General features: G+C 38.7%; 2 protein-coding genes across 2 annotated transcripts; both read right to left on the reverse strand.

Annotated features, from left to right (window-relative positions):
* Positions 1 to 406: 406 nt before the first annotated feature.
* On the reverse strand, positions 407 to 91830 carry LOC139722400 (adhesion G protein-coupled receptor L2-like). The gene is made up of 25 exons (XM_071633706.1): positions 91634 to 91830; positions 81453 to 81562; positions 76340 to 76519; positions 75739 to 75861; positions 72155 to 72271; positions 48308 to 48411; positions 45414 to 45605; positions 44608 to 44791; positions 38509 to 38649; positions 37690 to 37940; positions 36926 to 36978; positions 36010 to 36142; positions 28899 to 29002; positions 28271 to 28373; positions 27116 to 27269; positions 25736 to 25802; positions 25126 to 25192; positions 24670 to 24767; positions 21378 to 21464; positions 19180 to 19227; positions 15687 to 15716; positions 14864 to 15032; positions 13137 to 13265; positions 11961 to 12054; positions 407 to 1470 (listed from the first exon to the last, which is right to left on the reverse strand). The coding sequence occupies exons 1-25, from the start codon at positions 91774 to 91776 to the stop codon at positions 638 to 640; spliced, it is 3714 nt and encodes a 1237-aa protein (XP_071489807.1). The 5' UTR covers positions 91777 to 91830; the 3' UTR covers positions 407 to 637.
* Positions 56460 to 61009, reverse strand: LOC139722398 (uncharacterized). The gene has a single exon (XM_071633705.1). The coding sequence runs from the start codon at positions 60719 to 60721 to the stop codon at positions 59471 to 59473; it is 1251 nt and encodes a 416-aa protein (XP_071489806.1). The 5' UTR covers positions 60722 to 61009; the 3' UTR covers positions 56460 to 59470.
* Positions 91831 to 144179: the final 52349 nt, after the last annotated feature.

Below are 144179 nucleotides of genomic sequence, written 5' to 3' on the forward strand. Positions count from 1 at the left end.
GTCTTGACTTTTTAAAAAAAATCATTAATTCACTTTATTTGGTCAGTTGGCTTCATCTCTTGAATCGCTGAACTTCGTGCCCACAACCCACAATACAAGTAAATGCATGACACAGGAATACATTTTTCTTCACATATACACACACACATTATGGAATTCTTCCACTCACATCTTATGTTTTTGAATGTAATCACGGATCTCAAGACGACCTGTCCTGATTTTCCGAGTCTCAACAGAAAGCAAAATCTCCTCAAACGCAGTCAAACTAAAAGTGACTGCAAGCACTTTTTGAAGGCAGAGCTATTCTGCGGTTAACGCATATAAATATGTACAGGTACAAAGCAGCTGGCGAGAGTCTCTGACGGAGGTTAACCCGTTGGGGACGAGTCCCGAGTATACTCGGGCAGGTGTCTATGGGAAATGCATGTTGAAGCAAAATCAGTCCGTCCTCAACGGGTTAAGATTCAGATTTGAATACAAACATCTGTGTCTCTTTAATCCACTGATTGCTCACTTCAGAGTTAGTATTTCACACAGGGCAAGGCAAGTCCCCAATCTCCTTTAGCTCAGTACTCAGTGGGTTAAATAGGCAACTTTCAAAAAAGAAGAACAGCATCAGTCCAATTGTATTTTGTACTCAGATGACAGTTTCCAAGTGAGATCGCGTTGACTCCGGCGATGCAGGTGTCGAGGACAGTGCAAGCGTACTGGTGTTTGTTGAATTGCTGGCGTCGTCAACATCGTCCATTCTGGAGGCACGTTTGTGCCAGGGTGAGGGATCCGAATCTGATTCGCTTTTCACTTTGCTACACTTGGCCTTGCAGGGCGAGTCCGACTTGCGAACTTGCGACGAAGTGGCAGGCAGCGTGTGGTAGTTGCCCTGTGCGGCGCCTCCACCCAACGGCCCGCCCGACGTAGGCACGACTGTCGGACTGGGAACCACGGGCACAAGGTCCATTCTGGCCTTACAGGCATGGGCTGTTAAAGGATTAATCAAGTCGGGCATGCTCCCTGTCAGACCACACGTACCCGAGTTGGGAAACAAGTGAGCTTTGGTGGGTTTGTCCGGCGACATTGGTGATGCTGGGGTGAAGTCCTCGCTAGAGCTACTGCCACTACGCGAGCCACCTATACCGGACTCGCGGATTAAAGGGTGCATCTCAATCGGGGAGGAGGGCTGCTGATGCGACTCCGTCGGTGCTATGTTGATCAGCTTGGCATGCTTCTGGCTGTCACAGTCCGTATCAATGATAAGCGGCTGAAATTCGGTAGTGGTAGACAGGCGGTTGTTGCTGGAGTTTTGCTGCAGGTCGCTGCTCTCTCCCGCATCCAGTCGCGTAGATTCGTGGACGGGATTCTCCTCGAAATCCATGCTGATGCCTTCATCAGCGATGACTCTTGGCGTACCAAAGTCTGTGCTTTCTTCCGGGGCACTGAGCTCAGAGTTATATTTGACTGGTTCATATTGACCTGCAATAATCAAAAGATGTCAGAAGCATACTTATTAAAAAAATGTCAAAATTCAAGTTAAAGTGATGGCTATTTACATTCTCATTCAGTTATTCACTCGCACATGCACGCATGTTAATTATAATATGTACACATATGTTTTGTTAATTGTTGCCAAGTTACAATTGTATTTGTTTGTTATGGCTATTCGTTTTTATGGAGTCAAATTCAAATCAGAAAGTGCTTAATGTTAACACTAGCTTGTTATATAAATTCCTGCAATAACTTGTATCACTCTGCTTACATGAAAGATCATTCAATTCTTCTTCTTTTTTTCATCTTTTCTGCTGCATACAATTTCCAAGTGAAATGCAATTACTGAGCATATTTGTGAAAGATAAAACTCAGTTCTTCACATATCTTTTGGATGGAGGATAATTACAGAAACACAGAAACAAAGAAAAGTCACTAATTTCATTATATCAAATATCTTCCCTGTTGAAATGACTTTTTGCAGTGTCAAATACTATCACTAAAAAAAGGTCATTAGTTTTGAGCTACAGCTTGACAATAGTCAATGTTTGACTAAAATATCCTATAGTCCTTCTCGAGTTCCCAAACACACATTTGTCCTCAGTTTGCTCTTCTTGAAACCATTTTTAATATGGAAGAATGTCATAACTACACACATTAACAAAAATAAAATTTTAGTTTTTAAAAAGTGACAAAAATCACTGGTACTGTTCTATTCCTTAATCCTGTCTACCTCAACAGATATTAGGACATGGAGCAGTAATTATTATAATCTATGGGATACAATGTAAATACGGATTGTGAATTACTGTAACACATACAGTAATGTACTCATTAGTGCACACATACACATTCACTGTTGGAGTCTCACATAATGAGTTTGACACACATAATATTATTTACATCTTCTTCACACACTGCAAGATCATAAAATATTTCTAAAATCTCAAGACTATAACTGATTTGTAACAAGCTTGCTTTACATTCACATTAATATGAGCATGTAAATAATCAGCAAGGACAATGTGTATGCTACATTTGAAAAAAAAAAACTATACAGGGTATACACATTCTGTCTTCTGCTTTGACGGCAACAGAAATATCAAACTTCTAATGTAAACCTCTGAGTTTTAGTTTCTGAGTTGGTACTATTCATGAATAATTTAGCTGGCATACTGTAAAACAAGAAGCATTTGGCACGTAAAAATTTTGCAAATTGGAGCCGACCAGACTTTTTCACGGCATGAAACTTTTGCTATTAAAATACTGGCATTTAATGTATTGTGTAGACAAACACATACTCGTACACATTACTTTCATGAATTGTGGCTCCTCCTGAAATTTGCAAAAGTTTCATGCAACCAAAATTTCTGGTTTCACAGTATGCCCAAGTCTTCAAACCATGGAATTACATTTAAGGTGCAGTTATGGAGTGAAGTTTCATACTACTGTAGTACTCTAGGTATTAAGACAGGTTACAAACTGAGCCTCTTGCTGAGAACATGTGTGAGTTCTTGCTTAATTTCTCGTGAAAACGAAACCAAAAATCTCTATACAAAAGCTCTACAAACTTAAGAGAGTATAAAAACAAAATATCGTTTTTTAATCTTGTGGCGACATACTGTAGAATTGATGAATTCTGCAACTTTTTCCTACCGATGCATCATTTTGATGTCCATCTCAAAATAATCACGGGGCAAAATACCGACATGCAAGTACACATGCAAGGTTTCAGAAGAAAAACGGAAGAAAATTACAATAAAAGAGGTGTAGTGAAAGCATTAAGGTGAAGCTCTGTGTATTAGTTCCAGCATCAAGTTCTGACATTGCAGAAAGGTTTTGTAATGATTAGTGTCACTTTCCATAATATATTTGGCTTGTTACATGTACAGTAGTGTGTGACTAGACAGTCATTCTGATCATCAAATCAAGATATCTTAACCTTTTCAGTCATCTGTAACCTATGATGTAAGATTGTATTTCTTTTTGCATTTTCCTAACCTCCCATATGTTTGGGATAAGTTATTTTGCAAGATCATGAAAGGAATTCCTGGAATTCTTTCATTATACTTCTTTCCTTTTTTCAGCACATTTTGTCATGTTTGGCAAACTACTGGGATACCGTTGGTAGTATAACTGTAAATGTGCTTGTTAAACTCTTTGCTTATGAGCAAAATACTACAGACAGTGATTTTCTCTGAAAATATCATTCACTCTACAACTACACTGAAAAGCATGTGCGATTATGCCTTCTCACTCAAATCTGCCTGCTAATTACTGAATGAAATTTTTTTTCTGTGAAACAGATGAGCTATAAGTTGATATGTTTAACTGTGGAAGAAATGATGACATAGTGAAAGTGTCTGTAATATGTAGAATTTAAGGTCAGGGAGTGTTGACCATTGCAATCACAATGGCATAATTCTTGGGGTGTGCATTAGAGTGAACCCCATCCCCCCCCCCCCATAAAAAAAAAGATGAACATAAGACAAATACAGGTAGATCCTGTGGCATATGATATGATCTACAGAATGAAGTGTACAAAATAGACCCTATGACCTACTTGTACTGTTGGGGATTTGTTTGTTCGTTTGTTTGTTTGTTTTTTGTCTGTTTTGTGTACTTCCAGTCGGAAGTTACAAGAAAAACAAATATATGTTTTCTCAACAGTGCCACATGTCTCACTTCTCTGGTTTAGTCATTGAGTTGTTGTGACTGACCCATTCAATCTATTGTCCCTAAAAGTTAGAGTGAACCCAAGACTGGTCTCTCTCTATCTAACACCCACAAGAAGAAGAAGAAGAAAAAAAAACACACCAAAAAAGAGAAGTACATGTAACAGAAACTGTAGTACATAATACAAGAATTAAAATATGTCAATTAGGCTTCCATAGGATACTGTAGCAGAATTTCATATACAAGTACTACACAATACATAAAATCTTGTATCTCTATTACAGAATACCACAAAGCATAAAAATGATCTTCCAACATACATGTATTAATATGATGGAAACAGAAATGTGTGAGAGTGTGAAGATCAACTTAAAGGCATGCATCAGTCGCATCTTGCTATACATGCTAGGGATGGGCTTGAAATCAAAAAGAAAAGGAAAACTTCTCTGCATAACAAGTGCACGGCACATGACCCATGTTAACTCGCATGCATACAACATATCATTCATTTTTATGATTGCTGATTTTAAAGTGAAACTCAAATCACATATTCAGGTTGACATAAATCAAGCGACACAATAAAGTTTCATTCACATTTGTATATCCAACTAAAGAAGAAGAAAAAAACAATATTTCAAAGCAATATTGATATTTCTCATGTTTTCTTGCAACATTTTCTTCTTCAAATCAAATATGCAAATAAGATGGGGTTATGATGTCATCTCTTTTAGAGGACCCCAATAGACATCAGCTGCACACCAATCCTCACTTTAGTATCCCACAAAACTCTTACGGTTATGTTTGTTATGATACTAAACAACATTCTAATGTTAACTTTAACATGCAATCGAGTTCCACTCTTTTTTCAGGAGTCATGATAGTTTGCTACCGTTGTTGTTGTTTGGTGGGGTTTTTTTTTTTTTGCTTGTTTTTTAATGGACATCATAGAAATGGCAGATAAACTCAGCAAGAATGTGCCATAGTGTGCAAACAGTGTTGCAAATAGACCTTAATTTATCTAAATTTATCTAAATTTATCTAAAACCAATTCTAATTCAAGAATGCAATTTAAAAAAAAAAGAAATATACAGCACCAGGTACCAATTGATATGTCTACATGTTTTTCTCTTCCTATCTTTGGTAGATAAATTGCCAAATGCAGGAAAAAAAAATCTACTGATCAGTAACTCAGCAATGAACTCACTAGTCATGGACAGCCCCATGCAAAATTTATGAGGATTCCAAACTATTGAGAAGAGGTTTTAAACAAATTGTTCCCCCCCCCCCCTCATAATTAAATGCAAAACGGCAGGGTGCAGAATCAACTTCATCGTGTTGTATGGCTCTATGTTCTGCAAAAGGGCAAGGAGTAAGGGATACAACTCAGGAAGAGACAGGCCCTCTATTCAAGTGGCTTTGTAAGATGGTGGGCTGAAAAGAATTAAGAACAAAATCTATTCAAGAACATAGCATACCATCATCCTGTTGCCAGTGTGTAAAGTTTGGAAAGGGTGGGGGGGGGAGGGAGGGTGATGCAAGCATCTTCATGTGGTCAGTCATGGTCAGTTTCGGTCAGTGCTGGTGGGCCAGAAGGCATGGCAAAACTGAGAAGCAGGTTGTAAATGATGCAAGAGTTGGCAGTTTAAAGGAAAGTGTCGGCAAGGGTGGGGAAACCAGGTGGGTGGGGGTGGGGGGCAGTCATGTGCTAGTAGCAGGAGAAAAGAGACTTGGTTACCTTGCACAGTGCGAAATGCGCAATATATACAAGAAATGGCGCCCTCTATATACACAAGAGTGCCGCATCAGGGCGCGTATGCAGGCAGTGCAACGGACGATTCCACTACAACTACTACAGCAAAGCCTGCGTGATAATATGAGAACAAGACAAACACACAGAGAAAAGAAGGCATAGCATGTGTAGTTTCTGTGTATGCATATGGCAGGCAAAGATTGTACTACGTGACATGCATCTAAAAGTTTTTTATCCACCTCAAAGAAATATATAACCATGTTTGTTACATTATTACACAAAGACAGAAGTTAAAGGTCATACAGTTGAGTTTCATTCAGTTTCATTAACCAACACAAACAATTACATTTGATACACATTTTCAAGGCCCAAATGCACACACCAACAAAATGATGCCATAAATGTGTGACTATCCATCCAATGTGAAATCCCAGATACGATGAGTATGGTAAAGGACTGTACACTACAGGTCAGTGCATCACCTTTATATCCAACTGATATTGAACAAAGAGTGCCATCAGTTTCTACTTTCACAAGTTATTCCCACATAGACACAGACAAATAATGAGAGGTGAAGACATTGACATAAGAAAATTGCTTGTATCATTGATGAGAAAATCAAACAATTCTTGCTTTTCTTACTACATACATGACCAGTGGTATATTTTATGTACACTTGGGAAAAGTAACCAAAAGTCATACTTGTGATGAAATATGAATGGTGCACACACAAAAAAAAAGTTTGCAAAATAAAAAGAATGCTCTACTATATAAATGAAAGAATAATGCTGCAATTAGTACCATAAGTTTTATGATGCCTAAACTAAAAGGCAAAGAAAATGCAAAATAAATGGTCAAGCAAGATAAGATGGTACAGGTATATGCTACAGAAACTGCTTGGATATTGGATCCAGAGAAAAGAAAAATCCCATCAAAAATTAATGGCCCATTAAAACATAGTACCATTTATATCATGATAAGCTGCTCCTTGAACTTTCTACACAATACCCCTCATCAAAAGCCTCTCACAACTTCACTTTATTTCTAATTCATTTTCAGTGTACAATACTGTGTCTCTTCAGTTTTGTGCTTCATGTGCAGCAAACAAATAGTTCATATTTTCCACTTGAAGACTGCCCGATTTTACTGCACACTCATCATCACGACAAATTTGATATATCAAGTACAGTGCTGTACTCTCAAAAACTATTTCACACAAGCTGTTTGAAAAACCAGGACGTAAGACATATAAAGAGAAAGTTTGCCTCATAGGATTCGAGGCATATTGGGAGAAAAAACAGCTACAAATGATATCAGAAGTATTATCGCCACTGTCAGAGCACCCAAGTTATGATGTTTAAAAGGATCAAATGTTTTATTTGACTGCATCAGATCCTTGTAGTAACACACATACTACTGCATATAAAGCAACATTTCTCACTATATCAACTCATGGACATGCAATTAATGTGTATATAGTGTCTTGTGAAGCTGGTAATAAAATGATATAAAAACAAAAAGAAAGATATTAAGATGTATGAAGCAAAAAGGAAAAAGTAATCAAAATGAAAGCAAAAAGATATGGAAAGATATGGAAATAGATGAAAAGATGGGGTACTTTTATTTGATGGTAGATAGGAATGATGCTGGCTCAGGGAAGGATGAGTTACACTTGAGATGTGAAATTGACTCCAACTGGCTGCCCTGTAAGCATTGGAGGCGGAGGCATTGCCATGGAAACGAGGAGGATGTTGAAAAAAGAGATGGAGAGGCATTGTTTAGACACAGGTGGGTAAAGAGATACGCAAACACATCAAGAGCAGAGTCATTCAACCAGAAACTTATTTCAGATTTCAGCTCGCAGAGCAATTCCCCTTGCTTGCAAAGTTCAGACTGGCTTATTAAAACGTTTAATCACGAGCAAGATTGTATGATCAGTCCAATATTTAAAGAAAGTTACCAAACAGCACAATTTCACAAGATTTCCAAAACAGTGATACTTGAAGCACCATATTTACAAATTAGGATAGTATATGATGATGATGTCCACAGCTCTCACATTTCCAATTGATCTTTTCACACATCTTCACTAAATTTCCCCCATTTGACATGAAACCAAACAGAAATACTTGTAACATTCACATCACCTTTGTGTTATTTAGACCTAATGACCTGGCATAGATAACATTTTGAAGGAGAAGGGTTGCAGTTGCTACATTGCTCCATAACATGGCCTCATGACTATTTGTGTTCACACCAGCAAGACAGCTGTAGGGTGATAACTTCATGGTCTCTTCTGATTTGCATACATTGTTGCTTGTACTTTGTGCAGCAAACACGTGAATCTTGATAATTCCTTAACTGTCTAATTCCAGGTCTGATTTTGATGAAATTTCTGTCATTCTGTTCATCTGATATTACTTAATTTTGAATAAATTTATACATGAAACTTGCCCTTTAAAGACTAACATATCAACTCTTCATCTTCTTCTGATGTCCATATCTTTGCTTTCTGTAGATATCTCTATAATTTAGCTGTTGTTCATGAGAAGTTTGTCTTGTGTAAAGACTACAGGAATGACAGACTCTCATAGAGAACAGGCCAAGGGAGTGGTTGACAAACTTTTTTTATTTTGTGGGTACACACAGCCTTTTAAAGTAGCAAAATTCTACATGCACTTGTACATTGTATAAGATCATTGATGGCGAGCTCCTGATAACACAAGTGATTCATACTCTACACTGTCAGGTAGTACTGTATATATGGCAGACTTGTACCTTGAATGCGATCTTAATTACTTCACTGCACCACAGATGTTTCATATGACACTATGAAGACCACTGACTGAGGGAAATGCATTTCATATCATTACAAAAACACACACAAAAATGACCCTTCTTCAGGGCATCTGTGAAAACACTCCTAAAAATAAAAAAATAATATGAATTTCCATTGGTGCGTCAAGCCTCTTAAGGCTGATACCATTCCTACATAATCATGATCACATTTTTTCTAGTTCTTCTTCTTTTCTCATCTACAATTGTCTTTGCCCTTCATTCTGTGATAATACATTATCATATAATACAGTGTACATTATGTACATACATTTGTGTGTGTGTGTGTGTGTGTGTGTGTGTGGGTTTTTTTTTTTTTTTAATTTAAGACATAATAGTTCGAAGCACTTAAACGACAGCTGGATATCCAGTGTACAGTAACACAAATGTGAAACTTAATACACTGAAATGGAAATTATACATGTCTTCCACATCTAGAACCTTCTCAGCTTTGGAGCAAAAGAGTAAATAAAGCATGGAAAATAACTGGGTACTGTTGCAAAACACACAACAACAACAACATGTGGTGTCTGAAATACCTTGATAGAATAGATAAGATTCTAATCTACAGTATTTGAAGCTAGAAGTGGAACTTGAAGTTGGAAAAGGAAGTAAACAGGGAAAGGAAATACTCAACAGGTGCGATGTGTTACCAGGATGAATGTAAAGAGTTTCATACTTCGTAGAATGGAATCTCTAACAAGTATTCAGTTACACATTTAATTTCCGCCACAAAGACAACAAATAGGGGAGGAAGAAAGACATCCCTTTAATTTGTGGCATACATCCGACAGTCCCTGTTTGGGTGACAGATGTGAGTATATAAGGAAATGTTGCCGAAGCTTGTGTTTGGTGACCTAAAAACCCTTCTCTTTAGAACCTTCCAAAATTATTTTAAGGAAATTCACAAACAAGGCAAAGCCTCCCACCTAGCCCCAGAATTTCAGCAGTAATGAAAATCAAGCACTACTTGGTTCAGATGCAATTACATCTTGGTTTCATCCTTGTCACAACAAAAGAGAACAGAGGCATAAATTGTTGTCCAAACCTTACATTCTTTAAATGTCTTCATCTTCCATGAGAAAATTAGAATCTTAGAGCTACTAGAGCAAGATCTGCACACCGGAGTGTAGACATGTATGATGTGTAAACTTTGAATGTTACATGATCCCTCTTTCTTTTTTGAAACTACAACTGCATATCAAAAATTTGCATCATAACATCACACAAGGATAGATAGACTGATAGAGACAGAATGACAGATAGATAGATAGATAGATAGATAGATAGATAGATAGATAGATAGATAGATTGATTGATTGATAGATAAATAGATAGATAGAGAGATGGATAGCTAGCTAGATAGATAGATAGACAGATAGATAGCTGGATAGATGGAGAGATGGAGAGATAGATAGATAGCTGGATAGATGGATAGATGAATAGGTAGAGATAGATAGATAGATAGATAGATAGATAGATAGATAGATAGATAGAGAGAGAGAGAGAGAGAGATAGATAGATAGATAGATAGACAGATTGACTGATAGATAAATAGATAGATAGAGAGATGGATAGCTAGCTAGATAGATAGATAGACAGATAGATAGCTGGATAGATGGAGAGATGGAGAGATAGATAGATAGCTGGATAGATGGATAGATGAATAGGTAGAGAGAGATAGATAGATAGATAGATAGATAGATAGAGAGAGAGAGAGAGAGAGATAGATAGATAGATAGATAGATAGATAGATAGATAGATAGATAGATAGATAGATAGATAGAGATAGATAGATACATTGTAGGTAGATAGATAGACAGACAGACAGATAAACAGAAAGTTCGATGGATGAACAAACAGACAGACAGTTAATCATTCAATCACTATGAGCCTAACTTACAAGTCTTCTGAAAAAGAAAATAACATTCTTGTTTTTCTTTCTTTTCATCTAGAAAATTCCAACTCTCTTTTCCTTGATATTCTTGTCAAGGTATGATTATCTCCTTTACTTTGCCGCTATACCTCAAGGTTTCCTGGAAGCATTTTTTATGCCAGCATCAAAGCTGTGCACTGGTGAAGTGTTACTCTTCATCAACTCTCCATCATACTTTTGAACAAATTTGGAAGCAATTGCATTTTCATAGAATACATCTACAGATTGATATCTTGCATACCTACGGATTGAGGGGATAAAAAACTTTCTGTATAATTATGTATTTATTATAAAATAACTGCATATTCTTTGCTCATGCACATTTTGTAACTGTAAACGTAGACGCAAGATCTGTAGGATAACCACGTTTTTTGGCTTGCTTTCATCAAAACCTGACGACATGAAAATTCCCCAGGAGAACACCAGTGTTCCTATACCGTCTCAAGTTATAGAAACTCTACACCGTAAATATTTGTACGCAGCTTGAACTTCCTCTCCTTACGAAGAAAAAAACATTACCATCAAGGACACCTGTGCATGCCTGCCAACACTGTATGTATGGAGATTCACACTGCGTCTCTCTTCCCCAATTACTAAGCATGACATCACATAAGGCCTTGGTTATGAATACTTTTAATACCCAATCATGAACCTGCAACAGCCGAAAATGTAAAGAAGGTTCTTTCTTTGACATTTTCTACCACCAATAACATATCAATTTATTATTTTTTTCTGCTAATAAAACACACACAAAACGAAAAACATATGACCAGTTTTTTTTCAACTGGAAAGATAAAATGCAGTAATTCAAGAAAACGTTCAGTATAGGTGATGTCTGCCGGAGGAGTTAACGATATAATCAGTGGACATTTACTAATTGTAATTAAATTGTCATTGTCTCCAGTTACATGTATCTATAATCACAAGACCAGAAACTTTCCTCCTGTACATGTTCCTCTTTACAATGTACCTCCATACCAAATATGACTATGCACAGAGAAATAGATCTCATGTCTGCAAAATCATGTGACCTTCTTCCATCAACAATCATGGCTGCAAAGACAAGAACAATGTAGTCTACATGAATTCCACCAAGGTATCTTCTCACTTCTCTACTCGCCTTTCATCTTCCTTTACAGCTGCCATAAAAGTGGAAGGGAGCATGTACCAAACTGCACCAGCAGGTGGCGCTCTCCACTTTTTATCTCCCCCCAGGGTGATTCTGTGGAGTGCTATTAAACTCATTATCTTCCGACACCTCATTAAATATCAGTCTCTCACCTGAATTTCTGTAGACATAGGAATTTGAGAGCTTTCTGTTTTCCACGCTGTATGATCCTGTTGTATTACTGAATCTCTTACTGTCGGGCCTCTTCTGTTGAAGCAAAGAAACACATTCAAAGTAATACCATCATGCAGAAAGCAACAATTCTACCATTACAGCTGTTCCTACTTCAACTACAATGATACCAGAAATGACTGTCCTCTCTAATGTCAACATCCTCTTCTTCATCTTCTTTTTCTTCTTTTCATTATCATAACCCTTCATTTCAATATCAATGTTACATCATTATAACCTTCATCAGCATTATAAATCATTATACAGGGTGGCCCAAAAAGAACAGAACACCTAAGATCTTTAATTTTAGCTATATTGTTGGTAATATGTCACTATTTTGCATACTATTGGAAAGGCCATTCCTTTTTCCATGTAATGACACCAAGTTCTCTAATTTTGGTTAATGCGTTATGATTTTAGAACCATTTTTGTCAACCCGTGCAATTTTCAAAATTTGATCATTTTGCACTCTCAGAGATACCGAAAAGAGCGAGAATTCGGCTTGCCATAAAACCAGTAGCGTTCACAATGTGCGGAATGTGGGGCGGACAGTGTTATTGTCGTCAGGTCGTCTCATTCACAATGGTAACGGACAATGACAACCACATTCTACACATTGTGAACGTAACCTGTTCTACGGCAAGCCAAATTCTCCCTGGTTTTGGTATCTCTGAGAGTGCAAAATGATCACCTTTTGAAAATTGCAAGAGTTGACAAAAACGGTCCTAAAATCGTAACGCATCCACCAAAATTAAAGAACTTGGTGTCATTGTATTGGAAAAAGAATAGCCTTTCCAGTAGCATGCAAAATAATGACATATTTGCAAAAATATTGCTAAAATTAAAGATCTTAGGCGTTCCGTTCTTTCTGGGCCACCCTGTATAACCTTCATAATTATCATCTACATTCCAGGTTATCTGCTGGTAGTTTTATGAACATCTTACCTCTTCAAGTAAACACATACATTTCTATGAAGTATCAGCAGTTACCTCTATTCATTGTTGAGGTAATGATTGTTTGATGGACTTTCTAACATTTATTCAAATATATATCTATATCACTGGATGTGCCTTTGCTGTGGACAGAAGAAGTCTGAGCTAGAAACAGAGTGACTTACAGCAGCACTGCTTGACCGGAAGGAATTTTGCTGGTTGGAGTTGGTGAGTATCGTGCCTCCGTACTGCTCACGTATGCAGTCTGGCAGCCATGTGCTGTTGCGTACATACCGGCGATATTCTTTGCGTACCTATACATCAATCATGAGTGTAGACAAAGTTTAGAGTACACAGTGTGTCCTGGAATGCATGTGGCATCACCATCACTCCGACTATCACACTTTGATTATTAAAAAAAAAACAGCATCAAAATCATCATTATCACAACCATTATTAGTATCATAACATTAAACTTGAGTCACTGATATTGTCCAAAGATGACAATCTCCTGTAAAATTCAACATTTTTCATAAATATTATTATCACTCAAAAGTTTAAGAAATCATAGGGTCATTGTCATATCTTTCAATATCCAGTAATCCAGTAATACTGTAAACGCCGAATATTTCGCGAGGTTTTTATTTTTGCGAATTTCGCGAGGTTTTTATTTTTGCGAATTTCGCGAGTCAGGTGCTATTCGTGAATTAAAGACATGTGAAAATATTGACTCTGATCCCGATGTACATACACTTGTATCTCCTTTCAGCACAGAACTCCACGATCGCGAATTTAACCACTCGCGAAATCAGTCGGGAATTCCCGAATCGCAAAAATTTAGACTCGTGAAATATATGGCGTATACAGTACGCTATTTTGCTGACACTACCTTTAAAGGGATGGTACAGTACTGGTGGATATGAGAATTGGGCTTTTAACTTTTTTCGAGATACCAAGAAAATCAATTATGAAATTGTACAGAGCACACCATTTTAAGAGGAATTCAAAGTTTATTTGATGAAAATCGGGTTTGGAATAACTGAAACATCCAAAAACAAAGTAAAACAAAGCAATCGTAATAAAGTGTGGGTTCCACACTTATTAGAATCACTCTGTTTTGGATATCTCGGCCATTTCAAAACCAATTTTCATCAAATAAACGTTGAATTCCTCATGGAATTGCATGCTCTTTCATATTTCATAAGAGGTTTCTCATTATCTCACCAAAAAATGTTAGAAATCTGAAATTAGGTCTCAACCAAAACTATACGATCCCTTTAACCCTCTGTATGCCACACTAATTTCCTGTTCATAGTAATGTGCATGAAATTTGTGTACATTTAACTCATTGGCACACAGAAGGTTGAAGGACATTAAAAAAGACTACAGATTGGATTCACTATTTTTCTTCAATCCCACATAACAAAACTTCCTGCAGCCACAACTAATCAATGCCGGCACTGTGTATCTCTGTAACTACACCATGTACCTACATGTATCTACCTACTCGTATCTACCAATTTTGACTGTCTGTCTCTCAGTCTATCTACCTTGCAACTTGCCTATCTGCATATCTATCTATCTATTTCAAATATTATCTATCTACCTATCTGCCTGTCCACCTATCTTTCTACCTACTTATCTGCCTACCTACTTTCATAACTATCCATCTCACGCGCTATATAAATGTTGTGAATTATTATCTATCTATCAATATATATCTCTATCTACCTTGCACCCTGCCTCTCTGCGTATCTATCTACATACATATATTTCAAATATTATCAATCTGCCTGTCTACCTATCTTTCTACCTACATTGTACTTATCTGCCTGTCTACCTTTATAAATATACAGTGTGTATCTACATCTATCAATATATCTATCTATCTATCTTTTCAACCTATCCTCACCTTATCATTCATACAGCAGTGGAAGACAAATATGTGGACACCCTGGAATGCGTTGGTGAGAGTGAAGAGGTAGGCGAAGGCGATCAGGTCTTCCATGACACACAGGAGACCAAAGGCCCAGGTGACCCCCAGTAGGCAGAGTAGAACCACAGCCCCTCGCACAAGTGACCTGAAAAAAAGACAAGATAAACACAGGCCAACTTTAATTTTCATGTTCTCCTTGCTGTTTTCCCTTCACTTTGAATGTACACTTTGGAGTCGGCAAATAATATCAATAGCTACATGTAGCAACTACTGCAAAGTGGAAATTTTCATTTGAAAAATTGTTCACGCTCGGCCAGTTAAGATGAACTTCATGTGTTTTAAACTCCACAGAATCAAAACACTAAAAAGTCTTATATAAAGATTAGGTCTTCTCATATAGCAAAGCAAAATATTTGCATGCTTATATTATTTTTGTGCCAGTTTCTGGTCACGCGAGATGCACAAAAATTTCCTCACCGCAAAATTTCCACTTTTACAGGATGGCACTTGAAATGGTATACTTTGGACCTACAAAGCATTGTTCATGACATACAATTGTACTTCATCCTGACACATGTTGCATGAAAATTAGTTTTCTTTGACAAATGATGTCTTAGAATTTTCACCATCTTCGCGATCCCAAGTACACAGTTTGCTATTATTCCATTGTAGGCTATTATCACCAAATGGCGTTAGTGCAACACCTTGAAGATGATTAAAACAAAAATATATTAGTTAGCTGTATCGGCTACAGCTTTGCTCATAACTGGACTATACTGAAATGAGCTCTGTTACTCACTTTAAATAGTCGCCTCTAGTCGTTCCCAGCCTACAGGGTGTTAGCGTGCATGCACAAGAGAGAAATTGTCACAGGACAAAGCAGAACAATGAGAATATTAGTCTTGTTATAGGTCAGTAATACATGACGTGGCGATTACACAGAGAAATTGACACAGACAGACATACATACAGACAGACAGACAGACAGAAAAACACAATCTTGTTCAGGAAAATGTGACATATAGATAAACACACACAAGTATACTGTAGATAACCAGTACTAGTCCATCTACTCCCGTTTACTCCCACGTCTAATCACTCACCAATACCAAATGGTCATATTTTTTTTTTTAGGTTGATTTAGCACAGAATTTCACCACTTTACTTCTGTTGTTTGATGGTATTGAGATTAGAAGTGCAAGTTCTCATTACAGTTGGTATAAAAGCATGATACAGCCATTTGGAAAACTCCTCCTAGTGGTTAGAAATAGGTTATTTTCCTTGATAACAAATGGTGTCTTCATACTTCTTATTTCTCATAGAGATAGAACTTACACAGAAAAAAGTTCTTCAATTCAAGTGAATGAGTACACACGCACAGACAAAAAGAATACTAAAAATATCCTTTTGCTGGTATGGACCATGAATGCACCCCTCTCTTTGAAAGAAATTTGGCTAGCACATGAAGAGCAAATCTATTGCGAACACTTTGTCTGGAAAACTATTCTTTTGTAGCATTAACATGACTTCACATTTATATGCAGGAAAGGTCATTGCCATTTCTGCTCCATCAAATTGTATATTCATGCTTTCTTCAGTGTGTTCTTCAAATATACGAAAGTGATTTACAAAATTAGGTGGTAAAGAGGTATGAAGTACAAATTTTAGTACAAATTTGAAAGGATGGCTGGCTACATAGGGTGAAGAAATCCCATACGGGAAGATGAAGCAGGAATCCATTATTGAGAAGACTAATGGCTACAGGTGGCTAGGCCACATACACAGAAAGGAAGTCAAAATAGGGCGGTTCATGAGAATTATCAATGGAGCAGATGCATTGTATATTGAGCTTAATTGACTACAGTGTATGATGTAAATAATGGATTGATATGAGATTGTATCAAACCAACAAATATGAAAATGATTGATCTCTCATTACACACAATCACGCTTCAGTAATTTTCTTCCTAATTGCCTTAAAAACCAAGAAAAACTACCTTTTAATCATTAGCTCAACAATGCAATGGAAGAATAGTTGAGCAAATTTATCTGGTTGTTCCTACACAGTTCATATGAATTTGCCATGACTTAAAAAAAAGAAGAAGAAAAAGATACTTTCATCCATTCTTTTTGGTTTAAAGAAATCAGCTTTAAAAACAATTTTAAAAGTGCAAGTGACATTTGGTGACATTTGTACTTCATGCACAAGCATAGAATATATACTATTTGTATACAAAGCTGCTGGACTGTGCATTTCACACTTGACTACTTATTTCCAATCACCAGAACTATCAAAGGCATCATTATAAGTGTGCAGTTCTCAGACGAGAGAATTGTTTGATGTGTCTTGATACACATTCAATTCTGCCAATTTCATTTTTAGCTTTGAAAGTGAGATAGTTTGAAGCCGTCTCCAGACACACTAACATTCATTTATATGAATTTTGAACAGAAGCAATTCTTTCACATTTAAATTGGGAAGTTTCCTCTCTCGGGAGCGGTGGACATGATGGTTTTATATTGAGGATGGATATGGAATGGTGTGCAGAAACCAGTTGGACATGATTCAACTCTACAGGGCTAATCTGCATCAATTGATACGTACATGTATGAGTATGGGGGTATGTGTATCACTGTACATGGTGAGCATGAATACCGGTATACAATTTACAACATGACCATAGCACTGACGCATTCAGAAAATAATGCCTATGGTAGACTATTCAATGGCATATGGATCGGAGATGTCTAAATGATAAATCCCTTTAATATCATCGCAAAAAGCAATTTTGCGTTTTTCAATACTAGACAGAGCATGCAATGAAGACCAAAACCATAGTACAAATCCACATGCTTTCATAACTTAGTCTCAATCAGTGCTTTACATTAAAGGTACAATATGCATGCACAAAATTTCACAGACAAATATCGTTGTATTTCACAAATAGAAATTAATTTCTTTAACCCTGTGAGACAAAGATCTACGACTGAACAAACTCTTCATTTAAAAAAAGTACTTAGAACTTTCCTTCACAATATCGATTGCCATGCTTCATTTTATTTGAAATAGTGTCACTACATTCCTTTTTCAGAACAACATTTCAGATTCAAATATCCTAATGGCCCAAAGGGCCAATAGAGAATGATGTTAGTGTTGAGCCCTGCCCATATAGACCACTACCATAAAAACATAAATCATGCAAAATTGTTTACTGATAACTAAAGTTTCACTGTTCAACTATATCTAACAAATAAAAAACTAAGCAGACACACAGCAAAAATTATTCCCCCACAAAAAGAGAAATTTGTTTGAAATATCCCACAAAGTACAACTGACTCTACCCTAAACTGCAATTTCATATCAAGTTGAAGTACAGTGTATACTGTTCAGAATTATTTTTATAGTTTCTGTCAATGCTAACAGGATGACTAACAGACTGATGGTGTACATTAAAAAAAAAAAGACAACAGCAAAGATGAAGCAAGTCATGTTTTGAAATTATTCTGTTGTCTGTCATTCCCAAATTTCCATGGTTTAAAAAAAAATAAAATGAAATTTCTGGCTAATTATCACTTCTTGTGCCTGACGTCACATTAATTATCTGTCATAAAGGTGGCACGCTCCACTTTAAATAATTAACAGATATCACAGCACGGTACTACACAAACATACACATGTACATGTACATGTAATGAAACTATGATAATTAACAGATTGTCTGCTAAACTACTGTACGAGCTGAAATTTTCGCGGTAGTTTTATTTTCGCGAATTTCGCGAATCGCCTTTGAACCGCGAAAATAACAACATGCGAAAATAACAACGTGCGAATAACTAAGTTCAGTTAGACCCTTGCAAATGCGAAATTAACAACACGCAAAAATGTCCTCCAAGTAGCAATTCGCGAAAATATCTGTAGGCGAAAATTTCAGCTCGTACAGTACATGCCTCCACAGAGTGTAGAAAATACTAAATGCACAACCAAGTTTACTACTCCTCCACAAGAATGAACTCATACTCACACCAATAATAATAATAAAATCAAAACCCCACTACAACCAACAAAAATGAAATAACAACAAACAGCAACAAAAAAATGTGTCCATCTTGCACAAGTTCTCCATTATTATATCTGCACACATAACACCAAGTATTGGAACACACACTTAAGAAGACGACACAGGGGTTTAGAGTACACATATGTGACAGGATAAGGGAATGAATGAATGTAAGATGGATATTTGGAAGCAGGGATGCAGCAGCAGAACACAGAAATGTGGCACTGTGCTTACGTTAGTCTGTCAGTATTTTCGGAAGGAGGATCCAACGGTTCGACCTCTCTGTTTTCGAGGGAGGTCAGAAGACGCAACACAAATTTGATGACACAAAATGAGAAGATGTGAGACAGGAAAGATTGTTAATCAAGCACTTTTTTGTTTTTGTTTTTTTGTTAGTGCCTAAGACAGAAATCTCTAAAGAAACTAAAAACAAAAAGGATAATGAAAATTGGGGAAGTCCCTAGATCACAGTGAATTACTGTTAAAGGGATCGTACAGTTTTGGTTGAGACCTTATTTCAGGTTTCTAACATTTTTTGGTGAGATAATGAGAAACCTCTTATGAAAATATGAAAGAGCATGTAATTCTATGAGGAATTCAATGTTTATTTGATGAAAATTGATTTTGAAATGGCTGAGATATCCAAAAAAGAGCGATTCTAATAAAGTGTGGGACCCACACTTGATTATTATCGCTTTGTTTTACTTTGTTTTTGGATGTTTCAGTCGTTCCAAACCCGATTTTCCATCAACTAAACTTTGAATTCCTCTTAAAATGGTATGCTCTGTACTATATCATTAGTGTTTTCTTGGTATTTCACAAAAAGTTAAAAGCCCAATTCTCATCTCCACCAATACTGTACCATCCCTTTAAACCAGAAATATTTGCAGCATGGAATCTTCGTGGATTGGAGTCGCCTGACAGCCTCCTTTGCAGCACAAAATTTTTGTAAATTGCCACTGGCATTCAATGCACAGTATACAGACAAGAGCTTTCAGGTTCATGTTAATTTTACAAAAATTTCATGCACGCCAAAATTTCTGGTTTTACAGTTTAGGTATAAAGTCTGTTTCACTGGTGTAAACTGCCTGTTGGAATGTGAAGGGAAAAGGTTAAAAACATAATGAAAGATTGTATCATCAAGGTTCTCCACCGAAGATCACCCAGGGAGAAAGAGATGCTAAAAGAGGTATTCATAATTAGACTCCATCTCACAAAAAAAAAATTAAATAAATAAATACAAATGGAAATGACATGAAACTTGTAACGGTATCATTGCATCCACCAGAGTATACAGTTCTATACAGGTAACATTTATAGACCATGAATTATCTATACTGCATATACTGTAAACTGAGAAAAAGTAACAATTTGGGGTTATTCAAAGTCTAACTTGATCTTCTTACATTTGACTTTATCGTTTGTTTGTTTTTGTTTTTTGTTTTTTAACTAATTTGTTTTGGGCTTTTTTAATATGAAAGAAGATAAACATCCGCTACCGCTTGGGTAACATGCTGTACAATTTCCCCAGAAAGAAATACGACATAAGATAGGAAATCAAGTCAATCTACGAAATCCCTTCGAATGAATAGATAGGATATATATTATGAAATGTTAATCATATTAATTCAGTGAGGAACATGAAGGGGGAGAAGAGAGTTACTTAATTCCTCCCAGAGTACCACCAGCTTATTCAAACACGTACAGATGCCCACTATACAGAGAATACAAGCACACAGTGTGCACTCCCGACTTTCAAAATTCTAGCAAATCATTGATCAAATCAGCAGTGTCAATCAAAATCACCATCCAGGATGGTCTTGACAGTTCCGAAAAGAAAATTTTGAAATAAGCCAGAAATGTGTGGGCGGTATTAAACGCAATAAGAGTTTCTTGATCCGAGGGCATGAATTAATGTGACTTGCACTGACAAAGTTTTGTGCACATACTGCAATTGTTAGAGCTAGAGCTTTGTAGCATGGTATTGTGCTCTTATTTTAATAATCACGTAAAGTGGGCTCTGCATTATGACTTCGGACCACTAAATAAATACAAACCTTTTTGACAGAAATGATACAAGGCTGACATACAGTACGAACCCATCATAAATCAGTAACCATGGCAACCTGTGTGTTACAGATGTACCAAGTGCTAAGCGATGGCTTAACATAATACAAGTACTGGCAAAAATGGAAATCTGCATGTTCTGCGTAAAGTGTGGTGTAAATCAAAACTTTGAGATTGATGTTAGCAGCACTTCACCACAGCGCACCACAGAGCACCAAGAAAAGAGACCATTCGTATTAATGAGTGGAAAGAGAGGAAGAATGGAATTAGAATAAAAGGGATGAAGAGTTATTATATGTGTATATATTCATATTTTCTTTTCTTTTTAAATGTTTGGATAGAACACAACTTTAATGTGTACACACTTAGTTCTCTTGGCATCACGTTTGCTGAAAACCGAGGAGGAACGCCTGAGGAGCGCTATAGGGCCTGAGAGTCGTCTGTAGCCTCCGCTGTTTTGGGTGGGGGTAAAATATTGAGGAATGAAAATAGCCCAAAAATATACTCAGGTCATATGTATGCCAGCAGAATGAACTCATTATTTGCAGTGTTAGACATAGTTAATGTCCACAATGTTTGTGAACTGCAACATGCATCATATCAACCTGCAACTCATTCTCTTCAACATTCTGTAACTCCCATAGCCATTTGTACAGAGCTTGCTTGCCCGAGGGTACAGAGACAATGGCTTAAAAGAGGGAACTTTGTATCAGATTCTGCATGTGTGAGCAAATATGCCCAAAATTCATACCATGCTCAGCATGAATTGCAAACTGCCTAAATATAGTACTTGTCAATTCTGGTTCACCCACATTTTAGCCAAAGATCTTTGATAATAAAAAAAAAGAAGAAGCAAAAATTTAAGGCTCTCATACGTAAACAAGACATTTCAAGAGCAGAGTAGCTATCTGATCAGCACATCAATATGCAATGCCAATGGCCTTAATGAATGTTAACCTTTGTCAAGAAGCAAGAAAACATGAACAGAAGTTCAACATCTTTGATGCCAAGACAGATTGAGAAAGGTTATCATATTCATTTAACATTACACACAGGCAATTTGTTATCAGCTGACACCTGATCTGTCACACATTTGATAGAAATCAACATGTGAAAACAGCAAGACAAGAAAAAAAAGCACACACTGAGAAAAAAAAAACAACAACAAAAAAAACCCAATAGTGGGAATGATCAAATCTCTGCATGTCCACCAGAGGGGAAAAAAATTGTTCAGAAGGATTTAATTATGATTGAGGAGGGATAACACTGTTCATGAGTGGGTCTGGAGGAAAACCTGTCAGGAAAGATGCCCAGCAATCACTCTCGTATCTCCTCCCCAAAGACTCTTGACTAGAAATTAATCACGCATCCTTTTTACATCCACTCATCCCATCCCCTTCCCTGCCATGTTTATCTCCTTCCTCCCTTCCTCCCCCCCCCCCCCTCCTCCCCCCCCCCCCCCCCCCCATCCCTCCTACGGGTCATTGGCACTCCTGTCCTGTGGTTTCTATGGAAGGGAGCGAGTCATGGGGTAAGGGGTCTGGAATGACCCCAATTTGACGATCGTTATCTGGTCGAGAGGAACAAAGCATTTTTCACACTTCTTTGAACATGTCATCTCTGATCCAGCCCACTCTGGTACCAATTCCTCCCTTGTCGCAAGATTTTGTTCTTTCATGAGGGGTAAAACAGCGATAAACTGATGGGAGACAGCAATCTATGTTACTGCAGGCCACAAAACTACCACAGAGTCGCAAACAGCGATACTCTGCCAATAGCAATTATCATGAGAGTTGAGTGCTAAATGTCAATTTGTTCTTAATACTATTTTCTTGATTATGTCTAACCCACTGGGGGCTAATATCTTGAATCCTAAAATATCCCTAGAAGTGTTGTTCACTATTTCTCCACAATAGTTTGGATGCCTCTTACAATTGAGCTACAGAGACTGGTATGCTGGGACACAGATACCTCAACCAAAGAAGGAGCACAGATATTGGAGAAATTCTGTGTTAATAAACATAACACAGCACTACATGTCATGCATATCCACAGCCCTCAAATAGGATTGATTTGTGCTTTATGGCATTGCTCTGCAATTTTGATGTACAACTTTCTTATTACAGTAATTAAACATAAAAGAATAACAGATGTATTGCATGCAAATTGCATGACTTACAATGACTGATTTATTCATTTGCTGCATTCTGCTGTTTTTGTTATCAATCTTCATACAACTTAACGCAAACACTTTATTTCCGAAAGGGGGAAATCGACATGTATAAATTTGCAGCTGTGTCTCCACTATCACTGCCTTTGAGAAGAATCACCAAATGAATGTTTCCATGGACATAATCTCCTACCGTCACACAGCCAGGGATCTGTTTTGAATCTTGAATTTTAGAGTGCGCATGTGGTCCAAATTATGCCACAACAACTGATAAAATCAGTCCCCGAAGTATTTCATCTGTATGCCAATAATCTCAAGGACACTGTGTGTCACAGTCTAACAAACTCTGGCCCACACCAGACAATCACATGGAACCCTCTCTCCCACCCACCCCCCCCCCCTATTCTCAAATTACTGATGTGTTAAGTGACAGAATGCCACAAACGTTTAAATGCAAGCTGACACGCAATTGTTTTCACAGATCTGTCGGATACTGTCATCATCGGTGCGCCAACTCAAATCCAAAGGAAACTTTTGATGGCAGACTCTCGTGAGTAGATAACATGGTCTGCCCGTAACTTGCTCTTAAATTTCAAACATAAAAACAACACTTGCTCACTGCTACTGACATGTTTCTGCCACGTTACTGCTTCCTGTCTACAAGTTGTAGATATACATTTTACAAGCGGAGAATATCAACACAGTGTGTTTACAAGATCCTTAATTATGGCCAAACTCCTTATCAGGCGGCAAAGATGTTACCCAATTAAGTCATTAAAGCCAACTTTGTTGTAAGTTGGCTGAGAAAAATAAGAGAGAGAGTAAAAAATCTTGAAACTCACATAAGTGACAACCAAATTTTTTTGATGTGATGATAAAGTGCACGGCACAGACAAACAAGCACCAGTAACATGTCACTGTGATTGTTTTTCTGTTTCTAGTTTTCGTTTCAAAGTATACAAAAACAGAAAGAGAAGTTTGGTCTTAGATTAATGAATCAAAAATAATTGCAGACATGTGGACTTGCAGAAACCAAGGCAAACATATGGTAGAAAACAAAAACTGATATGCAGTCTATGATTATTATCCTGTGGAAGGCCATTCACGATGAAGAATCTAAGAAATTCCTCTCACAAACGTGAACAATTTGGAGGAGCACAAAAAAGCAAAACAAAAACAAAAACAAAAACAAAAAAAACAGAAGCCACTCCACTGAAGTAGACAATCTTCTGGTCTGTCAAGGACCTCACTGAAATATAAAGTATGTTTGATGTTAAAGGGAAAAATCACACATTATTAGCTTCCTATTAAATAAGGAACAGGTATTTAAAACACCTGTTGGATCTTTACGATCAAGTTTTGTGCATATAAAGCATTGAATATGGTACCAGTTGATGCCAGTCTTAAAGCAACCTGCAAATGTACTTTTATCTTTACTCATCAAAAGAATTAGTGGCCAGAGAAGGGCACCCTCTAGATATACTCACATTGCTTTCTCCTTCTGCGTTTTCTCCTTAGGGTTGGTCTGTATTGTACTGTGTTTGCACATTATGAAAAGTGCCATTGACAGGAATAAGATATTCACCTGTGGAAAATAGAAGAAAAGAAAGTCATACATATCAACAAACACCCTTTGATGTATTTTTTATCCAGTACAGTGCATGATACAACAATATGATTAGTCGCTACAATTCTTGCCGTTTATCATTGTCTGTTCCTGGTAAGACACCATAAAAACACTTGTCTGCATATTTAAAATGATCATAGCTGAATTGGCATGATCAAAGTTGAATTAGCATGTGTGCAAGTTTCAACAAACAAGCACAAAATGCTTGTTTGGTGATTGTTGTGAGTACAAATATTTTTATATGAAAAAGAGGGGTTCTTAAATGCATGTATATCTAATATCAATCTTTTGCACATAGTAATGTAAGTATACTCACAAATATGATGAGGCAGACGGGTGCATAAAAAGCCCACTTTATGTTACTCTCTTGACAGAACCAGCAACTGTAGTAAAAGAAAAGGAAAAAAATGTCATGAAAAATATATGTGAAGAGCTCCAGAATTAGACAATATAAAACACATTTTGCTACTCACATGTACATGTATGCCACCAATTTCCCACTGTCCATCCCCAAAAAATGGTTCGTTTGCCAATAAATCTTTTTCATTGAAAAAAAGTGTAAAACTACAACAATTTACTGACACATACCAATATTTTTGAGAGGTAATGGTACAATAAGGAAATGCATAACACATGAAATGAAGTACACTAAGAAGCCATGCACATACAGTGTTCAGTACTGTGTTGTATGCACCAGACGGTGGACATTTGCTTAAAAACACCTGTACATGTAGGCCCTTCACTGGAGAGAAATCTTACATCAAATAAGCTATGAAAATAAAACATCTCTGTAAGATGCCATTCTAAGCCATAAGCACTGTGCCAAAACCTTGTAATTCAGCTCCAGGAATTTTTAAATTGTTGCATTGAGGAATGTCGTTCCCGACTGAGTGAATATTGCATAGATACACTGTACATGTACTTACTATTGTGGTGTTCCGTAGCTTTCAAAATCTATAGCAGCAGAAATTCCAACAATCAGAAGTGGCAAAACTGTGAAAAGAGAAACAAATCGAGGGAAATGAAGTGAGTATAAATTCCAGTGGAAATCTAGCTCTAAAATTATCCACTGATTGAAACAATTGATTCATAATTTGTCAAAACATTTGTAATTCACCTTTTGAAAACATTATTCATTTGTTCCTGTTCAAAACTTTCAATGCTTTTAATATGTTGTAAGTTTTTTACCATCTCTCCTGCTTGGAATATTGTCAATAAATCTAAGTAAAGTGAAATGACCAGCAAACGGGTCGTCACATGCACTAGTACGATACAAATGACCAGTTTGCAGTTGCGATGGTTCAAATGACCCTGAATTTAAATCACCGCAACGAAACAGTTGTAAATCTAGATATTACTCTCTTTCTTATGGAATCAAACTTGCTTTTATTTTAACAAGTTCCCTTGAATGTCTATAGCATTGACATATGTCTATTGACATTGTCTATCTTTGATGGTTCAAATGACCCTGAATCTTAAATCACCGCCACAAAACAGTTGTAAATCTAGATATTACTCTCTTATGGAATCAAACTTGCTTTTACCCTTCCCTTGAATGTCTATAGCATTCATTTACTGCATTGTAGAAACCATACAGGTACTCTCCATGACATTGCTCATAACAACTCTATTTCTCATTATACTGAACTCAGAACTCTTATTTCCCTTTTATGTATTCATTCACAGAATGAGACTTCCAAATGGAATATAAGAGAGCAATTTGGAATCATTTATGCACAGAAGAAAACACATTAGCCTACGTAAAAAGTCAGTAAAATCATATAAAATCATCTCAGTCACAAATGTCTTGGATATACCCTCTTTGGGTAAAAACATTATTAGCTGCAAAATGAAAAATTCCTGCTTTCATATTATCACACAAATAATATATAATGGAAAGCATAAAACTGTATCATGCATAGGATAATATTGAACCATTGTGAGACAAAATTGGTGAAATACTGTAAAACGAGGAATGTTCGCGTGCATTATAATTTCGAGAATTTCACGAGAACCAAGATTCGTGAAATTCAAATGCACAGAAATGTTCTTGTCTAAAACTATATGCATTTGAATGCCCATAGCAATTCGCAAAGATTTCATGCCGTGAAAAAGGCCATCGGCTCCAATTCGCGAAAATTTCATGTCGCAAATATATCATGTTTTACAGTATAACCAGAATTATAAATCATACAATTCATAACTTATAAAACAAAAGTATAAAACCACATATACAGATCACAAAAAGGTACCTACTGTATGTGAGACAATGCCGTTGAAATATGACCACAAGGACGAATACTCACTGTATCCAAAGGGATAGTAGTACTTTCTCCTGGAACTCTCCGACTCAAAGACCTGGACCAGCATGATGTAGAGCTGGACCCCCTCCAGGCACATCCAGGCAAAGACGGAGAGGAAGAAGTAGTGGAGGAGGATGGCGATGACGGCACACAAAGTCTGCGGGTCGGAGGAGCCAGAATTGTTCAAAAGATGAATGTGAGATCAGGGGGCATTTTATGAAAGAACTTGTCGGATAAAATGTCCGACAAGTCAATTATATCCGACAAGTTCAGAGAAATCAGCCAATCAGACTAAAGAATTTCTCAAAACTTGTCGGATAAAATTGACTTGTTAGATATTTTATCCGACAAGTTCCTTCATGAAACGCCCCCCAGATACAGTTCCAGCTTGCAGCCTTACAACAACATCCTTTACATCCTAAGAACACTGAAGGACTATTCACAAGCATTAAAAATACAACAACAGAAATAAATATCACAGTAATCCCAGGCTGCCAAAATTAATTCATAAGAACCATATGCAATCTAGAACAGGGAAATATTTCTGCTTTGCATGCATCTTAACTGAACTCAAGGAAGCTTTTATATTTTCCAGCTGGGACAATAAAGAAATTTCTTTCATTTTCAGGGAGCCTACTGCAGAATCAGGGATACCCCACAGCTCTACATTTATAATGAATAACATTTATATAGTGCTTAATACTGATGTTTCTACGCGCATCGAATACTACACAAAAATAATATAGAGCTGTTGGCATAGGAAGCAATAACAAGAGTTATATATCACTGTACTACAAATCTACTGTCGTTAGATCTGTGCCATCAAATTTGAAAGGTGTGACATTGTTGACAATTTCTGCTGTGGATCTATTCTATTTCTCTCTTAATAGGGAAAAGATGCTGTCCAAATATCTGGGTGCAAAATATTCTAAGAAGTGATTACCACAAATCATTGCATCTAGGGTCAATCTATGTATTGTAGTCATCCATTCCAAATTTTGAAAACATAGTCTTTCTTTGTACAGCGTTGCGGGTTTATTGCTTCTTTCCTTGTTTTTCATCATACATCTGCCCGACAAAAGCATGTTAGAAGGGTGGATACCATCTGATGTTAACAGAGTCGGTATAACAGATGCAATGGTCATCTCACAAAGTTACCTTGTTGGCCGTCTGGCTAATACCAGCCATGAAGATTATCTCCACAATCATCAACGTCAGACAGAGGTTTTTGTGGATCGTGGTGCGGTCACTTTGGAGGTTCCTGGAAATCACAGAAGAAATTCAAGGTCGGACGTAAAAATCAGTGTCTACCATGAAAAGAGAGGAAACGCTTCCTCATTACATAACAGCATAAGCCCACAAAGTAGGCACTTGGTTTCTGGCATTTAAAAAAAAAAAAAATAAAAAATCAGTTATTTGTGGAACCTGAGAATCTATAAAATTAATGTTGACATAAGTTCCATTGAAATAATTAAACACACATGTATTCTCCTACTGACATTCTTATATGACTCTAGTATTGTTCTTGTTTGTAAATGTAAAACAATCAATAACACGGGGAAAATACTTAAAATACATGTCAAATTCTGATAATGAGTGACATCTACGAAGACAAGTTTTTGGCCTAATCCCTGATTTCTCTCCCACAAAATCAAATAGATAAATGAATGAATAGATAACATGAACAAGAAAATCCACAAATTGATATGCAGATAAATAGATAAATTGATTAATCAATATAACCAATTAATTCAAAATTTCATCTCATTTTGGAAAGTAAACTCACTTGAAGATGGAGAAAGTGATGAAGGCCAAGACGAGGCAAGGAATGGAGACAATGAAGCCAAAGTAGGTGATGAAGGACAGGGCAAACTTGTGTCCTCCCTCGATCTGGGGAGGAAAAAAAACAAGGAAAAGTAGAAATTACGCGGTGCGTAACATATGTCCCCGCCGGAAGTAGCATTTTGTAACAAAATGTGCAATATAGGTAAAAAATCAAGGTCAAAGGTCAAAGAAGTCAAAGGTCAAAATTCTGTGTAGAAGTTTTGAAGCCCTCACCTAGTGCCATCACATAAAGCAAATGGAATCGAAATAGGGTTAGAAATGGCGAAGGAGTAGCATTTTGTAGCCAATGTACAATATAGGTCAAAAATCAAGGTCAAAGGTCAAAGAAGACAAAGGTCAAAATTCTGTGTAGAAGTTTTGAAGCCCTCACCTAGTGCTATCACATAAAGCAAACGGAATCGAAATCGGGTTAGAAATGGCGAAGGAGTAGCATTCTGTAGCAAAATGCACAATATAGGTCAAAAATCAAGGTCAAAGGTCAAAGAAGTAAAAGGTCAAAATTCTGTGTAGAAGTTTTGAAGCCCTCAACTAGTGCCATCATATAAAGCAAACGGAATCGAAATCGGGTTAAAAATGGCGAAGGAGTAGCATTTCGTAGCAAAATGGAAGATTAAACGAGAACTTACCGTTTGAAGTTTAATATTAATTTTATGAGTAATTGGAGGGTGAGATTACGTCATATATGAGATCCCGCTAGTGCGCGCGCCACTCAATATTAGAAGCAAGAATGTGACCACTGATGTAGGAAGATAACGAGAGATTAAGTTACCGTTTGAAATTTGGGGGAGGGTGAGGTGGGACGTAATCTCACCCTCCAATTACTCATAAAATTAATATTAAACTTCAAACGGTAAGTTCTCGTTTAATCTTCCATTTTATATCGTAATTTCGTGAGAGATTACGTCATATATGAGATTTCAAAGCCAGTGGTTACATTCTCGAGGCAACCCCCCCGAAAAGGGGTAGGAAGCATACCTTACAAGAGGTTCCATTGCAAATCTCATTCAGGTTGAATGCTGCAGAGATATTGTGTCTCCAAGAGTTCACAAGTTTAAGCAGTTCAAGACATGTCTGCCCAAATCTTAGGGCTTCACAGTCTATTTTTTGATAATTGTTTCTACAAAGGTTTTCTCAGCAGGACAGGGCTTGTTGTAGTACTTGCGAAAGGTTCTTTCGTTGGCCCAACCGGCTTGCGCAAGTATTTTAGATACTGGGAAATTTCCCTTATTGGCTGCGGAGGTAGACGCTGCCCGAGTAGAGTGCGCCTTGTAGATCCCTGTATCAATACCCGCAGCCTCCAAAACCTCCTTAATCCAGCGAGCGATTGTTTGAGATGATACCCTGTGATACGGTTTCTTGTAGCTAACAAAAAGGTACCGTTCACTAGCTCTGATTCTGCGGGTCCTGCTGATGTATTCCTGCAAATACCTGACTACACAAAGTCTCCTGTCTGGCGGGTATGCCTGGAGCTTGACACTGTGTGAGTAATTTCCAGGCTTGCTCTGTTTTAGGAGATCATGAAGGTGAAAGGTGACTGCATTATCTCTTAACACCATACCATCCAAGCTTAGATAGTGTAATGATTGAATCCTTTGTGCTGAGATTAATGCAATAATCACACACAATTTAAGCGTCAATTTTTTTTTTTTTTTCAGGTCCAAAATGTGCGCTGGGGACCAAGAACGAAGAAAATTGAAAACAAGGTTAACGTCCCACATTTCCATGTATCTAGGCTTGGGTGGGCGTAGCTGGAAGACTCCCTTCATAAACCTCTGGATAAAGGGATGGTTTCCAACTGTAAACATAGTATCTCGAAGAATCACAAATGAAGATAGAGCACTCCGTGCTAAGTTTATGACACTGTAACCTGCTCCTTTATCGAAGAAAATGTCACTCAGGAATTCCAGGATAGCTTGAACATCTGAGTACAAGTAGTTGCTGCATTTTTTGTCACAAAATGCTTTCCATTTGTTTATGTACACTGCATACTGTTTTTTAGTCCCTTTTCTCCAAGAGGAGGCCATTACAGCAGTTATCCGTGCATTCAATCCCGCATCTCTGAAGGGCTTGCACAGAACCTGCAAGCAAGAAGATCAATCTGAGTGTTAAGTGGGTGAGGAGTGTTAGAAACTGGCAATGTTAGTAAGGATTCACTCCTATGAATAACAAGTGGTTCCTCATTCATCATCCTGTTTAGGAGAGGAAACCATGGCTGGCTTGGCCATTTTGGGACTACTGGTATCCCAGTTGCATTATCAGATTTTATTTTTTGAATGCACTTAGCAACTAAGCAAAAAGGAGGAAATGCGTAAAAGTACCACTTTCCCCAATCGAGAGTAAAGGCATCAACAGCCTTGGCATGTGGGTCGGGCAACCATGTGACATAGTTCTCTACCTGCTTGTTAAGTCTGGAGGCAAATAGGTCTATTTCTGGTGTCCCAAAACGTGAAGTTATTTCTTGGAAAACTGTGCGGTCAAGCATCCATTCTGTGCGGTCATTGAAAATTCTAGACATGCGGTCTGCCTCCACATTCAGCTTTCCTGGCAAGTGTGCTGCAGTGACCCAAATTTTACGAGTTTCGCACCACTGCCAAATCTCTCGGGCTGCCCGATCACAGTCAAGGGATTTAATGCCTCCCATGTTGTTAATGTACGCAACAGCAGTACTGTTATCTAGCCGTAACAAGACATGAATGTTTCGTGAATTAGAACAGAAGGACTTGAGTCCCATGCCAGCAGCCAGGGTCTCCAGATAATTAATCTTATTCTCCCTGGCTTTTTGCAGCTCGTCTTCATTCCATCTACCCCCTGTATGGGTGGTATGATCAGATGCCCCCCAGCCTTTGCCACTGGCATCCGTGCACAATTCGAGCATAGGTTTAGGGTGTCGTAAGGGTGAGAAAGTAGACTGCACATTGTCTGTCCACCATTGCAGCTCTTGTTTTGCTTCCAAAGATAGGCTCATTTTTCTGTCAAAATGCCCCTCATTCATTTTGAGTGCTTTGATTTTGTCCCTTTCTAAAGCCCTGTAATAGAGCTGTCCATACTGGACTGCGGGAAATGATGCTACCATTTTCCCGATAATTCTAGCCACCTGCCTGATACTGGGGTTTGCTATTTGCATAAGTTCAGTGCACAAGGACTGTATTTCCTCTGATTTGTTATCAGGCAGTCGAATTGTCATGGCCTGAGTATTGAGAATGAAACCAAGAAATTGTATTTCTTGAGTGGGGCATAGTACTGATTTTTCTGGGTGTACCAAGAACCCAAGTTGTGCAAGGATGCTAGTGGTTTCAAAAACCGTTTGCAATGTTTGATTCTCACTTTCTCCAATAATGAGTACATCGTCAAGATATCCAATTACTACATGCCCTTGCTCTCTCAGTAATGTGAATACAGGTTTCAGTAGTTTAGTGAATAACCTTGGCGCCGTGCTCAGGCCATTAGGCAGTACTTTGAATTGCCAAAGTTGATTTTTCCAGGAGAACTTTAAGAACTTCCTGTGTGTTGAGTGCACAGGTACTGTATAGTACGCGTCCCGAAGGTCGACTGAAGCTAAGAAGCTATTTTCTGAAATGAGTTCAATAGCAGTATGGATATTTTCCATCTTAAAATGCTGGTACTGGAGATATTTGTTGAGATCAGACAGGTCTAGGATAACGCGTGTACCCCCGTCTTTTTTAGGCCGTGTAAAAATATTAGACACGAATTCTCCAGTTTCCATCTGGCACGGTTCAATTACTCCCTTGTCATGGAGTTTAGAAATTTCAAGATCAATATCAGCCTCTTCGGCTTTATCACACCGAAAAAGGTAAGGGGGTTTAGTTCTAGATGGTGCACCCATCTCTTTACTGAATTCAAGCCTGTAACCACTTACAGCATTTAGCACATGTGGGTCTGAAGTAATTTTGCGCCACTTTGGGAGGAATTGCTTCAGTCGACCTCCTACCATAGGTTCTACATTATTATGACATAGCTTTGCATAATCACTAGAATCAGATGTCATGTTTACCTCGTCAGTTGAACTGGAGGTTATCGTGCTCTCTTCATCCCTGAGCCCTGTTTGCTGCCGCAGTGCGGTTGGTGCTGGCTGGGATGTGTGAAGGTGTGGGGAGCCGACGGCTTCCCCCTCCCCTTGGGGCGCCGGCCTAAAAAAGCATGGCTGGTAGCTCCAGTCCACGGTCCTTTTGCACCTGTAGGCCTAACCGCAGCAGCGACCCCATACGGACAAATACGTACTGTGTTACAGCGCCCCGCGACGGGGTTACTGTAGGCCTAGTGACATCACTTGTACTTGCACGAGAAGTAGTCCAGCCCGCGTCGCGGTACTGTTGGGGCAAATTTGAGCTTCCTGATGTAATCTTGCTCCTGCCCTTGCCATATGCACTCCTGCCATAGTCATATGGGCTGAAACGCTGCTTTTTGTATTGTCTGCTATGCTCACTCTTGAGGACACCCTCAGTTGCTTTTTGTTCATCTCTTATGTCTTTCATTTGCTTTCCCAGGTCGTCACCAAAAAGGAATTTGGAGACCGGGGTAGAGGGCTTGCAGAGATGCTGGAATTGATAACCAATGTCTGGTTTCATTAATTCCTTACGCAAGGAATTTAGCTCGAAATTCGCACTGCACAGAAGTGCTAGTGCATCTTGTTGCTGTAAGTGTTCAGTGATATCCTGTGCCGACACTGTGTGTATGTAGGCATTGATGCCTCTCGTGAGATTCTTTTGGAGTCTCTGAAATTTGAGGTCTCGTGCCTTTGAAAAGGCAGGTAGCCCATTCCAGATTCTTTGGTTGACTTTCGGCACATCCACCAGCTCACAGTTGCTGGGAATGGGGTATTTAGTGATTGTTTCATCTACCACTTTGGGCTCGAGCTGGTGGGTCAGAAGGTAGGCTGTAGACTTAGCAATTTCTGGGTCAATGGGGGGACCAACTTCCTCAGCCACAGCAATTTTGGCTGCTATGTTTGGCACTTTCTCCACTACAGAAGGGGGAACTTCGCCTTCTTCAATATCAAATTTGTCATCACGACTATCCCCTTGACCTGGTTGGATAATCACAGAGTTTTCATCCATATCTCGGCCCAGAATGGTGCCGCATATTCATCATCATAATGGCAGTCAGTATCTGCCGAGTCTGAAGGGGAGTATTCAGAACGAGTCCTGATACTCTTTCCATTGCCACCGCCTTCACGGGCTGGTGTCTGCTTTGCCGACTGTGCCTCCACAAATTGAACAACCACAGCTAATTGGCCTTCAAGCTTGCCGAGTCTATCTTCCAAAGTTGAAACTTTAGAGGCCAGTTTGGCAGGTGGTTTCACTGTTTTGTTTGCACCGGTACTACCGCTAGGGTTAGCACTGCTTGTTGTAGTAGTACTATTACTAGTACCTGCCTTGCCGGCTCTAGTAGGCGTTTTACCTTTGGCTGTCGCAGTTTTCTGCTTGCACTCTTGTGCGTGCTGGTCTCCGCGACCCCCGCCGGTGGCTGCCGGGGACGCGACTGCTGTCAGCAGCGGTGGTGCGGCTGCGCCGCCCACGTTTGGATTGTTGGTCGAAGACATAAATTCCGTTGCTGTTCAGCTGAAGAATGATCGTTAAAACCAGTAAAAACCTGGCAAAACCTCCCGTTGAGGTAACTTTCGCTATTACGTCGATCCAACTCGAACGAAAACTTGAATATTCAAGTGCAATTCCGGCGAATTTTCCGAGCACAGAAATTCGCGTGTTAGCAAGATGGCGGCGACTAACGAATTGAGTGGCGCGCGCACTAGCGGGATCTCATATATGACGTAATCTCTCACGAAATTACGATATAAAATGTACAATATAGGTCAAAAATCAAGGTCAAAGGTCAAAGAAGTCAAAGGTCAAAATTCTGTGTAGAAGTTTTGAAGCCCTCACCTAGTGCCATCACATAAAGCAAACGGAATCGAAATCAGGTTAGAAATGGCGAAGGAGTAGCATTTTGTAGCAAAATGTACAATATAGGTCAAAAAATCAAGGTCAAAGGTCAAAGAAGTCAAAGGTCAAAATTCTGTGTAGAAGTTTTGAAGCCCTCACCTAGTGCCATCACATAAAGCAAACGGAATCGAAATCGGGTTAGAAATGGCGAAGGAGTAGCATTTTGTAGCAAAATGTACAATATAGGTCAAAGGTCAAGGTCAAAGGTCACGACTGAAATTCTGTGTAGAAGTTTCAAAGCTCCCATGTAGTGCTATCATATAAAGCAAACAGAATCAAAATTGGCTCATAAATGACAGAGAAGTAGCAAATTGAAGATTTTGATCACACACGGACGCACACACGGACACACGGACGGACGGACGGACGGACACACGGACATATACACGTACGGAGCCCGTTTCATAGTCCCCTGCTCGAACTCGTTCGGCGGGGACAAAAAAGATATTTGCAACAATTCTCTAGGCTTCATGTGTGGAGGTGAAGAGGTTTGAGAAATAACAATTCTGTAAATTCACTGAAATCCTCAGACAATGTGTGAAGAAATTATATAATGACAATTTACAACCACAAAGTTTATCTCTAGAACTGCTAGATTATCAAAACAGATTCTTGTGCTTCAACATACATGTACACATTTAAAGTGTCATCTCTAAAATTGTCATGATTAATATTAGAGCTTGCAGTCTAAACATTCTGGGTTGCTATGAAATATCTCCAGACTGAACAGCACTCAAAATACAAAATCTATTTGCTGGCAAGGATGCCAACCTTATTGTAAACAGCATTACAGTATTTCTGAGGGCTGAGAAGGCTTCATATTTGATGCAACATACTTTTTTTATCTTCTGAGCAATACAACAATGCAGTAATATAATTCGTCAAACATTATTTCTCATGAAACCTGCAGTATTTGGCAAAAAGAAAAAAAATGGTACAAAGTACAAGTACAATATACAAGTAGCAGTTGCCATCTCCATTCGTCATCCATACACAGCTTACAGAATGTACATGTATGCCTCATACAACTGACTATTGTTAGAACTATAATATGAAGCACACATTTCTTTGAATAGGTGGGATTACACTCACTGGCATTCCCTTGACATTCATAATGATGGCGAAGTTGGTGAGGTGGTCACATGAGCAGACAGTGTGGGTAGCGTTGTTGTGCACCATCCTGCACCCCTGGCCCGACCACTCCCCGCTGCGGAATTCATTGGTTCTGGTCAGAAAGAAGTAAATCACGGTCATGATGGCATTCACTTTGGGTTTACTGCCTGACCCTCACACAACAATCAAACACTCTTTGATAACTGCATTTATCCATATATCCAAATATTTCAGTCATTACCATGTAGATTCTGTCCAAAAAAAATGAAAATAGAGTTTGAATTTAACTGAATAATATCTGTATTAATATTTATTGGATTTAACTACAAAAAAAAAAAGGAGTTGCCTACAAATAATGCATATTTACTTTGCTTCCCAGGGCAACAGCTATACTGTTCTCCAACAACAATGAAATTGTATGCTCAAACTCTCAAGTCATTTGCCTTTGCACGAGACACATGCAGTCACATACACGTATCTACTGCTGCGTCATATCTGATCGTCATAGCAAGGTATAGAAGTGAGATTCAGGAGTACATAGAACCCTGCAATACATCGACATGGTCACTTACGATCCCATCTCTCACAGCCGTACAGTGATAACCATCGCAACTCACATAAATATCACACACCGTATCTCATTCATCCAAAGTGTCAACTACAATCAGGATCACAGAAATCAGTCAGTAGATGCCCTTTCCACGGCTCTCTATTAAACTCTCTCTCTCCCAATTTTTCACATGCTGGACGCTATCGCCAGCATCTAGCACAGAGGCTAATTTAATCTCACATCGGGTATGATTCCATGAGAGCCCCGTCAGCACATGGCGACAAGACAACTCTACGCATCACACAATCTCAGTGCCTTCCATCCCCTGCACCTTGCCCGACTCACCCGTTATCAAACTTCCAGAAAGAGCACACTGGATCCGTCAAATTGTCGCCAGTCTGCATAAAGAGGAGAAGGAGGAAAAAAAAAAGTAGAGAAAGAGAGATTGAGGGGGAAATTTAATTGAGTATTTCGTGCCTCTAGCAGCTCCCTTGGAAGGCTAAAAATTACGATCTACTGCTGGAAAGCGGTTGCACTAACACATGCTACACATACAGCATGTTGCCTCTCTTTTAGGTGTTTTTTGGACTATTTTCGCTCACAGGAAATACAACACACTGTATCTTGAGGGGGCTATAAAAACAGAGGGAAAGAGGGCAGAGGAAATAGCAGGTTATGTAACTGTACCACTTTCACTGCTTGCCAGTTTCCTTCACTATCACTTGTATCTAATCCTGAATGTACTGTATGTAACCGTCATAGCAACTGTCATTTGGACATTGGAATACACATTAACACTGTAATGCGTTAGATCAAGAAACAAAATGCTTTTTCACAAAATCAGGCAACCCCTGTTCTTATAGAGTTCTTTCGTTGTACAGAAATTTCATTATAGTCAAACAGAAAAGTACATAAAGATAGACAGATGATCATTTTGGGACCTGAATTTTTACTTTATTGTTACGAGAATTTCCTTGTAATGTGAGTGTATTGTAGCACTTCATTACTTTGCCTGTTAAAACGTGGTATAGCATGTAGCTGGTAGAAGTGATGTCGGGAGAGACAAAGAAGAAAAGTGACCATTAGGAGAGTTACAGATACATGCGTACCACTTTGTGTTCAAAGGTCAAGTTGACCGGCTTGGACAGCGGCGTCGTCTCCCAGGGATTGTTGATGGACACTGAGAGGACGCGCGAGTTGACCACGTCTCCGAGATCCTCCCTGACCACCTCCTCCTGGCACGGTCTCCTAGCAACCTGCTTCTTAGGAATCAGGGTGGGCTGAACCTTCGGTTGGGAGGAGTTGGCCCCAAGGAACTGGCCAATGTTGTTGTAGGCCAACAGAACAATCTTAGTTTTGCCTGGGAAGGGGGAGAAAAAGAAGACATGAAATTGCAATGTGGTTTTGCGTGCTCATAAAAATACATCTTTCACAAACTGGGCAACAAAACCTACTCAACCATAGTACTAGTCCTCTTTTAAAGCCCTCTCGGTATCAACAAAATTCAATTTGTCAGATATGTGGATTAACTAAGGTACTACATAGTTAAATGGAGTTCACTGCTTCAACACTCATGCCCACATTCCAATATCCAACAAATAAAAAACTAAAAGTAACAAAAATAATGCTAACTTTCAAAGCACAAGAACTACAGGTATACTGGTAACAACTAAAATATATGAGTTCAGTCATTACACAACAGTAGCCTGATAAGCTGTCGATATTCACATCAGACCTCTTTCATTAACACTTGTATTCCTTCACTTCTGTTCATTTTTCTTGGCGAATTAATGACCCCAGTGAAAAACAAATCCCATCTTGAGCCCACATCAAATGGGTACAGTAGTTTTTGGATGACCTAAAGGTATGACAAAAAGACACAAGCCTTATGAGCATGGTGCAAACTCAAAGGGAGTGGTGTCCGTTACCATCTCGGGTCCTCTCCTTGATGGAGTCTGCAGGCAGGGTGATGGAGTCTGTGATACCACGCCAGTCTCCTGATAGCTGGTTGGGGTCAGGGAACACCAAGTCACTGCCATCCTCCTCACTGCGCACTACCACTTCCATCACTGTTGGCGACAAGACAATGGTGAAACTGGTTGAAATATTGGTCTCCATCCACATAACATATTAAAGCACCATTTAACCCATTAAAGACTAGTCCCAAGTATACACGGGCAGGTGTCAATGGGAAATGTGTGTTAAAGCAAAATCAGCTCATCCTCAGTAGTCCTGAGTAGTCGTCATAATTTGACATTGGAAAAAAAAAAATCATGGGCATACGTACACACAAGGGTTGGATTTGAACCCATGACCTCCTGATTGCTAGACAGGCACCATATCCACTAGACTATCAAACTTCTACCTGATAGCCAGTGATGGTGCTTATCCCTTATATCATAGTACATTGTAACTGGTAATGCATATTCATTCAAACTAGTCACTACTTTTACACAATGAATATTGTTCACTCTATTAACACAAGAATTAACACAGTACAAGTATGAAGTAAGCCTGCAGTAACTGCGAGTCAAGTATAAGAAGGTACAGACAGCATTAACACAAAAAGATATAAAGCAAGCTGCAATTCCAAAGACAAAGAGTATGCTACATGTTGGCAAAATAACCGAATGATACAGGAGCCATTCACATCGGAGCAGAAGAGTATTACAAAACACTTCTCTTTGACAAACACTACAAGACTAGTTTTCTGTGTTCCAAAAATCAAGACTCCTCCATCCTATTACTCCCCCTTCTCCACCCCTCCCCTCCATTTTTCTTCCCAAATTTCTTCCTGTGACAAGGTTAGGGGGATATGAGGTGGGAGGGGCCAATCACCGGTCACAAAGTTCCCCCTCTTCCTGCCCATCTCCACAGATTCCAATTCTGCTGAGCTCCCTGAGGAGGCGCAAAGCTGCACCTCTTTACTCATTCTTGACCCACTTCCCTACACCTCACCCCATCTCAACCCCGACCCAAACCCCTCTCCTCTTCCTCCTGTGCCATCTCTCATCCAGTCTGCTCTCTCTCTCTGGCGCCTCCCTGGAGCATTCCCCCATGCCTCCCAGGTCGGCGGCATTGTTTGAATTAGCGGCTTTCCTCTGGAGAGGTAGTGACATAGGGGTCCGTCACTTCCTTCGTCGGTACAGGTGAAATCCTTCCCACCCAAATCCTGTCCTTTCTTCTCAACCAATAAACAGTGACACATCCTCTCTTGTCTTTTTAATAGCATATTGCCAAAATGTAGCAATCATCATCCCTTTCTGAACACTCTACAGCAGTTATTTAGCACACATTACTTTACACATGCCAGAAACAAAACTTAATATTATCCCCTCCCAAATCCCTCTTTGTTTTCCCCTTATCTACATCCCCTTTCGATCAATTCTATCTTTCTACATATATTTCTCATTTCTGTCCCATCTCTACATCACCTCTATATTGCATCCATCAATCGCTATGTACAGGTGTATACGCATGAAGAGCATGAAGACACTTCACACTGCACACATTACACATTGCATGCAGACGTGCCCATTAACCCTCTGTGTGATACGTTAATTACCTGTCCATAGGCACATGTGTAAAATTTGTGCACATTTGACTCATTGGCGTAGAAAGTGTTAAAGCGTGGGCACTTCCTAACGAGTGCTGTGCATCCATTTCAAGTAAACATGTTTTGTTTCTTCTTCTGCACTCCTATCTACATTTGTTTGTCTTTCTGTCTGCGTCGTCTCTTGTCTGTGTCTCTCACAGTATGTTCTCAGTCCACCCGTCAGTATGCCAGTGGGTGTCTGTGTGTCAGTCTGTGAGTCTGTTCATATCAATCAGTCTACTTGTCTGTCAGTCTGTCTATACACATGTCTGTCTGTCTGTCTTTTCTCTACTTCTTTTCTTCCTTCTTCCCCTCTTCCGCCTCCTCTTGGAATGCAGATGACTATGACAGGTGAAAGAACTGTGATGTCATAGCTGAGAGGACTTCCCCCCTTCCTTCCCCCCTCCTGCATCAGATCCTCCAATTCCTCCCAATACCACAAGTACTTTGACATCACTGTCTCCCTCTCTCCCTCCGTCTCTCCCTCCTTCTCTCGTTCTCTCGCTCTCCTCTTCTCTCCATCCCAAAAGTCAAGCCATCTAATTTCCCAGCTGGACTCCCATGCCGATGTCTGGAGGCTGGAGGCGACTGACGGGGACAGTGGCATACTCGACCCTGCCCCACCCCACTGAGATGCCCTGCCCTGCCCCGCCCTGACACAGGCGCACAGATGTTTCCCAGCAGTGGAGAACCTTAAGTTTTACATTGTACCTTTTTTCTCTCTGGTCACCAAACACTGCAAGAGGTCATAACCTCTTGCTTTCTTTTGTAACAATACATTGTAGCTGCTTTTTTTCTCATTCAAGCAATCTTCTGTATGATACCTTTCACTGCAATATTATAGTGCCATTTGAAATGGACATATGTTCCTAAGTTCATATACAACAAGCCTGCCTGCTGATGGGCCTGTTCCACATAATTATTACTGCATCTCAATATCTCGTACATGTTTTTCTCTCTCCCCTAGCATAATCTCTCCCTCTATCTCTGCCTGCCATACGTGATCTCTCACTATGACTTTTCTTTCTGATTGAACTTGCTTGATTAATGATGATATTAACCTGGATAAAATTCATTTCCAGTGCAATAATCCAAGTATTTCCTCCACAGAAAGTCTTGTCTCACACTTATTACATAACTCTTCCATTTCAACAAGTTGACCCTTTAGTGCACCGCATGAGAACTGGCCGAGGCCGTATCCATGGCGACACTCTGCCAGCAGACCTAAAGGGAATTTAACCATGTCACTGCCACAGGTTCCTGTGGCATGTGATACAGCATTGAAGTTTTAAGATCATGGTCCCCACAGGGTTAAAGTGGTTAGCTGAGCAACTATTAAGGATATCTCGCTGACAGAGATACAACATGGTGGCTGCCTGCGATCCATTTATCTGGCAGATTGGAACCTCGCTCTGTGTCAACAAACCAAACTCAATTTATCGTTCGGCTCTCAGCGCGCTTCCACTGCAGAACAATCGTCTCGTCTGGCAGCCACGGGAGCTCCCCGTGACGTGTGCTGGTGTGTTGAATAAGGGCATACAGCATACGTGGGATTGTGTGACTAGCAGATTTATCAATTAAGAATTAATTAGATCCATACTTTTGTGCCCAGCAGGGAATGGATGGAGAGACAGAAATATGATGAGGGAGAGACAGAAATATGATGAGACAAAGACTGAGAGAGAGAGGGGGGGGGGGAAGGAGACTGAAAGATAGGGAGGGAGGGGAAGAGACGGAGAGAGAAAGAGAGGGAGAGAGAGAGAGAGATATGAGTATATGAAGAGATGAAAAGGAGAGACAGACATTTTATATTGTACGATGCAGGGAGTATAAGTTGGCAGCGAATGAAAACTATACCAGCCATCCCACCCCCTATACACTGCTCTTCTCAACCAAACCTCATTTCCTCCCCACCCCCACCCCACCCCATAACAACAAGAAAAAAAAAAGTGGGGAGGGTGACTTTAATCAAATACAGCTCTGTGTTAATTACATATCTTATCGTTTGGCTCAGATGAGTGTCTGGGCCCCTAGCTGACCCTCTGTCTGGCGTGAGCTCAAAAATACCAAACATTTGCACTGTTTGGCTGTTTGAAAAATATTTCATTGATCTCAAGTGAGAGGGATCGAAAGATTCTTGGAGTGAGGCTGCGTATTCCGTTATTTCTTCGTGTGACTACTAACGATCTCTACGCTAAAATTTCTGGTGTGGGTAAGTCTATTCTGCACTAGTTCACTGCCAGTAGGACTGCTCTGTCTCTTTCATACAAATTTTGCTTGTACACTGTACAATCTTGAATATCCCCCAGGTACTGATCTTGTGCAATTTTCAGGGCCTTATGACCTAATAAGTAAGGACATAGAACTGATGCAATTTTACACATGAATAAAAAAAAAAGAGAGGCATACTCTGTGTCATTTTCCATTTTGTATCTAATATGATAATGCAACCTTAATGAGTGCATCTATAAGTGAACAGAGTCATTTTCTTTCCCTCTCGTCAGCTGCGAAGGTTGCCTCGACAATGGAAGAACCATCACGCATCCACAGCACATTAGGCAATGCACGTGTGTGTTTTCCAAATGCAAGACACGGTAGCATTGATTGATGATCCAATTAGAGCGAAGAGGGCCCACTTGCAGAAAAAAAGATGCACAACAGTACTACTATTCCCCTCATAGGATGGCATTCCAGCAGTTAAAAATGGTTTTCTCTCTTAAAGGGGATCTGTGAACACTATGTTGCTTAAGTATGACATACAAAATGTACATAAAATTAGGAAAAGCCCCAGAATCCCAACTAAAAGAGTGAACATACAAAAAACAGTTTCTTCTCTGCAGTCCATCTTAAAAATTTCCTGGGCCATCATCTGCATCAGGCAAAATTCTTTCCTTGTAGAGAGGCTGGAACATTGATTTATTTTAAAGTAACATACAAACTGTCTGCCCTGCAGGCTACACATACAGAATACAGAAAAAGAATTGCTTTATATCACTTCACAAGAGGTAAAGAGTTCATGTTCAATGCTACTAAAATGACAACAGTGCTCTCTGCCCTGCATTGCACCCACCTACACACACTCTAAGCAAATTTATCTTGGAGGGGCGAGAAAGCAACTTTTCTTCCTATCGCCAACGCCATAACTCCCACAGAAATCATGAATTTCCTCAGGATACTCCCAGAGAAATGAATAATCTCTATAGAGTTCGTGTCCCCAGTTATGTTGCATTCTCTACAAAGTCCTCCTGTTTTTTGCTGCCTAATTTTACCCCTCCAAGTATACATTTACCCTAGAGGTAAACAGCCCCCTCCCCCAATGTTCATTGACAAATAACGACCACTTTGATGAATTCCACATTTTATGCCAGAAAGTTTTCATTCCCTCAACTTGACATTTCAAATGCCTTTGAACTCTGACAGAGCTCTGCTCATTTCCCCAAGAGGAAGCTAGTGGCTGGTAAACGAGTCTAAGAAGTGCAAACTCACCATGCAGGGCTAATCACTACAGGCCTGGAAATGTAGTCTTTGCAAAACAGACCCTCTCCATTGTGATATGCAACTGGACATGCTAGCCAAAGCAACTGAAGACACAGAGGACCAAGACTACATACAAACCACTCAGAGTAGGGATCCAATACTAGGACAGCCAAAATCATGACAAGGTGGTAAAAACACTGAATATCAGGAGAAATGAACTTCAAGCTCTATTTGCGGTGAGTCCTTCCCCCTAAAAATATCTTCACATTCTTATCTACCCCCATACCCCGACCACATCACTTTCTAAAAATATGAATGGGACCAAGAGAAAAAATAGCAAAGAGAAGATAATATCATAAGTTTGCTCTTGCATTCATGAAAAAAAAAATCATAGAAGATAAAATATGACAAAATAATGAGAGGAACAAAATCTCAGTGTGTAAGAGTAAAATCACTTAAAGGAAAAACTGAAGAATATATCGTCGCAGGGGCGACAAGACCTCGTATCTGCAAAATGTCAAATGTTCAGGAGAGCCAAAAAACATGGCGGCCAAAGCACTGTGGCGAAATGGGATAGCTTTTCCTTTGACATGCCGTGGTGGCTTCATTTCTGGAGTAAGACAGTTGGGATTTAGAGAGGACATCACTTAACCCATTATTTGACCATTAATCCAAAAAAGTCATTTTTGCCAAAATTGCAGATACAAGGTCTTGTCACCCCAGCGACGATATGCAGAACATTAAATGAGTTTTTTTTCTCTATCAACCCGTTGAGGATGGACTGATTTTGCTACAACACGCATTTCCCATAGACACCTGCCCGAATATACTCAGGACTCGTCCTCAACGGGTTAATTCCTTAGATATCTGCACAGATGCAGCAGGAGCAAATCATAAAATGATGCCATCATCATGGCGTGCATCTGTTGCCTAGCAACAGCCACCTCCCACTCACCGACATTGTCCTCCTCCTCGACGACAGTCTGGTCATCCTCCAGGGTGTCTGCCAGGAGAAAGGCGCTCTCCTCCAGCGAGGTGATGAGGGTGGAGGCCGTCTCCACCTGCTCGTCGTCTGACAGGTCTTCCCACGAATCCTGCTTGCTGTCTTCCAACAGTGCGCTTCCAACCTTAAGGTAGTTCTGGAGGAGGAGGAGGAGGAAATTAAAGGAGGGGGAGGGAGATGGAGATATGATTCTCTCTGGTGTCACAATGACAGGTGTATGGGGTACTTTCATCATCAGGCCTGGCCTGTGATGTGTCATTCCTTATGTTACAACAAATCCTACTGCATTCATGCATTTGCATGTTTCTTGCAAGAAAAAACAAATCAATTTATAGTGACTAGTTTTAATTATACCATTTATCAATATGAAACTATGGCGATATGCACATTGCTCATCAACAAGGAGGAAAATGAATAACAGTACACAGGACCTTTCATCCAAATCACCTACACTATTTCACTAGTTGCTGAATGCAATCACTGGGTATCTAATATGATAATAGTGCAGGAATGGCATCGTATTTTCTATTGGCAGTATTGGATTCACTCGAACCCTTTCACTTCTATACAGATTTCATCTCACTGTTAGCAGTTTTCCTATACAACTCTACGAATATGTCACAATGATGCAGACTGGCATCTCTCGACTTTCTTTCTGTCTAGCATCTGTATTGTGCAGTATGCGAATGGTCCACTCAGATAATAACAAAAAAAGGGCGTGGTCCACTGGTAGAGCACTCATGGCTCTTGATACACACCTTGGTGACCTCCTTGGTCTTCTCCGTCTTCTCCGTTGCCGTGGCGTTCTGGAGCTCCTCGTCAAGGTTCCCCAGGGAGTTGGTGAGAATGCTGGTCACCTGGAGAATGTCTCCTCCGTACAGCTCCTCCTCCTCCTCCACTGTCTGGGCCAGCTCCTCCGAGATCACGGTCACCGACCCTCCTTGCTCCAGCTGGGGAGTGAAGAATGAGATGACAGCTTGTGATATCCCTTTCATAAACTCAATCAGAGTCAACCTTGCTTAAGTCGACCTCCCATAAGTCTAATTATCACCTAAGGTGAGGGTTTTTGCAAGCCGTCTTCTCTTTATATTCTATTGACTGTAATCCCTCATAAGTCAACTTTTCTCTATAAAGTCAAAGCTATTTCTTCAGCCCAAATTGATTCAATTCAGGCAAGATTGACTGTATGTGGATAATATCTGCATTGTTTGGTCGTTAATTTGGAGCAGAACAAGAGTAATCTACTTATTTTTCTTATTTTTTGATGCTACAGTTATCTGTATACTATCCACTTTATTTTGTCATAATAATCCACATGATACCTGCCACACAGAAATACTTGTAGTTTGTAAACACAGTTCCCTATAACAATAGGGATTATTTCAAACATGCAAACAAAAGCTTACCTTTTCTCAGTACGCGACAGCATTATGTCATGGGAGGAGTTTGTGCAGTTTAAATGACTACCCATATTTTCTAGGCTCTGGGGGTTTTATAGGCACTTGCAACAAAAATTGAAGATTATTTTCAGGGTTTGTGAACACAATTTTCATTGAAATGTTCACATAATTCCAATGCGGATAATTAGGGATGTGATAGGGGTATGAGTCACAAAATAATTTCATAAACACAAAAGGAATCACTGAGCTTTATTCACCAATTGGCACACACACTAGAGTGCTTTCTTAATTGATTGGCACAGATGTCTGGAAAGTAAGTGCCAATGATTTATACAATACTGAGTAGAGATTATCTCATTCCCCTAGACACCATTGTGTCACTATTAGTTCCCGTTGGACCGAGGCACACTGCTGCACCTGAGTGGGCTGGCTAACTGTGCAATTAGGTCAAGTTTGGATACATTACTGAATGCTGATAAAAAAAAAGCTTGGCAAGTTAAGCTAAATGCCTGGGCACGTATGGGGTTAACTCTGGTTTTCATAAACAAGACAACAAGATATTGGCTTGAATAGGATTTTTTACTTGTAATGATTGGTCTTCCATGGAATTTCACCTGAACATATTTTCATTTGGGTTGAGCAGACTTTTGTGCAACTCTGACTATGGGACATTGACTGCTTTCTTTTCTTGTAAAATTAATACTGAATTCATTGAGCTACACAGAGTGTGTTTTACTGAACATTCAATGAATATTGATCTCATCTACAGTCAGCAATATATCATCTTATGCATTGGCTATTCTCTCCAAGCAGTACTCAAGTGTCAAGTCTAAAAGTTAATGCAGCAATTTGGTCTGGGTTCTTACATATGGAAAACTTTCGCACGATTTCGCGCATTCAGGGTTGACAGACCAGAGTGCACGTAGTCGCCGAGAGCCAACAGCCGAGTGCACTCGAGCATAACATGGGAAGGAGCGGACTCGTCCATTGTACGGGAATCGGGAGAACCGTGCGTGTGCTTACTGGAGGGACAGAATACGTCTTTCAGGACAATAGCAGATCTGTACTACCATTTGTTTTTCGGACTAGTTTAAATGTTGAAATGATATTAGTATTTTTAGTACCGGGAATCTAGATTTCCTACAACGGCATTTCCATTTCACCACACAAGTTGATCATTCACGAGCACACACACCAACGCGTACAGTATCTACATAATGGGTCCACTCGATCACCCCTGTTGATTTAATGGGACTGAACCATGGTCTGTTCAAGCATGGCTTGTTGCAACCTCAAGTCATCTCTGCAGAACAAAATACGCATGATGATCCTTGAATTTGGCAATATTTAGCTCTGAAAGAAGTGGTAATACACTCTGCAGGATTGTCAGAATATTAATAAAGACTAATCTGTTATAATGTGGACGAAAGACGATTCAAAGCGCATGATATCCAGCGAAAATTGTGAATAACTTGAACTCTCCCGCCTTCGTTTCACAGCACAAACACGATTGTTTGTTTACGCACACTCGTCCGTTGTCCGTAAGCATTAGGGGAATTGTGTACAATGGACAGCACAAAAGCTCGCACGCTTTAGCAAAGTCACAAGCAGTTTTGTAAAACATTCTTTGATATGACAAGAAAAGTGCCCTAATTTCTCTCTGACCAATCAAAGCAAGTTATACATCACTGAAGAGCCCAAACATTCTACTTCATTTTGAAGTGCGAGGGTAAACAATTCCACTAAGCTTCCGTGGTACAGCCTGTGATTTATATGGGCATGTCCGAAAATTGTGGCTTATTTTGGGTACTCCGCCATAGACAAACTCAAGATTTGGTGATTTGAAGCAGAATTTCAGGGGAAAAGTGCCCTAATTTCCCCAAACCTATTTTTTGGGGAAATACATGGAGTAGAAAGAGGGTACATTCTAGTTTCATTTGGAGGGCGAGGGTTTTGAATTCATAGCCATGTTTTTTGTGCAGAGCTATTTTTGTCCCAAAGGAGGGGGATATGACGCGTCTTTTCACGTGTTATAAGCACCGGTGCTCTCGCTCCGGAGCAAATGCGCGCAAGTTTTCCATATGAGTTGCTGGAAAGATTTTAACAACTGAAACTACAGAGATATTATGAAAGAGAAATAGAAAGGCATGAAAAATATAAAACTGTGAGTGCAATATGCTGTGAAGCTCAGTTCTGTATCTCGTTCTCAATGCAAAAAAAAAGAAAAAAAGAGCTGTGATGTGAATTTTTACCTGGTCAGTTATGTTCTTGATTTTGATAGACACACAGTCACTCAGATCTGGCCCATCCTCTGACCATCTGGCAGGGTAGCCGACACATGCCCATTTAGCTTGACCTGGTGGTAACAAATACATTTGTAAAAGCAGATATACATACTGTATACAAATATATACAAACAAAAATAATAAAGATGGGACTTACGAACACACCTCCACAGTTATTTGTACAAGCAAGTCTACAACTCTCAATACCTAAGGCTTATCATTCCTTTCCACCAACTGAAGCTCTATGCAGATCCAAAGAAATCTTTCTGTATTTACAGCTGCACATGGCCTGTTTGTATTACAATGAAGTCAGTATATGAGCATAGTACCTGAAATGTGGGCAAATATACTACATTCTATACATTTCAACAGCAAACTCAATGCATTTTAAGATACTAATGTGAAACTACATTGTACCATCAGGGCTGAAGTATATCTTTGCAAAGAGTGCACAAAAACAGTAAATGTAGTTCTGACATGCATCTGTCTGAAAAAAAAAAAAAAAAATGGAACGTGACTCAGAAAGTTTTTTCTTCTTTTCTGCCACACCTGGGAAGCAATCATATATTTCATATCAATAATATTTCAAACGTCCTCATAGTCTCTACTGCAGCCTGCAAATATCAGCAAAAAGGATCAGATCCATCATGCAAACGTGTTACTGTATAGGCTACAACATGAAGGGATTGACCAAAGAGTAGGGGTCTGTTACATGAAAGTCTTATGAAAAACTTTTCCCTGATGAGACACACTTGTGAGAGACTTCACGAAATGGATTTTATTTCTCTTTGAAAGTCTTTCAGAGCTACATATGAGCGACTTTGGCTATTCTGAGATTTATGAATCAAGACTTTTATGTGGTGACTGCATGAAACGGACTGCAGAAGGGAAAGCCAGGGAGTGTTTGTTCCCAGCCAAAGCCAATCTGATTTCAGAGATGGCCGTCTGGGTAATGGGCAGCAGCAGTTCAAGGCCAAATAATATGTTTTCATCCAAAACAACCATTTCTCCACCCTCACACCCCCCCCCCCCCCCAAAGACTAACCCCCTGTTCAGACGCAAGCCAGTTTATGCCAAAACTCGATGAAGAAACGACGTATAAAGAATCATCATATAGCCGTTAGACCGTTCACACGCTAATTTCGACCATTCTGGAAAAACGTCGCATAGCTGTGCAGTTTCTCATTGCGCATATTGTTATGGTCATGAGTGACAGGTACAAGGTCACTTTTCGTGCTCGCTCCCATTAAGCCCCGCCCAATTATACCGTTCTATGGTCGCCATATGTTCAGACGCACAATGGACACGATGGAATGCTGATTCTAGTTCTAGTTTGAGATCTAGTTTGAAACGATACTCTGACCGTCGTTTCGCTATACGTCGTTTCGTTAGTCAGCGTTCAGACGTATAAATTAATTGTATAGCTATACCGTTTTGGTATAGCTATACCGTCCTAGTATAAATTTTTTGCGTCTGAACACCCTGAGAAAGAGGAGGGAGAGAGGGGGAGAAATGTATTGGACCTGTTGTTTTTCTTGTTGGTATCAAGGGGGCTTAGGGCTAGTTCCTATTATGGAAAATTATTTTTGCCTTGCTTGTGTGGTGTACATTTAACACATCAAGTCAGAATGGTTTGTTGGATCAGTACAAGACACACAAGCTGTACAACTATGAAAGTTACAAAATCATATCAAAATGGTGTCCATAGCCATCTGAGGATACCACTGTAATTCCTGTACATCTCCTCTAAATATCAAAATCCGCCATATGCATACTCTACTACAATTAAATGTAGGAAAGTCAGAACGCAACCTCCTAAACAAGATATACTATAAGCATTACATTGCATGACTGCATTTGGCCCCATAACAACTGTACATATTAGTAACCTTTTCCTATTTGAATATGGACAATCGGTTGACAAAAAGACAATCAGTAGACCGAAACCTAATTAATTTCTCCCTTTCAACATAAATGACTAGAGCAAACGTTAGCTTTTAAACTGGCATGCGCCTTATAAATGAAGCTCTTAACTTTTAAATGCTGTAAGACTTGTTATTTCACGAGGGTTTAATCTTTGCGAATATCATTGTTGGACCACGACTTTAATGACATGCTAAAATGTTGTCATGCACTAGGGTAATGGTGCATTATGATAGCATTGGTGTCAATTCGCAAAAACAACATCTCGCAAAAATGTCCATGATATCCTCATTTGCGAAAGTATCTGCACATGAAATAAAAACAGCTTAAACTGAGTGAATGAAAGTGTGAATGTGAACAGGGCATCCAACACAGAATATCAAAATGAGAAAAACGAGTTTTGTAGCTGGGAGTCATTTAAGGGCAAGGTGTAAATGAACTCCTGCACGGCTATTTACAGGGCAAATCAAAGCCCCGAGCGACATCTCTCCTAAACTTCTTATCAAGCTCCGATCAAATTCGGCAAGATTGATGTGCGATGCGAATGCCTCATTACGTACCCCTGCTTCCCTAAAGATGTCATGGTCTTAGTAGCAGAAAGACTTAACTTTCTTGAAAGAACGTATCACAGATAGAACATGTCCACAACTACAACAGAATGTAAATGGTTCATGGAAAAAAACTGTCTCTGCAAACTTTGCCATACCTATATCTTAAAAGATTTCAAATCTAAAAGGGGAGGTGATTAAAAGATACAGAACTTCAAAACACTACAGAGCCGAAACATCAACAAATGCACAGTTTTTACTGAGCAAACTACAGCATGTTGTCAAACTAAATCTAATCTGTGACACCATGGTACGGTTTGTACAAGAGTACTAAAGGCATGCAGTAACATACTGTACATACCAAGTACTGTATACATACAATGCTTTGCAAATTAATGTCATAATTCATCTGAATAATTAATTTCTCATTCATCTGAATAACCTGTCTACTACTTTTGGTCCGACATAACTATAACCCCTTCAATATCGGTAGGATTACAGCAGCAGTAGCACAGAAATTTTGCAAGGAATTTAAAGGGGGAAACATTCCATGGTAAACAGGCTTGCATGTAAAGGGTTTGATAGTGACTATATAGGTCTATTTCCAGTATCATGTGATTCATACAAAAAAAATATATCCTGATAAAATTTGCAGTATGAAGAAGCCATCAATTGTTCAGTTACCTTTCAATTTTCCCCTTATTTCCCAGGAATGTTCTGCCTGTCTGTCATATTCTTTCTCTTTCTTAGGGGGGAGGGGGGATTTACAGCATTTCATATTCAATTGCTTCCCAAATCCATTATCACTCTAATCTACAGAGAGAAGACTAAATTTCAAAGGCCAGAAATAGTTTCAGACAGGTGGTCATAATCTTGCCAAAAACCTTCCTCTCATAATTCTCAATATGTCTGGCCCGACCACAATTTTTCTTTCGTCTGATAGGCTACTGCTAAACCTCCCTGTTCCTAAAATGCGGGGGACTTGGATATTTTCCAACCCAACATCAATCGTGCCTATCCCAACTCGGTTGGAGTGGTTGAAGCGGTTTTACCAATGGACAGAAACTGAAAGAGAGTGACAAGTCGCAGGAACATAGGCCAGAGATTGTAACAAACTTGTCACAGTATGTCTGTGTGTGTGTGTGTGTGTGGGGGGGGGGGGGAGGGAGAGCAGGGCTGGCCTGGGCTGAGGTAAAGAAGCCAGCAATGGATCGATCGTATCTCAACCTGACAACGCTCGATTCTTGTGAGTCACATTCTCATGGCAGCCGATGACCAGGGGGAGAAGTGGCATGCCATGGGAGTGGGGTGGGGTGAGGCTGAGGGGGAAGGGGGTTACTTCCTTATGATTCCTGACAAGGGAGAGAAATGGCAGGTCATGGGGTGGGGAAGGGGGGGATGGGTTTACTTCCTCCTGATTCTCATACCCTATGCCTCAACATGCTTCTAACTTCCAACACCTGGGGCCTGTTTCATAAAGAGTTGCGATTGATCTTACGCTCGATTTATTGAGCATAACTTGGTGAATCGAGCATAAGTTCAATATTGAGCATAAGCCCTGTTTCATAAAGAGACTTACGCTTGATTTCAAGAAAAAAATCAAGCGTAACTTTCAGTAGATTGAGCGTAGATTGAGCGATCAATAGCAAAGTTGTTTATGAAATGCAATTTGCTAATGATCGCAACTTACGCTCAGTCTTATGAAACAGGCCCCTGGGATAGATATAGCCATGCTCGGCAAAAAAAAAAAAATAATAATAATAACAAAATGAAGTAAAATAAAAATAAATAAAACAAAGTAAAACAAAATGCCTTCATCTGGTTTGGCCTCTTTATCATTCATCCATGTACCTTAGCATGGACCACAGTCCCACTCCTATACAATCCATGCCATATCACTGTGAAAACTTGGTTGCTCCAACTCTGTCATTCTGCACTTCCATCAGAGTTGCAGCTCCCCTCCCTCGCAGATTACAGACGACAGGAACGGAAATTTGCTCAATCACGTTGAATCATTAAAGCTATTTTGCAGCTCCAATATGGCACCTACCAGACAAGTCGGACCGTTTATCTCCCGGCAGCCAAAATAAAGTAAAACACAGTCAGAGCTACACACCATGTAATCTGACTAACTACACCTAAATCCTCACACAGTCTTTAAAAAAAATGTCAGTGCTCTGATATCACATGAACTCTGGTTAAAATAAGGAAGGCTTGGGACAGAAAGATACCCTTACCCAGTGAATTTTCTTCTCTTTCAACACTTCGGCCTGGATTATTTGATAAAAATAATACAGGCATATCATGCTCGTCAAATTATAAAATGGAAGGGATTTACTATACATGGAGAATCAGAAGCATTTTGAGGTTGCTACGCAGTGGTTTACTACAACTAAACATAAAATGTAACTTCAAAATTGGTTCATCACAATTTCAAATATGGAAAGTCTTCAATTGTAGGGCAATGGTGCCAGAATGACTAAAAATATCAGAGAGTGAAAAGGACATATGAAACAAGACCTCACTACCTGTGACATACACTGTATGTCAAAGAAATGGGGGCCATAACAACCACAACTTAAAGGCTCTCTGGGACTATGTGGTAATGTCACGACAACAGGTAAAAACAAAGCACTTCCTAAAGGCTGCTCCCATCTCCAGGGCAACCATTCTTACGTGAATCTCTGGAGCACATCAAGAGAAAAGCTCCAGCCGGGGCGAGTTTTCTCGGCCTTCAGACGGTCTAGACAGGCGAATTCATTCCAAATCCCTCTAGAGTATACGGAACCGATTTTAGCATCGGTGAAAAATCCATTCTCTGGGGGCACAACATTCGCACCATTTTGAAGTCACCTGTTTAAACAGGGGGAAATGAGTGCCTACATTTTCCTGAAAAAAAAAGAAGAAGAAGAAATGTGCTTTCCATCTTCCTGTAGCTATTCATTAACCATGTTAACAACTGCAGGATGCGAGGATGAAAGGATTGTTCCTGTGTAATGTCAGACAGGGAGTCTCCCCGAGCCGTGTCTCTTTTGACGATGCTAGCAAAAAATTGGTAGCGGCAAGGAAGTGTCGACCTTCATTAAGCTCTCTTCCATCAGACCCGTGGAGAGATCATAAAATGACATGTCCACTGCAAGCCATTTCAATCTGACGGGAGAGGGCAAAGATTCCCCCCCCCCCCTTCCCCTTCCCCCTTCCAATTCATGACAGGGGTTCATGCCAGATACGGGACAACATGGCGATGACAAGGCGAAATTGAAAAATCATACCCCACCGTTCATTAATGAAATGGAAGATTACCTCTTAGAAATTCAAGAGATATTTTGAAAATGCTGTGTAAGAAATAAATGAAAAAGCACCAGATGATGAATGAGTTTTCTGTCAATGTACAAGTAAGATGTGTCTTTATGATGAAAAAAAAACCCTGCAAAAACAGAGTACTAAATTCCATTTTACTTAGGCTTTCATGGTGGTGAAGGTGAAAATGATGGTGGTGGTGATGATAATGATGACAATGATGGTACTGGCACTGGTGGTGATGGTGATGATTTAAATGATGCTGCAAAGTATGAAAACCAACAACTGTCATAATGATAATAATAATAATAATAATAATAATAATAATAATAATAATAATAATAATAATATTAATAATATTAATAATAATAATAATAATAATAATAATAATAACAACAACAATAATAATGATAACGATAATAATAATAATAATAATAATAATAATAATAATAATAATAATAATAATAATAACAATGATAATAACAATAGTAATAATAATATCAATAATAATAATCATCATCATAATCATAATAACAATAATAATGATAATAATAATAACAATAATAATATGAAACTATATTGCACCAAATCCACTCTGTATGAGTGCTCAAAGTGTATACTGTACATACTATTATTATCTCGGTCTCTGGATACATAATTCCCTGCGAGCACTGACAGTGCTCACTCTCCACTCCCTGGGGAGAATTCCAGCCAGTTGCCATTCTACAGGCGCATACATGCTGATCGACCAACATTAACATTCTCATCCTACCGGGTACCCATTTATACTCCTGGGTGAGAGCAGCAATATGGATAAAGTGCCTTGCTGAAGCCAAGGCACTTTTATAAAAACACAGATTACCAATTATATGAAAATCTGACACTGGCGTTGACTCATACTACTTATATTATTTTGACGAACCCAAAACAACATCATAATCCATTTAATGGTATCAGATCCTCAATCAGCATACAGTCCATTGCCAATCAAGATGGTGCTAAGATAAGGGGCTTGAGAGTTGATAAGCTGTAACCTGGCTGGAAACATGGATAAGTTTTGGTTTTGAGAGGCTCACAGTTTTGACTTCCTATTGGGTACAAATTGATGTCTGAATAAGCCCTCTTGAAAACTGATCACTTCCAGTTTCAACCAGACCCCTCGGCCAGAAATATTTGGCATCTTCACTACTGTACTTTCACCCCATCCCGCAAAAGGCACAAATTGAATATTTAAAGAAAATAATAGTTCCTTGATTGACAACCTCAGCAGATTTCGAAAGCGATAATGACAGTGATAGAGATCTCAGGAAGTACTCTTACCTCTTAACTCTGAGGATTGCTGGCAGAGTATGGACAACCAGAAGAAAACAACAGTTAGGTTCACACGCTGTTCCTAAATTTAGGTCAAAAACTTAAAACTCTAGATGATTAGTTTGTAGTTTAGCACCGTGTGAACGCACTCAAAAGTTAGCAATCTTAAAGATTAGTTGATGCTTAGAACCACAAGACATCTCAGGGTTTGTAAACGCTCTCTCCTTGAGCCACTGGAGGTCCCCACTCGTAGTTTCGCTCCATGTGGACACAATAATCAACGAGCTTGTGCGTTAGCGTGAACCTCGGTATAATCATCAAGTGGGATTCGCTTGTAAGTTGTAACTTAAAGTTTAGATGTGCGTGTGAACCCACGTCATGATGTCATGAGTGGAGCTAATCATCGACAGTTTAGTTTTCAATCTAAACTTCAAGTTTGGCAACTGTGTGTGAACGTAACTGTCGTCTGATCTTACTCCAGGGAATTGGCAATTTTATATACCTTTCTTTACTTTTGTTTGTTTTTGTTTATTGTTTGTGTTTTGTCTTGAAAAAGTATTTGATCAATGCTAGCTTTAAACATGCTGGTCAGTTATCAGATAAATTGAGTGATGTATCACTTATTCCTCTTCTGCACGCGGAATTTGTGGCGCCTGTCATCAACAGACGTAATTATAAATAGAAAGATTAAATGAGAACTTACCTGTTTGAAATTTGATCTTTATTTTACGAGGGAGTTGTAGGAAGAGAATACATTGAGAGACCCGCTTTGCGCACGCGCAGTCATTTTTCGAAGCATCAAATGTGGCTGCTGGATATTTGAAAGATTATGGAGAACTTTGCTTCAAGTTTGAAAACTTTGGGAGGGAGAGGAGGGAATGTATTCTCTTCCTACAACTCCCTCGTAAAATAAAGATCAAATTTCAAACAGGTAAGTTCTCATTTAATCTTTCTATTTTACTTCTGGAGTCTCCGAAAGAGACTACATTGAGATTTTGAAGCCCAGCAGCCATATTTGTAAGAGGATAACAGAAATGACTATGAATTGTCATTTACCAAAAAGGGTAAATTGTTTACCTTGTCTGGTCATTTCTTTAGTAGAGCAGTTGTGAGACACTTGCTCCCATCATCGAGCAAGGGTTTGCTGTAGAACTTTCTGAACGTCTTTTCATTCGTCCAGCCTGCCTTCTCAAGGATAAACGAAACTGGCAAGTCTGCTCTGTGTGCAGCTGACGTCGCAGCTGCTCTTGTTGAGTGAGCCTTATATTTTGAAGTGTCGATTCCTGCCGCTGTCATAACATCTTTGATCCACCTGGAGATGGTTTGTGACGTAACTTTCGCATGGGGTCTGCGGAAACTAATAAAGAGCCGACGCTCTTGACCTCGAATTTCCTCAGTCCTCCGTATGTAGGCTTTGATGTAGTTGACAACGCACAATCGACGATCTGGAGGGTAGGCTCTCATGCTCAGTGTGTAGCCAGCGTTTCCCGGCCTATTTTGTTTCAGTAGCTCGCTGAAATGAAATGTAACTGATGATCCCTTGAGTATCATGTTGTCCAAATTCAGGAGCTGCAACGACTGTGCTCTCTGTGTTGAGATGAGAGCCATGAGCATGCATAGCTTTTTGGTGAGATCTCGTAGGCTCAGTGCATTTGCCAGTGACAGCTTTCTGAGATAGCAAAACACAATATTTACATCCCAAGTATCTACATACCGAGGTCTTGGGGTTCGGAGATGGAAAACTCCCTTCATAAATCTTGATATCAAAATGTTGTTCCCAACTGTAGAGGCACCATCCTCAAGAACTAGGAATGATGCGAGCGCACTTCTTGCTGTGTTGAGTGCATTGTATCCAAGACCTCCTACATGAAAAAGCTCACTAAGAAATTCTAAAACAAACTGAACACTAGAGTGAAGATGGCTTTTCTTCTTACTCTTGCAAAAGTCTTTCCACTTCTTTATGTACACACAATATTGCTTCTGGGTAGAGGCTCTCCAAGAGGCGGCCAAAATGTCCACAATTTCCTTCTTTAGTCCTGTCCTTTCGAAGGGCTGCCGCATAACCTGCAACAGAGAAGATCAATTCGATCATACAAGGGATGTGGTTCATGCGTTACAGGTTGCGTTAATAGGTTCCTACTCCTTGTAATTAGCACTGCTTCACCCTTTAACATCCTTTTCAGCTTAGGAAACCATGCCTGTGTGGGCCAATTTGGCACTACCATTATGCCTTCAGCTCTATCTGTCCTAATTTGTTGAAGACATCTTGGGATGAGACAGAAAGGGGGAAAGGCATAGAATTTGAATTCTCCCCAATCCAACGTAAATGCATCTACGGCTTCTGCATTTGGATCTGGCAACCAAGTGACATATCTCTCAAGTTGGTTGTTTAGTCTGGACGCAAAGAGATCAATGTCTGGAAGCCCAAAAACTGAAACTAGTTTGTTAAAGGCTTGCTTGTTAAGCATCCATTCATTTCGGTCACTGAACTTTCTAGACCTGCTGTCTGCCTCAGTGTTCTCACTCCCTGGAAGGTGTGCTGCAGTAACCCAAATATTACGTTCCATGCACCACCTCCAGATGTCTCTAGCTGCACTGTCACAGTCCTTGGACTTAATACCCCCCATGTTATTCAAATAAGCAACTGCTGTTGTGTTGTCTGACCTAAGGAGGACATGAACATCATGTAAAGAAGAGCAAAAGGACTTCAGTCCAAACCCGGCTGCCAATGTTTCCAGGTAATTGATATCATTCTTTCTAGCTCTTTCCATTTCAAGCTCGTTCCATCTGCCTCCTGTTTCAATGGACAGATTTGTGGCTCCCCAACCAAGCCCACTAGCGTCTGTACGCAGCTCAAGTGTAGGTCTGTTACGCTTAATTGGTGCACACTCCTCAAAGACATGATTAATCCACCATTTGAGCTCTTCTTTCCCTTCTAATGACAGCTTCATAGGTCTGTCAAAATGGCCTTTGTTAGCTTTAAGGGCGGCAATTTTGTCACGTTCTAGGCATCTGTAGAAAAGAGGGCCATGTTGGACTCCAGGGAAAGTAGCTATTATCTTCCCGATAACATGTGACACCTGCCTGATTGTGGGTCTAGTATTGTCAAGCAAATCTGAACAGACTGTGATAATGTCCTGCATTTTCTCTTCTGGCAGGGAGATAGTCATATCACCAGTGTGCAGCTTAAACCCTAGGAATGTGAGCTCTTGTTGGGGTTCTAGCATAGATTTCTCCTCGTGGACTACGAAACCTAGTTCAGACAGGAGATTTGTGGTTGCACGTACAGCCTCCTTTGCTTGTTCTATTGACTCTCCGATAATGAGAGTATCATCAAGGTAGCCTAATACTATGTGCCCCATTTCTCTCAGTGTAGAGAAAACAGGTTTCATGAGCTTGGTGAAAAGTCTGGGCGCTGTGCTGAGCCCATTTGGTAGGACTTTGAACCTGTAAAATTTCCCTTGCCATGGAAATTTCAAGAATTTTCTGTGTTCAGTGTCAATTGGGATGGAGTAGTAAGCATCTCGGAGGTCGACTGAGGCTAGGAAATCTCCTGGGGAGATTAAAAGGGCAGCTGTATGAATGTTATCCATTTTGAAGTGTTGTATGTTCACACACTTGTTCAAATCTGTCAAATCAAGTATTAGTCGAACACCCCCATTTTTCTTGGGTCGTGTGAAAATGTTTGAGAGAAATTCTCCTTCTTCATGACCACATTCTTCGATAACATTCTTAGTCAGTAAGCTTGCGATCTCTCTGTCAATACAAGCTGAATTGTGCTGGTTAGGTTTGTATGGAATGAAGGGCTTATCCCTCCTAGGGGGCATACATGCTTCTTCAAATTCAATTTTGTAACCCCTGATTGCTGCCAAAATAAATGGATCAGCTGTGATTTGGCACCATCGCCTGTAAAAAAGCCTCACTCGACCTCCGACTGCCACTGGAGCTTTCTTTGGAATACATTGCACACACGTACAAATACATTGGGGAATGCAGGTATGATCATGATGTGAATCGAAACTACCTACCTCTTTGGGTATGCTGGTAGTTATTTCTTGCGCTGCATTGGAGGCCTGTGCTGTGGAGCCTGTTGTGGGGGGCGGCTCGCTGTGCGGGGTGGTGGCTGCTTGCTGTGACCCCACTGTGGGCGCTGACCTAAAAAAGGCCTGCTACTACCGCCGGCTGTTGGTCTGTGTGTTGAGGCAGCTGAACTTGCAGTCCAGCCAGCACTTCTGTATTGTCGCTTGGAGAAAGCTGCTCCCCTGTACGGGTGGTACGTGCTAGACTGTGGCCGCGAAATTGGGTTTCTCATCACCCCTGATGCAGCTTTCTGCTCCTCTTTGAGATCTTTCATTCTCTTTCCCAATTCATCCCCGAATAGGAATTTAGTGACGGGAGTGGAAGGTTTGCAAAGATGAGAGTAAGTGGCTGCCATGTCCGGCTTGATAAGCTCTTTCCTCAACGAATTGAGTTCAAAATTGGCATTGCACAGCAACGCCAATGCGTCCTGCTGTGTGTCAGTCAGCCGAGGTGATGGGAAGGACTGTATTAGCGCGCTCAGGCCCTTCGTCAGCGACTTCTGCACACGCTGTAACTTGGCATCTCTACTGCGTGTGTGTTGCGGTAGGTTATCCCAGATCGGGCCGTTCACCTTCGGTGTAGCGAGGTAAGCACAGTTGCTCGGGGCTGGATACTTAGATACCGTCTCTTCCAACACTTTTTCTTCTAGCGGGTGGCTTATGAGGTAAGTAGTAGAGCTGGCTAAGTCCTCGTCTACCGGTAGCCCTGTATCACCCGGCTTGGCAAATTTTGCTGCGAGAACGGGAATTTCTTGCACGTCTGCCGCGTCTGACGCAAATTCGCCTTCTTCCCTGTTAGCTTCGCCCGTGTCACGCACGTGCGGCTCCCCGCACTGTTGAAAATCAGTTTCCATAGGAATTTCACACTGTCCGGCGCTGTGCGCCTCATCGTACGCCACAAAATGGCGCGATGCCGGTTTCGGCGGCGTGGATTTTACACTGGGCAGTGCGTCGACCACTTTACTCAGAAGATTTTCCAGTCTCAATAGTCTGTCCTCGACATCCGAGGATTTTTCGGCCGTCTTTGGGCCCTGCTTCGCTTGCGGCACTTTACCCGCCATGTTAGTACCGGAAACCGTGACCGACTTAACTAGTTTCTTTTTCGGCTTGACTTTTTTGTCTGTCGGAGGGGAACGTTCTTCGCAAACAACGTTGATGCTTTCCACTGCGCCGGGCTTAGCCGGATGATGCAGCTGTTCTTGGAGCTGTTGTGCCTCCATCACCGTAGCCACCGCGTGACTTTCGTGGAATGAGGCCGCTAGAAAAGGCTGTGCTTGCCGCCTTGCTAAGCACCGAATAATCGTTGTACGATATAGGAAGATTGCGGAATCTAAATTCCACTAACTGCTGGTTTCTAGAACCGTTAGTACCGCGAAAATGCGATAAAAGATCAGAATTTTCGACTGCGATAAGGGAACTACGTTCGAATACTCGTGCGTAGAAAAGCGATATGACTGCGCGTGCGCAAAGCGGGTCTCTCAATGTAGTCTCTTTCGGAGACTCCAGAAGTAAAATAGAAAGCTGGTATTGGAAAACTTTTAGTGCCCCTGGCTTCATACAATTGTAGACCCCTGCAGTTGTTTGGAGCACATTGTTTCATTGTAGATTTCAGGCAACATCTCTTTAAACAATGAGATTCTGCTCTCACTATTATTGGGCTTTCTGGAGGTTTTTCATGAATTTGAAGCTAATCAGGGGACAAAATGGGTCTTCCTATGTACAGAAATATACAGACTATCTGAAGAATAAATATGTATGAAAATGTATGAAGCCAGTGACATCATCACCATGACAATATCAGAACTTCTGCAGTTTTTATTTCATAATCTACATGTATGTGATTTTAATACAATATCAGGAGTCCATTCAGTCCTCATACATTTGTATCTGGTACAAATGTCTTTGCTTTGTTTTTAGCCATGGAAGGTCAACTTTTTAAAGATTTACAGAAGATAAATTTACTTGTCTCAAACTGGCTTTGATATTTGCAAGTTTAATTTTGCTCTGTCATACACAGCTTGTTCCATTTTAGTGGGTCTTGGACAATTACCCCCTGGGCAATTACCCCGACCCTTCTCCTGACCCTAAAGCCAGAGCTACCAAGTCTCACGCATTCTGAGTGAGACTCAAGCATTTAGGGGCCGTCTCACAATCTCACGCATGGCACCAATTTTTCTCACGCATCGAGGGAAGTCTGCAACTTGGGCCTACAATAATGAGCATAGCTCAAAGGATTTCCCTTGTCTTTCAAAATATGTAAAAAATAGTCACTTAGGCCTACTTGTAAGTATGCACCTGATCGCACCATTATGAGATGTCCAGTCATGAAAATCTCACTCATAAAAAATTTTTGAACTTGGCATCCCTGTAAAGCTAATCCTAATCCTAACCTTAATCCTGAACCTAATCCTAACCCTAACACAAACTTCGAACCCTAAACCTAACCCTATAACCCTAATCTTTACTCTAACCTTATCAGTAACCAGTAAATGGGGGGGGGGGGGGGGAGGAGAATTGCCCTGATGCGATTTTAGTTTACCCTTATCATGTCTGTTTAGACCAGTGCTGTATCACCTGTGAGATACAATGTATATCATGCCATCTGTACCTGCCACTTGAATGAATGCCACAGCTACAGTAGAACTCGCAAACAGGAAACTTGTCTAATAGATGTGTGTGAAGCTGTCACTTGTCACAGGGGGCGACAAACCTTCACTATAATACGTTCAATATTTAGAGCTATACAGACACGTGAGTGTGTGCATCGTTGCACGAGTGTGTCTGTTCATTGCCCATTGCAATGTGTATACATACAAGTGTACATTTTAGCAGCCCTGAGAAAAAATGTAAGTCCAACGAAACTAGCCCAATTTGCCTGCATCCAATCAAAACAGCTCTCACAATGAAGACACTTTGGGACATGACTGAGAATTATGAAAGTTATACAAACGGAGGACAGCGACCAAACCATGTATTGTTTACGACAGTAGAATTTCACAATTGAAAACCACATAACAGCTTAAAAGGTTAAGAGGGCAAAAAAAAAAAAAAAAAATCCGTCTTAGAGAATACTAAAAGAACATTGTAGAACATTCTGGCATCACATTCAAAACATGTATTCTTGTCCATTTCATTTTCACTGTGCAATACGAGAGCATATTGAACAGAACACATAGACCAATGAATGATTTCCCCATAGGCTACCATTGTTAGCGGTCATGCAATAATTATATTATATTGGATGGCTATGAATGGGATACCAGGGGATATTGCATGAGTTAGGGCCAATATTGCACGAATCGAAGATGAGTGCAATATTGACCCTAACGAGTGCAATATTCCCTGGTTTTCCATGAATCAAGGCCATCCAATATAATTATTATCATCTATACAATCAAGCAGAGCAAGCATAAACTGCACAAAATTACCCGGCTTCTACTCGTCTTTGAAGTTGACTCGGCAGTCCCAGCGCTGAAAAGGGAAAGCCCCTAAAACTGCGTATGAAACAAACAACCAGCAAGATGTTTGCGCGCTTGTGAAAAATGTAACAAAATGACGCGCACTAGTAGCAAGCGTTTGCGCATTCAGCAAGCGCTCACGCAAAAAACGAGACAGAATTGAATATCGTGTGATCTTGAATGGCAAGTAACAAAGGTAGCCTATGGGGAATTAATACGTTGGTCTATGTGATTCATTCAATAAGCTCTGATATTGAACGGTAAAAATTGAGCGGACTACAATACGCGTTTTTAATGCGCTGCTAAAACGTCCTATATAGATGATAATACATTATATTTGTTCTCATCTGTTGCATGAGCACTTGATGAGTGTGGGAACGCTTGCGACTGTACTAAGTGCACAATCAATTCTTGTTATAATTCACAGCACACAAACATCTTGCTGCTCATACGCAAGTGAAAGTCACTCTTTCTTTTTTCAGTGCAGTCAACTTCAAAGTCTAGTAGAAGTATGGTGCTTTTAAAGTATATGGTCAGTTTTACAGTAAAGGGTGTAACTTTGATGTGGCAAGGGTCAAAAATTAAAGTTGTGTTTCCATTTTTATCTTTACCTTTATTTTATATAGGAATGTCTATATTTTCAATATTTTGTCATTCCAGAGCTTAATTCTTAGGCTAAATATGAAAAATGAAGTGACTATTATGGAATTTTAGATAAATTTAGGTAAAAACAACAAGAATGTTTTGGTCACCCACAGCAACCAAATGAAGATAAATGGTGAAGGTAATGCAACTTTTCATTTGCTGTGAACATATATTTGAAATATCAAAACACTTTTCCCCCAACAGATATTCGCTCTTGCAATTATTTGGATGTGAACTTCAAATTCCAAGGTAAAAATGGTACCTGACAAACTATTTTTAAGTTAAAAGAATGTTCTAGAAGCAAGAGCCACTCTAAACATAGCCCTAAATTATCTCTTGGTAACAAACATTTATCAACCCAAATCCCAAAGAAATTTGATTATTTTTGACAAAGTTGAAATTTTCAGACTTGTGAGTTTCGGAGGCTTCAGTTAACAAACTAGTGTGTTTCGGAGGCTTCAAAACTGGTAACACAAAGTTCTAGTCCTGTATTCACTTAAAATAATAAAACTACAGTATTAGCAACTATCACTACATGCTAGAATAAGAACAAGGCATCAATAAAATGTGAATAACAGTATACAGATGTACATTTTATGGCAGTGCATAATGTTTACCCTTCATACAAATTGTACTTATTATTATAAGGAAATTGGCTTCCACAAAAGTGAATAACAAACTGTGTACACTTCGAGCAATGCTCAGTTCGAATTTATGACATTACATGAGGCAATATGATTCTAAAGGAAACTGCAACAGTAGCAATAAAAGTACACTGATTAGGAAAATCTTTTTTTTTTTTTGTGGCTTAAAGTTAGCAGCAACGCATGTTTTGGAGGCTTCATCATGACTGTTAACATGCAAAAATGGTCCATTTTAAGGTGATATGAAGTACTTTAATGCAGCTGATTGTTTCCAAATAACTAACAATGTTGTAAATAGTATTTATTTGTATGCAGAAAAAAGACTTTCCAACATATATGTTAAGAGACAAAGAAAAATATTTTAAATCTTTATGCTCAGTTGTATACATACACTGTATTTGCATATCCATGACTTTGGCAATGCAGAACATGATTAGGCTACACACATGTACAGCTGTATGCATTTGTCAAACTTTTCATCATAATGCAGTAAGAATTACTTTCAATGAGTTAGAACTGTAGCTATAGACTTAATGCAAAGATTATGTTTGCTTGCTTTATAAGTGCAGTTTGTGGGATGTATATTGACATAAACCACCCATCATAATTGTTTTTGTATGTGAAATCAATTTCAACTGTTGATGAGAAAGGGATAGAAAATAGACTATGTGATGGCATGACGGTTAGATTACAACTTAGCATTATAAAATATAGAAAGGGGAAAAAAGGCTTATAAACATTCTTTTGCATATGACCATGCCTGATACCCCCTACTATAGCTATCAAATGCAGTGATCATGGTCATAGAACAGCAATCTTAAACACCGATCAGCCATTCCATGTAAGGGTCATCATCAAACTGTCATCATCAAAATGCAGTTGGAATAATCAATATATTGGCGAAATTATCATGGAGCTCGATAGAAATTGAAATGGTCAAGATCCCATTCATCTTTTTGAATCGCCTGTTGAAAAGATAAATGTACATACCCTACCCATGACTGTGTACGAATTTGAATTTAAAAAAAAAAAATGTTGACCAAATGTATAGTTCCCTATAATATATGATAGTTAGAATTTTACTTTCTTTTTCTGTGGTATACAAGTCACCCCTGTTTCATATCATTTTGTTTTTCATTTTTTTTTAATTCTTCAAAGGCTTCTTTTTTTATAGTTATTTTATAAAATTCCAGTTAGTGTGACTCCTGTGACAGCTAGGAGGCCTGTTTTTGAAGGTACGCATTGAGAAATTGCTAACAGAACTTTTACTGTTTCTAAAAATGACAACCTTTTTAGCAAAAAATTAAAAAGCAGCAAATGTGTTTAAAAATATCTAAGTTTTTTAGAAACCCACAAGTTTGTTTTAAATAGTATATAAACCCACAGACTACAGTTTTAACCCTTTGAATTTCAAAATAGTTAGGGGCTTGTAACTTTTTCCAGAAAAGCCGGGACTGAACAGATTATAAAGATTTCAATCATTTCAATATTGTTCTTCATGAACATAACTTCTCCAGTCACCCACCCATGTAAACTACATGTATCCCATGGCAACAGGCTATTTATAAGTGGAGGTCTATATGTCATTTATAAACAATCCTATCCCAACCATTACTGTCCATTTACTGCACTGAGAACTACATCCGCAAACATGTCATAGAGTCTCACACATGTATGCGAAGAGATGTTTCGTAACACAAGTTACATTTTGTTTAATCAAAAATAGTCAAGTGGTCACTGCCAGCATGATAAAGTATGGAAAATAGGGTATAGTATCAAGATTGTGTTGCACCTTACATGCATCAGATCTGATATACAGATTGATATGAAAACCTGTCTGAATGAAGTAATCAAATGTCAAAATTCCAAAATAGTACCCTGTGATCCAAGTCACACCACAGAAATGATAATCTGCAAGATGTTAGCTATTTTCAAATCCAATCACAAATTTATTGATTAATTATTTTCCTCCAAATAAGTATTGGAAATGAAAGCCAAAGAACTTGTTAAGAAATGGAAAGCTGAAAAAGTCAAGATTTTAGTATGGCAAAAACAAATGCCATGTGAGTAACAATGGAATGGATTTGTCAATGGGTTATAAATGGACATGTAAAAGATTGTGTTTCGAAACTATTACACTCAGATGATAGTGAGTCGAAAGTGTAAAAATCCAAAAAGTATTTTCCACCATTTGCTCTGGATCATGCATAAAAGATACAACCTTAAATTCAAAAGTAATATATTTCTTAGTTAAGTGTATGCTTCCCTCTTGAATAACCATCTATTAAAGTCCTTGAATCTTCAGGACAGGAATAGTGTTCAGTTCTTTAAAAAAAAAATTGTATTTAACACTAAATAATCAAGTAATTGTTTGGTCTTCATTATCAAAGTCTAACCAGTCAAAAGAGTGATACAAATATGGTCACAACACTTCAACTTCTCTCAAGAGTAAAAATGAGTTATCCAACTTAAGAACATTGATGTATCCACAACTACTTGCTTTGTTGCACTACTGTTGCATGATGTGGGCATGCACGCAAGCTGGAAGTCACTTTCATTACTCACAATATCTAGCCTGTTTCATTGTTTCAAAAGGAAACCTACAAAATAAATGCTTTTCATACATTTAAACAACTATCTACACCTTGCTTGAGGAATCGTCAAGTCTCATTCAGTCCAAACAGTTATTTGATAGACTTAGAATAACAAAATTGTAATCAAAACATTCCATTTACATGCTGTTAAAATAAAATGAAGCCTCCGAAACATCTGGAAAATTAATTTGGTATGCCTTATGTTTTTATGAAAATCATGTATGTTATGTAGAAAGTGATGGGTAAATTGTGTCTTTTTTGGTTGATATACACTGTTTAAACATATTTGTGGGGCAACATCCTCATCTGCTAATACTTTATTGCTGAATGAAAAGGTAAGTTATGTGTGACACGTCTGCACTGTTTAAGAAAAATAGGTAAATCATATAGTAAATCTATATTGGTGGGTAAACAAAGCAGCCAGAAAACTGAATGTGATTAAATATCTTTAGATATGTCATAAGCGATCATTGGGTGGGTGAACAATAAATCTAATTTGATTTTGTCCAGAGAAAATCACAAAAATGCAGTGTTAACATCCTTTTGAAGCCTCCGAAACCACTTTTTCTCTATAAAGTGTATTAGCTCAAAAAATTATTGCAGTATCATAATGTTTTTATTATTTTTGTTGTCTGTCTATGTCTGTTGATGATTTCATGGCATAATTTGGGGCAGACACTCAAAGAATTTATCAGAAATGTCAAATTAGATGTTTTTGCTGTTTCGGAGGCTTCAATGCATCTCGGAGGCTTCACGTGTTAACGGAAAATTTGTATTGTCTCCTATTTTCAGAGAGTTTGGCGGATCTTAACTATTTTTGGTCTATTAGGTTAGGGCCCCATATCCTACATTTTGACATATAGATTAGGTCGCTTCTCTTATCTATATTCATATTATTTGACTAAACACTTTGTTTCGGAGGCTTCAAAACTGCTAACGGAAATTTCACTTGATGGAATAAAATTATCACAAAATTTCAAATAGCCCTAGAATCAAGTAAACTTTGATGTAAGTCGAAAGTTTAGCTGTACCTTACTATTTTCAGCATAAAAGAAAGTAACCAAAACACATCCACTGATCATTACTGTCCATCAAAGTTTGTAAACAATTGTTAACGGAAAATGAAGCCTCCGAAACCTCAAATTTGAAGTCATAGTATTCTAAAACAAAGGGCCAGATACAAACCAAACTAATTTGGTCATTTCAATTAACCATACAACTATGCTTTTAACATAAAAAATTAGATCTCTGCAGTTGCTGTAGAAAATTATTAACATTTCAAAAATGTTATATAAATTTCAATGCAACAAAATAGTCATTTTTAGGGTACATATGTGACTGTCAAAACAAAACGCATCAATACCTGGACCTGATTATGCTACCCAAGGTGGCTACTCATAAGGTGACTCACATGGGAAAAAATCTTTGAGATCTGTAAATCTATGTGTTCAGGGTGGGCCAAAAGGCTAAAAATTGAAAGTTACACCCTTTACCGTAAAACTGACCATATGCATTCTCTAGATTATAGGTAATAATAATGATAATTATATTGGATGCATTCTCTAGATTATAGATAATAATAATAATTATTATATTGGATGGCTTTAATTCATGGAATACCAAGGAATATTGCATTCATAAGGGGCACTATTCCCTGGTATCCCAGTCATTTCTATCGAATATCTAATATTAAACTTGGATGAGGTGACAAAGTAGAATTAAGTGGTGACCTCATCAGGCTCCTGACAATTGGTATAGACTAAAGCCTTCACAAAGATTATTAAAGTAGTGTGCTGATTCTCACAAGCAAGAGAAATTTCCCTTTTCCCTTGATACTAGTAAGCAGTGCTCTTAAAGGGCCACAGCCCAATTTCCACAAAAATTTCCCTTCATTTCCTCTAATCATGACTGCAAAAGCTGCCAATTTATTCATATTTCCCCACTACACACAATGAAATATCACAATTTATTGCATACAGATTTCTTCCCCCTTATTTTTCTTTGCCACAAAGCATTGTGAGCTGAGTCTATGGCAATGTTCCAAAGGAGTAATCCTGCGGTATACACACTGGCATTGCTCCACCATGTTTCATATTTTCAGAGTGTAAAAATAGTTAGATTTATTCCTCTTCTTCTTGAAATTGCTACAGCAAGGAGGAAAAGAGAGTTAATCTGTTGCAGGCTCAATGAGGTATGATGTTTACGAAAATGTCGTGAACACACAACCATTCAAAAGTTCACAGTGGAGGGACCAAATGAAACGGATAAATGTGCATTTATCCCGAGCTAAGATACGATCACTGTTCATGCCCCTCTTAATCCAGCCCATTCGTAACTGGAACATTTATAGCAACTCTAAATCAACTTACAGGGAGGGGCAGGGGGGGTAGAAGCAAACACTTCTGGGGGTACCTGGCCATCATCCCTTTTGCCGCAGAGAGCTCCAATCTGATTCCCAGTATCTATTCCCCTGTCGGTATCATTCCCTCATCGAAACGCCGTGCTGACGTACACGACATGCCCCATTAGGAGATTAATCAACAAGAGAGCATCCAAAATAACTCTTCCCTTTTCGCACACAGCTATCCCTCTCCCCCTCTCCCCCCCCCCCCTCTCTCTCTCTCTCTCTCTCTCTCTCACTATCAGTCTCTCACCTTCCTCTTTTCTCTCTCTCTATCTCTCTCCTTTTTTATTTCTGTCCCTCAACCCTTTCTTTCATCTCTCCCTCTCTTCCCCTTTTTCTCTCACTGCCTTCCACTTCCCCCCCATCCCTTATCCCTTGCTCCCAGAAATGGTCTTTGAACATGATTCCACAGGATCATAGCTTGAGAAAACAAACTCCAGGGTAGTTAGGACAAGACCAGTTTGATTGAAGAGGGACTGAAATGGGTGCTCAATTTCACTCAGAATTCAAAGCCAAGGGACTTCTAATAGCAACTATATGATCAGAGATATCAGCGATTCAATAAATACTTAAATATCTAGCAACATTACATTTTCCGAATACATTATTGAGTGCTTCTGAAAGATTAATGCTCCTTGTGATGCATTAATGTAATAGATTGCTGCAGCAGTTTGAGTGCTAATTTGTATAATACCCTGAGCTGGGTAAAATGTGTAATATTGAGTGAATTAAAAAACTGGAGGATATTTGTCAAACTCAATATGATAAGCACTTTTGCAAAGATCTTTCTGCTAGCAACAATGATGGACAGGGCAGCTTTTATTGTGTAGTGCCAAGATCTCTATGGTTTAAAATGAGTACCTCAATGGTTCACATTATTATTAACAACAAAAATGAAATTGTGGAACATAATTTTTGTCTGAATTTCCTGTAAAATAATAAATTTTCTAACAAAATATTCACAAGTAATTTATTGATGATTTCATTGTTGGTATTGTTACCACTTATCATTATAGTCATTGTTCCTGGATACAACTGTAGTTCTTTCAAACTAGTATGTTTCTTTCTCTTAACTGTTATTCTCAGAACAACTAGCATTCCTTTTCTCCATTTCATTTTGTTTTGGTTTGCTTTTTTTTCTGACCTGAAAGTAACCTCTGCAAATTTTTGATGGATATGGCATTTTACAATACGGGCCAGAGGGTTAGTCTAATCAATGGACCATGCAGAGTAGTGACGCCCAAAATTTGATTTGGTCAACTTTTCCCTTGTCAAGACATCAAACCCAAACCACTCTGCCAGAACCCAACACTCATAAATCTACGCAAGGAAAGCTTTAAAACAAATTAGCCGCATACACTATGGGATCGTATAGGAAACTTGATATGCATGGAGAAAAGAGTAGGCAGTGTTGTAAGGGTTTGACATATTTGTGGTCTTGAACCTTTTCTTCTATCTCTCTTTGTTTCAATGCAAGCATCTACCTGATTGACAGGCAGCTTTGTTTGGAAGCCTAACACTGATTCATAAAAATCTCACGATCTGTATGTGTGTGTGTGTGTGTGTGTGTGCGTGTGTGTGTGTGTGTGTCTAAAAGTGTGTCATGAAGACATTATCAATCATATTGTGCTTCATATTGCAGTTAAACCTCTTATGTAAGAATTGCATCAAAATAAAATCATGACTGGAATTATGCATGTCATCACATGCTGATATTCACTATTGAAAACTGCCCACAATACAATCGTGTATGATTACCCGGGAACTCAACCCCAATGAAATGTACGCCCGTTAACTGGAAGTTTTGCCACATTCTTTACCCTAGTACTAGTAAACCATGACATGTATTCAGGAAATTTTCCGCAAATAGATTGTTTTAAGAAATCATACTCTCACACTGAATCTGATATTGCTCCTTGTTACACATCTGTATGATCATATTCAAGATGTAAATACATATCAATCATAACTCATCTCCATGGCACTAATTCATAAATGCGTAAATATGAATAACACCTTGAAATATAGGCATTCCCTATAAAAAAACCTCAATCAAAATCTCCCAAAATGGCAACATAATATAATTTGCCCTGAAGTTATCAATTAAGAATCTCCTTCTCCCAGGATATCTTTTGGGAAGGAGCATAACTCTTCTGTGGCATCATATTGCATCTCATATTTCAATTAATATCATATTTCCAGTTCATATTTCTTCCACACTTTATGAGGCATTCCAGACAAAGCTATGAAATGAGTGCTTGTGATATATTTATGGGGAAAGGAATACACAAGGTATCAGGGTATCCAATTGACTTTTACAATCTGCTCTCACTTCTTTATGACAGGAAATCATTAGCACCCTTTTAATTATCTTGAGCCTTCCATCACCCTCCCCCCCCCCCCCATACCTCACTTGGAAGTTGCCCCTATTTCCCCCCAAGGCCATGTCACTAAGGAGCAAGGAGAATACCCTTTAAACCTATAAAACACCTGTCAAATGGTTTTGCATATTTCATGCCATCGCTCCATGGGGGGGGGGGGGTGCTTGTGCTCTATCACAAAGAAAAGACATTGAAGACATCTTTCCTAATGGCTACCAAATAGGAATCTGTCCAGAAAGACCACTTGTCCATAACAACCACATTTCATTTCATGTTTCCCATGAGTGAAAGGCTATGCCAGGTTTGACCATATCTATTCATATCTGTACATCTATGCTCTGCATCTATCCACCTCTATCTAGCTTTCAATCCATCCGCATTGCTACTGAAAGACAGACAGATGGACAGATTGACAGACTGTGAGAGGTACTCATCAGTGGGAGAAACAATGTTCACATACTATTATACACAATATCACATGCTAAACAACACAGTAAAAAGGACAAGATTAGCTTGGTTTCTCTTACCTGAGTGATCAGGCGGGCACGGCTGCACATCTATCGTCCCCGCAGGAGCATGTTCCCACTGAACCCCGCGTACCACCATTGGCATGCAGAAGGTAGGCTTGCGTGTCGTCATGGCAACTGTAACCGGATGAACGGAAAAAATGGATATAATTTCCTTTCAGGTCGGATTCACCTGGGCGATAACACTATGATCTGACTTTTCACTGCACAAATGTTAGTTACAGCTCTCAACAGAACAGATAAATTACATCATTTTTCAATTCAGACAAAAATATCTAATGGGAGTACTTGAGACCTAGGGCCACAAGAGTTTGTATTCTTCGCCATAAGATTATTCATTTCTAGTGTGACAGAAAAATATAGTAGAAGACTATGATAAAGTCTGTTGTTTATAAATATCATCATCTATTCCCCAAAATGAGATGAGAGAGAGAGAGAGAGAAAGGGGGAAAAGTGCCCGATAGACCACCTGATTGTGTTACCCAATTTAGAGCACCCTTTGCAATAAACTTCCTCTAAAGAATAAAGATCAGCTCACTAAATGCTACTGCAAGAGTTGAACTCATACTAACCTGTGAATCAATTTTAGGGACCATTACACACCATTCTTCTCTATCTCACCCCCCCCCCCCCCTTCTGATGTTTTATACTGATACAACTGTATTTATTAGATGATATGAAAAGTCTCTGAGTTATCATGATGCCAAATCCAAAGATAAACAGCAATCATTCAACCAGTCACTTCAAATGAGTTTATGTTAGCAGAGATGCACATCTGGCATCAGATACATAGCGTTTGAAATAAGATCTCTCAAACACATACAATTGCAGCAGTTATATAGCATGAACATCATAAATGCAACAGTAAACATGGCGCAATGTTTCACTTGAATAAGTACAGGATGTGTTAACATTTAGCTGCGCACCAATAATAAACATTATTTACATGTATGTACAAAGCATAAAGGATGCAATAAAAATAGGATGGACAATGATGACGATGATGACGGAATGTTTCACTCCTCTCGGGCTTCAGGTGTTAATGCGATCCCAACTTTTGGCATATCTAAGTTGGATGTTATTTAGTTACATGTCTGGCATATTGTGAAAAGCTGGTGAAGTGACAAAATTGTGGCTGCAAGCTCGCAGCAACAGTTAAATGTCAGCTGCATGAAACGTTGCATCAATACTGAAAACCATTTATATGACCAATTTATCAGTTACTTTATCTTGTGAGGTTCTGGATCACAAGAGGTTTAGTACCAAACATCAGGGGCTATTTTGGAGTTTGTAAGATGACTGCACATACCCAGATGGATACACAGTTCATCTGTTCAAAATGTTAAACACTGCAGATTACCCTTGCAAATATCAACAAAGTTCCCTCTTTCCCAGGGTTTAAAACAAAGTGCACCCCAACAATATGTATCTGTGACAACACTTTCAAGGGATTGTACAGTTATGGTTGAGACCTAATTTCAGGTTTCTAACATTTTTTGGTGAGATAATGAGAAACCTCTTATAAAATGTGAAAGAGCATGTAATTCTATGAGGAATTCAATGTTTATTTGATGAAAATTGGTTTTGAAATGGCTGAGATATCAAAAAAGAGCGATTCTAATAAAGTGTGGGACCCACACTTTATTACGATCGCTTTGTTTTAATTTGTTTTTTGATGTTTCAGTCATTCCAAACCCGATCTTCGTCAAATAAACTTTGAATTCCTCTTAAAAAGGTATGTTCTGTACTATATCATAAGTGTTTTCTTGGTATCTCGCAAAAAGTTAAAAACCCAATTCTCATCTCCACCAAAACTGTACTATCCCTTTAACAAATAAATTGTTCACATAAGGATTTTGAAACTTTCCATCTCTTATACACATGCACTGCATGAAATGACACATCAGTATTTAAACAAGAACATTTCATATCACACTGTGAGATCCATGATATAGATGGCAGACACTTTGATACATTAACAGAACACACATGCAATTTTATAGTAATTTATGGTCAGAACATTCATGTTTTCCAACCAGCTGCATGTGAAAATAGGCAGTCATATAAAAACATTGTTAAGATGTATGTAACCATGACAACCTGTAGCAAAGCAAATTTGATGAGTCTGTAATATGTCAGATGAAGCCACATTGGTTAAACAGAGCTGATCAATGGAAGCTGTAAGACATTAGTCCAAGCAATACGGTCAATTAGGAAAGTACAGATTGACAAACACACAAACACGTCTTAATACACTGCTCTGATCAATTAAATTCCAACACTCTTCCACTAAGTCTTTCTGTATATGCCCAACTCCATAGAACAATACATCAACACCAACTTGCTCCACTCCAACACATGCATTACAAATGAAATATATTGTACATGTATATAATATGACTGTTCTAAAGAGATGATGCATACAATTTGTTCATGCAGGTGGGCTATGATATATACACAATAAATATATCTGGATGGAACCACAAAGAATACAGAATATGACATAGGATATGCATCAACAGAAGCGTCTATTATTGCAGCAAAAATATGAAAAGCAGAATGTATTTGGTGGCACACAATAGCAGAAACACCGGTGCCAGGAGAAACACGCACAATATGTGGTAGCTATACCTATTGTGGTAGAGACAGTGGTGGGAGAAGTTGTGGGCTTTGTGGTGGTAGCGGTGGTGGTGGTAGTGACATGAAGCGTGGTAGTGGCTTCCTTAGCTGGGTAGGTTGTGCCACGTAGATCTGTGCAAACGGATAGGTTGTAAGCCGCAGCCCTGTACAACTCTTTCCCCCCTTCTTAATACTGTCACCATTATCCGACACATTAAAGCATCTTCACAAATAAAATGGCTAACAGAGAAATTTTCCTTCATGGACAAAATAACTAAAAATTCAACTTAAAATGGATCTGTTACTATCCTCATCTCATCATTTTCTTGACTGTCTTTTAGTCAAAGTCTGATGTCAGTCAAGGAAGCAATTTTTTTTTTCAATTCAATTCAATTCAATTCAATAGTTTATTCATTTCCATTAAAAAAAAACTTGATTCAAAGCGGTACATGAGCTTTACTGTACATGTACATTATATAAGATCAGTTTTCTGCCATCAAGAGTAATACCAGTTGTTCCCTCAATAATGTTACCAGACACCTGAAGCACAAGCTCCATGCATAGGACTACAAATACATGTAAAGCTCTCGTATTTCCCACCAAGCTTGTATTATTGTGATTCCACAAATTAGGGGGAGGTAGAAATGTCTTTGTACCCAACAAAAGTGCAATCCAAGCAATAATATATATGATATAGAGTAATATTATTCTTAGTATGGAAGGATGTAGGGCGTACAACACATTTTGCTAGTAACAGAAGAGCAGACTTCCGAAAGGAGTCTCCGGGAAGAGTGGGGTTGATAAGCGGTACAATGTATACAGAAGCACCCATTTCCAGACTGGCCATAATGGTACAAATGGTAGTAAATGTAATTTTGAGACATACAATGTATAGCAACAGAAACAACATACACCACCACCAAGAAGGACACGGCAAAACACCTGCGATCATCAAGGATCAATACCTGTTGTGGCAGTAACAGTTGAGGGAGAAGTTGTGGGAGAAGTTGTGGGCTTTGTGGTAGGAGTGGTAGGGACATGCAGCGTGGTGGTGGCTTCCTCAGGTTGGTAAGTTGTGCCAGGTAGATCTGTGCAAACAGATAGGTTGTAAGCTGCGATCCTGTACAGCATTTTCCCCCTTCTTAATGTGGTACATTGATGCCTGATATATTGAAGAATGTTTACACTTGAAATAGCTAACTACAAAAAATAAAACGTAATTCCTATAATTGCAAATCAAATGTAAACTGAAACTTATGCCAACACTGTGATTGTCATCACCAGTCTATCAAATCTGGTTACACAGTCCAGGAAGCGATAGTTCCTGTAGATGCTTTTAATCAAGCAACAGTTATCTACAACCAAAAGATAAACGAGTCACTAACTTCCCAATGTTGCAATACAACAGTGGCACAAAGTTCACAATCTCTTCTTTGGTCTGTTGAAACTCTTGGTGCTGATGCTAAGATTGTGCAATTGTGCTTCTGTGGACAAAGAAATGGGATTTAAAACCGTCAGTTGTGGGCAACATTGCTGCAACAAGGCAACTGCAGCATATCATCTCACCTGTCATGCCCAAAGTGGAAGAGGGAGCTGTTGCCAGCTTTGTATTTGCTCTTGAGAAGGTACTGACGTCCCCCGGCAAGTCTGTTGCCACAGGTTGAGGCCTGGTGGTTGCCGGCGTGGTTGTGGGTGGCGCAGGCGTTGTGGGAGGTGTCGGTGTTGTCGGTGGTACTGTTGTCGGTGCTGAAGTGGAATAAATTGGGACGTGAAAAGTTATGTCAAAAATAAAATCACCAACAATCCATCAAATTAGTTTGAGAATATTTGATGAAATATTGCTTTCTGGGAAATTTGCAGTCTTTCTTCACAAGAGAAATGTGATTCACTCGATTATAAACTACTCAATCGTGAGAACTAGAAATCACAAACTCTCATTCTCGGCAGTCTGTTTCAAGTGTAATGAACATAATGTGGGTTTTTGCAAGATAATCAATAATCATCCCTTGTAATGCATCACTACAACATGCTATTCTTTTACTGTCAACAATTTAGTTCCAAGAACACAAGTGTATAATGTATAAAAAAAACTTGAGGTATGGTAGATCTTATTCTCACTTTCACTTAAGAAGCCCATTTTTTTTTTCAAATGTCATACAGGGCTACATCTTATGTAACGCTTTTGTTCATTTACTGCACAAGAGAACGACTGAAACCATAACAAACATGTGATTAACAGTATGCAAAACATAAATTCCTGTATTTCCTATCGCTTGTTATTGAATAATGCAAATGAAACTGCCAAAAGAAATATTTAAATACCAAGAATCGTTAATCCTCCCACTGATGCAAAATCAGAAGTAGTGTTAACTTCTACTAGGACAGGATAGTCCAAACCCTCTACACACAATACACTCTACGAGTTATGAAACAAATTACTCATGCTATGAAAAAGGAAAGAAAAAGGTTTAGACAGATTCATCCCGCCAAACTATCACACACTTTGAACAGGGCCCAATAGGTTCCCATAGATCACAAGTCAATAAAACCCACATAAATGTTTTTATAGTCTATTGAAGACAAGAAATGTCATTGAAAATTTTACAGAAAGAGTTTTGTCCATTGCTACAGAGCGATAGCTAGACTATAAGAGCTCACTACACTGTCTTACTCACCCAAAATAATTTCCCACAGATGGAAGAAGTTTGGGAAGAGAGAGAAAGATAGTAAGAGACAGCAAAAGAGAGAGAGAGAGAGAGAGAGAGGAGGAAGTAACATGTCAATCAATTTGCTCATCCAGAAACAGGACTGGCACAGCGATATTAGATCTCAGTTCTATGAAAGTGCGCTACTGATTGATTGTGCGAGTCAAGGAAAAAAAATGTATAAAATATCATATTAGTTCTACCATATCCCATTCGTGTCTGGTGCAGTTTCTACCAAAGTTATCATTAAAAAGAAGAAAAATGTCAGTGGAATTTAAAAAAAAAAAACCAAACTTGCCATATATTAGAAATATCTCACGAAATTATCAATTATCTGCATATTAGAAATACCTCACTATCCCCATAATTATGAACTATTAAATATGAATATAAGGTCAGTCTGCTTTTTGATGATTGTTATGATCCAATCAATTTTGTTAGGGAGGATACCCTTATTACAATTGCTCATGACATATCCCATTTTGCTGTTCATACAGGTATACTTTGAATGAGGATTTTATTCCACATGTTGGTTTCAGTACACATATGACATGAGGAAAAGATTGGCAATGTATTATCAACATCCAAAGTACTCTATTAGCTGTATCTTGATGTAGCTAGTGTAATATGTTGGACATAGTCCATTCATTATCTATCTCTTCCTCTCATCTTTTATGTCTATGTTTGTGTGCATAAACTAGTAATATAATAGATAACTATATATATAATTATATATACACATATATAACATATAATATATGATATATAATATATAATATGTAATAAACAGATAGGTATTTACTTATTTCCATATATATTCATGTTAGTTGGTACAATCTCTAACCATGCACACAGTAATCGAAGGACTCTTTCATGCAGTACAGTGCATGCTGCTATTAGTATGCTCTAAAAACTATACACACATCAACCACCAAAAACAAATTAGTAAACTGCATAACAATAATGGCCAAAAAATATATATATCAGCATGAGCATCCATATCAAAACCACTGAGAGAGACAGAAAAATATCACACTATAGAGCATTTATGTGTGACCAAGAAATGCATTCTAGTGCAGCATATCTGTATTGCTCAGATATTAATATCCCGCCACAAAAGTGCATAATTATGTACACCAACTGCTCAAAAATGAATGTGACTAGAACTGCATTGACTACAAAAGCACATTTTAAAAGTGTCCTTATCAAAAACAAACACATATGTGCAACTGTGTGAATTAAATAAAGATTTGTGAAACAGAATTATGATAACTTTTCAATAATTAAAAAGACAGACAGGATGTACTTCAATAGCAATAACTAGGTACCAGTCCTCAATTGCAACCAAGTATGATATTCAGAAAATATATGTTGATTATGCAGTGCAGTTACCTCTCAATAGCAGTTCATTTGAATAACTTCTGATAGGTTTTTTTTTTTTCATTCCAAATACAAATATCTAGCTATACAACCTCACAAAGAAAAGAAGTAAAGTAGAAATGTCTCCAACCAGCAATTCACTAAATGCATGTATCTTTTTCAAAAGTAGGAGTATGGTGTGCAATATATTCTGCTTGTATATCTTGCACTATTATTTCTGCACAATTAAAAACATAACAATTGTGATTGTCCCCATTAAAAAAGATATCAAACAAACTAACAAAGTCTACTTTGGACTAATGCCATGAAGATTCAGATATGAATTTGAAAAGTAATGCATAGTGGTCTTCTATGGTATACAATTTCTCACTGCTTCGTTTTTAATTTAATCTTCTTGGCAGATACAATTCTTTTTTATGTTTTAACTGCTGTATTTTACTAATTCTGTCCACTGACAACTTATTCAGATATTTCAAAGGTTGCATGTTTGAGGCCTGTTACAAAAATACACATAAACAAAGCATCATGACAATATCAACACGATAAGTAGGAAACACTGAAAAAAAAAGTAAAACTTACTATGCACATATAACACACATGTACAATTCCAAACAAAAAGGAGCACAATCTAAATAGACATTGAGGTCTATGACAAAATGCATATCAAGTATTTAAAATAGTCTCATGGAAGCTCAAAAATGTCTTAGCTTTGAATTGGACATTGAGTGTAATGCTTGAAATTCTGTTTACATTATATATAAATCTATATCTGTGGGGTTTTTTTCTTGCTAAATTTGACAGTGGCTCTCATATATATCATTTCTTCTTAGCACAGAATATAAACTAATGCAAAACAAGGAGAAATGTTAAAGATTGAAAAAGAGAGAATTTTTCTGTATCTTTCCAACAATCAAGGCCACACATACAGAGAGAGTAGAGAGATATTTTCAGACGATGGTACAAGGCAAGGGTGGCGTACACACTATAAAGTATTGAATGTAGAAGAATCACTGCCGGACTAAAAGAGGAAGGCATATAGACTATGAACCTCAGACAAAAAAGGGAATAAGACATAGGAGAAGTGAGTCAGCTTGTACGGTTTACAACTGAATTTCAGACTTCTAATCTGTTACAAGCATACTATATGGATGGTCCTATTCACAAATGCTTTCATTACTGCAATGTTTGGTTGTATCAGGATTTTGTGGGGGGGGGGGGGATTTCAGTGCACACACAAGTTATTTAGATTTTTTTTTGGGGGGGGGACTATAAATTTTCAGTTTCTCTAAATTATGTGGATTTAAAACTGTACTTTAGCATAGTATTTACATCATTCTTGGTTTTACCATGAGGTTTCAAATATGTTACATCTTTTAAGTGATTTCATGTGCAACAATCACAGAATAACAGATCTAACAGGCTGGAAATAATGTCAGTGACTTTTAAAGAAACAAAAATATTCTCTACAATACTCAAAGACAATGGTAAGCCCACTGCAGGGGTATAGCTACAAGTTACATTAGCCAGGTTTGCCATTCCTCTCAATATAAATGTTATAGGAAAACTTTACATTATAAGCTTTCTGTATACTAGATTGTATTTGTACAATGGCGAACAACTCTTGAATTTTCAAATTCAGATATGTTCTACAAAATCGCGTGTTGGGCCATACCCTATCACGAGTTATGCAACCAAACCAGGATAGTTCATAATAGTGGACAATGTTAAACCAGAAATCATATACATACTTAAGATTACAGGAAATTCACAATGTGATTTTTTTTCTCTTTTTTTTCTCTCTCTTTTTTTTTTTTTTTGTTTTGGTGGAAGCACAGGGGAAGGACTCCTTCACACAGAAGCTTATAAGTAAATAGGTGAGGTAATTCCTTGTCTAGTCTTCTTAGGCCAGAGAAGACAAAAAAGTGAGATGGAAGATCTCTCCTTCTCAACTTCTTGGGTCCGAGAAGGCAAGAAAGTGCGAAATAAAATATCATTTGTCGCCTTCTCGCCTCCTCAGAACTGAAAATCAAGAAGATAAGAACTTACAACTCCCTTTTTGTCTTCTTGGATCACAGTCACCGAGACGAGGAGATCTCACATATTGCCTTCTTGCTTTCTCAGGCCTGAGAAGTTGAGAAGACAAGATCTTAGGGCCTGGTCCCATTAGCATAACCATTAGGAAGATTTGCATATGAATTGTGAGTAAAATAGGTTTATATTCGCTAAACATCCGCAACCAAAATTTCATAGCGCAGCTCAAAAATGCTGGCAACAGAAAAACGGGCCTCTGCGGATAATTGTGTACGTATGCGGATGTTGGTCGACTCAAACAGGCATGATTTCATGAATATTGCGGATGTTTAATGAACATAAACAAATTTTGTGTGCAATTCATAAGCAAAGCTTCCTTAACGCCAGTGGGACCGCGCCCTTTCTTGCATCCTCACAATTTCGGACCCTAAAAATGTTGAGAAGGTAAGGAACTATGTCATCTTCTCGGTAGCACTTTCACATAAGCTTCTATACTTTCACATGTGACAGACAGACAGAATTTTTTTTTCACATCCGAGAAGGGGGAGCATGATTATACTCACGTGCTGGCTTGCACTCGAATAACACTTCGAGATATTTTACAGTGCCTGGGCATGCGTCCCCGAACTCTTCAACGGTTGTCGGTATCGCACACCAGGGACGTTCATTGCACCTGTTCAGTGAGTTGGATGGGGGGTCAAGGTTAGAACAACCACAAAAAAAAAAATCAAACTAATACATCACATGCATTTTTCTCTTTTTGGCTGTTGTTTTAATCTGATTGAAGGCATAATGTGACAGCATATCAAGCAGTGTAATCAAAAGTAAGTCACCCACAAAAAAAAGGAAATAAAAATATGATAAAGAGACAAAAAAGGGGAAGGCGACAAAATAAACTAATGCAGATCCGGGACGTCCTGTCTGCTGCTGAAACGGGAAGGTTAGGCTGAACAAAGCAATGTCGTGGCTACAATGTCTTGTGCTGCCATGCTCTGATGCATTCATACTCACCTCCATTCAACTACTGCGGCTGGGGCGACGATGCTTTGTACATCGTCTTGCTACTTGGAGGTTAATAACATTACAAGCAGTGCCTAAAAAATAGGTCCAAATGTACTGACAGTTGGAGAAAACTTGGGGAGAGCAACATGAAGGCATGTTGCTAATATGTTCACACTTTCTTCATCTACTGTTTAAATTCTCAACCCCTGGTTCTTCAAAATTGAGTTGACACACCACGACATTAATGCCTAAATGTTAAAAAAGGCATCTCCACACTAAACTTAGGAGTGATCTGGCGATTAATTTGAATTGGATTCTAAGATAATATACACCACAAAACATTTTGCTGTTGTTATGAAGTTGGCACATTCATATTTTTGACAAATGACAAAAAAGTGAATTAAAAAAATAGAAATACTGATTACACTGATACAAACACTTGTAAGAATAAATATCATTGGACCATTTTTGCTGAAATGAATATTGTGTCTAATGACATGGCCCAAGCCCTTCGTACCTATACACTACAGTGCTCATGCAGAGAAGTGTTTATATACATTAAGAAAAACAGTGTGTATAATATGTGTGTGGGTGTGTACCTCTCTTACTACAACTCTACAACATTAAGAGCATATTTCAATCCAAAAGAAATAATTCTTCACAGAAATGGCTTTGTGTTTTAAATATCTCTATAGGATGTGTATTTTCAGTGATATTTGAGGACTGCCTGCCCTATACGAGATGGGGTTCCACAGAAATCAAACACGTTGTAATGTAATGTAACTGTGTGTTGAAGTATTACAGCAAACCATGGAAGGGTTTATATTTTTGAATTAAAGTTGTCAGTTATCTTCACAGTTTTATGTAGGCCCTACTACCACAGGACGTTGGGGAAAACATCTGTAAAGGTTTAGACAGACCAACGGATCTGACTTAAAACTGTCACATGTTGAATTTCGTAATGATAAAAGAAAAGAAATTACTTTAACATTGTCACTGATTTATCGCTTGTGGCTGAAGGTAGGGAAAAAAGTCATTAGTGGTTAGTACAGTGCATGCATAGACAAGTTTGCAGAGAATTGACGTGCCTACAAGTATAGATTAGTAGGCTACTGGTTACAAGAAAGTTACAGGGGGTCAGTTCTGACTCTGATTTGAATTAGTAATTTAACAAGAATCAGGAGATCGCATTCAAAGTGCAGGTCATAAAGCAGTCACAATACAAAGTGCGTTGCAATCAACCCGCCATGCAAATCTACAGTCGGACGATTCTGTCGCTCCGTTATTCCAGAGGCGCTCTTCATGCATGCAGAGGGCGCCAGCTAGCTGACCACCCGAAACAGAGAGCGAGCAGCATGCTGTAAAGACCCAGCGCAAGGCCGTGCTCCATGCGTTAGAGGTCGCATCAGTTCATTGGAAGGAAAGTTGGGTTACCATTCAGTTTCTCTCTTTCCATCTATATCTTCTCTTCTTTTCTTTTTTTTACTCACTCGGTGGCCGACACCGGAGTTTCACCTCAAGGAATTTTGCAGGTTCTTCCGGGCAAGGGTTGCCGAATAATTGCATGGTGGCGTGGATGGTGCAGTGGCCACGATTATTGCAACTGGAGAAAGTAGGATGGACAGAAGGTGCAATTGGGGGTGGAGGACAGGGGGAAAGGAAGATCATACCAAGATTTCTGTTATTCCAGAAGGGGAAGAGTCTGAAGAAAGAGTCTGGGTTTACTGGGGGGCGTAATCACATATAGTTTTCTCTTAGACAGTGAAGATTTTTTTTTTTTTCAAGATCAATTATGCTGTGGAAAGGGTTGGAAAAGAAAGCATATTACAGTACAATACAATACAATACATGAACATACACAACCATTCAAAATCTGCTTCTGCTGCATAGTGTATGATATCACACACTTTTCACATGCACTCACAGATTTTGTAAGCTGATGTCATATACCAATACAAAACATTCATAGCTCTATAAACTGTCACCTATGCTCCCAGAATACTGAACAGTTAAAACAGATATAGATAGGGCCCATATGTATTGCCATCTTTACAAATAATGTTGTATATTCTACCACACAACAGTATACAGATCTAATAAAAGTTATTTATCATATGTTCAAAGTTACTATTCAAACCAAACTGCAGAGAATAAAATACACATGTCCTAAGTCACTAAATTGTTGCACAACACCATTCAGAGGAATGTAAATTTCGACCATATTGAAGATTAATTAGCAACATGTCCTATACAAATATATTTTCATATTACAACTTCTACTTCTTCAAATCTTCTATTTACATTTGTACCTACAATGTATTTCTTATCTCGTCTGTGAACCACTGTTGTAATGGTCAATCATTTCTCTTTTTCCCAGGACATTCTTTGTGGATAATCTTCAGGGCAAGGAAAAAGTTGATTAATAGTCTTTTAAAAGGGAAGAGAGTGGATACCGTTAATTGCGAGCATGTTTGTAAGGGGGAAAAATGAGGGAGGGGGTAATTTCCAATGCTTGATGGACGCGAATAGAGATCAGGGCTTGTTATACATGAGAGACAGGCAAAGCAAACCAAAAGAAGGGGGAAAAAAGAGAATGCCTTCAAACCACAGTCATGAGCACTTCCAGTGACAATTAAATGTTTCAAAAAGGGCCAGAAAACTATTGCCCCTGACAGATAAGTCTTGAAAATAAGAATGTTCCAAATGGCAAAATGTGCATTTCATGTATAGATAGATGATTTGTCAAGTATACACTATGTAAAAGCAATTTGTAATCCTTGACAAATACCCAGAAGTCATCTTACAAGAACATTTCTCTATTGTCTGCCTAACAACTCCATGTCTATTATCGTGGTTAAAGGTTTGAATAGATTGCAAGATAGTATCATGGATATTTCTTGCACTTGCCCAGGTGAGCATTCAGGCAATTGAAGAAGGAACCCATACTCTGAATAGGCAAGCACCCATTCATTTTACCTGCCAAATAGTGAGATTTAGTAACCCAAAGCAAGTAAGGAAGTGGGTTTGTACCACCTTGGAATGAAATAACATTGAGTTATTTCACTGACTATTAAAAGTACAGTAAAGTCATAAATATCATTTTCTGGACTTAACACAATCTTACTGAATGCATTGACAAATTGCTGCCTGTCGTATTTCCCTTTTCCTAAACAATTCTCATTACTGAGACATACATTTTTGTACTTAAAAAGAAGAAAGAGATGATTTGTACAAGTATATGGTAATACATTTTTCAATTCAATCTCAAAACATGCATTGCTCGGAGATGTTGCACATCTTTGGGTCTGCCCAAGAGAACTCATCTATTTCAAATCAGCACTGCGCTGATATTAACCTACAGAAACACACAACTGCTCTAGGCTACTTCATGTACATCAAAATGAAATCCTGCAGCAATCGATGCAGAACAGATCAGCGGCAAGCTATAAATAATTTCAACTTACATGAAAATGTGTCGAGAACAGAGTCAGTTCTTTCAGGAGAAATGTTTTAGATGTGACATGATGTGGATATACCCTGAAGTTATTGTTTTTACATTAACTGGTAATGTAAATAGAATACAGCGGAAACTGCATTAAATTATTTGTCAATATCTTTCTTTATTCTATCTAGATTTTTTGCCAATTTCATATATTTTATTAAATAAATAGACAAATATGCATTGACAAATTAGACAGTGAGCAAAGCAACCCACAGAAGCTAAAAGATAATCTTAATTGAAAATAGCCTCACTTACTTTTTTAAAGAGAATCCAGATTTTCTGCCTTACAAGGGAATTCACTCATAAAATCATAAACTCATTGCTATAGAGGAAATATCAAGTTAAATACTCATCCATCAAGTGACCTAATTCATTACACAAGTACACCAATCATCTCTCTCTCTTTCCTTGTAGCAAGAGACATGTGTGTTAATCAAAACAAACGAGCAATTAATTTGCAGAGGACGGAAGCCATGGCAGCCAACAAGCTTACAGTTACATAACATTCTGAAGGGCATTCTGCGACACAGTTTTTTGGCACAGACAGCTAGACATCACAGAACAGGACAACTTACAAAATTATCTCCAGAAATCTTTCAAAAATTATCTTTCTTTGCGCAAAGTTACCATGAAACATACAATTTTGCATTGTAGGAATCACTTAGAAATTGAATGTAAATTTGAGTTCTGAAATGGCTCAGTGTATAATATCTTGCCCAACATTTTTCTTGTTTGACACATCAAATTCATGGTGAGGTGATTTTTGTTGCCTTTCTTTCAACATCAGTGAATAAAGTTAAGTTGTAAGCTGCATTACACCTTTATGACTCAGGTGATCTCTCGACTCATCCTAACTATGGGGAACATACAGGCCAAGCAAATGAAAATTGATCTGATAACATACAGGTAATTCCCAGAACTTTGAACCACTAGTATGTCAATATTCATCTTTGTACTTACAAAAGAATTTATACAGTCATGTCAATGTAAACTATCAGTAAACAGTCGAGTCCATACACCTGTTGTCAAATGTGGAAGTGGATGTCAAAGGTCAAATGAGCTAGGACAATGAGTACATGTAAATAAGTTACTGCCAAGGAATTATTCCTCTATGGAAATATTATATTTTGAAGGTAGAAGATGCCAGGTAGCAATGCCTTTAGAAATTTACCTGTTACTTATTATGTTCTGACAATAAAGTGGTGCATGTTATAAATGAAAGATTTCTTTAATACATGTAGTATACATTGTATGTCCCATGTAGTCATTCATTCTTGCTTGCTCTACATTACTTCCCTTTTTCCCATCTGCCAAAAAGTATTTCAGTAGGTATAAAGTTACTTTCTCGTTGTTATTGATGTATGGATGTACGCTCTTTTCACAAACCAGAATTGTAACTGGCCAGTCAACAGAATGATATCTACAATTGTATATCATTGGTTGCGATAAACTTTGTCACAATATTTGTAACATGGTTTCTTTCAATTTACCAGAATAAGTCACAGTAAACATTACTGAGGACTGTTCTATAAACTATACGAATCTAGCATAAAACAAAAATCTGATGATAAATTAGTGAACACTAGTACTGTACAGTTTCATCTAATAGGCAAAGTGCTTCCTGTTGCTAGGATAAGTACAACAAATGCATCTAAAAAGAATGTTTAATATAAGAAGCAGTAACACCCACAAGCTCATGAGCACAAAAGACAATTGACATACATGGAGTCGTTAATTCAGAGTAAAGAGAGTAAAATCTTACTGACATTTTTACCTGTTCATGTTCTTCATGCCTCGTAGTGACTGAGGCAGAAGTGAAATACCACGCTGAATGGCTTTAATTAAGTGACCAGAAACAATTTTGATATCTTTAGCCAAAATTTCAGCTTCTGTATTTAGGTCTGTTTGCAGCATTATGAAACTGCATGGATTGGGTCTGAATGAATAATCATACAATCATTGGCTGTGAGAGACAAAAATGATTTTGACCCAAGTATAGATTTTGGTTTGAAGAGGAAGATACCAAAAGGTGTGAATATTTCTTCATTTTCACAATTTATGAATTGGCCACTGAAAATAATGTTCGGCTTTCATACTAAAACCTCATTTTGCTGCAACTGGAAAGTTTTGAAATGTTTGTTTGGAATATGAAGATGAAAGAGTTTTGGGGGCATAAGTATGTTCATTTGTATTCTGGCAGTCTAAAGATCGTATTACAAGTACAGAAGGGGATTATTATCAATGTCTACTAGATGATTACAGTCATATATCCCTGCAATACGTATGATTTTTTTTTCTTAATTTCTAAAACTTTAACTATTCAGGAGCTTCAATGCACTGTTGATACCCATATGGCAGTCTACAAATAATAGACCACCATGATTCTCTATTCCCTGTAATAATATTGTCCTGGTGCATGAAGCATATTTGCCTTTTATTCGTCACACATTACATCATGTTTTAGTGCTATCAGTGTTTCAGAGAGAACAAATACGGAGACCTCCCTCTCTATATATATTGGCAAAATAATAGCCTTTCATCTACAGCAACCTTCAAATTCGGCTAGTGTAAAGTCTATCTTAAATTCCCGTCTCTGTATGTGTTCTCGTCAAATATTTGATTTTGGAGAGGAGACCTACTCACCCTATGAATCACTCCCTTTCGAACCACTCTAGCACATAATGTAAAATTTACATTGCAAGAATAGATTGCTGTACTTTATCCTGTGACTACTCTTGCAGTTCCGTTCTATCACAAATACACCGTATGCATCAAGGTTTTGTAGATGTGAGCATGGTTTCAAATGGCTATAAAGGGGGAGCCTTTTTCTTATTTTTCTTCAGATATCCACAAAATTTATTTGTTCCTGAATCACGGGTTAATAAAACGTTCACTTCAGTCCCTGCTTATTTAGGGTGTTAAGCATAGTGAACCACTATCGGGTGAAGAAGTAAAGGCATCGCCAAGCAGGATCGTAATGGCTATATATTGATGTGGTTCTCTTTCAGTATATATAGTCATAAAGCAAAGTGTGAAGATAGTGCAGTTCTTCCATCCTTGTGTTATTGTTAAGTGTGCGGTGCACATCACTTTTTTGCTATTTTGTGTGTTAATAATGTGTACCCTCTCTTCTTATAAGGAAGCAACAGTAAATCTTAATTCATACAAAAAAAATATTGATCTTATACATAAACATATATACTCATATATTTGACATAAAAATTTGGATCTACTTGTATACACACAGATTTTTGCATGGGAGCTCTCAATGTGAGTAGACATCACTGCGATAAACCAATAGTAGGCTGTACTCGGTGAAAACCATTTGTTTATAGTGGATCACACACTCTTCTGTAGTGTCTGAATGATTAATATCACTGTGGCCATACTCCCCTCATGAAATCATACCATATTTTACCCGACCGTATGGACCACTTCATTATCTTCACAAACAGAAAAGCCTTGTACTGAGAGAACAGTACATATGAACTAAGAATAGATGCACTAGATTCATCCAAAGCTATGAGGCTATTCAATACTTGAAACATTCTACATGTATCTCTTTTGGAAATATGATGATATCACTTTGATTCAAAAACATTTATTCCCTTGTGTACATGAAAAGGGATAAATATTCGAAGCCAGCGGTGACACAGTGCATGGAATGAAAAATGAATATAAAAATTGTTTTGGCTCTTGTGATATCGTGGATCTTAGAAATCCACACGAATGGCTAATAGTTCAAATTCTGATTTAGAGAACACATCTCCATGAAGCTAGATTCTGAATTTTTTTTCTTCATCATCAATTCTAACTTGAAAGCTACTATATGTCACTATATGGGACATCAAAACAGTTGATTTGTCTGCCTCATGATCATTGATGATGCAGTAATGAGGAATATCATTCCTGTGAGGTGTGTAGCTGTTTTAACACATTTTTAAAACAGATTTGTACACATGAATATATTCCAACCAAATTGGCTGTCTATTCACAAAGATTTCAGGTATTCCAACAGGAGGGGGAGGGGGAGGGAGGAAGTTCACAAACTGGTTGCTCTAATGGATTCCAATTCCTTTACTTCCACATTCTAATGTCTAGTCTCTTGCCTATCAGAGCAAATATTTGAAACGTTTCATTTACAACGTTTAATACAGTGTAGGTGATCTGTTGCATGGAATCATTTAATCACCAAGAGAATTTGCAAAATCTTTACATACTTATTCTATCATCATTATGCCATTGTACAGAGCAATCTGCATGAAAAGAGATGTATGACTTGTACGTATCCACATACATACATACAAAACTATGCAAACACACACCCACATATTATACATCATACATAGATACAATAAGCAGGTTCTGCTGCCTTCATATTCAACACAAAGAGAGTGCATCATACAAGATACCGAGGGAATGATGGTGATACTAAGTACAACCACAGTCAAACCTGTCTATAGCAGCCACCCGAGGAAGACAAAAAAGTGGTCATTACAGACAGGTAGCCACTATTGACACTAATGACAGGGGTTTTGACACAGCTTTTCTCAAGGTGAGGAAGGGATTTTTTTTTTCTCTAGTGGCCATATATGGCAGGTGACCACTATTGAAAGACAGGTTTGACTATATTCTGATATTTGACACTTTGTATTTGAAATATATTTCAGAAACATCCAAGATACAAATACAATGTAGAAACAAGGAAAAGTAGAAATTACGCAGTGCGTAACATATGTCCCCGCCGGAAGTAGCATTTTGTAACAAAATGTGCAATATAGGTAAAAAATCAAGGTCAAAGGTCAAAGAAGTCAAAGGTCAAAATTCTGTGTAGAAGTTTTGAAGCCCTCACCTAGTGCCATCACATAAAGCAAATGGAATCGAAATTGGGTTAGAAATGGCGAAGGAGTAGCATTTTGTAGCCAATGTACAATATAGGTCAAAAATCAAGGTCAAAGGTCAAAGAAGACAAAGGTCAAAATTCTGTGTAGAAGTTTTGAAGCCCTCACCTAGTGCTATCACATAAAGCAAACGGAATCGAAATCGGGTTAGAAATGGCGAAGGAGTAGCATTCTGTAGCAAAATGCACAATATAGGTCAAAAATCAAGGTCAAAGGTCAAAGAAGTCAAAGGTCAAAATTCTGTGTAGAAGTTTTGAAGCCCTCAACTAGTGCCATCATATAAAGCAAACGGAATCGAAATCGGGTTAAAAATGGCGAAGGAGTAGCATTTCGTAGCAAAATGTACAATATAGGTCAAAAATCAAGGTCAAAGGTCAAAGAAGTCAAAGGTCAAAATTCTGTGTAGAAGTTTTGAAGCCCTCACCTAGTGCCATCACATAAAGCAAACGGAATCGAAATCGGGTTAGAAATGGCGAAGGAGTAGCATTTTGTAGCAAAATGTACAATATAGGTCAAAAAATCAAGGTCAAAGGTCAAAGAAGTCAAAGGTCAAAATTCTGTGTAGAAGTTTTGAAGCCCTCACCTAGCGCCATCACATAAAGCAAACGGAATCGAAATCGGGTTAGAAATGGCGAAGGAGTAGCATTTTGTAGCAAAATGTACAATATAGGTCAAAGGTCAAGGTCAAAGGTCACGACTGAAATTCTGTGTAGAAGTTTCAAAGCTCCCATGTAGTGCTATCATATAAAGCAAACAGAATCAAAATTGGCTCATAAATGACAGAGAAGTAGCAAATTGAAGATTTTGATCACACACGGACGCACACACGGACACACGGACACACGGACACACGGACGGACGGACGGACAGACGGACGGACACACGGACACACACACGTACGGAGCCCGTTTCATAGTCCCCTGCTCGAACTCGTTCGGCGGGGACAACAAATGATATATTTCAAATTAAAAGAGATTAGTCTTCATAGATACAGATGTATCCAGAGGGAAATAAAAAAAAAAAAATTCTGACAGGTAGGGGAAGATAAACCCACTCTTTGGATACAGTAACTTTAACACTCCTATCACCTCTTGATTTCTCTGTTTTTTACCAGAAAACACAGCTGGGAGGTTCTGGCATGAAGAACCAAGATTTCTATTCATAGTCAAACAGTTTTACTGGATAACAAAGTAACTCAGGGTCTGATTGTTGAGTGATTACTAGCCATTAAAGTGCAACCAGAACCTCAATACATCTTACACTGTATGTGCAAAAGCAGTTCATCAATCAACACGATATCAAAGTGTGAGTATACAAAAATGTACATCACGATACTTACGCAGTGGCGACGATATCCATCGTATTCTCCGACCTGCAGTCTGTGGTGAGGACAGGACCATTTACGCAGGTTACATTGTCCACACGGCCGAAGTTGGCGTCTGCTATAGCGATGACCAGACCCGGCGGACAACGCAAGTCCATAGTGCTGTCTTCGCAAACACTGGTGTAGTACAGATGAGCTTGTCGTCGCACTCTGAGTCTAGGACTCCCTTCTGTGTATTAAACCCGAACATGAGAGGGGGATGCAAAAGAAAAACTGAAAATGTGAATCAATGAATGCTTTTGACTAACATCTTGAATGCATGTAATATGAGTGACAATTCATGTGAGATCTTTCCTTTTAACCATTTAACTACTGGTATAAATGAATCATATCTTGGCTTGCTCGAGGTTGAATGAATATGCCAAGAAATCAACACACTGAATATTTATAACTCTCCAGTGTTGAGTAAAGTGAACATACTGAGTAGTTAAGATCAATATTTTTATGAAGCCAAACACTGATGCAATGTTTGACCCAAACTTACAAAGAAACAATGTAGGCAACAAGCTGGCATTTACAGATTTCTGCAAATAAACACAGATGTGGGCTTGGAAGCGTATCACTCTAAATGGATGGTCATTAGAAATTCAATTACCTTGGCTGCAATAAGCAATATCTCCTCTTTACACAAAGGAAGATTTGATAGTTTATTATCTCAGACAGATTAGATACCAAGAACTAAAAGCCTGTGTTCAAAGATCAATACCATTTACATTTATTATGGTTTCTTGAAAATATGAAAAATATAACAATATTGAATAAGGTTCCATACTTCAGTCTGTAAACATGAATATCTTGCAGCACTTTTTTTTCAGTACATGTTTTGTGATACATCAAAACATGCAAAAATATAATATTACTTGCAGTTGCCACAAATACATGTAGTTCACATAATCTTTGGCTACAGCTGGTAACATGTCTGAAGTACAATGTAAGCGAAATTAAACCACATCTAATAGTTGTTGGGGTGTGGATATAAAAATAGCATGTGAAATTTTCTCTTGCACAGTGATCACAGGCGAGTCCTGTTCAGAACAACAAGGCTATTTATACACCTTTACCATCGCTGGAGTTAAACCCTTCTGGCACTGGCCACATGCCATCATCTTTGACTTTGAGGAGCGCGCACTATGATGTCACCCTAAATTAACAGAGCTTATCAAAATTTAACGCTGCTACCAGCGGTAATCTTCAACTCTTGGCTTTGCACACGCTACGTGTACTTGTGAATCATTGAGTCTTGAAGTTGTGGCCGAGCTGATTGGTGAATCTGTTCATTGTGTGGTTTTGGGGTCAAAACTCCATTTTCAGTCATGTTACCAATGTGGTAGCACTGCCATTCATGTGTGAAGCATAGAAATTGTCATTGAGTAATGATTTTAGTAAAATTCATGACTCAAAATCAACTGCATTACATCAGCGACAATGCTTCTTAAGTCTGTTTAAGAAATAATATTTATAGACACACTCAGTTACTCATATTCAGATGCTCCCATAAATTAATAATAAATGCGTAGGAAATCATGCAGTGTTGCCATTTTTACAAAGTCTCCTAGAAATTTTGCACAGACAACTTTGCAGCTCTTAAAATATACTTGGGGAGCAACTCTCACCAAATCTTCATCATTGATTTTTAATACAATTATTCCAATAGAAGAGCTGCTTATTAAGATGTAGACTAGAAACATACAAATGTTTGCATAAGTTTGCACTGGGATTTCTTCAGATGCATCCAACATTGGTCAGTAATCAGAATGACTACACAGCAGTGTCTTAGCTCACTTTCAGATCTTGGGATGATCCATGTCACATGCCTTCAAAGCATTACTATGGCAACAGTAACAGAGCACTGTAACCATAGTTACTGGCACTATTTGCAGCAACAAAGGATCTTTTAGGTTGGACGAGTTGATGACCAAGGGTAACGGAGATGTCGTAGACCTTCACTATCACATGCTGGCTCGTCTGTCATGCGAACAATTAAGCAAGGTGTTGGCTAGGGGTAAATAGTACTAACTTCAGTCTAGAGGTTTGTCACTTAAGGGGGGAGGGGTGTCCCCCTAATCTATGACTATTTCAGGAGCAAAATTGATTCATCAATTTAAAAGGAGAAGAGAACGCTGGCAGAAGATCAACAGTGATGACCTACAGATCATCCTGTGAGTCAGTGACAGCAGAGAAGGGGGAGGGGGAAGTGGGGAGGGGGGCAGAGCATTTCAGCGGGTCCGCATGTCACTGTCGGATGGTCACGACAGGTAGCGGTGCGACACGTGCGGGCGACAAGGTGTCCTAACTCGAGCTGACAGATTTGTGGCAGGAACATGATTTCCTCGACAAGCTTGCAGACATGATAAAATAAGTAAAGTGAAGGCAATCAATTTTTTTTCTGTTCTCAGGATTTCTTCAAAAAAATATTCCTGTTTCTCGATTTGATGTGTCAGTCTTCACCATTTGCTCTAAAACTCCCGACTGGAGCATTTCTGTTCCACCAAATTATTTCAGGGTATGACACACACACATTAGAGTTGAAAAGTGTGCATGAAAAAAAAAAAAAAAACTCTTTTTCCTGCTTTGATCTATGATATGAGTTGATTTCTCACCATTGCTTTAAACCTCTATTTTGAATAATTGACACATGACACTATGAAGATGAGGGCTTGACACCTTCATCTTCATAGACTTGGGACTTACTTGGGACTTTACACCCTTTTGGTTGGCAACAGATGAGTGGGTCGCATCTGAAGATCGACAACACTGATCGAGGATTCCATCTGCCCCCCTTTCTAGGGGCAATGTCTTAATATGGACATGACTTCTGCCTTGGTATACTGGGTGACATGGCACTTTTTTTTTTCTTTGAGTATCACGATTTATTATGTAATCAGGAGATGATGTTACACTTCCACATTGAAACTCTCTTTGATTGCCAGAAATGTGAATTCAACAAACAGACGGACTACATGCTGACAGCAGAACGAAGACTGTCGGTAACATCTGGGCCAATTCAACAGGTGCCCAAAGGTTTGGCAATTTGCATAATCTTTACAATGTGTACATGCCAGAACCTAGTACCTTTTTGGCAGCATATGAAAATTACAAGAGTGTATCCCTATCATGGAGACACAAGCAAAAACAAAAACATATACAAATATATATTGTTTTGTGGACTTTTAATATGGAAAAACAGGAAGATATACGATTAAAAGAAAATGTAATGAACAGTCTCGACCAATACCAGTATACTTTGGAAGCTGATGAAATCAATGAGCAGTGCAAGTCTTTTAAGGAATTTATTGTAAACCTTTTACCCTATCCTACTTCCTGTTGATTAATTTATTTTATAGCACTCTCGACACAAACAAAAGACAACATACTGGAAATGCAATCCGCTGTTTTCAGTTAACCCCTTGAGGACGAGTCCCAAGTAGACTCGGTCAAGCATCTATGGGAAATGCGTGTTGTAGCAAAATCAAACCGTCCTCAAGAGGTTAACCTAACGGAGAGCAAAAGAGAAAGTACAATCTTTTTTGGGCGAGGAAGAATGAATACGAGACTGGTATTTCAACCCTCTTGAAAACACTTAAGTAGACAGATACCAACACTTGTAATTGTATGAGGTGCGGCCATGCAAATACACAATAAGCATGAATTCCGCTGCCTATTTATTCAAGGTTTGGATTCCAAAATAGGCTTTCTTCCACTCCAGACTGTAATGAGAGCAAAATGATGACAGAGCGAGGTACATTGCAGAAGTGTCGCTCAAAACATGACACTTCATTTTAGAGGAGCAGCATGTTGTACCTGCCACTCATTTCCTGAGTCCTATTAGGGAGGCTCTTCAACTTCGTATTAGACGACTTGGATTTCATTTTGTTGTTACATGTATGCCTTCTGAGGCAGTTTTACCAACCTCCTCGGTCTAACAAGCACTTGTACATATTTGCCAATGTTCGTTTGTCTGTATCTGTTTTTTCCGTCAGCTGTATTCCGCAAAGACTTATAAAACAGATTTCGTTAAAACTTCAGGATAGGTCTGCTTTAAGGTAAAAGGAACAGGTAACTACATTTTGGAGGTAAGCTCAGTCATGAGCTGGATCCTGGGAACTTTTTGAAGGATGCCTATGTACACAGTTCTAAAGCTTTAACGACCCCATGGCCTTAGCAGAGGTTAAACAGTCTCTGAATGAGTTCTTGTTCCTTACTCTCCAGCTGATTAAAGATGCAACATTTTACTTTTTTTTCCATGGTTAAAGTGCATACTAACAGAGGATTAACATAAGTCTACAATATCTTAGAAAGATAAGTTGTTCTTCTAAAGGCACACAGGTAAGTCAATCAGAACCCTTGCACATATATTCCATACATGTATGTCATCCATACAATTGTTTTTTTCCTTGGCACTGCTTTGTTTTCTTCTACAATTTTATGCCCTTCAATTTTCCTTAATCAATGCAAATCTCTTTGTCTGACTACAAAGCACTTGTATTGTGGATATTTATCTGTGCGTCAATTTTTGGAAGTAATCATCTTAGGGGGAAACAGACAAGATGCAAGAAGGGCGCCATAATCAATACACTCTTGTAATTTGTGAGTTCAAGGTCAAGAAAATGCTAGAAATCGAAGGGCATAATCCTGCCATATCATACACCAATCATCTGCAGTTACCCCCAATGCATGTATCTCCCCACCCCCTCCCATGATGGATAAATAATGCCGTGCTAACGAGCGGATTTCAACTGCACTGAGTATAGACTCTTAATGGGCTGCTTCCACTAATTACATTTGGGTTACGTGTATAAGGCACGATATGTTGAGAACTTTTACACTAAAATGGAGCGCGAGTATGGTGGCCACTGTTTTAATGCTGATGACTAAGCTTTCTGATCGGTATCTTTATGAAGATGCTGGTCTATTCCTCAGCATGTGGGACTATTAACTGAGAGAGAGACACTTAATCATGTTCGACCAAGAGTAAAGGACCGTACATAGGCCCAGTGGTATCAAACTGATGCTTGATGAATAATGTAAACACCACAGCACTGACTGTACATCATGGTGTTTGCACAGGCAAATTACGCCTATGATTGGCACTACCTTCATACATCATTCATAGCACACAGGTCATCTTGAGAAGAGTGCTATTGCTATCAATGTCTCTCATGACACTACATTTTCTCAAATGACGATCTTGTAGGCTGGTTTAGATCCTGTACTCTTCTGTACCAGTATCTCCATGCATGCAGGATTTTATAATTGTGTCTCAGGCATAAACTTGTACATATAAAGCAATAGACCAGTTTACTACCATTAGTTAGTTACACTTTCTAACAAAAGACTTTTCCTGACAAGAAAACTTGCCAAAGGCTTGCCTAACATTGCACCACCTATAAACATATACAAAGTGTATGCCAGATCAATCACATGATTGAATTGTTAATGAACAGGTGAGTAAAAAAAGCTTGTTCCTAAATCATTAATGGAAAAAAAAAGCATAATTTCAAGTATATTATCACCTAGTAGTAGTAGTACTCATTTTATCAATATTGAGCATTAATTTGTTTTCTTATTTTAAAAATTAGCTTTAAATGCTATCATATCTGTATAAGTTGCAAAATCATCAGAAAAATATGAAGATATATATTCTAAACTTTATTTACTGAAAGGTATATTGTACACTCACTGATAATGGATGTAATATTTGACATACAGTAACTAAAGCCCGAGTCTTCTCCAAGCATGTTGCCTACTCATTCAAGAAAAAAGTACAGACTAATTTTCATACTGGATCATTCACAAACTGCAAACATGACAACAGGTAACAAAGCCACTAACAAGCTAACAAGCTAAAGCCTAATGACATTGCCTGTCTGTGTTTAAAAAAAAAAAAATTGTTTGATATGAACATTCTAACATTTAAAAAAAAATGGCAAATAAATACCAAGAACAACATAGCTTCTTTTTTTTTTCCCTAGAGAGCTATCTCACTACTTCAGTACATGTGACATAAAGTCATGGTCATATTCACTCATGTGACTTAAATGTTAAAAAGCTGTAAGCCTTACTGTATCATCAAATCATATGCGGTTCTCAGTCTCAGTAGCTGAAGGCTCCAGATAACAATAATTAAAGGCATCATTTGCCATTTGCTGATGAAACAAAAACCAAGCTTTAGTGCTTCAAAATAGTTCTAAAATGTGAGTTAGGGATAGAGACAACCAATGTAAAAATGTTAATCAGTATAATCAATGTTAAGTATTGTTAGATATACAAAATGCAAACAACAGTTATAATTGTTTCTAGAATAAACCATCTACAGTTATGGTTTATTGAGAAAAATAGTGATATTTCCTTGTATTTGAGGCTTTATTGCAAAATCTTTATATGGTAGGATGTTTTGTGATACAACTGACCTTTTATGTAGCTCAAATGTGATAACTCAAACATATCTTAAATCACTGCTCCCAACAGTAAATACCTTTAAGGTGTGTGATGTTGTCTGTCTCGGAATAAAAAGGTCAATTGTGGTTACTATGGATATGTAACGATATACAATGCTTTCAGTCATCAAAGTGCATAAATCTCAGGAAATCTATCAACAACAAGCCTGAAGCTTGAGCACAAAAAAGGAACTAAAAATAAACAAAAGAGTAAACAAATGCATAAAATAAGAGTAATCCAGTAAACACCTATAGTCAAATAGATAGTTAGCATTCTTAGAATTCTTTATCATCATCTCTATCAATAGGCGTAGGTTGTGCATCAGAGCTTTCACAAAACAAGCACTCTGACTTGCGCTACTGATAAACTCGGCATACAGTCGCCGTGTTGTTTCACTGATTATGACTACTAGGAACTATTAAAGTTGCAAAAAATCCAAAAGATATAATAAAAATAAATGTTTTGTATAAAGGTTACGAATATTTAAAGATTGTATAGATGATTTTACAGCACAAAGATGTTCTAGTGATCTACTAAAATGGAGAAGAGAAAAATAAATAGTACGGAGAAAGATCAAGAGGTCATTGAACAAAGATTACCCAGACTATACTTTGTTGTTCATGCTCGTACCAGTGTCAATGGCCTTGGTTTGCAGAAATTACAAACTGGACTGTGACTGGTATATAGTCAGATATATTCAAATGACTTAAAAACACGGTTTACTACAACAATGCACAAACGACATCCAGACAGGAAGTCCAGCCGCAATAATACACCCTAAACTTCCCAGCCGCAACCGAAGATTGTGCGTAAAATGGCAAGGACAAAGAGATGGGTGTGCGGTTACATCTTGAGAGGGCACTGGAGTGGAACGGGAACAGCAGCAAACAGAACCAGTGGGACTGATACAAATTTGCTGTACCTTGATGTTGAAGTAAAGTCACTTGGCACCTGCACTACAGCAGACAAGTTAAGAGTTTGCTCTATTGGCAGCGCACTCAGCTCTTTTAAAGGAAACCAAAACCCAAAGAGAAATGTGGATTGAGTGAAAACAGAAACATTAGTAGAACACATCAGTGAAAGTTTGAGGAAAATCGGAAAATTCATGCAAAAGTTATGAATTTTACAGTTTTGGTGTTGGAACCACTGGATAAGGAGTTGAGTTTATGACATCATGTGTGGACAACAATTTAAAGAAAATATAAAGAAAATTCAACATGCCCTCACTTTTCTAGCATAATGAAAGAGCACTTGACTAACCACTTTCAGAAAGCAGGGGGAATTATTACTACCCTTACCATATGTCAGTTTCAAGTTGATGGAATTTGTAATTATTCACGAAAAATGAATTTTTGTGGAATTCTCTTTCTACTGTTGTCTTCATGAAAAATGAATTTTTGTGGAATTCTCTTTATATTGTTGTCCAAACATGACGTCATGAACTCTAGTAGTCTCCTTTTCCAGTGGTTCCAACACCAAAACTGTGAAATTCATAACTTTTGGATCGATCGTCTGATTTTCCTCAAACTTTTACTGAATGTGTTCTACTATTAGTGCTATTGTTGCTGCTTTCACTCAATCCAAATTGTTCTTTGGGTTTTGGTTACCTTTAATGCTGTCAAAATGGAACTTTGATGGATAGTTGGGACTCACTTATTTGGTAAAACAATATGACCACTACATTGGGGAGGTATGAGAGATTTTCTCTCAATACATTTCCCAGAATATACCACACCCTAAACTCTCTTCATAAATATTCACAGAGTGTTCAACTATCTGCTGTTTCTAAATGTCAAATTTACACATGCTGTATACATGTCAGTGGCCCCCTCTTTATTTGTTGTTAAAACAACAGAAATTAAAAGAAAACAATGAGATGGAACCCGGAAATAGCACCAGAAATAATGTTTGCGCCCCCCCCCCCCCCTTTACGGAATTCCTGGATCCGCCCCTGCAAGTACGTACATGCATACATGTATATTTTATGTGTTTGCTAGGATTTTCCCATTTATCTTTTATGAAATATATTATATATTCAGTAAAGCAAGGGCACTTTCCATGTAGATTGATATACTGAACTAACAACATTACAGAGAAGAGATTCCAAACAGCTGAAGGCAAATAATACAAGCAGACGGGCCATTAAAAAATTAAAACATCTTCCCACACATGCAGCTCTTCATTGAGCTATCACATCGGCCTCCCTTTTTTCTTTTCTTTTTCTTTTTTCTTTTTTGCTATTGTCAATTTATGCCTATCTATTTAAAAGGATCCTACTCAACAAGCTCACTGTGTTTTTGTATCTCCATCAAGGCCACAGCCGATGGAAGCATTCAAACCCATCTAGGCAATTGTGAATATTGTCCCTGAAACAACCATGGCAACATATAAATGTAGACGGAGCTGATTTCATACAGTGTGGCCATGGTGTCTACAATCATTGTACTTACTTATTGGGATATTGATGTCCTCTCTTATTTTTAATGGAGGGAAAAAAAAATTATCAGTCGTCTGTCCTTCAGTGTCTCTTTCTATTCAAGCGAGGGCAGTAGAGATATTGTAACAGAAATATCTTGCTCCATTGCTAATCTTATCACACAACTAACTCACCACATCAAAGAATCAGCATGTTCTTGAGAAAGCATGGCTGGCTTCTCCAAAGTCATTCAGCCAATGGGAAGATCACAATGGGACTTTAGCTTGTCTGCTTGGTAGCTAAAGACTTTAGCTAGTCTGCTTGGTAGCTAAAGTTAAAGAGAGCTACAACCATCTCCACCCCCACCCCCCACCCCAACTCCCACCAATAATTCCGCAGCTTTAGGAACCAAGGCAAAGGAGGGACTTAGCTTCTGTGTGCAGAAAAGATCTTCAAATGCCAGGATTTAATCCATGGTAAGCCGCTACCTTCGGATGTCAACTCCATGACGTGTTCAACATCACCACCACACCTCAATAGATACCCAGCCGCCTCCAGAACTCTTCAACTATGCCTAAGATGAGACAATCAGTATTTGCATTATCGATGCACCAACCATTTGCATTTCTAGGCCAATCTTTAATCTCTGTGCTATGATGTTGAGGAAGCAAGGAGGTGGATCAAAGGCAATTCTGTGCGAGTTTTTTGTGTGTCCATGTGCCCATAAATTGTAATAATTTGGGAGAGCATAAAATGTTTTATTCATGACATTTACTCCTGCAACAATTGTTCCCATGAAAAATCTGCACTCTTAAAGCCAAACATAAATTCTACCCACAAACATAATTTTTAATACCCCTAATTCTAATCCTCACATCAAATTAAACCTGAAACCCTATCACAACCGTGACCCTAAATGAGAACCCTATAAAGTCCTTGGAGAAAATAAGAGTGGAGCAGCTGTCACAGGAGCAAACAGGTGCAATTGTCACAGAAGCAAATGTTATGTCACCTTTTTCCACACTCAGCCCAAATCAATGTAGCATTTGAAAGAATAAAAATGCGGTACTTGTATATTAACGAAAAGATAAATTCATTCACACACAAAAAAATGATAATTTCAAAATTTATAGGATTTGCTTGTAAGTGTAAATAGTCAAGATGCAATACAATCTCCATTTATGTGAAATGCGCACAACAAATACCTCCACATACAAGATGATGCCTTCAGCAGGTGACGTGAGGTGTAAACGAGCTATGTAAAGAAGCTGGTGACAAGATATTGCACCGTGGCACCAGGCAAAAGATTGACACCTAATATCCTTAGTGGTATTCCTTGCTCATGTCTCAACAGTCTGCCAAGCTCATTAAAGAAACGATGAACAGCGTACCCTCGGTATGGAAGCAGGTCTGCTTATTGGCAAGGATATGTTTTCATTTTGCTTTTGTGCCCAGAAAAAAAAAAATGAGGTCATGAAAGTTAAAGGGGATACGGGATAGATCTCATGTATCGTAATTAATTGTTGGTCCAGTGCAGCGACTACACAGACCTAGGGTCAAATTTAGGTTATCAGACCAGGGTGTCGCTATCAAGCCACAACTTATCTGCTTTTAAATACTCTGTGGCCTAGGTACCACTGCAGCATAAATACACTGTACAAGTACTAAACTGTAAAACCAGAATTTTTCATGAATTTCGAGAGAAGCCAAGATTCATGAAATCAAAATGAACATGAAAGTTCTTGTCTACACAATGTGGTAATTTGTAACAATTTTGTGTCATGAAAAAAGGTCTGCTCCATTTTGTGAAAATTCATGCCACAAATATTTCTGGTATCGCAGTGTTTTGTATGCTTACAATGTATTTGTTTCTGTGCTCTGAGAGTGAGTGATATACATGTACATACACTGTAGGTCCTCCTGACAGGATAGATTAGATGTCTCTTCCCCCACCCCCTTTTCCCTCTCATGCACCCTCATTATGTCCAGCAAGACTGGGATAAGAGTACATGTACAATTTCATAATCCAGAGATAGTCCCTGGAACAGTACAATGTGTAGCGTACTTCTCTATTCTGTTGCACAACTGTCCTGATATTTAACCTTTCCAATACACATTTGTATACTGAGTAGCCACAATCATTCCTGAGAGTTAGTTTCGAATTACAAATTGTAGGCCTATCACAATGATAGAGACTTCATGGTCAGAGGTTTCTTTGGACACACACACACACACACACACACAAATAAATAAATACTTTTAATGAACTTGACTATGAGCACATGCATTGTACGCTCATAAAATAAAATTCCATTGGATAGCTTGGTATTAGCTCCATGGTATGATGTTTCGGTCACTCGCCAAGCAGCGTGTGCACATCACATGATTGTTGCATCTCATACAATGTAATAGCTGGATAGAATATGGTTTGAATTTCAAGACTACAGCATTTATTAAAACGATAAATCTAAAACTTGTTCCACAGAAATATCAAGCGAAGCAGCTCTAATTGATGTCCATTAATCGCTTTGGTATAAGAATTACATAATACAAGGTCCTTCTCTCCTCACGGGTATAATTGAATTATGCTGAAATATAATAGGCGCACAGATATATCACCATAGGCCACGAGGTTGACATGAAACCTTTACCGGCCGGACTAAGCTCGAAATGAAGCATGCGACACATACACTGATGAGTGAGTCCGCTACGACATGATATCCCCCTCTGTGCGTCTGTCGAACGCACACGGTCCATGCTTCCGGTAGGATGCATTTCATAAAATGTGCCCCGCCTCATTGGACTGTTTACATGTCCTGAGACCAAAAACAGTGTCAGGTCATATTTTGGTAGGAAGGGGGGGGGGGGTGGGGAGTGGTAGAGAATTAAATTATAAATTGCCCACAGGACATGGCTTAGCTTACCTTCTCATCCTACTTATATTGTAAGAACATGCATGTTATAATGTATCAACCACAGTTTTAATGATGATGACACACTACTAGTTCAAGGAGTTGACCAAAGCAGAGACTCCAACCCCAAGCACCTTCTGATCTGGAGATTCTCCCGCCCAAAACCCCTAGCAAACGGGAGACTCCAAGTTGATGTGTGCAAAGCGTGAAGTTCCTAGGGTTCTAGATGCTCTCTGGTGCTATCTAAGGCTTATTTTTTAAACATACGATAGCAATAAGTAAGAAATCCTTTCCAACGGGAGGCACAGAGCCAGGGCGGGAGAAATTAAATCTCAAGCGGGAGAACAGGAGATTTTGCAAAAATGGGCTTTCGGCGGGAGATCTCCCGTCGAAAACGGGAGAGTTAGAGTCTCTGCCAAAGTCTGATTGGTGCCTTGCTCTGCTTTTCTTCACATCCATGGCGAAATACTGTAACACCAGACATTTTTGTAGGTATTTTAATTTTGCGGATTTTGTGACTGCCAATTTTGCAAAATTAAGATGCTCATGAAAGTTCTTGTTTATTTGGTTACACTACATGAATTGAATGCCAGTGGTAATTCACAAGAATTTCATGCCACGAAAAAGGCCGTCGGCTCTTATTTGTAAAAATTTCATGCTGCGAATAGATTCCTTTATGCAGTATTGGAAGGTGGTCAGTAATATGACTTTTATGGTATCTCTAGTGGTATAACTCTCATAACAATGGTTCCATGAATACACTCATTACATGCAGGAACCTGCTGAGCCCTGTACAGAGTCAATTCTGAATTCTGCAAGGAACTTGGTAACAAATAATTGGGGGAAAAAAAGAATAAAGCTGTCTCATTCCCATTTGAGAAAGGAACATCAAATAATTTTGGCTGAATAGCCTACAGCAATAAGTACTCTCTGTTTATTTCATTTTTTTTTTCACTTTTTTCTTTTTGTGTGTTTGCTATGTTTTTACTCCAAACTCAGAATGCTGTGAGGTAAAGTGCATCAAATGATACCCTGATTCCCCGTGACATCTTTGGATCAAAACTGGTGAACCTTTGCTGGTCTTGAAATCACAGAGCTGCTACCCTCAAGTAGATATTTTATGTCACAATGACTTACCACAGACATCTGACACCAGAACAATCATCATCAGCACCATGCTCTGAAGCGTGCGTTTCACTGAGGGAAGAGCCATGCCCAAGGCTGCCATCTTGTCATCTGTCAATACAGCTCCCTCCCTCTGGATAAAAAAGACTGGCTTCTTTGTCACGTCAGTAGTAGCTCTAAGGAAAGATTCAAAATAACAAAGATGAACATTATAAGAAGGCATTGATGATGTATATGTCATGCATTTAACAAAATTGTGGGTCCAAAGTGAAATAAGGTTTTACATCACTAAAGTGTATAATATGACTATACTGAAATAGCCACTACAAAGTAGCGGATATTTTCAACGAGTCAGTGGTGTCGCTTAAAAAATTTCTTACATAATTATCAGAAGTAGCCTTCTACTCTTTGCTGTTGACAGAATGAGAAGGTAGGCAGTACACAGTGTAACTGTTTTATTGTTGCTCTCTTTGATAACAATTTGTTTTTTAAGTGCCACTCTAACTATGATGAGCATTGGTAATAAAAGACTCGGGACACATTCTCTGCTTTTGCTGGTAGACAGTTGATACCAAGACCTTTAAATAGGATCGGCAACTTCATTTTAATAACCTTCATGCCTTGTAATAACACGAACAGTATTCAAGTATGCTTCAAATTGACATGTTCACGCATGTACATGTAGTAGTGAAACTGCATGGGTTTTTCCAACATGTTTACTGCATGTTGTCCTTACAGACCCAGTGGGGTATTATAATCTATGGTCAGTCGATGCTAGACACATGGAATATATTCGATTCAATAACATGATGTGACATTTGTCATTAATTACAGATCTGTATGTGTGTAGGCCTATATGTGACGTGCAGATAACTGGGAGATGAGACATAATATATGATGCCACTTTAGGATGCAATTCAAGATTCAACAAAAGATTCATACCTATGACATGATCTTATGCAATCTACTAGCTGCAAATTTCTTGATTGCAACTGATTGACATACATTTCAAACTGAAATTTCAAACAAATTGACAGTCAATCAATTGCAATAAAAACATCTCGACCGAAGAATTTCATGAATTTGAATTATTTCTTGATTGTTCTCTTGCACAAATTGATATGACATCATTATCAATCTTGTTTTCCTGCGATCTCTCAAATTTTCGTTACATGCTTTGATATACTTCATGGATTAATCCTATATCATGCATAGTCAACCTTCCACAAGTTTAAAAATTGGGTTAGTCAAAGAAAATTCTAATCCGGATGGAGTTAATATAATCATGTCAATTTCATTACTAGTCAAATTTTATGTACGTCAAAGAACATTCTCTGGTCCCCTTGGATTTGACTTATTACGCAAGGTGGACTGTATATCAGAAGGATTCAGAACTGATAGAAGTGGATAAACCTAAAATTACCATGGTGTACAGTGTATCCTATTGACAAAAAAAAATCAACAACAAAGAAGAAAGAAAAATTAAACATGTATTGATGCATGTCTGGAAATGGAGTACATTTCCTGTAAGTGTTCACATAACCTACTTGTAGTTGTACCCCTACTAAAAAAAAAAAAAAAAAAGAACATGTAGAATTGGCTAGTAACTTCGAAGGTTAAGGCTGTAAGCTCATTACCGAGTGATGATCTGATGAACGCATCTTTCTTGCACACTACATAGACACACATAGCATATCGACTCAGTGTATTAGACTACCACCAACAGATGAACTTTAACCACCTTTAATAGCAGTCTGCAGGTGCCTGTAGTCTTGTTTCAGCTCAGTTTTATCTCGCTCCCTCATTACAAGAATATAGATGAACAAACCCTGTATCTGTATCTCAAGAGGCATGCTAACAATCTGTCGATTTCTATGGTCACTTTTCAGTTGTTACATGTAAATAGATTAATAAATAATTACATATGAATATGAAAATACACAAATAGATGAAATACCTCTATGAATAATAAAATAAGACATCTATACATACATATATGTATTAAGTACATAAATACACAAATGAATGGATACAGAATATATATATAGAGAGAATTAATTTAACAAAGATATAACAAAAACAATGAATGCATAAGAATTTCAACCATCTATAGTACTAAATCAAGACTACACCATGCCAATATGTGACATGCCTCTGTGTTGATTAAAGTAAAGGAACACACACACACACACACACACACATGAACACACACACACACACACACACATACACACACATACTAATGTGTCTGCAGGTGGGTATTGTATGCACTGTATACATCTTTCCCGTTTTCTATGAAATAAAATCATCACCACGTGGTTAAAATGTGTTTGAAGATTTAACTTTCTGATGGAAACATATTCTTACACTGCTAAAAAGCAAACACATCAATCTTCAACTTTTGGCTTACATTGGGACACAGTGTGATATAAACAGTATATTTAAAAATTTTATCTACAATGTAGTAGACTTAAAAATGGGAAGACAACATTTCTGGACTGTTATCATATCTCCAATTAGCTGAACACTATTGTTTTGTCTGTACTTGATAGGAATCAAAAGCTCTAGACACCATACACATTCTTTGCCTCAAGCCAGCCAGCAAGAGATGTATTGAAGAGATGTATTGATACGCATGTACACTGTAGCACTGATAAATTTTATGGGGGAGTGGTGGTAGTTTTACGGAGTTATGAAGCTATAACATAATGGACTATTTGACATCAATATGTACAGGTACACAATGTATGCTTGTTCATGCAATGGGACAACAAGAGGCAATGATACATTTGTAGGATTCCATAACCCCACTCATTATTTACTTGTGTCTAGACAGCCGTTTTCTAAGAAAAATGCCTAATTTATGCAAGATTTAGTCGGATTGTAACGGGGTATTTGCTTTCATCATCTAATCAGTAAAATTTGAATGTGGAATAGACTTTCCATTTAAATTCAAACCTTTTATTTGTTTAACCCCTTTTGTGCCAGGGACTTTGGACGATGTATACAATGTTATGGGATTTTCTGTGACAATCAGCACTTAAGGCACACAGAGGGTTAAAGGACTTCTGGGGGGCATTTCATGAAGGAACTTGTCGAATAAAATATCTGACAAGTCAATTATATCCGACAAGTTTTGAGACATTCTTTCGTCCGATTGGCTGATTTCTCTGAACTTGTCGGACATTTTATCCGACAAGTTCCTTCATGAAATGCCCCCCTGGTCATTTTTCTCACAGGTGTCTGAAAGTCATGGCTTCAACCATGAGTCACCAGAGTTCATTACTGTTCCATATGAGTAAGGTGTTGCATGTGAGTATTCCCACTGTGGTTTGAGCACTAGCCTAACTGCTAATCTACTGGATTAGTGCCTTGAGCCATGCTGGAGTAAATGGTGCAACACCGTCACCAAGGCAATGAAAGAGTTAAAGACCTTGCACGGTTCCACAAAACACCCGCAAAATGATTCACCTTCAATGGTCTCCACAAGATGGTTTTCTCACATACCTCTCTTGAAATATGATACGTTCTGACAAAATCATCATAGTCAATTGTAAATGTGTATGATTACAGCATATATTTGGCCATTCAGAGCAAATCCCACGCAAATTAGCTTTGATTCAAATATCTTTTTCAATCAACAGAATGTCACATGACCTCCGAATTTCCCTGCATTCTTCTTACGGCATGCACGTACAATAAACATCCTGTGCAGTATTGCCAGGGAGGTTTGAGAGACAATTCCCCAGTCTTAAATATTAAGATTTAAAGAGAAATGTGTGCGAGACCCTAAATTCAACAGGTCAGTGACCACAAACCCAGCTGCACGGGCATGTACCCCCAAAGTGTGGGCACGAATCTTTCTTTCTTTTGTCAACCAGAACAAAAGCTTTTTCATAGGATGCCCACGCATTTGCCATGTCTGATTGATTTCTTCATGTCTGTTTCAACAATGCCCAAGGCGCAGCCCGTCTTTGTATGGTGTAACAGAGACAAAACTTGTACAAGAGCAAACACAAATCAATGTAAATCATCTGTATGAGTCATCCGCATATTGACATTTCAATGATACAAGAAAGCACCTGCACTCAGTCTGTTGTACATTGTATATGGTGTATATTCAGGTGTTTATCCAAATAGAGGCACAAGTATACGTACAATTGTACCTCCTACTTGTTACATTGACAATCTTGCCCATTCTACATATTGACTATCAAACACAAATTGAGATCCTACTGAATTTTGCACTTTTACTTTTATAATTCTACTTGTTCATAACCCGTTGAGGACGAGTCCCGAGTATACTCGGGCAGGGGTCTATGGGAAATGCATGTTGTAGCGAAGTCAGTCCGTCCTCAATGAATTAATTGCTTGGGGTAATTTTCTGAAAGCACACTTGAATCTATGGTCAAATTTCATCAAATTAACAGCAGTATTACAATTACCCAGCCTTTCTAGTTTTATGCCATGATGCATGCGATTTCAAAGTAGCATCAGGTATGTAAACAAACATTTTGTAATATTAAATGGGTTAGTCAAATACCGGTTAGTGATTGGCTAAACAAAGTCAGGTGATGGAGGCACATTGGTTATGTTTGCCCATGGGCAGAACATTTTTGTAATGTTCTCCCACGGAAAAACATTTTCACGTAACAAATGACAAACTTTACCAAATGATTGAACGATTGAAGAGTTTGTTCGCAAAAACCGATAAGTCCATATTTGCCAAATGGAGATATTTGCGATTAAAGGTCTAGAAAAATAAAGAGAATAATAAGAAAATTTTTGCTTCTTTTGACCATAACTTCAAAAATGTACCTTTATATGCAGTGACCAATATATAATTTCAAAGGTATTATTTTGTACTTTATGACAGAGACTGAACTTCAAAATCTTCATAAATGGACTTATCGGTTTTTGCGAACAAACTCTTCATATTTTTCACACATATAAATTTGCCTATATTCCATACAATGTGAAAAAGCAGATTTGACTAACCCATATTATATAACAGATGATGACTTTTGCTGTTGGGAACATGTACCAAACGTTCCACCCTCAGAGTTTGAAATGCTATTTCGGGAGGCTATAAGTCCCTCAATAGCATTTCAAACCCTTCAAGGTGGAACATTCGGTATGTTCCCTCCCCCGCCAGTCATCATCTGTATAATGTTACTCATTGCTCTGTTTTATTCTTCAGATCTCTTATCTCTCAAAAGACCACTAATTCCATAGAACTTCCACAACAAATGATGCCTGTCCACTCTGTTCATGATTCCAGTGTAACATTATATGCATTTACAAACTTTATTGGGTGATAAAATAAGACAGTGACACGGGACCCTTTGAGGAAGGTTGACATCGTATAAGCTGTAAAATAATTAAGGGTAGGTGCACTATATTGCAGTCTTTTACAGGTAGAATTATGTGTAGACACGTATCAAAAATCTTCCATGAATGTTTGCCCCTGTAAGAGTTGGCATCTTAGGTTTGCCTCAAGACAACATCACAATAAATTCTGTTAATTTGTTTGTTCAGGCCTGTATTGCCCTATGATGACAATCTTTCCTTGTGATTTATCAGCTTGCTTGATTAGCACATTTTGACAACAAGTATATCTAACTGTCACTGGACTGCTCTTGAACAATGAACTCTGTCCAGTCATATATCATACTAATTAGCTTGTTTGTGTGATTTTATTTGATTAATGTGGGAATCTTTTATTAACTCAAATATGGAAAACACTGGATGTATATTGTGGTGGCTCCATGATGTTAAAATATAGACAAAGACACAATATACTTATGCATACAAATCAGATCGAGATAATATCAACAAGATACAGTCAAACCCATCTATAGTGGCCACCCGAGGGAGAAAAAAAAAAGTGGCTACTACAGACAGGCGGCTGCTATTCAAGGGGTCTGAACAGAGTTCTTCTCTTGGAGGGATTTTCAGTGGCCACATACTGTAAGGCAGGTTGCCGCTAAGGCAGGTTGCCGCTAAGGCAGGTTTGACTGTATATCAGGACAGGTGCTATCATGCAGGTAGACCACTTCTGAAATAATTTTCTTTCACACTCTTGTCTGTGGGGAAGTAGGCCTACTAAATCTGGTAAATCAACTCACTTGCAGATTTTCACTTTTTAAAGCACTTAAACAGTCAATTTTTAACTGCAATACCGTTTGAGCTCTGCTTCATTTTCCATTACAGAGGTTCAAGCTCGCAGCAGGCATGTCACTAGCTTGTGATAAGCATCTGAATAAACTTGCCAACACTAACTAATTTAGATTGTGTAAGACTTGCATGCAACCTAGATTTGTACTGGTACTTACATTTAGAAGACAAGCTTGCAGAAAGCATGGCAAGTATATTGCTAGCTTGTAACAAGCTTGAAGCAATATTAATAAGATTGTATAATGCACTAATTTTAGATTATGCTACTTGCTTGAATATGATATCATTATTATCAGAGACAGTATTTAGAATACACTGTGCGACCATGTAGCTCAAGGGGTTTTTTGTGTTTTTTTTTAGTTTTGTTTTGTTTTTATCGTTGTTTATAATTAACAAATTTCTCACCAGTTCATGTGGAGGAAGTCGCCATAAAAACAATACAATTTTCACCAAAAAGGAGGAAAGCACTATACCACACTGGATCTTCTCAATGCAGAAAGAATCATGATTGTCATGAATAAATCTCATTCTCTCTTGATTTATTGTGGGAGATTCTTCAACAATTGCAAAGCGATAAAACGATACAGCAAATTAAAGCTCTTTGCACGAAAACTCCAGCCATAGTTTTTCTGTGAATTTCACATCAAACACTTTACTGCACTTTGCACCTCGCACGCTGTTACTGTTTGCAGCAAATTTAGATGCTGCCTGAGGGAAGAAGATGAATCATGTTTTTATTCCACAGGATTTGATATTCCAGTCAAGTTTTCTTTTCCTTCACTGAATAAAGAAAAAAGATCAAAAGTCTCAATGAAAATCTGTGGCTACATTCTTTTTCTATTGTGATAATTCAACAAGTGAGATGGCTTGTAAGAAGTGCCATGGATTCCACAATCTTCTGGTACAGTGTATTATTCATCATCTACATATCAAATTACATGATGAAAAATGTTAACACTAAAAAAAAACCTTGCTGGCCAATGCAAGTTCAAGTTCCCAGTTGTGGGTTCATAAAGAGTGGGGTGGGATTGAACTACCATTTGTGTGAGTGTATGACTACAAATGAGAACAAAACCAGCAGAAAATTGATCTTGCTAGACATTTTAATTCAAATAAACTGTCATATTTTGATGATAGATGATGTAAAATACTACATAGGATCCTAATTCTGGTAATCCCCTCAGCAGATGTTAATGTTAGAACTTAAACTTTATTTGGATACTGTACATTTGTTAGCAGCTTTTTTCGGGTGGGGTTGGGTATAGGTTTGTTGGGGGATCTTCCTTTTTTTTTTCCCCTTTTACTTCTGCCAAAGAGGTGAAATATATTTTGTCAGCATGTGTGTTTGCTTGTCCAGGGTTTCTTGTATTTTTTTTTTCCTTTTTGTCATTATTCAAAAAGTTATGAAGAGATATAGATGACATTTTCAGGACACATCTGTTGTGGTGTATGGAAGATGTGATTAGTTTTTGGTGGTAGTCCAGATCACAATCCAGCTCGAGGGTTTTGTTTTTGTTTTTTTGTTTTTAATCTAAAGGATATGTGCTCAGCTGTATGGCATCAGTATGCCTATGGTCTTGGCAGAAATGTGTGTTCTTGCAGTACGTGTACTTTCTACTTTGTTTTTGAATAAAAAATGGGCAAGTCTCCCACAAAAATTGTGATAACATGCACTCACTTTCCAGGGATGATATCTAATTGAGGTTTTTTGAAGAAAAAAAAATCAGAAATCAAAATTTTCAGGTAATTTTGTTACATGAAAATAGCAAAATATGTACAGACTTGAGAAAAAAGAAACTGAAAGCAGATTTAAATCTACAGAATATCATGCCTGCTTTCCTATCTGAAGTATGCACATTTTCACATTGATACTGGTCAAAAAACATTTGCACAGAATACTTTGTTGCTTATTCACAAGAGCACAAAAAAAGAAAGAAAATAAAAGCTACTTGAAAAACCTGCACACTCTGTGATAATAGGAAATCTGATTAGTATTTCATACCCGTTAGGTACTCAGCGACAACAATGAGAGATTAACATTCTGCGGAAAGCTGGTTGAAATATAATCTAAATTTGGATCTCTGCCGTGCATAACCAACACAAAAAGCAAACAGGAGTTTTTAGAACAGTCATCTAGGAGACATGAGGCTGCAGTGTGCCTGCATGGCCCTGCCAGTCAGTCTCTATTCCTTTTTGTTTGCAGCATTCTTTCAAATTCTGTTGTGCCCGTCTAGCCTAGGAATCCTTCAAAATGAAACACCTTTTGCGCAACCACAAAAATGTTTGCCCAGGCTAGGCACAAACTGAATGCATGACCACATAATAGTGAAACCCATCCAGATCCAGCCCCTATCTATCATTGCTTTCGCGTTGCCACACATTCATATGTGACCGGCGACAACGGTTTCAGGCAAAAGTCGGGCATTTTGAAAATTCATTTTTTCACTGAATCACATTGCCCATTTCCTAAGCTTTGCATTGATATAAAACACTTGCATTCTTTGGCACCATAAGTGGACATGGAAAGCGAAATAAAATGCACTTTTTAAGTTGTTAGCCTGACAAAATTGAGAGAAAACGGGCTTTGAAGATTCACCTCTTTCTCAAAGACAATGTCCGAGCGGCGATGCGAGGTGAGAATCACCCATCCGTACGATGGTGCCAATCGATGTTAAGCTCCACCTCTAGCAACCACATCGCCTTCTGATTGGCTCACCGAGAGAGTCAAATTTCCCGGGCACCCTTCCTAGGAGCTCAGCGTATGGAGCCAAAAAACAATGCGGTTCGCTCGGGTTTGTTTTACCATTACGTCTTTCAAGATGGCGGATACGATAATTGCACATATGGTGTACATGTGTATGGGTGCACGCATTACGCAATGGCATCCACACGCCATGACCATGTGTATGTAACAGGAGCGGGTGGTGAATCCACACATTTACAAATCGCGTTTTCATTGTTGTTGATTAGACTTTATCATTGGCGACCCTTTTGTAGGCAGAAAAATGCCAGTGCTGGCAAAGGTCACGCTTCCTGTTTGTTTTGCTTTTACAAGCCGTGCATATGTTGCCTTGTTCGGTGGTGTTAATTATATTAAAACAAACAAACAAACACGACTCGTTAGTTTCGTGCGATCTTGATGTGTAGTATTTGAATATAACTGGTTTCATGTGACCTCTCCTTTCCTCTCATCTACCTTCCCTTGAGTCAGTCTGCTGTCATAATTTTTACTACATGTACACCTAGACTATTGTTTCTTCTTTTCACACGATTATGTCGTGCTAAATGGTATTTGTTTCACTTCCGTTGTCGAACATTGCGGTAGAATAGTTTGGATAGAAAGCCAAACGAAGAGCACGCACTACAGCATATAAACCACTATAGCAAGAACAATGGAGCATGTAATCATGCACGCGTGGACAAAGCATTCCCCAAATGCTGCAACTGGTGTCTCCGAAAGCCGAATTATGTAAATGTGTGCGACGCACCAGCCAATCGCATTCGAGACCTTGCGCCGTAGCAACGCTGGGGATATTAGCGCGGCGTTCGAAAGAAGCTCGAAACTGGCGAGTATATCCAACATAGGGTGCTTAAAATTCCATTTTCGATAGGAAAAACGTAGTCTTATGCTATGAAATTTAGTGTAGATGTAGATAACATATCAAAGATTCGATTTCTGCAAAAAACCCAAATCGACAAAAAAAATGGTAAAGATCTTTGTACCCCGCCTAGGAGGAAATTTGCTCTTGCGACTTTTGCCTGAAACCGTTGTCGCGGGTCACATATTTCCTCATCATTTTACTGTTTATTACACACAGGGGTGAGATTGCAAACATTCTTTGAAAAAACTTGCCATCAATTCTTTGCTCTACAGAAAGAATTTGCCTTTGCATTGTAATCATATTCAACTGTAAAAAAAAACAATCACATCTGTGATGTTTTTATGCTAAACTGGTCAACTATTGTGTGGTACAGTTTATATAAAGACCCTTTCCTACACAATGCCCTACCCCCTTCTTTTTTCTACCCCAGGAAAATTTGAATCTACAATCATATTATTTCCATTTTAATACATGTAGTACAATAGAAACCCAAATCCTCTAAGTGCTGCACATCTGTACGCATGTCAAATTTGCAGATAACTGAATTTAAAAGCATTTAGTGATGAAATATTTGTTCACCACCAAAATCACCTCATCGATGTGGGATACTCCGAAGACAAAACTTTTCATATTTTATCTAATCTGGAAAAGGAGATAAGAGTATCAAGTATATATACATGTACATAAAAATGAAAGGTTCTGATTGAGCTTCAAAAAAATCAAACACTTAAAGATAATCATCTAATGTGGCATCATTTTGCAGCATCGCCTTTACAAAAATATGATCAATATTTGTCTTCATCAACTAAACCTCACTGTAACATTTCATCTTCTTCTCAGGTAGCTGTTTTGCAATTAGAAAAAAAAATGATATTGCACTCATGACTATGTTATGTCACAAAATTTCACCTGCCCTCAGGGTTGCTTTCCTTTCTATTGTGTGTGTGCATGCGTTTGCATGTTTGTGGGTGGGGGGTTTCATTCTTTCTTTTATAAGTGCAGTTCAAATGATTTGGTAAGAAAACATGTGACCGAGCCAAGGGACAAAGGCATCAAGTCCATGGCATTCCAAAGAGTTTAATGTACACGCGAGCGGAAGCTATCTGTTTGTTGTGTCTTTATGACCTTTGAACTCCCTCTGTGAAAGTGACTTTGTGTATAATCACATGAATATTGGCATCTAAATATGGGTTTCCTTTCCTTGTCAACAAAAGAAGTTGTTCAAACTTGCATAGTAAAAAGACTTATCATCATATTCCATACAGGACCAGTCTGCTCTCCACAGTAGTACTCCCACTCACAAGATTTTTTTTTTCTCTCTTTCTCTTTACTATGATATAACCAATTTGTTTGATGTGACAGACTTAGTTTGAGTATAAAGACGGATGATCCATTCTGACACCTAGTATGAATAACAAATCCACCCTCAACAGGACAAGAAATAAAGAATATCTAATATTAAACAATTTCCAGTGAAAATTGATAGCTTTAATTTCTTAATCATTTCTTTTGTGTTGCTGGCAAGTTCTTTCTCTCTTAAGAATTAATGAAAAGGCATACTTTCAATAGACCAGTCATTTTGCCACAAAAACCTAAAATATCCAAACCTTTTACATCCCATCCCCCCCCCCCAGTTTAAAAATAAAAAATATAAAAAAAAACCTTTGTATAGGGGCAAGTCCAAGATAAGGTCCCCTCAGAAGGCAAAATTTCATCTTTGCTCAATATTGACATGTTTGGTATCATTTTGAGGCTAATGAGTTGAAGTTTTGATTTCCATGGAGGAAAAAATTATATTACGTAAATTTATGCAAATTTTAAGGGCTTCATTTGCATAAATGTGAAACACAGCGTTACGTATGGGACATTTATAAAAATTCATATTAATTCAAAGGAAAGCAAATGATATTTGATTAATATGTGGACATAAGAAGTTCATCAAATAGTTTAACTTGGTATGAAAATTTAGGGATTATGCAAATGATTATGCAAATTAGCTCGTGTCCTATCATGAGATGTCCCATACGTAACAAATTGAGGTCATTTTTTTAGGTTTTTTCTGAAATTGCTAAGGTTATATTAATGCCCTTTTGGAAAGTTCTAATTTATTGTTTAGAGAAATTAAATACCATAGAAAAAAGAAAAAACAGTAAAAGAAATACATTCTATTAGGCATTGAAATAATGTTACGTATGGGACAAATGCGTTACGGATGGGACATCCTCATACATAATGCATGTGAATGCATGTAGCTAGCTGGGAAGGTCTCTCAGTACACAAATGGTCAATCATCCTGAAGAAAGTATCCCAACATTGTAGCTACTTTTTGAGTTATAGACACTTTAGACTATACATGTACTTGACTGAACAATTTTCAGAAAGGGGTAGGGGAAAATGGCAAAATACACAATGAAAAATCAGCGTTAAAGTGATGGTATAGTTTTTTGTAGAAATGGGGATTCAGTTTTCAACATTTAATGAGATGATTGGAAACCAATTATATAAATTACTAAAGAGCATACAATCCTAAGACTAGAGGAATTCAAAGTTTAGTGATGGAGATCCAATTTGAAATGGGTGTGATATAAATATTTAAAAAAATATAAAGTAAAGTGATTTTTTTTATTGCAAGTGATACACAAATTGTCCTTATTCAGGTTTCAATAATAGCCACGACAGAATTCATGGGTATACATACTGAGGTGTGACTCGAATCAATGACCTGACTGCTAGACAGACATCATATATCTACTCGATCACTGGGGTTCCACGCAGCAGGTATTGCTTATTTATAAAAATTAATATTTCTTTGTGTCAAGTTGTTTTTCATTGAAATGAAATGGCAAACTGCCCTTCATCAATGGAAGTAAACACTTTAAACTATTCAATTTTTCAGTAGTAACTATCCTGATAAAAATAGGGCATACATACTCAGGTTGGTCATAAAAATATAGAATATGATTAAATACAAATTGTATGATTATGATGGTAAATATTTGGGGAATATTGTTCCCTTGTCAATCTGGATCAGTATTTGAGTAGTTTCAACTGATTCCATTTCAATAATTATGCAAAAATTTGTTTATGGGTATTTTGCAAAATTATTTTGCAAAATACCCATCTCTCCACACACTAAACGAATGGGGGACAAAGGGCATGCATACTCAGGTTGGTCATAAAAATATAAAAATATGATTGAATATGATTAGGATGGTGAATATTTGGGGAATATTTATTCCTTGACAATCTGGATCAGTATTTGAGTAGTTTCAACTGATTTTACTTCAATAATTATGCAAAATACCCATAAACATGGTTCTTCACACACTAAATGAATGGGGGACAAACTGTCCCATACGTAACTGTCCCATACGTAACACGTCATGTCTGTCTTTAATTAGAACCTGTAATTAGAGCTTTTTGCCTAATGACACGAAACTTACCTGTGATAATCTTGAGTGTTGTGACTTTCATCACAGTGAGTTACAAGTTGTAGAATGAAATACTTTCAGAGAGTTTTGAGGTTGAAAAAAATGTTCAAAAAAACAAAATTCTTCTGGTCCCATACGTAACGGCACATATTTTCTCTTCTAGAATATAATTGTGAAGGTCATTTTTCTCCATTTTTTGCATGATTATACTTCTCCTAGATATCAATCACCATGATAAAGTTTAATATGATCAAAAGCCATTAACACTATTTTTCAGGTCATAAAAGTCTCTGAATGTCCCATACGTAACGCGCGTGTTATCTTGGACTTGCCCATAGTAGGCTATTCCTGTGAAAGAATCACTGCTACGGAAAACATAAAATGAGAAGTTGAGGCAAATGAATCAAATATTTACTATTGTTCCAACACTTTCAAGTAATAGGTCAATGTCAAGCTCACAATACTTATTTGTACAGTGTATGCTTCCATAAAAGTTCCTTTCATTATCCTAATGTCCTTCACAAACTCTGTACTAATGATACCTGGAGGCCATGCCATGTTTGTGTTGTCATGGTTTCTTGGATATATATCAGCGTGCTCAGGCTTTCCAGATGCATGAGAAGTCAAGCATTCTTTTTCTTCTTCTTCTTCTAAAAACCTTTCCATTGGAACATAATCATTGAAATAACTACATTATAGCGCTACGTGGACTTAGTTTACATTGCGCTCTAAATCAGAACTCACCATATATTTACACAATTTGTGGTGTAGTTGGGGATATATTTTATTGTTGAGGGACTTTTGTTGTTGTTGTAGGTGGTGGCGGTGGTGGTGGTGGTGGTAATTTTTATGTTCATGATTTCCTCAAGTGCTCTATACATTTGTAATTGACCAGTCATTCAACTAACAACACAGTTTCAAATAGCACACTTCTCTGTTAATAATGTTGTCTGTGCCTTGTGTATTTGTCTTAATTCAGTGTTATGCTGGGTAGGCGTTGTATTTCATATTGTTCATTGAAAGAATAAAAAAAAGAAGAAGAATAAACTAAATTGTTGCCACTGTTTATATTCTTTGCATTATTTTTGTTTAAAAAGTAAAACCCAAATAGCTTTCTCATAATTCACGAGTTTCACCATTGGAAAGGTACGATCACATCAATCTTTCATCGAATGATGAAAGTTCGAGCAAACTTAGAGAGCATATGAATATACAGACTACCAGTATATTCAATGTGACATGACTATCAGATAATCACAAGTGTAGCTGTGTAACGAGTCTACCCTTGCAACATAAAAAATGATATCATATTTCATATACTGGTATAACTGTCAGAACCACTGCCCAGAAAGACAAACAAACAAACATACAAATCAGACACAGAGACATTTCCAGTCAAAACCCCCACCCCCCCCCCCATCCTTCATTGATTTTGATCGATTTTCTTTTTCATACTGATTTTGATTGATTTTCCTTTAAAATTATTTTGATCAAATGGACTAAATTGGTACATGTTCAAGTTGGGAGGTAAGGGGCAAAGACAGCTTGCAGCCCAATCTGAGACCCCGTCTACAGTGCAGGGCCAGGCCGAGCTGCGGCCGAGCCGTGGCTGAGCCCGGCCTCAATTGCACTTGCAGTACTCGGCCTCGCAATTTTGTCCGTTAATGAGTCTGGTACTCATTACCTTTGCTTTCTTGTTGAGTACAGATATGTATCATGGGATTAGTGCATTAAAAACCATTTGTTTGTTTTTTCTACTATCATCATGAACATAGTCATGATCAGTATCATCATTACCATTACCATTACCATTAACACTACCAGTACCATGGCATGAAGGACATATGTCCATACTAGAATTAAACAGGGCTGTTTTTGTTTTGTCTTCATCCAGACTAAACAACAGCTCAACTGATTATGTAAATACAGTGTGCAAAATGCTTACTAGAATCTACAGATAGGAAGTTTCATTCACAGGTTTCACCAATGAGGAAAGCCACCTTCGAGGTAATTTGTGTCAAGTACTCGTAAGGTTATGACATCAACTTGTACCGGGAATTATAAACATGGCCAGATAGTCCTGAAAGCATGAACGCAGCTCACAAAATGTTTGCTTTACAAGCACCGGTTTCCAGAAACTTTGTATGATACCTGGGATCTCAAGTGTGTTTGCATTGTACTGGGTGTGCAACAAACGAAACTGTATTTCCTGATGTAATCAGTAAGTAAAACAGTCATTATTATCTGTCATAATACAAAGTTGCCTAAAGGTTTCCTTAATTCCTTTTCTTTCTTTTATTTCCCTTGTTATTATCCTTAGATCTTAAGATTAGGGCTTGCCTGACAACACACGCAATCAAAGTTTTCCTTTCATGGTGTGTTGCATGGTGTGAAAATGTAACGCTTCACTGATAAAATAATTGTTACAGTTTTTTAAAGGAATTGTATGCGCTTCCAGGGATATTTGATCTGATTAAGCAGGGCAACAAAGGAAAACAACTCCATTTTTTTGATAAACTTCTACAAATAGGGAAAAGGTTATAAAGGTCTGCACCTCGGTCAACATCTCCAAGATATCATAATTTCCCACGGGGTTAACAGGTTGCATACATGTATGTGGGTCTTGTAAAGCCATGTGTTGAATTACTGTCCCAAATTATACTGAGCACTGCATATAAACGCTGCAAATTCACTTGCCCTGCACTAATCATTTGTTTTGTCTTGGAATCCTTCTCTGCTGTTTTCTTGTCTTGAAAACCCAATGATTATTATTAATTCATCAATTTCCAATTCCCTTACTGTCCCCCTCCCCCCCCCCCCAAGAAAAAAAAAATGCTTTGAACCTCATTTTTAGACCCCATTATCAATGGGAAACACAGTTTTGTTTTATGCAATACTAGCATAGGGCCTAGGCCTTATATATCACAGAAAACAGTAATCACATGTAATTGAAATTTGATAGGAATATAATAATTGACATGCAGTACCAGTTCCAATCATTTTGATGGTACAACAGTTTGAGCACTTTGATGAACTATTCAATCATGTGCACCTTTTCCACATTTAAAAACACTGCAAAAATGCATGATTTTTCTCTCAAATACCGAGATGACAGATGTGTAACCACAATGTGAATGATAACATACCTCTTTATCAGGATGTGTTTGAATATAACTACATCTGATATATTCATTGCATTTAGTTTGGGGACTTGGATGACCGATAAATGGGACATGTAAGAGAAGAGGATATGCTCGTTTTGGAGAGGAAACACTCCAAATAGTCTAGACGAGTTAATGTCAGTCACAGCAGTAGCCTCTCTGACATTAGTGACAGGAGGAAGCTGAGAAGAAAACTAACTCATTGAGATGTCATACCATCAGCAGGAAATGTATCGAGCATAGCGAGATGGCTTCAAAAAGCCATTCTCTTTTTTCTTTTCTCTATCAATTCCTAATCATTAGTAATAGCATCAACAAACCCCTCTTTTTCTTATTTAGTCATAATCATTGGACTAGAGTTGTGCATTTCTCCACCATCATTTCAGCAGGACACCTATACTTCGTTTATGTTAACAGAACGTTGTGTTTTACTCAATGATGAATTTATGATACTATTGTATTCACCCGAAATGGGGGAAGTAGTTTCAGTGATAACTACCTAAAACCTTTAAAGGGGAAGGCTAGTAACTGATCAGTGGGAATCAGTGGAAATGCTGGGAGATGATTGTTCCAATCCTTATGGGATTCATTCAAGAGTTCATTGTATATCTATTGTTGTGTGAAAATGATTTGCTTCAGAATGGTCTCATATTCAAGTAATGTGCAGTTTAATGCTTCCAGGTTAGCGTCCCTGGTCAGTGACGGAGCATTAATCTGCACATTACTTGAATATGAGACCGTTCTGAAGGAAATCATTTTCACACAACAATAGATATACAATGAACTCTTGAATGAATCCCATAAGGATTGGAACAATCATCTCCCAGCATTTCCACTGATTCCCACTGATCAGTTACTAGCCTTCCCCTTTAAGCATTTATTTAACGACAATTGGTTTTGGAATGGCTGCAACATCTAAAACCAAAGCAAAACAAAGCGTTCCTAATAAAACTAAAAGGTGGGTCCCATTATTACAATCGCTTTGTTTTTGACATCTCGGCTTTTTCAAAACTAATTTTCATGAAATTAATGCTGAATTCCTCTTAAAAATTACTTGCTCTTTCACATTTCATGAGAGGTGTCTCATTATCTCACAAAAAAATGTTGGGAACCTGAAATTAGGTCCGTAAAACTATACAATGCCTTTAGCCCATTCAGGATGGACTGATTTTGCAACAACAAGCATTTCCCAAAAACACTTGCCCCGAGTATACAAGTGACTGGTCCTCAACGGGTTAACCTCACTGGCATTGTCTCTAATGACTGTTCCTCTGCTGTTCAGATCCCTGTTGTTAATCTTTACAGGTGATCTCCTCCACAAACACTACATTCTAAAGGTGCTAAATTGGTGGTTTTCTTCTCTTCCTGTGTGAGTATAACTGTCAGGAGGTGTCAACAGACAGAGCCCCTTTTTTATTTACCTGACCCACATCTTGCCAAGATGTCCAGCATTGTCCAGGCAATTGTCTTTTCATGACTAGTTCACTGGCAAATTTTCCTTCTTGAAAGGATTTGCATTACATGTACTATCCACCAATATCAAGCACAAGTTTGACACACATTGCTAACCTCTATCTCTGATCTTCAGTTTCGATAATCCAAACTATAAACAACATCCACTATATCATACTACCACATCATCATCTGCAATTACCGTACTACAAAAGTAGCAATTTTTGCAGTGTGGAAATTTTCATGAATTTCATACAACCAGAAACTAGCACAAAAATAAAAGTACATGAATATTTTTTGCTTGCCATATAGTGTATATCCAGTGATTATTATGTCTTCTGCAGACTTAAAAATGTGCAAAACTTGTCTTTCCCGGCTGAGCGTGAAAAATTATCTACTGAAAATATCCAATTTCACAGTTAGTGTATATTCATTATGATGAGAGGACTGTACGAAGGAGCTTGCCCCTTTTTGCACAAACACATCATCTTAACCACGCCTGCACTGAAGTTACAGACTGACCAATATACAGGTTGCATATTTAGCACTTAACACTGCATACGACTGTCACAATTGATGCACACAAGCACTGGTTATGGTTCTAAATATAAAGGACTCTAACAATATTTATGCAGTGAGTAAAAATAAACTGCATTCCCAGATATACTCCATATCGCACGTGGAAATAAACACACAACACAATGTATGCTGTTTCTGTTGTCATAATGCCACAAAATATATCTGGCATATATGCCCAGTTGGCTTGGGTACATTATTACAGTTGCCAATTGCATGAAAAAAAAAAAAAAAACAGGAATGAAATTGGGAAAAATGGGAGGCTTCATGCTATAAGTGAGTTTTTATATTTAAAAACGTAAGTAGAGAGATACATGTACTTGTGGACATTGCACGAGCAAAGCCAGTTATGGATCATGAACAGTTAACGTTGATTGACCCAATACCTGTGTGATGGCCATTGGGTAAACCAGTCATTTAAAGAGGTGTTAATCTAATTGGCCTACAAATACTCACCACACAATCCACAGGCTTTCACGATTGCACCTCTTCTAGTCTAGCTCCAGCAGACTTCGAATGGTACTCCCACCAAGACCAAAAACCCTCTCACACCGCTTCCAGAATCCTAGACATAGATCATATCCGGGTAGACTGGTGACAAACGGTGCATAAATCCAACTAACATCCACGAACGATTCGTAACCGTAGAGTCATCATCTTGACGGTATTCCACAGGAGATTTGGAAGCAGCAAATACCCAAAGGAAGGAGAGACAGGTGAACAAGAGAGATGTCGCAACGTTTCCACGAACTGGCTATGCGAGAAGATTTTGAGCAAGCAAGCCACGCCGAGGCCGAGTGTAGCTAGCTGAGCCGAAGCTTGGTGGGTTGTTGACCGTAAGCAAATGTCAACAGAAAGCAGCCTGGTCAAACAATGAGACAAGGTAGCAGAGCAGAGACACACGATATCTTCAGCAAGGCAAGAGTCCAATTCCTTCCAGGACAAGCTGCACAATATATTTTCACTCCTTTCCAGAGAGGTAACTGTTCACACAAAAACCTTTCCTTCCACGAAGCATGTAATGTTCAGCAAGCAAGAAAGAAACTGACAGGATTGAAGAGAAAAGGATCCAAGTTTTCCACTTTTGACACAAGCTCCACCAGACAAATGTGTGGTCAACACCGATGAGTGTCTGCTAATTGCTAACGAGCTTCCAATCCAAAAAGGGAATGAACTACACAGAAGGTGTGGAGGTATTGTACGATCCAACGAAGTGACCACACTAGCAAGTTGTTCTATACATTCCGGGTTCAAGCTCCTTCATCCATACAATGGGATTACTCCAAAGAAGGTTCAGTTCTTCTGTGTCTTCCAAGAAGAAAGCTCGATGCTAGTACAGAATCCACACCACCAATACGAGTCAGCGGTGGAGCAGCTTGCTTGCTAGTGGCTTGGCAGACTCACGTTGAATGGTAGGAGTGGGCAATCCAGTAGGGGAGCTTACTGACTGCACACTGATGAACTTATTGAGCCAACCAACCAGAGACATGCAGCCACTAGAGCCCTCCCTCTCTCTAGAGCAAAGGCAGCCAGTCACATAGCTAGATTGAATGCCTGCCTAGTCTTAAAGTTTAGACCCTGGGTCCGTTTTATGAAGTCCTCACATAAAAGTCTTTACGTAAATTCTCACAATGGCCAAAGCTGCACATAAATCATGTAGCTATGAGAGACTTTCAAAGAGAAGTAAAATCCATTTCATGAAGTTTCTCAGGAGTGTGTCTTTTGAGTGAAAAGCCTCTCATACGACTTTCATGAAAGAGACTAGCTACCTATCTCCTTAGATATCCCCTCTATAATAGATCTGTTGCATCTCATGAATGCACTTGAAATCCTAGGCCAGTCAGCTTCTGTTAGCTCTACCTGTCTCTAGATATTTTCCCTACACACATCATTTCCCAAGCATCATCTCTAGGGGTTACTTTATAAAGGGTAGGCCAAATTTTACTCTTCAAAATTGCTTTTAAAAAAAAGCATAGACCTATATTTCACCATTAAGGCCCAGTCACACAGCCCGAAAGTCGCATAAACGCATGAATCACGTAAGAAATTCGAGCCTTATGCGATACATGCCCGTAAACGCATGAATCACGTAAAAAATTCGAGCCTTATGCGATACATGCGCAATTTGCGCATTTCATGAGTTTGTCTGATGTGGAACCTTCGTAGTGGTCCGCCAATGTGCGTCGGATCGGCGCTTTACGCGATTCCAGGTTTTGAGCAGCTCAAAACTCGGCTTTGCGTAAAAGCTTACGCAGTATTGCGCTGTTTTACGTAATTTTTGCGGAGTTTGCGTAGTTCTTACGCAAACAATGCACGAAATAATGTGTGGAATATCAGCGATCGTTCCCAAAAATGTTGCTGCTGTCACGTTCATGCGCGATTCATTCTCAGTTCAATAGTGATAATGAGCAGATTATGCATGGTTTTCTGTAGACCTCAGTCGTCGCACACAACCACGTATTCGCCCTGTTTGGGGCCTTTGCGTGCCTATGCGCTGAAAGTGCATGGTTTGTAAGTGATTTTTGCGTGATCTTTCCGTAGTTCTTGCGCAATTCAGCGGTGATATTTATCGCATAAATCAGCGAAAATTCTCGATGAACAAGCACGCACAACCAAATTTCTTGCGTGATTCATGCGTTTATGCGACTTTTTTGTAGTGTGACCGGGCCTTAAGATATAAAACCATTGACTGAAAGTTTCTACTTAGAGTGTTTATATCACATAACACACTGTAAAATCTGAGACATGGAAGTAGTAACCACAATATGTTGATACACCAATGCTAGTCTTCCCTTTTGTAATATTATTTGTCACCTAATAATGTTTATATTTTACATAAACAAGATATCTAAAAAAAATGTATGCTTTCATTAACTTCAATAGCTAGCTACTTTGATAGTAGTACATGTACTGGTAACCAATCTCTGTATGTCATTTTTTTTTTTAATCATCATGGGCTAGTTCATAGAACAGCACATTAGCTGCTCACAGCTCACTACTTCTCTGCATCTTTTCATATAGCAAGAGCAGCAAGCATGTTTACATCAACATAATAATAATACTGTGCTCTTGAGGAATTTTAACTGCATTTAATGAAAGTCTCATCAATGAATTCAGTCTAGTTTCTGAGTCAGGAAATATTGCAGCATCTGGATGCCATTTCATAAAAAGCTGATAATATGATAGCAACTCTTGTTGGAATGGCAATTGTCATGGTAATGACAAGAATCAAGCTTCCTGATTGGCTGTTGCTATGGGAAGTTGCCATTCCAGCAAGAGTTGCTATCCTAACAATAACATCTTTTATGAAATGGGGCCCTGATGTCTATGATGAACCATATGCTGCATGGTGAGGAGTGGGAGGAAGGGGAGGTTGTAAAAAGCATTTAGCCCGGGTTCGACACTAACGGTGGCCCGGGGCCACCAAAAATGAAAGTCGGGCCACCAAATTTCAAAAAAGGGCAAATTTGGTGGCCTGCCTCAGGCCACCAACATTTTTTGAAAAGTGTCATTTATTTATGTTAAGATGTTGCAATCCATGTGCCTGTCAATGAATATTTATACTTAGTCTTATCATTCAACAGTTAAATTTGTTTAAAGGATGGATAAAAAGGACTGAATGAGTGCCTGAGAGTGAGTGTTGCGAGTTTGTTGAGGTTTATTTATAAGTAGATATGTCCAGCTTCCAATTCTTACTATGATAAAACTTAAATATTTGACTCATCAAAAAAAAAAAGCAGGAATTTTAATGTTTTTGTTGTTTTTGGGGGGCCACCAAATTTTTCTCTCGGGCCACCAAAAATTTGAAATTGATGCTTTTGGTGGCCCCATTGGGCCACCAAATAAAAAAGTTAGTGTGGAGCCCTGATTTAGCAATGCGATTCTGACTCTTTGACATACACGCACTATGGTCTGAACTCAAAGACTAGGCACAGTAGGGGCTTCACGCAGATCAATGAAGACGGACAATCCAATGGAAAAGTGACTCATCATGAACTGAATAGGGGTGGAACACGTAGGAGGGATACAGGGGTGGAAAGGTGACCAGTGGAGCGGGTTACAATTACCAGCCAAAGCAACAAGTTTGTCAGCATCCATCTTTTGATAGAGGATTGTGATTCGATCTTCAAGAAGATGGGATGGATGGAAGGGAGGGATCTCGGAGGGGGACTCCCAAAAAACAGAGAAAAATATGTGAAGGAAAGAAAGTTTGAAGCATCCATCCCACGTGTTATTTGGATTCGTAATAGCATCAAATCAATGCCAGGTGAGAGAGGTCCGTGTAGTGATTTCTACAGATGAATAAGGCGTGCTAAACAAGAAACAACTGTCAAAAAAAAAAAAAACAAGTACTAAAAGAGGAAGATATGTGTGGCCAGGGAAGTCTGCACAGAAATCAAGGCCCTTCCCTTTGTATATACAGTATATGTGTGAAATCTGCCAGCAATACAAATATTTGATGGTAATTTTTTTATCATAATGGTGTGACCTTTCGGTATACAAATTATTGTTGAGTGTTTTTCATATTGATTTAGCATGTAAAAAACAGCAAGTGTATCTGTATGGATGAGATGGTACAAGGATAATCATACACCTGTGCATTCTATTCAGTAGGCCCTACTACATTATATGTGTTGCCGGATTGTTTTGTTTTGTTTTGTTTTGTTTTGTTGGTTTTCGTTGTTTTGTCTAATCACTAACGCAGCAATGCCACCTTAAATTTGCATTGCACGCCTCTCCTTTTTTCAATTTGTAATCTCATTTCATTGAAATTTCATGACTCCTGTGTCACTGTTATCAACATGATATGGATGAATTCTCCGGCTTCGACCGTGTTTCACCAAATTTTCTACTGTGCTGAAGTTCTAAAATCGCTCATTTCAGTATAAATGTAAAACCTGCCTTTAACCCCCCCCCCCCCCCCATAACAAAAAAACAACAACAACAACAAATGTTAACTCTGATATATCTTGGTCTGAGAACATGCTTTTACTTGTATTAGCTGAAAATAACAATTTTTCTGAATTTCACATATAACATACATGAAAAATTGTGAGGGCGTGACATTTTCAACTCGTTCATTTGAATTTTTAGGACTGGTAAAGAAATGTTTTCCGAAAAAAAAAGTGAAATGTCATTATGTCATATCTTCCTTGTTTCTTATCAAATTTTTTGTCATTTTTGTATCATTCTGTAGGGAATATTTTTGCTCTTTCTTTTGAAGTTTTTTTTTTTTTTTTGGGGGGGGGGGTAGATTTCCTCCTCAACACATTCTGAACATAACCTATGGGTATGCTGACTAACTGCATGATGCAAAACAACAACATTGATATCATGACTTCTTTTTCCACAATGATTACCATCTACAGAAAGGCTAACCCAGCAAAACATGAATGAGTCTAAGTGATCAATAACAAATGGGGTGTTTAAAAAAAAGAAGGTTTATGGAACAAAAAATCAGAGAATGGTTTAGATAAAAGAATATCATCCTCACAGAATTTATCATGAGGACTTACATCCACAACAATTACAAATGGCTGGTTAAGAAGAAAACTTTGACATTCAGGCAATTTAAGAAAAAGATACATTAGTCTATCGCACATTGGCCGTCAAAACAAATCTGTAGAATACATTTCATGAGATAATTCCACCACCTGAAAAGGTGAAGCCATCACAATAACCATCTGGTCAATCGTTTTGCCCTTATAGCTACATGCCTGTTGGGCAAAGTAAATGTCCTCCCTGCCTTTGGCTGCTAATTCCCTGCCACTGCTTGTCTTGTTAATGGCTCAATTGGGACTATTCGGGCCAATAATTGCTATCACAGGTGCCCCCCTCGTTGGCACGCTCAACATTCAATTGCCAACCAGCCACAGGAACGGATTAGGCTCGGCCGAACAGACTAGACGAAAAGCATGGTTTTATGCCAACGTGATCAAATGCATTCTCCGTGCAGCACTCGAGTTTGATGGACAGGAATTGGTTCAAATATTCATGAGAGATAAGGGGAGAAAAGAAGAAGTAATATTTCATACTTTCTGTACAAAAGAAAATATAAGTTATTTTTCAGATCTAAAATAACTACACCTTGTGCTGCGCACACTGTGGGTGAAAAAAAAAATGCCCCGAGTCACATCCAATTTCTTCTGAACATTCAATTATTTCTGACATAATTAGGTCTCGTAATTGCCACAGGAGGTAGGCCCCTACGTCAGTGCATGTTAACCAACATATGAAATGACTTAAACTGATGTATTCTGATGGTGACCAAAACATTCATGGGTATTCAAACTTTTAAGACTCCTTTTTACTATGTACAGAGGAATGTGTATTTTCATAATTGTTTGTTTTAAATGATGTAGAAATTACATTTTCATAACAACAACAAAAATCATTTGATGATTTCAATTTGCTACTCACTTGCAGTTTCTTTTTGTTTGTTTGTCGTTTTTTTATTTCAAAAACTTTCATCTTTGTGTTTTTTCATTTTATTAGAATAGAAACTTGGCAGCACCACAGTATGGTCCCTAATACTATGGCATTACTTACTTTTTAACCCACCAACATTGAATATGGGCACAACAACACCTGAAGTGAATATTCTCATGATCATAGGAAACAGAATGTCACGCAACATGTTTTTAAATTCTTACGAGCCATTTTTCTCTTAAAAGGACAAGTCCACCTTCATATACATGTGGATGAATGCAGCAATATTAGTAGAACACAGATCAGTGAATAGGTAAAAATTGGACAATCCGTTCAAAAGTTATGAATTTTTTAAGTGTCTGCACAGTCACTGCTGGATGAGAAGACTACTATAGTGTGTGACGTCACATGCGTAGAACGATATAAAGAGAATATAAAGAGAATTTCACAAAATCTTATTTTTTGAAAAAAGTGCAGACTTCCTCGACTTGTCACTGACGTATTAGTATTCCCATTGCCTTCTGAAAGAGCCAATTGTCCAGCATTCTTTTATTATGCAAGAAAAGTGAAAATATGTTGAATTTTCTTTGTTTTCTTTATACAGTTGTAAACATGTGACATCACAAGCTATAGTAGTCTTCTCATCCTGCAGTGACTGAGCAAAAACTTCAAAAATTCATAACTTTTGAATGGATTGTCCCGATTTTCCTCAAACTCTCACTGATGTGCTCTGCTAATATTGCTGCAGCCACTCAATCCACATGTCTATGAAGGTGAACTTGTCCTTTAATGGCATAAAGATATTAGTCCATGAGCCAAGTCTGAAAAAGCCCTTATTTTTCGATTTGGTTGCACCCCCGGAGGGCCCAAGATTTCTTGTTTCCAAAAGATAGGTACAAGTCTGTAGTTCATGGAAATGACATTTTTTACCTTGAACTCTTGATCGTTACCATGGCAACGCAGTTGATATATCACAACCTTTGGTAGTGTGTGCAATTTCAGTGTCAAATCAAGGAATTGGGTTAAATAGTTCAAAGTTTATTTTTTTCTGAACATATTCTTAGCATATAAGTAGTATTTTGTAAGAATGTAGGTTGAATAAATTTCTTGAAAAATGATTGGTTTAAATGAACATGAGTGTTGCATTATGGGTACTAATGCCGTTTGAATGTCATGTGGCTCTTCTCATTGTAAGTCATATCAATGCATTGTCAAAATTTTAGTAAATGTTATTTTATATTGGCATTATTCAATAAAAATGGACAAAATTCGTTATAACGGAGCATATTCATAAAGAATAGTGTCTAATGACTTCAATTTTCCCATATTGAGGCAGACTACCAATTTGTTACCATGGCAACTGAAGTCATGTAAAGAGCATGAAAACGTGATTCTGCCTACACAAAGCTCCAGTAAGGGCAATAATGTCTGTAAAGTGTACAGTCTTAAAACCAAAACTTCATTAAAAATTATTGACTGTCCCAATAAAGGACCAAAATGATTGACCTATGAACAATTAAATATTTTTGTCAGGTCAGTGTTCAGTGTCATTTCTAGGTCATTCTCAAGGTCATTCTCAAGGTCATGCTCAAGGTCATATGATACAGTGACATCTTGCAGTTTTATAACATGGTTATGTAATAAACACTGCAAAGAAAATAAAAAATATATGATATACTAAGCAATGCTAAAGGAGCACCATGACATAAAAAAATAAGTTTTCAGATCATTAAAAAAGCGCCCTCTTTTGTCCAAATATGAAATAATACTTCTACATCTGAAGAAGACAAAGATGGCGGAAATGGCGGAAATATTTCTTTGATGGCATGATCCAGGTGTAAGTTGTTTTTGTCATAAGGGAGAAAGCTAACCAGCTGATACACCACGAACAGAGAGCATTGATTACAATAGGTAAGTGTTTACAAAGTTTGTGTTAATCTTTGATCTCAATATTTAGAACTAGAAAACCAAGGTCTTGAAAGATTAGTCCCATATATTAATTTTCATGTAAGTTATATGAACTTTCATTAAAGGCTAAAGCGTAGTCTTCGTTAAATCTCAGTTTGTCCAAGCTATCAAAAAGGAAATCAGTTGTTCAGATTAGGAGCATTGGCATTGTGACAAATAGATAACAATAGTCAGATTAAAATCATTATATCTGTATATCATCAAGATTAGGTAAAGAATATGGACCAATGCAAGAATTAGGTTCAAAACTGTTTTTTTTTTTAAATTTAGACCAAAATGTTAAACCAGGACCAAGATCACGATCACGTTATGAGCTGATGAATAAATATGTTATCAATACTACGATCATTGGTCTTTGCTAGTGAACAAAACCTTGTACCCTATCCTAATATTAAGATTTAGAATATGATTAAGAACATCATAAGGCTCAGGCACATATCAAATTAATATCAGGAATAAGACTTAGTGACTTAGACTGAGTCTAAGATAAAATATCAGGACCAAGATAATGGAAATGCCATGATCAAATTAAACAAAACAAAAGAAAAACCCAGTCAATGTTGGTCAAAATAAACGCTGAACAAAGTGGGAAAATACCGGAATTAAGATGATAAAATTTGATATAAAGAAAAAACATTCTCATATTTAAGAACAAAGTCAGTATGATTTAAACCAAAAGGAAAACCAGATCTAGGTCAAGGGCGCAATGGACATAGTGATCACTACTTAGTCCAAGCTACTCCTAGATTCCATGGCACAAGGTTGGCAAAGGGCCCATTGTGCCACCTCCGTGTATTTTCTTTCTTTTTCAAGCGATTGCTCTAAAATTTGGCGCAGATGTAAAACAAGTCATGATCTAAATTTGGTTCCATAAGAAATTTTAATGGTATTATGGTGACCTTCAGATATTCATTATCTGAAGGTTGCCATGTGCGGGCGCTATTTCATAAAATGTGCCACAAAGTAGTGAAAATGTAGACCATTTGATTTACATTTTTTTAAAAATTGTTTTAGCCCAAAAAATAAAGAAATAACTGTCAGACAAAAATATACAGGATCTCCATTTCCATCGAAAACCTTTATTTCCACAAGCTCTTCCTTTAAATCACTTTCATAAAATCTCAGGGAATATTTCATTTAAAGTATTTTTTTTTATTTGCACTTTATGTCACGTTTTATATCACTAGTAGATTTAATTATAAACTTGTTTGTGTATGAACTCTTTTTTTCAGATATGGATGTCTTTTCACTTAATGTATCCCACCAGCCGGTCAAGCGGTCAGTTGTGAGTGAGAGTACTTCTCCATCTATTCATGATGGACCACCACCTGAAAAGCAAACAACTAGAGCTAGCATTGCTCCAAGAGATCTCAGGAAATGTATCTTTTGCCAAGCAATGACCTATGTCAAGTCACACTCGGGTAGTAGGGTGGCAGAGACTCTTATAACTTGCCAATCTCAGGAGGTTGCCGAAAACATCCAAAGAGCCACAGAAGTCAGAGAAGATGAAGAACTCCTACTAGCCATCAGAGATCTCACAGTCATGCACATCAGATACCATAAGAGTTGTCACAAACGCTTCATGAAGCGCAAATCCTTGGAACGCTTGACTCAGAAGAACGATGCTCACATTACAAACTCATATGATGCTGCATTTGATGCCTTAAAGGAATACATCAATACTGAAATAATGAAGGATATGAAGGTAATGCAGATGGCTGATCTTCGTAGGAAGTTCAAAGAGCTCCTCTTTGATGCTGGCACTGAATCTGACTATCGATCAGAAAAACTTAACAGCAGAATAGTGAGCCACTATGGAAATCAGTTGTCTTCTTGGAATCCGAGGAATCGTTCCCAGTCTGAGATGGTATTCCTTGAAGAGGTACCAAAGGGCCAAATTGCTGAGGCAGGTGCGCAGTCTGCATCTACTTCTGTGGAAGAAGAAGCATGGAGCAGCGACATCATCTCAAATGATGAAAGTGAGGGAAAAAGCTTGCAACATGTGGTAGTTATCGTCCAACAGGCTCTACTTCAGGTGAATTCAGCGGTCTCCCAACCCATTAGGCCTGAAGATATAGATGAGAACAATGTTCACATTCCGAATTCTGCGTGTATAACCTGCTGGCCTGCATTATTCACGGAAAATGCAAGTTTCAAGTAGATCAATGGGTTTCTGTACCAGCTACCATCCATCGTCAAGTCCTCTCTATCAGTCAAGATCTCATACATGCCATGAGTCGGGGACGAGTAAAAACTCCAAAGCATGTGGCACTTCCTTTCCTTGTAAGAACCCTAGGTGGATCTTCAGAAATGATAACTGTCTTGAACAGAATGGGTCATGGTTTGTCTCACACACAGGTAGAAGAGATGGAAACTTCGCTTGAAGAAAATGTCTCAAAGACTTACTCCAATTTGCCAAGCAACTGACAAAATGGTGTATTTGAGACATTTTGTTGGGATATAACAGTGACCTTCAAGAAGAGACGCTCTCTGGACGTGGAACTACACGCTGCACTAGTGGCATATTACTACAAACTAGACGTCAAGAAACAGGGTTGTCACAGTCTTCCACCAATGCTCGAAACACAAAATCTGACGGCGCCGTCAACAATTGCAGGCGTTCCATTAAGCCCGAGCCAAATGCAGTGATGCCGTACCAATCAGTTCCAAGGAAAGGACCAGCTAGAGAAACTAGTAGTTGATCAAGATCTTCTGACAGCATCGTCTTCTGAAAATGCTGTAGCAAGGAAAAATGATTTTGCTTGGTTCTTGACTAGGTTGGCGCCTGAGGAAGTGATGTTCCAAGAATGTGATGACAAACATCAGAATGTCCCCAGCTGGACTGGTTTTAACAGGCTTATTCAGGAGAGCGTACAAAGTCTGAGCACTATCAGCTATCGCCCGTCAATCGATGCAAGCCTGACGGTTATGTCTACTGTTTACACCTTGTTGAGTAGGGGGTGTGCGTGGCCGCATTGATGAAGAGGATTCATCCCCTATCACGTCGCAACCGGACAGTACCCCCATACCTGATTTTCCATGCCCATGACGTGAGGCCCCTTCCCACTTCCCACTTCCCTCCCCTTCCCGGCAACCGAGGAGAACTGTGTGAGACTTGGAGACTGGCTACTTGCATACTACCGGTCCAGCACTTTCAATGTGTGTGATCACCAGCCCCTACCGATGATGTCTGGTCCCCCTATGCGCCTACTCGTGGAAACGGGAGTCAAACCAGTGGCTCACCATACCCCCATACCCATCCCCATCCGTTGGCAGGATGACGTGAAGAAGGGCCTTGATCAGGACGTCCGACTCGGGTAAGCCCAGGCATACGGTTGACTTCCAGGCACTCAATCGCCATGCTACCCGCGAGACCCACCATACACAATCCCCGTTCCACCAGGCCCGTGTGGTTCCATCTAACATGCACAAAACTCTGTTTGATACATGGAATGGATATCACAGTGTTCCCCTTGATGTGCGGGACCGCCATCTCACCGCCTTTATCACCCCGTGGGGTCGCTATTGGTACCTCGTGGCCCTACAGGGGTACATCGCCTCGGGGGACTGCTATAGCCGCCGGGTTGATGACATCGTGGCAGACTTCCCAGCGAAGACAAAGTGTGTGGACGACACACTCATGTGGTTGGATAGCGTAGTATTCAGGATGCCTTCTTCCAGGTGGCTTGATGTATGTGGCCGCAACGGCATCACCTTGAACTCATTGAAGTTCGTCTTTGCACAGCAGACCATCGAGTTTGCCAGAATCGAGATAACCCCAGCGACTGTCCGCCCCTGCCCGTGCTTCCTCCAGGCCATCCGCGAATTCCCCGCACCTGAGAACGTCACCGATGTCCGCAGCTGGTTCAGCCTGTAGAACAAGGTGTCCTACACTTTTGCCTCTGCAGACCAGATGCTTCCCTTCAGAAGACTCCTCAAGCCAGGCAGCCATTTTCAATGGACAGACATCCTGCAAAAGCTCTTTGATGAAGCGAAGTCCCTGATCATCGGGGAGATCCAGGAAGGTGTCACTATCTTTGACAAGGGAAGACCCACCTGCCTTGCCACGGATTGATCAAAGGACGGGATCGGTTTTTGGCTGCTACAGAAGCACTCCCCGTGCCTGAGCACCAAGCCCTTCTGCTGCAAATCTGGTTGGCGGGTCACCCTCGTCGGCATCCGGTTCACATCTGGGTTCTGGATGTTCTGGATGCCCTCGATAAGGCGCGTCATTTTGTCCTTGGGTGCTCTGACTTGACTGTCGCTGTGGATCACAAGCCTCTGTTGAAGATATGTGGTGATTGCTCTCTTGACACCAGCCCCAACCCCCATTTTCGCAACCTCAAGGAGAGGACCCTGCGATATTGGTTCCGTGTGGTGCACATCCCGGGCCTTTGTCACACTGCGGCTGATGCTCTCTTATGCTATCCAGTTAGTGAGTCCCAGCCGCTACACCTCCCGGATGTCATCGCCAACCTCCAGGGACCCACTAGTGAGTCTGGCCACATCGAACTCCCATGTGGCATCCTAGCTGCCACCCAGTGTTGTGTGGAGGGCATGACGGACACTCCATAGGTGTGCGCCCAGGGTACCCCCGATGACAATGCCATCGTTGAGTCGGTCACTTGGGATGACATCCTCTTAGCCACTTCCAGCGACCCCCCCCCCCCCTCTTACTCGACTTGGTGGAGAATGGCTTCCCAGACTGCCACGATGACTTACCTGTTGATCTTCGTCCCAGCCGCTACACCTCCCGGATGATATCGCCAACCTCTAGGGACCCACTAGTGCGTCTGGCCACGTCGAACTCCCACGTGCCATCCTAGCTGCCACCCAGTGTTGTGTGGAGGGCATGGCGGACACTCCACAGGTTTGCGCCCAGGGTACCCCCGATGACAATGCCATCGTTGAGTCAGTCACTTGGGATGACATCCTCTTAGCCACCTCCAGCGACCCCCCCCCCCTTCCCCCTCTTACTTGACTTGATGGAGAATGGCTTCCCAGACTGCCGCGATGACTTACCTGTTGATCTTTGCCGGAATCACCAATTTCACGATGGTCTATCCAGTTTTGATGGGATGGTGCTCTACAACGACCGTATCGTGATTCCCTCCACTCTGCGAGAGAAGGCCCTTCGAGCCCTCCACTCGGGCAACCAAGGGGTTTCTCAAATGTGTTCCAGGGCTGAATTCTCCTTCTGGTCTGGGTTGTCATCTGACATAACGGACCTGCAGGCACGATGTTCAACATGCAACTGCATGGCTCCCTCTCAGCCGTGCGCTTCCCCCCCCCCCCACCCGTCAGCCCTGCATATCCATTCCAGTGCCTCATGGTCGACTACTTCCACTATCATGGTCGGTCCTTCCTCGTTGTGGTGGACAGATACAGCAATTGGCCGATCATGGAAGAGGCTGCCAACGGGGCCGCCGGGCTGCGATTGCCGCATTTAGAAACATATTCATCACCCACGGCATTAGCGACGAGCTCACCTCTGACGGTGGGCCTGAGTTCACGTCCAACAAGACTAGGACATTTCTCCGGGCTTGGGGGTCCACCATCGCATCTCCTCTGTCGCGTTTCCACACAGTAATTGCAGTGCAGAGGTCGGGGTCAAGACGGTCAAACGTCTCATCGCCGGGAACACCACTGCTGATGGCTCCCTCGACACTGATGAATTCCAGCGTGCCATCCTGCAGTATCGGAACACTCCCGACCGTGAAACTTGCCTATCCCCTGCTCAGTGTGCCTTCGGTTGGCCTATCCAGGATTTCATCCCCACCCACCCGGGCAAGTATCGTCCCCACTCAACATGGCGGGACACTCTTTCATTGCGGGAGAAGGCCTTGCGGAATAGGCACATGCACGCTGCCGGACTTCTCTCCGCCCACACACGGGTACTCCCCCCACTTTCCGTTGGTGACGACATCCGCATCCAGAACCAAACAGGCCCCCACCTGACAAAGTGGGACAATTAGACTGGAATAGTGGTTGAAGCGCGCCAGTTCGACCAGTATGTCATCAGGGTGGACAGCTCAGGACGTGTCACACTCCATAACAGGAAGTTCCTCCGCACGTACCAGCCGGTTATCCCTTGGGCGACCCTCACCACATACCCAGGCCCCTCCACGGTCTCGCCTCCACCTCGTGCCATTCACCCCACCACGACGTGTGGGGTGACAGCCCAAGTGATCAGCCCAATTAGTGATCAGCCCGTTTCCTCCGGCTCACCAGACCACGCCCCTACCTCACAGTTGCCTGTGGGCCCGGAACCACGCTGCCGTCTGCCCTGCTCCGTCTGTGTTCTCTTTCCATTCAATGCCCCGGGACGTAAGGAGGAGCCTCTCCCTGCAGCACCAGACGCTGACCCCTTCCCTCCCACGCTCCGACGCTCTACACGACGGAAGGCTCCATCTGGCTCATCTCCATTACTGATCAGACTTGTCATTGTTCTTTCATCTCGTTAGATAGGTGTTATTTGTTGGTTAACTTTTTGCGCGTTGGACTTCAGTTGACTTTTACTTGTTGCTCAGTTCCTTGTTATTCAGTCTTTCTGGAATCCACGTTTTATTGCTCCAAAAGCCTTGGGCGGCATAGATAATTATTTTTATAACTTGATATATCTTTTTCCTTTTGCAGCCTCCATTGGACTTAGTGTGATTATTGCTTGATTTGAACAATCGGATATTGATAGCAAAGAGCAATACTCATCTATTGTTCTCCTCTATTTTCAAAAAATTTCATTCAAAAGGTATGTTATGTCTTTAATTGGAGTCATAGTTGTCAGTACTTTTTATAATTGTGCAGAACATGTTCATGTATATTAAAATCAAGCATGATAATACATTATATATTTTGTAAGATATATATTATTTTGTGCCCCTCCATCTTCATTTTCAGGTACTGAGATAATTTAGAAACAGACTTTCACCTTACGGTAAAGAAACATCCTGCATTTCATCCTCATTGAATACATTGAATGGATTGAATGGATTATCCATATTGAATTAGACATGTATGTAGACTATCCGAGAAGAAGAATCCAAGGAACATTTGTTAATAACAGTATAGATATGCTATTCCATATTATTCTATTCTGTTCTATGTGTTGTTGTCAGTTTGGTGAAATGGCAAATGTTGCAGATCTATGATGAATTAAAATGATGTTATTATACACCCATGTACTTGTACAGCCTTAGAGGAGGCAGTGGAAAACTTTAAGTTTTCACATACAAAACAAGGAAAAGTAGAAATTACGCGGTGCGTAATATATGTCCCCGCCGGAAGTAGCATTTTGTAGCAAAATGTACAATATAGGTCAAAAATCAAGGTCAAAGGTCAAAGAAGTCAAAGGTCAAATTCTGTGTAGAAGTTTTGAAGCCCTCACCTAGTGCCATCACATAAAGCAAAGGTAATCGAAATCGGGTTAGAAATGGCGAAGGAGTAGCATTTTGTAGCAAAATGTACAATACAGGTCAAAAATCAAGGTCAAAGGTCAAAGAAGTCAAAGGTCAAAATTCTGTGTAGAAGTTTTGAAGCCCTCACCTAGTGCCATCACATAAAGCAAACGGAATTGAAATCGGGTTAGAAATGGCGAAGGAGTAGCATTTTGTAGCAAAATGTACAATATAGGTCAAAGGTCAAGGTCAAAGGTCACAACTGAAATTCTGTGTAGAAGTTTCAAAGCTCCCATGTAGTGCTATCATATAAAGCAAACAGAATCAAAATTGGCTCATAAATGACAGAGAAGTAGCAAATTGAATATTTTGATCACACACGGACGCACACACAGACACACGGACGCACGGACACACGGACACACACACGTACGGAGCCCGTTTCATAGTCCCCTGCTCGAACTCGTTCGGCGGGGACAATTACAAGATAAAATGTTATAAACGCCATGACCTTGAAAATGACCTTGAGAATGACCTAGTGTACATGGTTATCCTTCATTGAAAGTCAATATGAAATGTGTGATACTGTTCTATTCAGTTTTGGTTATAGATCATTTTTGCACATAAAGCACTTTACTGTCACATATATGTAGCCTACTATAGGGCCGGAAAGCTATCATGAATCATTTGCACTAAATACCGTTGTTGCCATGGTAACAAAAAGGAGCAATCTTTTCATTTATTTAGAAAAAAACAACAACACACTTTGTAGATTGTGAACTTTAATGATTTGATCATTAGGGATTCTCGCAAAGGAACTGACTTTTATTATATAAATTAAATGCTTTGACCTGGAGTATGACCTTGAGAGTGACCTTGAGAATGACCTTGAGAAGGATTTAGAGGGTAAACTAACCAGATACCCTCTATTGAGAATACCTAAAATGCTTAATCACGATAAATAATGAGAAATGATAAGTTGAATGGTCATTATTTCACATTGTTACACATTTTAAACACAAATTTCTATCACGTGGGCCTGTTACAGAGCCAAAAGCTCTTCTTTGCACAAGAGACTCAACTTCCGTTTCCATGGTAATAACTTAGCAGACTGAAGTCATGTGGTAGAGTTAGAGTCAGCTTGCTTCCTAGTTTGTGTAGCGAACTCATAGTAGTATGTACAGTTCCTTGAAGGATTTGACAAAAACTCTATCACAAAAATTGGTGATGAATTTGTATAAATTTTTTGATATTCAATAATTTGACCTTGACATGACCTTCATATCCTCGAAGAATGAGCCATGTTCATATTTATTGCAAAAATCTTTAGTAAGTTACTTAAGCCTTTATTCCAAGACAAGATTATCCTACTAATTCGATTACTTACAGAAAATTTTAACCTTTAATATATTGTCTCATTCTCTAGAAATGACATTGAATCGGCACATGGTTTAAGAGGTTGTGATATATCAACTGCGTTGCCATGGTAACGATCAAGAGTTGGAACCTAAGATCATCATTTCCGAAAAGTAGAGACTTGTACCTATCCAACGGTACCAAGATATCTTGGGCCCCCTGGGGGTGCTACGAAAATGCAATTTTCAGGCCTTGGCTCATGGACTATATAAAGACGCTGCAATTATTTATTCTAAGTGACACTGATATGTAGACCACTTGAATCAATAGTGCTGTGACTATTGAACAACATTTTTGTGGTCTCCTATTGGCAGCAAGCTGTACCTAAAGTGACCAAAATAAAGAAACCGGCATTTTTTCTACCAAAGACCTGCGTGACTTTCATTCAGTCTTGGCTGCCTTTTATCAATACTGACACCGACGAGCAAATAATTGGGATCAATCGGTGGGGAGAAACAAGTTAGCGGCTAGATCACATGACCCAGAGGAAAGCGATGATATTTCCAGATGCTCAGATTTTTACCCTCTTTCCAGCACAACTGATCCACAACAAGGTTCTGTCACCTCCCCTGGTTCTGTGTGGTCACCAAGTCAAATATAATCTGTCACAGACTGAATTTCATCCTCTGTATTACTTCACTCCTCGAATCTGTTTTTATTTTCTCTTTTTTTTTTCACTTTGGCATGCGCATGTATGCAATGTATATTGCAACCTGCCTCAAAACTATGAAGAATCTCAAACTATGAAACCAAAACAATTAAAAAAAAATCCACTGTACTTTTCATTTCTTTAATTTTTTTTCAATGCATACACTGTGAATATTTGCGAGCATAATATACTTTGTTTTTAAACTGGTTGATTCTCAAACCCCAAAAAACATACAAGGCAAAACCAAACAGGCTGTAAGTCAGGCTAAACAGCATGGCAGGTTCTTATCACTATAGCAACCCTTTTGATTAGCTGTGGCATGCCGCTAGCACAAGCTTGATTGGGTTTGACATATTCTGATTGGTTGGTATCAGGTTGCCACGGCGTCTGATGAAATGCCTAGCAACGAGTGTTTGCAAGTAATACCACTCATACTGATCAATACGAAAGGGCATCTTTCACATGATAAAACATGTGACTGTCAGGTAGATGATCAATGATTCTAAAACCAGTAGAAACCTTCCAATATTTGACTGCCAAGAGTGTTACTTTAAAATCTTTTGAATATATTGGACATGGCTTCAATGTATGCATAGCTCACAGATATTAATGATCATTGGTTAACACTGAACAGCGATTACACCATGAAATACAAAGCAATATGCTGTGGTATTTAGGGTAGTAATTCAAAGTACACACGAAAGACATATCTGAGATTTTGAGCATGAATCGTGTCACGAAATACCATCAAAACCTGTATTTTTCATGTGAAGTAACACACTTTCCGTCTTCTCCCTGTATAGCAGATAGTGTGCAAAGCACAGTGCTTGCCCCGGAAAGGTGTACTTTTAGGCCAATAAATACCACAAGTAGTATATCATGAATGAGAACAGTCCCAAGTGAATTACTGCAAAATATATTACCAATGTAGTTTGCCAAGGAGAATGGTACTGTTAAATTACGATGGTATTTGATACTAGGTAATTCAAATGTTTAAAGGGATCGTATAGTTATGGTTTAGACCTAACTTCAGGTTTCCAACATTTTTTGTTTCTAATAGAAAATAAGAAACCTCTTATGAATATGAAAGAACATGTAATTCCAAGAGGAATTAAATGTTTATTGGATGGAAATTGGTCTTGAAATGGCTGAGATATCCAAAACTGAGCGATCCTAATAAAAGATGAGACCCACATTTTATTAGGATCCCTTTGTTTCACTTTGTTTTTGGATATCTCAGCCATTCCAAAACCAATTTTCATCAAATCAATTTTGAATTCCTCTTAGAATGGTATGCTTTGTACTATTTCATAAGTGGTTTCTTGGTATCTCGGAAAAAGTTAAAAGCCTGATTCTCATCTCTACCAATACAATACTATTCCTTTAATGCACCTTCACTCTGACTGTTCCTCATTAATCTCCCCCATCTTCTACCCCCCCCCCCCCACCCCTTTCTCTCCCTTTCTAGCTACCCAGCCGGCTCATCTCCTTAGACTGGTGGTGTCCTCCTGAATAAACATATCCATGACCTGAGAGAGATAAGAGAGTGAATGACAGAGGAGTGGCACTGGTTCTGGTGTCCTGAGAATGACCTTAGGAGATAACCTACTCCTCACCCCACCCCTTCCACTCCCCCCACACCTCTTTCTGGTTTCTCCCTCCTGATTCCATCCGTGCAGTACATACTATATCTCTCATTCTGCCTTTAAAGGTCCTGTTTACCTTTAGGAGCAGTGATTTAAAAAAGATTTAAAGATGTCACATTTGATGCATATGTGTAGGTCGGTTGTATCACAAAACATCCTACCATATAAAATCTTTGCAATAAAGCCTAAAATATAAGGAGATATCAGTATTTTGCTCAATAAACCATAAGTGTAGATGGTTTTGTCTGGAAACATTTTTATTATAACTATTGTTTACATTTGATGTATCTATAAATACTTCACATCAATTTAATATACGGATTCAAATTTTTACAGTGATTGTTTCCATCCCTAACTCATATTTTAGAACTATTTTAAAGCACTAATGCTTGGTTTTTGTTTCATCTGCAAATGGTAAATTATGCCTTTAAAGGGAAATATGACTTGCAGGCAACTCTCCATTCCTGAACCAATTTCTCAGTGAGTCCTCGGTAAGGTACACGTACACGTACGCTCCCTCTCATAATCTCAGATCGGCTCAGAAAAATCTTCTCCACTGTCCTGTCATCACAACTAAGTTTTATGGTGAGCAATCTTTTGCTCATGCTGCTCCTACACTGAGGAACACTGGCCCATGTTTTGTAAAGGAAGCTTCCACAGTGTTATAGTTCAACACTCTTCTCAAGACATTTCTGTTTAAAAAGAATATGAATGAGTTTTGGTTCTGCAAACTGCAACATCTACGGTACATGCAGTACATTTCCTTTTTCCATTTTCAACCCTCTCCCTTAAAGCGCATAGAGACACTACGGTAGTGATATGCACTATATAAGCACTGTGTTCCATGACCAAGGTACAAACAAAAGCAATGGTTTAGCAATGCTGCTTTACTCACAGATCACAAGTGTAATATCATCCATTCCTGAGCCTTTTGCATCTTTTGGGGGGAAGCAGTAAGCCAGTTTTGAGCAAAAAAAAAAAAAGAACTCATTCTACTGAAAGATACTGAAGAGTCAAGATGCCACACCAATGAACTGATGTCAATGTGAATGACAAATTCATTTCACTCATTCATGTATGGGAAATCACAAGTTTGTCACTAGCTCATCCCTTTTGCCAAAGCACAGAAGATAAATGTGAAAATGTTTTAATTGTTGAATACTCTCCCAGTTTATTTGTACATTCATGAGGGGAATATCTTTATATGTCTGATGAGAATATGCATCAAACAATTGTACTTTACGTCATTAAAATGTTTAATGTAGGCCTATCTTGTCTTTTAAAGTAATCCGTCAGAGTTAAACTTTAGGCACCTATAGAGAATACTTTAGTCAAAAACACAAAGAACCATGTGACATTCTGTAAATGTGTAATGTATCTGAATGTCAGGATATGAATATTCAGTATAAAACATGCTCTATGTACCATCTTAATTAATAAGAACACAAGTCATCACTGACTTGACATTTTGTCATTAGACCTATAGGCCGATATACTGTAACTGATATCATCAAATAGGGCCTATAAATTATGGTATATAATCATTTGCACTGGCTTCAATAACAAAATTGCTATGCCTCAGCTTCCTAATAACCCATGAGTTTCCAAGTAATATCTTCTGAGAGAAATTGTGCAGACAGGGCATATACCTCATATACTGTAAAACATGATATATTCGTGGCATGAAATTTTCGCGAATTGGAGGCGAC

This window comes from Diadema antillarum, unplaced genomic scaffold, assembly GCF_040938485.1.
Source record: "Diadema antillarum isolate AM-2024a unplaced genomic scaffold, OU_Dant_1.0 scf00000164, whole genome shotgun sequence".
NCBI lineage: Eukaryota > Metazoa > Echinodermata > Echinoidea > Diadematoida > Diadematidae > Diadema > Diadema antillarum.

Excerpts from the sequence above, each read along its gene's own strand:
- LOC139722400 (XM_071633706.1), bottom strand. The coding sequence starts at position 91,776 with ATGGACTTGCGTTGTCCGCCGGGTCTGGTCATCGCTATAGCAGACGCC. Across the intron at positions 24,768-25,125 it reads CCGTCTGCCTCATCATATTT|GTGAATATCTTATTCCTGTC; the intron begins GTGAGTATACTT and ends TATTTTCCACAG. Across the intron at positions 21,465-24,669 it reads ACGCAGAAGGAGAAAGCAAT|CGGAGGCTACAGACGACTCT; the intron begins GTGAGTATATCT and ends CACCCAAAACAG.
- LOC139722398 (XM_071633705.1), bottom strand. The coding sequence starts at position 60,721 with ATGGAGGCACAACAGCTCCAAGAACAGCTGCATCATCCGGCTAAGCCC.